The sequence below is a fragment of the Oncorhynchus tshawytscha genome, linkage group LG10 (genome assembly GCF_018296145.1).
Source record: "Oncorhynchus tshawytscha isolate Ot180627B linkage group LG10, Otsh_v2.0, whole genome shotgun sequence".
NCBI lineage: Eukaryota > Metazoa > Chordata > Actinopteri > Salmoniformes > Salmonidae > Oncorhynchus > Oncorhynchus tshawytscha.
In genome coordinates, this window is record NC_056438.1 from 56999773 (window position 1) to 57127272 (window position 127500).

Genomic DNA, 127500 nt, shown 5'->3' on the forward strand with positions numbered 1-127500 from the left:
ATGGCGGTTTTGGAGCAGTGGCTTCTTCCTTGCTGAGTGGCCTTTCAGGTTATGTCGATATAGGACTCGATTTACTGTGGATATAGATACTTTTGTACCTGTTGCCTCCAGCATCTTCACAAGGTCCTTTGCTGTTGTTCTGGGATTTATTTGCACTTTTCGCACCAAAGTACGTTCATCTCTAGGAGACAGAACACGTCTTATTCCTGAGCGCTATGACGGTTGCGTGGTCCCATGGTGTTTATACTTGCGTACTGTTGTTTGTACAGAGTAACGGGATACCTTCAGGCATTTGGAAATTGCTTCCAAGGATGAACCAGACTTGTGGAGGTCTACAATTTTTTTTCTGAGGTCTTGGCTGATTTCTTTTGATTTTCCCATGATGTCAAGCAAAGAGGCACTGAGTTTGAAGGTAGGCCTTGAAATACATCCACAGGTACACCTCCAATTGACTCAAATGATGTCAATTAGGCTATCAGAAGCTTCTATAGCAATTACATTTTCTGGAATTTTCCAAGCTGTTTAAAGGCACAGTCATTTTAGTGAATGTAAACTTCTGACCCACTGGAATTGTGATACAGTGAATTATAAGTGAAATAATCTGTCTGTAAACAATTGTTGCAAAAATGACTTGTGTCATGCACAAAGTAGATGTCCTAACCGACTTGCCAAAACTATAGTTTGTTAACAAGAAATTTGTGGAGTGGTTGAAAAATGAGTTTAATGACTCCAACCTAAGTGTACGTAAACTTCCGACTTCAACTGTAAGTACTGATGACGCCCAACCTGCTTGATACAGTAAACAATTCGATATTTTAGCTTTTAATTCATTCAGTGTTGACAGTAAAATACAAAATTATGTATTGATAGTTTATCAACGGCACTAAACCTATTGATTTCATAAGGATGTCCCTTTAGCTGCTCATCATGGTTTTAACCAATCTTGACATACAGCACTCCGAATCTTACAACCCGATTGGTAGATTCCACCATTTCAGCAAGCCCGAGGACAAGACTTGACTGATAATAGTGAAGGTATGAAAATTGAAATTGCAAACCATTTTGTCAGAGCCCTGACAGAAAACCTGTTTTATATGTCAGCCCATGCACATGCCAGTCAAAAATCCATCCAGTATGAATCACTTGATAGTCAGCTTGACTTGTACTGTAGGCCTATTATGCAGCAAAAAAAAATCGGAGTTATGGCTTCTGTAACGCTATCACAACCTGCATCAGTGTAATCAATAGTGTTGTGCTAAACAAACGTAACCTACCACTACGTGTATTTTATAGTCTCAAGCTTTTAATGTTTACAATTTCCCCCGTTGATGATATGGGTGTTTTTCAAGTTCCCTTGTCGTCCTTCAGTTTCTGCCCCTTGACAGACTGAATGTTCTCATTTTACATGTATCTGATGGAGCCAATGTAGTTTGACACAGCTGGCTGATAAACATTCCACAGATACACTTGCTTTGCAGGGCTGCTATCTGGCTGTGGATAATGAAGGTCAAACAGGTCTTGTGGTGCATGTTAAAAAGCCGTTCCCTTCCCCATCATCACCAACCTGTCAAACTAACCCAGAGGTCAATTCCAGAGCAGATAGAGCAATAACACAATTGATCTAGCTTGGCTGAGCTTGAAATACAACTTTAGATTTCATGACAACAATTCTGGCTTAGGTTAACCTAAATACCACGACCTGAGGGTGTGTGTTACATGTCAGGAAAACATGTTGCCGTATAGTGGATTTCCTATTTTGTTCATTTCATCAGGAACCCCGTCTCTTCAGGGCACTCACTGGATGGTTGGCCTAAGCAGGGGGTACAAATATGAGTTCTGTCTTTTGGCAGTGTGCCTTGCTCTGTTCCAACGCCTGCCCTGTAGCACAGAAACACCATCACAGCAGTATCCATAAACCTGCAGGCTCTCCCTGCCCCCTCTCCACTTGTCTCTGATCCTGCTGCTGTACTGATATCTATCTCAGACAATGGCTGCTTCACTTTCCAAAACATCCTAGAGACAAGCACAAGAGAGTTCATCTGTCACAAGACATTAGCAGCCATGTCAGAAGCTGACTCATCTGACTTAGTATTGGAGTGAAAAACAGCAATACACGTTTGATTATTCATATTTGAGCCGTCAATAGGCTGGTTTGAAATGTTTTGAAATACTCTGAGCGCAAAATGTCAAGGCTGCTCCTTTTTTAACAAACATGATTTTTATGCAAACAATAGTGTGAGCATATACATGTAAGTCCATAAGCACATTGAAACCTGGTGTAGAATAAATGCAATTTCAAAGGTCTGTGTTACACTAAAGTTCTTGCTCTGCGTGTTTTTCAGAGTCTGAACAGTGAATAACAGTGGCCGCTAATCATAGCGCTTGGCGCCGCAACACACAGTGGGCCACATCCTTTATAATCAGTCCCACATTAGTCATAGCCAACTTACACAAAGTGATATTCAGTCATAATTCACTGACACTGAAGACAAATGCAATTAAGGGAAAACAATTAATATCTCAAGTAAAATCTGAAGTTTATTGTTAATGATTGTGTATGATTCATTTACTGTAGAAATACTTCACAATGATACCTGGAGGGGAAACAATCTTCAGTTTTGAAATGTCCAGTGTTGAAGCGGTACCTCTGGGGCTGTACTGATCCAATCCCCCCTAAACATTCCAGTAACTATGTCAACCCTGCAGTTACTCTGAGGACACAACTACCTCCCTTCCAGCAAGCATACCAGGAACATTTTGGATAAAAAGCACGACAGAACCATAGTGGATGATTGATCTTTTGGTTTATTGCAGGGCTCTCCAACCCCGTTCCTAGAGTTCTACCCTCCTGCAGGTTTTCGGTTCAACCTCAGTTTTAACTAACCTGATTCAGCATATAAACCAGCTAATTATTAAAATCAGATGTGCTAGATTAGAGTTTGTGTGAAAACCTAGTGGTTTATTGGGTGTTTAAATATATATATATTTTTCCCCCCCAGACAGAAATATACAGTTAAGAGCATGCACCTCCAGACTCTGTGCAATGAAGCGATGCCTCTAAATATAACTGGTTATTTAAGCTGTAACCCTGTTATCACAGTCTTGAAATGTTATGCACACACCCACACGGCCACACACCCACTCATACTTCTCTGTTTTAAATGAATGTGCAACTGAGCATTTAGCCCTAACATAGATTCATAAATAACTGTAGCACAAGAATGGGGATGTAAGCAGAGCTTTCTGCTGTGTGGTGTAACATTCACATTGACGCAAACACATTTGATGGCTTATACAGCCAAAATCCCAACACTCAATACTAAAAACACTTCAACGAACAAACAAGTAGTTTTCATTTCTTCCGTGGAACCTTGTCTCCAAGTGGTACTTCATCAATAAGTTTCTGAAATAAGATTAGAAATGTTCAAACCAAGTGACTAAATATTTGGAAAAAGACAAATCCCTCCACAAGGATCATCAAAGCATACCTCCAGTATTCGAGTATAGTACGTCACATCGTCCTCCAGCTCCCCCCGGGCGTCATCCACTTGGTATCTCCGACAGGCCAGCACCAGCTCGTTGGCATTGAAGAGAGGGGCCGGGTCGATGGAATGGCCATTGATGAGGCTCACCAAGTACTCTCTGTAGTGTTTCCTGGAATAGATTAGACAAAAACCAGTTAGGTTACATCGATGCATGTTTATCATGGGAGAACTCTGTTGTTCTCTAAAGCGCCTTTGAGTCCTTGAAAAATACTGGTGGTGGCAGTGAGAGGTAACATACTCGCACAGTCCTGCATGGCCAGGCTGAGTTTGAGCCCCACAGGCCGAGTCCGTCTGCTGCCCACTCTCATCCTTCTGCTCTATCACTCCGCACAGCCCTGAGAGAGAGAGAGAGAAAGAAAGTGATATATCTTAGTATTTCTCCGTTTCAGTTTTTCTGAGTAAAAAGAAAATAACACATAGAATCTTACCTGCTTGAGTTCCTGGAGGGGTGTCCGTATTGAACTCAACACCCTTGTTCTGCAAACAGACAATAACAATAAACAATTATTTTAATGCGGTCCATCTACAGATACTCTTGCAATAAAATCAGTTATAACCGAATGTGAGTCAAGGTGCTATAATGTGGTTATGGTGATTGTAATGGAGTGTGAGCATCCATGTGTGTGTCGTGTGAGTCTCTACCTGCAGCAGGGCTTGTAGTCTGCCAGGCTCCCAGTCCCTCAGGTAGAAGAGACAGTCTCGAGGGTGATGGGCATGCAGGCCTGTCACACTACAATGGATCACTGCACAAGTCTACAGAAGAGGGAGGGAGAGGGGGGAGGAAGGAGAGAAAGAGAAGGCACAAGAGAGAGAGAGAAAAGAAAGAGAGAAATGGTGGGAGAGGAAGAGAGGGAGAGAGTGGCAGAGAGAAGGAAAGAAAAACACCCACATCAAAGTGACATTCAAGTCAACTCCCAAAAGATAAAACCTTGCCAGGAACTAGCACAATCGATGACACACAAATGAACGACCCACAAATGAACAACACAAACACACCAAGCCATTTAAGGGACTTACAGTGTGGAAGGGGTTGTTGCATCCGCTGCAGAACTGGTACCTGCACTGGGAGCAGCTGAAGTGCATACAGCCTCCTTTGGACAGGGCATACTGGAACCTGCAGTTTGGACATGCTGAGGGAAAGAGGGAGTCAATTCACGGAAACGATTCCCGGGTATTGGGAGAGCACACATGAGAATGCATCAGGGAAAGGAACTAAATGAGATAATTCCCACAAATGAAGGTCATGGAAGAGACCGTAAATACTTAAAGGGTCTAACTTGCTCTAACTTGGTAAAAACAGGGTTTAAAGGTAAATACAGTAGAACACCTGCTGAGGTGCAGTAGAACACCTGCTGAGGTGCAGTAGAACACCTGCTGAGGTGCAGTAGAACACCTGTTGAGGTGCAGTAGAACACCTGTTGAGGTGCAGTAGAACACCTGCTGAGGTGCAGTAGAACACCTGCTGAGGTGCAGTAGAACACCTGCTGAGGTACAGTAGAACACCTGCTGAGGTGCAGTAGAACACCTGCTGAGGTGCAGTAGAACACCTGCTGAGGTGCAGTAGAACACCTGCTGAGGTGCAGTAGAACACCTGAGTGTCGATGAAAGGTAACAATTCAACATGAATTGTCGAGAAATGAACAGAAAATGACAGACAATATTCAACGTGGTCAGATGCGATAGGAGGGCCAAATGCTGCTTTTAACTGTTTGTCGGCACTGTCCGGTTTGTCCTTATTCTTCTGGCTTAGCTCAGGCAGAAGGCCCACAGTACCTCTATAAGAGTGTTCTTTATGATGCTAATGAAATGTACTGGTTTGGAAGAGGAACTATGAGTAAGACCAATTTGATCTCTCTCAGCCCAACACCTGGTAAAGTGTCTGGTTGTTCATACCTCCGCAAGTACCTGCCTTTCCTGGTTAAACGCTACAGTAGCTCTCAATGGAAGAGGTGTTTAAGAAGGTGTGTGTGTGAGAGAGAGACTCACTGATGCCGTTGTCACGCAGGTATCCGGCCAGGCCTTGCCTCTGGTACTCTGGGTCATTCTCTCTCTTCCAGGACTGGTACCGTTCACACGACAGACCACCGTGCTGAGACTCCCACTAGAGAATGCACGGTGACAAGAGAGGATGATATACAGATTAGGCTCCAGCTTCACTCCAAAGAAAAATCCCCTTCTATCACCCGCTCTCACACATACATAGAGTGGATGTTTGTCACTTACAGGTTTCTTGCATTGTGCGCAGAAGCTGTTCCTGCACTGGAAACAGGTGACCTTCAGTTGGTCTCCATCATAGATGAACCCATAGGAGCACTGACCGTAGGAAGGGGAGGGGAGGAAGGGGAAGACAGGAATAGTTAATGAAATAAAAAACAGAAATACCTTTGCTATCAGACTCAAAATTGAGCTCAGGTGCATCCTGTTTCCATTGATTATCCTTGAGATGTTTCTAATTGCAGTCCATCTGTGGTAACTTCAATTGATTGGACATACCTGTCTATATAAGGTCCCACAGTTGACAGTGCATGTCAGAGCAAAAACCAAGCAATGAGGTTGAAGGAATTGTCCGTAGAGCTCCGAAACAGGATTGTGTCGAGGCACAGATCTGGGGAAGGGTACCAAAAAATGCCTGCAGCATTGAAGGTCCCCAAGAGATCCTTGAAGAAATCCTGCTCAGGACCTCAGACTGGGGCAAAGGTTCACCTTCCAACAGGACAACGACCCTAAGCACACAGCCAATACAATGTAGGAGTGGCTTTGGGACAAGTCTCTGAATGTCCTTGTGTGGCCCCAGCCAGAGCTTGGACCTGAACCTGATTAAACATCTCTGGAGAGACCTGAAAATAGCTGTGCAGCAATACTCCCCTTCCAACCTGACAGAGCTTGAGAGGATCTGCAGAGAAGAATGCGAGAAACTCCCCAAATACAGGTGTGCCAAGCTTGTAGCGTCATACCCAAGAAGACTTGAGGCTGACTTGAGGCCTTTACTGAGTAAAGGGTCTGAATACTTATGTAAATGTGATATTTCAGTTTTTTAAATTTTATAAATTTGCAAACCTTTCTAAAAACTGTTTTTTCTTTGTCACTGTGGGGACTGTATGTAGAATGATGAGGGGGAAAACTATTTGATACATTTTAGAATAAGGCTGTAACGTAACAAAATGTGGAAAGGGGTCTGAATCCTTTCCGAATGGACTGTATACTGCCATTTCTTAGCTAGTGAACTGTGATTACTGTGATTTTTATTTTATTATGACAGCCTCAAACGGGGATTATCAAATTATGTCTGGAAACATACATTATAACATTTTTCCTTTGCCTTTGTACACATAGGAAATAAACTATAAAAACCCGCTCAAGGCATTTATGTGATTAGAACTCACATGACTACACCAGAGGAACTTGGGGTCCTTGATGAGGGCTTGTTCAGTCAGCTTCTTATGAAAAAGATCATACACTTCCGGCTCCAGACACTCCCGCAGCTGCACACACACACGCACAGGAAAATATGATTACAGGTGTTACCATCATACACACACCCAGAAAACTAATCTATGGTCTCGTGAGACAACACTGACACCACCAAAAACTGCATTTTGAAGGGAGAGAAGCCTCCGAAATCCTGGAATTGTGTTTTTTTTCTCACTGTTTCTTCTCTCTTCAAATAGAGAATCTGAGGGAGATGTTGTGTGACGTTGTTCTCTGTGTGATGTACTACCTGGATGTCCAGGGTGGAGAAGTAGCTGTTGAGGTGTTCGGGGTCGTTGATGTCAGGTTCCCAGCAGACGGGACACACCATGTCTCTGATGTGCTTGTCTCTCACTGCGATAGTGAAGTGCTGCTGGAAACAGCCACAGCACACCGAGCACTGACAGGAGGTCAGAGACTGCATCTGAAACAGGGAAGGAGAGAGAAGAGAGAGGAAGAAAGAAAGGATTAGGAGAGTTGTGGGGGTTGGATACTGCAAAAAAAAGGAAAAAAAGGAGAAAAGCTACATTTTGAATAAAGACAAGCTTGTGCTATGACACGCACACAGACGCACACACACACTTGAGAGAGTACCTTGCTGTGGGGAAAGTCTGACAGGCAGATGGGGCACTCTTTGGCCAGCACTCGGCGGATGAAGTCTCTGTCATGTGACTCGCGTACGGCCTGTACCACGTCGTCTAGGGAGTAGGGGGCGGTACGCTCCTGCAGCAGGGACAGGGCCAGCTCACAGCGGCCCCAGCTGGGCAGGTCATACACCGCCAGCAGCCTCCGGCACACACGCTGGCCCCAGGGGGAAGAGGGAGAGGAGAGAGAGATCAGACCAGTGAAGTGGACAAACAGATACAGAGGAATGACGAAAGGAGAGATATGCCACACTCAAAAATAACTCTTATCACTGTAAAACATCAATGTACATGAGACATCAAGCAATTGTCAAGGTGACTGAAGAACATGTATGACCTGTGGGCCTTTCTAATGGTGGTAGGTATAAACAGATTATCATCAATATAGCTATTCTGTGTTCAGCTAAATGTATGGCCAGAAAAATATAGTGGAGTTCAGAGAGCCCCAGTGACCCACCTGTTTGTCGGGGTGGTTGATGTCGATGGGTGGCTCAGGTTGGTCGCTCCACATGCGTTGGTGGAAGGGCTCCATGAGGGGTCGCTGCAGCAGAGACAGAGCCCCCCGCACCTCTCCCTCGCTCTGCCTCAGAACCTCCTGACACCGCACCTCGTCAGTGAACCCCAGAGAACACAGCTCCTTTACCTGCAAAGGTACATGAGAGACCAAACCCTTCCTTGAGCGTGCGAAGACTAATCTCCTACATATGGGGCCAATTTCCCACACCAAGATTAAGCCTAATTTGGGACTCAAAATAGTCAGTAGAGAATCTTCATTGAAGGTCTGTTTTAGTCCAAGACTAGGCTTAATCTAGGTCTAGGAAACCAGCACATAGCTGTCAGCAAAGTGAACAAAAGTGACAGTACAACTGACCTTAGACCAGTTCTTAGTGGGCAATAGACTTTCTGACCCGTCTCTCACCTTAGAGTGTCTGTCTCTGAGAGCCTGTTTCGCTGCTCTCTCAGTGTCTCCCCCTGCAGACAGCCAGGCCAGCTTGGCCTCAGCCCTGGACAGTGTCACTCCTCCCCCTCTGGTCTGCTCCTCCTCCACACCTGTATCCTCTGCAGTACCAGTACCGTTCTGGTTCTGTCCGGCCTTCAGGTCTGCTGCTCGAGACGAAGTGGCCGTGGCACAGATCTGGTCGAGCAAGTGAGGTAGCTCCGCTTTGAGCCAATCACAGGGAAGGATGTTTCCGACCCCGGAGACGCGCATGCCTGTGTACACCTCCTCTGGACTCACTCCTTTCTTCTCTCCATCCTGACCGACAGACAGACAGACAGACAGACAGGATGGAGAAAGAGTTAACAGAGACAGGAAGAGAGAGGGAAATAAAGAAACCAATTTGTCATACATATTCACTAGGCCTCAGCTGCTGCTACTCACCACGATGTATATTACACACCTAGAGGATGTTAAGGTTATTTTTACACAATGTTTGTTTTCTGAAATCGTTTGTTTTCTGCAACCAAATTGGCCAGCAATGGTACAATAAAGACTTTACTGAATCAAAATCTTAAATTAGCTAATAGCTTGTAATATTACAAGTAGTGGGGTAATGTGATTATACACCATATTATAGATAAAACAGAAAGCCTTCACTCACTCTAATGAGCTGGATCAGCTTTAGCCCCTCCTCCCTCATCAGTTTCTGTCTCGTCAAATCAGGGTCCTCCATGGGCGGGTCTTTGGGTTTGACGGACAGCACGGGGACCTTTTTGACCTGGGACGGAGGGTGGACTTTGACTGGCATTTTGGTGGGCTCGGGGCGGGGGAGGTCACACATCTCACACACTGACGCTGGAGTGTAATTGATGTAAGTACAGAACTGACACATCCACTGCAAGAGGATGGGAGAAGAAGAGACCATTTGCATGAGCTTAGACACTCACAGGAATAGAGGAACAACATAAACTGTAATACATGGTGATAAAGGCACAATCTGAAACTTTCATTTCAACTGAAAATGTGCTGCTTCTGCATTGACTTTAACAGTAGTTTACCTGGCTGTCTGGGTCTCCTGGCATACCCAGTACCGGAGCAGCAGGCCGGTTGGGTGTAGGAGTGGGGCGTGTGGGGGTTGCCGGAGGCTTGGTGGCCAGGCGGGGGCGCTCACACACCTCACACAGGATACTACTGCCCGCATTCACCACCGTACAGCTTTTACACTGCCACTCTGGTGACATACATAGTGAAAACACACTCAACACAGGACTATGGAAGAGGTGAATATTAACTCAACAGTTCATATACACCAAGAGTGTCTTTCCATTTTCAGACAATAAACAAGTATACATAGAAATACAGAGGAGTGAGACTGATTGGAGTGCAAAAAAGGCAAACCACCACTATTAAAACACAAACATTGTTGGTTGGTTGTGTGTGTGTGTGTGTGTGTGTATACTGACCAGTGATGGTGAAGGGCTGTGGGAACTCTTCCTTAGCAGCACCAGAGGAGGCCAGGCGTGGTCTCTCACATGTCTCACACAGTATGTCCTGGTTGGAGTTGACCCTGGTGCAGTGGGTACAGTGCCATGACAGGAGGGAGCTGCTGGGAAAGAGAGGGAGGAAGTGAATCCAACACAGGGACTTGCATTTCAGCAATAATCACCACCTTTGAAAATGTAGCGATTCTCACCCTTTCCTGTCAGTTTCTATTTTGTCTTCCTTGTCATGTCTTACCTGTGGTTCTTTCGCATTTTAGAGGATGTCACGACAGTCCTGTGGTGATTGGCTCGTTCTGCAGAGGAGTGGTACAGTCTATCACATTCAGTACACAGCCATTGGACACAAGAGTTACAGTGGGCAGCCACTGGGAATATAGCACAGATAGTGCAGTTGTCTGCAAAGGGGAAGAGAAACAAGGAAAGTTGAATGCAAGTTTCAGATGTAAAAAATACACACACACACACTTCCAACCTGTGTGTCTGGTAGAGATAGAGGTGGAGGTTGAGGCGTTAGCGGTCCGTACTGGAAGAAAGGCACTAGTGGGAGACTGAGACAGGGAGGCCAGAGACATGTACAGGGGCTGGCTCTCTCTGAGGCTGGAGGGAATAGCTACCGCATCAGAAATGGGTCCGAATTCATCCTGGAATCATAAAGGAGAATTCAGTCATCTGATGGTGGTGGAAACAACAAGGCACAAAACCACACAAATATAAAAACTGCCAGAAGTAGAGAAAGGCAAATAGGGTAAACAAAAAAAAACATGTAGAAGGCAGAGAGGAAGAGGATAGGTTATGGGAGATAGGAAAAATACCTTTTGGTTCAGTGATGGGATAATTCTCTCAAAGAACTCTGGGTGGGGGTGAGCCTCCTGTGAAAACATCAACGACTCAGTAGTACAACTGACTTTAGAAATCTCTGAAATATTTCAGAATAACTGCCATTGGTCCAGACCTTGATGAGCATGTCCAGTTCCATGCGTAGACTCATGACCTCCAAGGTGACCGCTGCAACCTTCTCAATGTCAGGTTCCACGACCTCATCAGGGAAACTCAGGCCGTCTGGCTGCTGATTGGAGTAACCATAGAGACAAAGCACTGCCCTTCCTCCCTGGGGTAGAACAGAGGAGAGGAAAGGATATAGAGGGTTTTATGCAATACTGTTGGCATAACATTAGTCTTGTGGTGTGTGCACAATTAACTTCATTAACAAGGTAGTAGGCTATAGACTCATATTGGACTAAGCCTATATCAACATGATGCCAATAAGATAATAGTGACAAGACAGTAGACTACATATCATCACCCAGAATCTCACCTGCCTGTATTGAAGACATCCTCACCTGAATGGCATCTACTGTTGCTCTGAAGACGGGGTTGTTGTGCTTGACAGCGCGCCAGTACTTGGGCCTACTGGAGCTGGTGAGGTTACAGCCATACTTCTCCAGAATGTTCAGTGCTGTGGACAATCTCTGCAGGGAACCTATGGTCTGGCAGGAGAGAGGACAAAGATGAAAAAGGTTTGATACAGGAAAAGGTTGAGAAAAGAATAGACAGTGAAGAAAAATATGAGCACGGCCTCCCGGGTGGCGCAGTGGTTAAGGGCGCTGTACTGCAGTGCCAGCTGTGCCACCAGAGACTCTGGGTTCGCGCCCAGGCTCTGTTGTAACCGGCCGAGACCGGGAGGTCCGTGGGGTGACGCACAATTGGCCTAGTGTCGTCCGGGTTAGGGAGGGGTTGGCTGGTAGGGATATCCTTGTCTCATCACGCACCAGTGACTCCTGTGGCGGGCCGGGCGCAGTGCACGCTAACCAAGGTTGCCAGGTGCACAGTGTTTCCTCTGACACATTGGTGCAACTGGCTTCCAGGTTGGATGCGCACCGTGTTAAGAAGCAGTGCGGCTTGGTTGGGTTGTTCACTATTCCAAGATGTAGGCTAAGTGAAGGTAATTATGTCATTGTGATATGGACATTGTTTACCGTTTCAAGCACACTCAAACTAACTCACTTCTTTCCTGTTGTTATTGACGCCGTTTTCAATTATCATGGTCTCCGCAGCAATGTAGCGGTATTTGACCGATGGTGGTAAGGGTATGTTGGCCATGGCTGTTATTCCTGCACGGACCTCCAGCACTGAGCCAGTGGAATACAGACAAGCTTCCGCATGGCATCGTACCTCCTCTAGCTGGTCTGAAAGGGTACTAGCCATCCTGGAAAAGAGACATCAGTCAGTATCATCATCACCATCACCATCACACAGATCAGATAGCAAATCATTGAGGGCACTGCCACACCACAGGCAGGGTTGATGACTATGCGCAAGATGCTTGCCTTACTGACATCCATTCATTCATAAGACGTTACCTGTAAACCCCGACAAGTGTGTGGCTTATAAATCACAAGGCTGTCATATCAAGCGACACACACAGCAACCAGAGCTTTTTACTGCATCTGCAGTACTCTATATTTGCAACAACACAATTACTAGCTAACTAAAGTTGAAGTGGAAATTATATCTCTACCTTTGTGAAAATACTGTCATATAAGCGATCTGCTTACCCAGTGTTTTCGCTCAACTGTCTGCAGTGACAGCCATTGAATCACGATGAGATGGCATTTCATTCAAAAGCGGGGGCTTTCAAAACACCATGTCACGCACCTCAATACAGACTTGTGCGCTACAAACATGTATTTATATATATTGTTATTTATCAAATGTCATTCTAAAACAAGTAGTAACAGGGTCATAGTAAAATCTAGCTGCAGTACTAGCTACGAATGTAAACAACTGCGTGAGAAAAATGCCGTATTCTGCTTTGCGCAAAGAAACTAACCCCCATGCATCGCCATTGTGTGTCAAAACCTAAATCTCAAACAGAGATCCCGGAGCCAATATGGCTTGGACTGAGGAAACGTCGCAAAGCTGCAGTGCAGTACATTGTTTGTGAAGTTTTGGTGTCACCTTGTGGTGAAAATGACTAATTGCCTAATTTTCCTGTCGGCTCACCTGAAAAATATACAGTTGATTACACGCTAATTGGTGTGGGGCGCGGTTGTTGCATTGCCCACGCGCAGTAGGTGATAAATATGGTGGGGAGGGTGAAGAACGGGAGAGTTTTGTGTTGCTCTCGTTTCGTGCACGCCTACGGTCTCACGTTTTTTTTGTTGGACCGTCACGGTCACATGTAAGTCCTTATACATTTCCCCCCCACGTCATTTTCGTGTGTATTACTCTGATGTAATCTCATAATGCATATTTATTGTTGTTCGTGGATGCAGTCAGATTGTCGCCTTATTTGAATGGAAGGCATAGCCTCTGCAACACTACCAGTTTCTACACCGATTTAGGATGCCGATCTAATGATGTGTAGGCTTACGTTAACTTCTTGTTTCCTCTTTGCACTAGACTTGCGGTGTATAATATCCTGTGCTGTGTCTTTCAGCCCTGACCAAGCAATGGAAGGTGATTATTTATTAGTGTACTGGGTTTGATAAATTGTGACATTACTCAATTGAATAGTTGTGGTGGGAAGTGTCAAATCAACTAATTCATTTCTTCTTTCATTCAGATATGAATAATTCTTCACACTCAATGGGAGTTGGGCAACCACATCATCCAACTAATCACACAAGACCATTTTTCTATGTTCAACCACCAACTCAACCTTATTATAATATGTACCAATGGAATATGAGCCCATATGGCCAGTATGGTCTTCCCCCACCAGGTACAATGGCACACCTTTTTCTTGATCTTAAACAAATGAATTTACATTAATTTAAAATGTCTTTATTTCCAGTTATTCCTTATGGGCGTCCATATATGGCTCCATATCCATACACTGGTATGCAGTATCCTGGCTATGTGGTTTCCCAGGCTCCGATGCAGCCTGTTGATTACAGTAGGGTGTTTAACCCCCACATCTCCTCTGCGACCTATGACGTCCAGTACCGCCACCACTACCAGCAACAGGCCTGTGTACTGCGAGAGACCGCATGTTCAGAGGTTCAAACTGATCCAAGCGACACTGTCCACAAGCTGATCGACAGTCTGGACAGGCTCAGAACCAATGAGAAGCCACCTGAAGACATTGAGTTAAACCCTAAATCTGACCTAGGGTCCCTAACCTCTGAGACAACCATTTCTTCCTCTGGGATGACCATCTCTTCCTCTGGAAATATGGAAGAATTCAGTGGGACGGGTAGGGAGTTGAGACCTCTGCCACAGAGACAGCCCCAACAGGGTAAGAGGAGGCAGAGGGACTCCCCTCTGCCCAGCAGTGTATTCAATGACTCTGCTATTACAGCAGTGGTCTATCATGCAGAAACCAGTCAGAGTTGCCTGGAGGAGATGGCCATGCAGGATTGCTGGTCCCTGGGCTCTGTGGTGCTGCCCATCGACAGCTCTTCTGTCCGTGAGGAGAGTCTGGAGGAGTCTAGGCAGCAATGCCACTCTGAGAAGAGCCACCTGAATACTGAAGAACCTGGGATGGAGGGGCAGTCCAGAGAACATCCTAATGCTCCAGAGGATGTCAAATGTGACTCTGTGGCCTTGACACAGAGCCTTGAACTGAATGGGGCTTCACATGACCACCACTCACTTGACTGTCTGGCTCCAGAACAAGATTGTGACAAGGTTCTGATACCATCCGCCTCTGAGCTGAAGGACCCTGTAGAAAATTTAGCCTCCAAGGCAGAGTCTTCTGACTTGCCTTACAGAATCCTCAGGCTGCCCTGTGATCAGGTTACAGGCATGCTGCTGGACGATCCACTGTGGTATGTTGACTCTGCTGCGTCCAGTCTGGTGCCTCCACCGCAAAGCCATCTGTCCCCGCTTGGGAGTGCCTACTACTGTAGCTACTACCCCCAAGTGGCCCAGGAGCGCCAGAGTGTCCTCAGTCCATCCATAGACGAGCTCTCCTCCAGAGACGAGCTCTTCTCCACTGATATCGAAGATGTGGACCTTATCTCTGGTGGTCACATGTATGTGGGAGGCGGCAAGCTAGCCGAGGCAACCTGCAATACACCTGACCTCTCTGTTAAGGAAAACGTACCAACTCAATCCAACCCAGTAGAAGAAGGGTTTGCAGCTTGTTCGAAGACCTGTCTCAGCTGTGGCCTGAGCCTAGCGGAAGAGTTGAGGCCAGACGACTCCCAAGGGCTATGCCGTTATGTTGAGCGGGAGGAAACGGATGACTATGTGCTAGAGGAAGATGACTACAATGAGGGAGGGGAGCTGTTGAGCGCCTGTCAGGTGCCTGTGAAGAAACCACATCACCCTAACGGAGTGCCTCAGCCGCCTGCTCGCCAGTTTCATAACAGTAAACCAAAGAGGGGCTGCTGTGAGGACCACCATGAAGTCATGTGTCATGAAGAGCAGGAGCACGGTTACCTCTGGAGTTTTGACTGCTGTGAGGACCACAAAGCGACTGGCAAAGCTGACAAGTATAAAGGGAAAGGAGGACAAAGAAATGCCCCATGCAGGCCTTATAATGGTAAGATTCTTTCCATCTCTTGACATGGTCTGATGTCCCCTTCTAAATAGTGTTTTTACTTTTAATCCTTTGTCATTCATTACAAATGTGACGTTGTGACTTTGTCGTGTTTCCCAGAGAAACCTTGGAGAGCGGGCACTGTGGCATCAGACCAAGATAGCTGGGGGAGTTCTGGTGCCAAATATAAGCCAAAGTCTTGGAGACCGTACAATGGGTCACAAGAACAAAGTGAGTTTCCTTTTCAAACTGCTGAGTTACCCATTGCCTTAATCAGTTCTCTACTTTTCACTAGTCATTCACTGTTTGACCTGGCTGTTATTCTTGTCCCAGCTCATGCTTCCCTCTCTGTATCATTCAGTGAGACCCCCACGCAGAAGGCCATTCGTTCAGCAGAGGCCCCGAAGGACTGACTATGACGATCATGAAGAATCCGAGTTCTCTCGCTGCCAGAGGGGCCGAGGTAAGGGTTGTTGCAGTTTAGAGATACTACTACTTTTGTCACGTTTCAAAATGATAACTAACTTTTTCCATTTTTTTCAGGGACCACAAAGAGAAGGGGCACAAGATATTAGCCTATTTAAGAATTGCACCGCTCCTAATATATTTATTCTAAATGTATTACCTAATATATAAATCCACTTGCACTATGAAATGCACACAAAACACATTGTAATAAATTAATAGACACTCGTAATGTTTGTATACGTGGTTAAAAAAAGAATCTCAGGCAGCAGTTCAACAACTAGCTACACAGTAGATGCCTGCATTTCCATTGCTTGAATGATGGTAGCCATGTTGGACGCTGTGTGTTCATCCTAATCACAGCCTGGGCTGCAGCCTCACAGACCGTACTGTGACGCTAACCCCCATGTTGACCTGCAGACCAGAATGGACCTGGGAGGTGTAGGTCCAGTCTACTCTGCAGCTTTTAAACTCTTTTTCAGTGTCTGTCGTTCACTGAGGATGAAGCCCAGGTAATAAGATGTATCAAGCAGTGGAAATGCAGTGGCTTGGAGAGATGGAAAACAAAAAAATTGCTGGGCTTGTTTGAAGCTAAGAGCCAGTCAATCTAAATGTGTCTTTTTATTATTGTGCAGATATTTTAAGCATTGCAGTGTAATGTTGACAAACTGACATCTACTTGTCTGCACAGTGTTGTTGTGTCATTAAAATCCTTGCATTGCACTTTAAAAAATGACTATTTTAATAGACTTGGGCTACATTCATCAAGAACAGTTTGATGCCTCAGTTTCATGAAAGTTGTGGCTAGTGGTCTACAAGTTGGATCAGTAATTGAAAGACCACCTTAATTGCTGGCTGTCCTTGTATTATGGACTTCATGGAAGAGCAGACCACTTCACATCTGTACTATTATAACAGCCTTAATAATTGGCTTGTCTGACTTGTTCAAGGTAATCTGGAAGCCAGCACAGCCTTATGCTCACCATTTTTCTTAAATTCTGACTGTGTGACATGTACATAAGTGCACCTTGTGCTGGGGACAAAAGGCCACTAAAATCTGGAGTTTGTCATATAAAACAATGCCACAGGTGTCAAGTTGAGGGAGCATGCACTTGGCATGCTGACTGCAGGAATGTCCTTCAGAGCTGTTGCCTCCAGTGTGGTTTTAGACTTGGCAGTACGTCCTATCGGCCTCACTTCGGCAGATCATGTGTAACCATGCCAGCGCAGGACCTCCAGATCCGACTTCACCTGCAGTATCATCTGAGACTGGGCAGCTGATGTAACTGGGTTTGAACAACCAAAGGATTTCAGCACAAACTGTCAGGGAAGCTCAACTGCGTGCTCGTCATCCTCACCAGGGTCTTGACCTGACTTGTTTGCTATTGTGACCTACCTACTTCATTGGGTAAATGCTTATATTCAATGGCCACTGGCACGCTGGGGAAGTGTGCTCTTAATGGATGAATCCCGGGTTTCAACTGTACTGGGCAGATGGCAGACAGCCTGTATGGTGTCGTGTGGGTGAGCAGTTTGCTGATGTCAACGTTGTGAACAGAGTGCCCCATGGTGGCGGTGGGATTATGGTATGGGTAGGCATAAACTATGGACGACGAACACGATTGAATTATAATGGCAATTTGAAAGCACAGAGATACTGTGACGAGATCCTGAGGCCCATTGCCGTGCCATGCATCCGCCGTCATCACTTCATGTTTCAGCATGATAATTCACGGACCCATGTCACAAGGATCTATACACAATTTCTGGAAACTGAAAATGTCCCAGTTCTTCCATGGCCTAGATACTCACCAGACATCACCCGTTGCGCATGTTTGGGATGCTCCTCATCGATGTGTACTATAGCGTATTCCAGTTCCCTCCAATATCCATCAACCTTGCAGAGCCATTGAGGAGTGGGACAACATTCCACAGGCTACAATCAACAGCCTGATCAACTCTATGCGAAGGAGATGTTGCTGTGCATGAGGCAAATAATGGACACACCAGATACTGACTGGTTTTACTATCCATGCCCCTACCTTAAATTTTTTTCTGTAACTAACAAATGCATATCTGTATTCCCAGTCATGTGAAAACAAATTAGGGCCTAATGTTTTTATTTAAATTAACTGATTTCCGGTTATATTTTTGTGACGTGTGTTTTGTAAAGCAAATGAGTCTGGTTTAATCTGGCTTTTCAAAATTCACCAGTAAACTACCAAATGTTGGTAACTTTCATTTTTTTTAAATAACATGACATCTAGTGGCCTTTTTAGGTACTTCAGATGATCACAGGTGTACTTATCTCTGGCCCCTCTGAGGTTTTATCATATAAAATAAAAATAGAATGACGGCTGTAAAATGTTATCCTAAATACAAACCAACTTAGTGAATACAATTGGTGTCTAAAATGAGTGTTTTGGCATGAATTTTGAATAGTGATGTTAACCTTTCTGGTTGTCACCTTTTTTTTCATCAAGACAGATTTTCCAAATGTGGGGGAGTTGAAATCTTTACCAAGGATCACCTTCAGTGCTTGGTTGTCTCCAAGTCTGTCACCAAACAATTTGATTTGCTGGTTTTAAGCATTACACTTTCAAATAGCTCTTTGACTGTTGCTGGATGTTATCGTCCTCCATCAGCACCGGACTGTACCCTACCTGCCCTAAGCTCTCTCCTGGCCCCTTACACTGTCTAAATTTGTCCTGCTAGGTGACCTAAACTGGGACATGCTTAAACCACCTGACCAAGTCCTAAAGCAATGGGACTCCCTAAATCTCTTTCAGATAATTACCAATCCCATAAAGTATGACTCCAAACACCCAGAAAAGGCTACTCTCCTCAATGTTATCCTCACATATAATCCTGATAGGTATCAATCTGGTGTTTTCTGTAATGACCTTAGTGATCACTGTTTTACAGCCTGTGTTCAAAATGGCTGCTCAGTGAAACGACCTGTCCTGATTTGTCATAGACGCTTGCTAAAACACTTTAATGAGCAAGCCTTCCTTCATGACCTGGCCTCTGTAAATTGGTACAGAATAAGCTTGATTCCCTCTGTCGAAGACACTTGGACCTTCTTTATTTGATATTTTCAGTCGTATTATTAACAGACACCTCCCCATAAAGAAAATTACAATTAAAAACAGGTTCAGCCCCTGGTTCGACCGTGATCTTGCAGAGTTACTCCACCTCAAGAATTGCATTTGGCGAAAGGCTTGGCACACGCATACTTGAGAAATAAGTGCACTCTGGCTATTCGAAAGGCCAAAGTTAGTTACTTTAGGGAGCAGTTCTCTCTCTGTAGGTCTACTCCCAAGAAGTTCTGGAAAACGGTTAAAGACCTGGAGAATAAACCTTCCTCCTCACAGCTGCCCATGCCTTAATGTTGATGATGTGGTTGTTACTGACAAGAAGCACATGGCTGAGCTCTTTAATCGACACTTTATTAAGTCAGGATTCTTATTTGACTCAAATCAAATTTATTTATATAGCCCTTCTTACATCAGCTGATATCTCAAAGTGCTGTACAGAAACCCAGCCTAAAACCCCAAACAGCAAACAATGCAGGTGTAGAAGCACAGTGGCTAGGTAAAACTCCCCAGAAAGGCCGAAACCTAGAGAGGAACCAGGCTATGAGGGATGGCCAGTCCTCTTCTGGCTGTGCCGGTTGGACATTATAACAGAACATGGCCAAGATGTTCAAATATTCATAAATTACCTGCATGGTCAAATAATAATAATCACAGTAGTTGTCGAGGGTGCAACAGGTCAGCACCTCAGGAGTAAATGTCAGTTGGCTTTTCATAGCCGGTCATTGAGAGTATCTCTACCGCTCCTGCTGTCTCTAGAGAGTTGAAAACAGCAGGTCTGGGACAGGTGGAACGTCCTGTGAACAGGTCAGGGTTCCATAGCTGCAGGCAGAACAGTTGAAACTGGAGCAGCAGCACAGCCAGGTGGACTGGAAACAGCAAGTAGTCATCATGTCAGGTAGTCCTGAGGCATGGTCCTAGGGTTCAGGTCCTCCGAGAGAGAGAGCATACTTAAATTCACACAGGACACCGGATAAGACAGGAGAAAAACTCCAGATATAACAGACTGACCCTAGCCCCCTGACACACAAACTACTGCAGCATAAATACTGGAGGCTGAGACAGGAGGGGTCAGCCATGCCTCCTTGCCAGTCCAACATTTCCTAATCTCCCACCCCTTCTAATGCAACTAGCCCCGATGCTTCTCCCTCTTTTCCCCCTGCCCCGCTACAAAGTTTATCCCTGCAGGCAGTCACTCAGTCCGAGGTGCTAAATGAGCTCCTGAAACTTGACCCCCAAAAAACATCTGGGTCAGATGGTTTTTACCCTTTCTTCTTTAAGGTTGCTACCCCTATCATCGGATTTTGTGTTAAATGCTCTACAACAGATTTCTTAGTGTCCAACAAGCTTTCTCTGTCCTCAACCTTGTTCTGAACACCTCCAAAACAAAGGTCATGTGGTTTGGTAAGGAGAATGCCCCTCTCCCCACAGGTGTGATTACTACCTCTGAGGGTTTAGAGCTTGAGGTAGTCTGGCTAGACGGTCCTTCTCTCAGCACATACCAAAGCTGCAGGCTAAAGTTAAATCTAGACTTGGTTTCCTCTATCGTAATCACTCCTCATTCACCCCAGCTGCCATTTGTGCTGTTATCTGTGCCCAATAATGTTTGTACCATGTTTTTTGCTGCTACCATGTTGTGTTGCTACCATGCTGTGGTGTCATGTGTTGCTACCTTGCTATGTTGTTGTCTTAGGTCTCTCTTTATGTAGTGTTGTCTCTCTTGTCATGATGTGTTTTGTCCTATATTTAGTTTTAGTTTTTTAATCCCAGCCCCCATCCCTGCAGGACCTGGCTAATTCATTAAAGGTTCAAAAAATAAAACAATAAATATGCTTGATTTTTTTAAAACAAATGTTTTAAAATTTAATTCAATATGTCAATATGTGTTTGTTGTAAATGTTTTGCCACCAAACTGGTGAGAGATGTCGAAAAAAAGTAAATAGTTAGAAGAGTTGCAAAGTTAATTGAAAATAATGCCATTGTTGATTATATGCCTGTTTCATTAATTAGGGTATTTTCTCTTGAACCATATGGTCTAATCCCCCTCAAACTCAACTCTCGACCTCGAAGCCAGTTCCACTGCATTTTGTCATTGCGCCCCTCTAATCAGGGACTGATTTAGATCTGGGACACCAGGTGGGTGTAATTAAGTATAAAGTAGAACAGAAAACCAGCAGGCTCCGGACCTCGTAGGATAAGAGTTGAATACCCCTGGTCTAACCACTAGAAACTCAAGGACAATAATATTGACACCAATATTTAAAAAAAGTATACTATATGAATACATTTTGTAAAAAGTTAATAAAGTGTAAATGACCAAAGTTACCATAGATTGCTATAGATTACCTGTTAAATTACCTAAATTACCAAAGATCCCAGTAACTTTGGTAAATTACCGGTAGCTTTGCAACCGGTGGTAAACCAATCCAAATAAGGAACTGTTTTTCAAACTGAAACCACACCTCTCATAGTCATCTACTTAATGCCAGGTGTGTCTAGTTTCCACTTTCAATCAGCGTGTTGTTAGGCAATGCAAGTTGATCTATTGTTTTGGTGGTGATCAGGTCATTTCTTACATTTGTGTGCTCTGTTTTGGAGTTATTTTCTTATTCAGGGAAATTGGAGTTAATTGTTGAAGTGTCACCATTTGTAAGATGCACTTATTATTCAATGACATCAGGTCAATTAATTACAATGTCAGACTTTTCATTGATTTTAATGTATTTCCTTATAGTTACCATCTCTTTCTTTGACTAGTTGAGTTATGGCAGCAACCCCGTTTGAAAATGGACTGCATGGTCGACATGCAAGGCGCCTTGAGCCACGCCAGCCAGTTCGTCAGCCTAACCCTGGTACACGGCACCCAGTGCATGGACCCCAAGGAGTAGGGCCTTATCTGACCGAACATCCGCCCCATGTGCACCAGCCTCGACCCTACTTCTACGTGCAGCCTGTGCAGCCCCCTCCTCCTCCTGTCTACCACTACCAGTGGCCCATGCCCTACAACCCATACTCTGGCTTTCCAGGGATGGGTACGCTTGAATCCTTTTTCATACTCTGTAGTATAAAAGCTATGAAATGTTCAGTCTGGGTGTATAAAGTAATGTTAATGATAATTAAACCAAATGTTTGTTCTGATTAATATACTATTGTACAAACTCAAAATGTACACTTCCATAATTTGAGGAACACTATGTTTTTCAGCTGTCTTTTTATTTAATCATTGATTCAATTCAATGATGCTCATCCCTTCTAATTCTGTCTTTAGGTTACGGTATGCCGGGTATGGTTATGCCACCATTCCCTCCCCAACCATACATGGAGGCCCCAGGTTATATTCTTCCCCATGCCCAGCTGCACCCTGCTGAGTACAGACAATACCAGTTTCGTCCTGCTGCCATGGTCTACCAGAACCACCACAATAGGTTGAGAACATTTTACCAGAACACCACACCCAGAGAGACTGTCAACTCCGAAGTACAGACTGAACCACCACCTGAAGCGGAGAAAGACTATGCTCCCTCAGCTGCCCCTCTGGCTGGGTCAGATTCTGGAAGAGGCACCAACTCTACCCACTCCACCACCCCATCCTCGCCAAGCTCCAATGCAGAGAAACAGAGCTGCCCGGAAGTAGAACCTAATTCCCCCACAGACCCATCTGCAGGAACCAAGACCATCCACTCACGTAGGACCTCTATAGAGGCACTGGGGAAGCCTGTCCATGGTGGGGGTCACCTAGTGCATCATGATGTGTGGTCAGTTAGCTCTGCTGATGGCATGGTCCCCATGTGTAGCTCCTCTGACCAGGTGGATGAGGTTATCATGGCTGAGAGGTGTGTGTCCTCCTCCTTCCCAAATGTGTTGATCGGCGGCGGTTCGCCTTCCAAAATGGAGAGGGCACCCAAATGTGGTCAGATTCTTACCCAAGAAATTACACATGAGAATACCACAGAGGGCTCCAACGTGGTCATGACAGGAAGCTGTGAAGGTGTTACGAACTTAGACAATTGCCACTACAAAATACTGAAGCTACCTTTTATCTTTCATGACTTGATGACGGAGTCAAAGGTGAATGAGTCTGTGTGGTCAGTGGAGTCAATGGCACCATACGTCCCTTCTACAGAGTGGCTGATACAAAATGGACTGATGGCACCAGAAGATGTGGCACAGGAGTCGTCTGAGAAAGTTTCAGCTGATCAAAGCCAGATGTCCTTTCATTATAGGCAGGTACCGAAAAAGTTGAATGAGTCAGTATGGTCAGTGCAGTCATTGGCCCCATATGTCCCCTCCAAGGAATTGCTGATAGAGAACGTCCTTATGAATCCTGAGGTGGTGACTGAGAGGGAATCTGATCCTGCTAAGGTCAATCAAGGCCTCCGAGCCAGTCAGGTCATTGATATAACAGAGAGGAGGAGAAGTCGGCGGTTTTCGCTGACTTTAGAAAATGTGAAAGAGGCTGAGAAAATGTCTGACGAGAATGCTACTCCATACCAGGAGTCATTCCATTATAGGCAAATACAGAGAAATGATAAGGAGTTTGTTTGGTCAGTGGAGCCTGTGGAAAAAGCCAGTGTGGATGGTTTGCCTATTATGTTCTCAAGCAAAAGTACAATGATCCCAAGTCTTGAAGGATCATTGAATAGCACTCAAGGGTCACTGAAACCTAAGGCTCAATGTAGCCCAAATCTGAAGCCTCTGGAAGTTACAGAGCACAGGGCTCAGAGCCCCCTCTGCTCTCCAGATGACCCTGAAACATATGCCTCCAAATGTATGGCAGGAGACCAAGAGCCTGGTTACAGTTGTCCAGGTCCCTGCAACCAGGAAATGGAGATTGAAGAGAAGGAGCCTGCCAAACAGACTGGGCCTGTTGTACCCGGTCGACAGGGCTGCAAGCAGATGATCGCAGATGTTAGGATGCTAACGGCTCCTTCCTCAAACAGACCGTTCAAGGTGTGTGGTCTGAAGTGTTCAAAGCTACAGGAGAGGAACTGCTCCTGTCATGAGCCGAAGCTAAACGTTGCGAGTTTCAGGAAGAGCCCCACAGGCAGACTGAAGGAGGGAAATGTGGCCCCTGATCTCCCCAAGCTTCAGGAGCAGCAGTGTGGCATTCTACAGAATCAGAAACGACAGATGGGTAAGTAATTTCATAAACTGGTCTGAATTACTGTACGATTTTGATGTACTCTCAGTGGTTGAAAAAGTACCCAATTTTCATATTTGAGTTAAAGTAAAGATTCCTTACTAGAAAATGAGTAAACTTGAAAGTCACACAGTAAAATACTACTTGAGTAAAAGTCCAAAAATATTTGTTTTTAAACATGCTTAAGTATCAAAAGTATATGTAATTGCAAAAATATGCTTAAGTATCAAAAGTAAAAGCATAAATAATTTCAAATAGCTTATTATGCAAACCAGATGGCACAATTAAATTTTTGTATGTACCGATAGCCAGGGGCACACTACAACACGCAGACATAATTTACAAATAAAGCATACGTGTTTAATGTGTCCACCAGATCTGAGGCAGTAGGGATTATCAGGGATGTTCTCTTGATTAGTGTGTGAATTGGGTCCTTTTCCTGTCCTGCTAAGCATTCAAAATAATGCATACTTTTAGATGTCAGGGAAAATGTATGGAGTAAAACATACATTATATTCTTTAGGAAAGTATGAAGTTGTCAAATGTAAAGTGAACCTACTTCAAAGTACTACTTAAGTAATATTTTTACTTAAGTACTTTACACCACTGTATTCTTACACACATGCACATTTGAAACGATGCTGGAAAATGACACGTACATTTGACCTTTCTCCTGCAGATTCCAGGAAAGCAAACAAGGCCAGGCCTGGTCATGAATTTTGTGAAACTGGGTATGGCCCGAACAATAATAAAAAGAAACGGAGACCATGGCAAAATGGACCACAGGGTATGTTCAACATATTACTATTTTCCACTGTGTTAGTGTTTGCAATGCTGAATACCTGATGGTGTTATTGGTTTTGTCTACAGACAGAACACAGGCACAGACTAACCCATCAAACTCCCTTGGACAGTGGAACACCCAGAGGAATGGCTACCAAGAATGCTGTAATGGGTATTATGGCAGATCTGGTAAAACAAGAGGCAAGTAGAACCATTTAATGATCTTCATGAATATTCCAAGATGAAGCATTATGCCAGAGTTCTGATGTACTTTTTGAAAAGACAAGCAGATCCTATATAGAAGATATTAAAATGGTCATGAAAATTGTTAACCATTTTGAATTAATTATATTTTTCTCTACAGGAGCAAATGGGAAAAAAACACAAGGTACTGACTGAATTGACTGAGGACAAATGAAAGATATTTTAACTCTATTTATAGGACTACCTACAGCAAAATTAAACTTTTTTTAAAAATAATTCCTTGTATTTTGGTCTTTTGGAGTAATGGAGGCATTTGAGATGAAAATGTGGATGGAAATGGGCTTTATAAGTATGCTTGATCACATCTGGCTGTGATTGGGAGTCCCATAGGGCGGCGCACAATTGTCCCAGCGTCGTCCGGGGGAGGCCGTCATTGAAAATAAGAATGTATTCTTAACTGACTTGCCTAGTTAAATAAAGGTTATATTTAAAAATAATAATAATAATAAGTGTGGTAGTTTGCTGATGATGAGAGCTGAATTCTATAGACGCACACAACAATTCGAAAGAAATGTATTCACTGTCAATTGCAAAAGGCACAGCAGAATCAGTGTCTAGTAGTCCCAAATGAAGGATGAATTCAGTCTAATCTAAAAAAATACCCAATACGCTTTCTGATAAGGCTGTGAGATGGCCTGATCAACTTGATTAGCTGTACAGGAGTCTTATGACTTGGGGGTAGAAGCTGTTAAGCCTTTTGGACCTAGTCTTGGCGCTCCAGTATCACTTTCCGTGCGGTAGCAGAGAGAACAGTCTATGACTAGTGTAGCTGAAGTCTTTGGCAATTTTTTGGGGCCTTCCTCTGACACCGCCTGGTCCTGGATGGCAGGAAGCCTGGATGGCAGGAAGCTTGGCCCCAGTGATGTACTGGGCCGTACACACTACCCTCTGTAGCGCATTATGGTCAGATGCAGAGCAGTTGCCTTACCAGGCGGTGATGCAACCAGTCAGGCAGGATGGTGCAGCTGTAGAACTTTTTGAGGATCTGATGACCCGTGACAAATATTTTCAATCTCCTGAGGGGGAATAGGCGTTGTTGTGCCCTCTTCATAACTGTCTTGGTGTGTTTGGACCATGATAGTTTGTTGGTGACGTGGACACCAAGGAACTTGTTCTCAACCTGCTCTACTACAGCCCCGTCGATGAGAATGGGGTCATGCTCGGTCCTCCTTTTTAGGTAGTCCACAATCATCTCCTTTGTCTTGATCACGTTGAGGGAGAGGTTATCTTGGCACCACACTGCAAGGTCTCTGACCTCCTTCCTATTGGCTGTCTCGTTGGTGATCAGGCCTACCACTTGTCGTCGGCAAACTTAATGATGGTGTTGGAGTCGTGCTTGGCCATGCAGTCATGGGTGAACAGGGAGTACAAGAGGTGACTGAGCATGCACCCCTGAGGGGCCCCCGTGTTGAGGATCAGCGTGGCGGCTCTGTTATTACCTACCCGTACCACCTGGGGGCGGTCCGTCAGGAAGTCCAGGATCCAGTTGCAGAGGAGGTGTTTAGTCCCAGGGTCCTTAGCTTACTTATGAGCTTTGAGGGCACTATGGTGTTGAATGCTGAGCTGTAGTCAATGAATAGTATTCTCATGTAGGTGTTCCTTTTGTCCAGGTGGGAAAGGGCAGTGTAGCTTGCAGAGCGTGATCACAGTCGTCCGGAACAGCTGATGCACTCATGCATGCATGCTCATGTGTTGCTTGCCTCGAAGTGAGCATAAGTTATTTAGCTCATCTGGTAGGCTCGTGTCACTGGGCAGCACGTGGCTGTGCTTCTCTTTGTAGTCCGTAATATGTGGCAGGGCTTGCAAACTAACGAGAGTCGGAGTTGGTGTAGTACGATTCGGTCTTAGTCCTGTATTGGCACTTTGCCTGTTTGATGGTTCGTCGGAGGGCATAGCAGGATTTCTTAAGTGGCCGGGTTAGAGTCCCGCTTCTTGAAAGCGGCAGCTCTACCCTTTAGCTCGGTGTGGATGTTGCCTGTAATCTATGGCTTTCTGGTTGGGGTATGAACATACGGTCACTGTGGGGGCGACGTCATCGATGCACTTATTGATGGAGCCAATGACTGATGTGGTGTACTCTATGCCATCGGAAGAATCCCGGAACATATTCCAGTCTGTGCTAGCAAAACAGTCCTGTAGCTTAGCATCTGCATCATCTGACCACTTCCTTTTTGAGCGAGTCACTGGTACTTCCTGCTTTAGTTTTTGCTTGTAAGCAAGAATCAGGAGGATAGAGTTATGGACAGATTTGCCAAATGGAGGATAAGGGAGAGCTTAGTACATGTCTGTCTGTGGAGTGAAGGTGGTCTGGAGTCTTAATTTAAAACCTCTGGTTGCACATTTAACATGCTGGTAGAAATTAAGTAAAACTGATTTGTTTCCCTGCATTAAAGTCTCCGGCCACTAGGAGCGCTGCATCTGGATGCGCATTTGTTTGCTTATGCCCTTATAAAGCTCGTTGAGTGCCATCATCGGTTTGTGGTGTTAAATAGACAGCTACGAAAAATATAGATTAAAACTCTCTTGGGAAATAGTGTGGTCTACAGCTTATGAAATACTCTACTTCAGAGCAAAACCTATTAGATTTTGTGCACCAGCTGTTATTTACAGATGCACACATCGCCACCCCTTGTCTTACCGGAGGCAGCTGTTCGATATTGCCGATGGACCGAAAACCCAGCCAGCTGTATGTTATCCATGTCGTCGTTCAGCCACGACTCGGTGAAACATAAGATATAACCGTTTTTAATGTCCCATTGGTAAGATAGTCTTGATCAGAGCTCATCCATTTTGTTATCCAATGATTGCACGTTGGCTAATAGGACTGATGGTAGAGGGGGATTACTCACTCGCCGTCAGATCCAAGGCACCCCGACCTACGTCCCTGATGTCTCTTCACACTAATGGAGATTTGGGCATTGGCAGATGTATGAAGTAAATCCTTCACGGCCGACTCGTTAAAGAGAGAAACTGCATCCAGTACGAAGTGAGTAATCGCTGTCCTGATATCCAGAAGCTATTTTCGGTCGTGAGAGACGGTGGCAGAAACATTAGGGACAAAATAAGTTAAAAATAACGCCAAAAAACACTCACAATAGCACAATTGGTTTGGTGCCCGAAAAGCGTCAGCCATCTCCTCCGGCGCCATCATTATATCCACATGACTTTAACTTGCAACGTCAAGAATAAGGCTATATGGTACTAGTAATATGTGCCTATATGAAATATTTAGCTTTCAGATTACAGCTCTATCTAGGTGTTTTTGTTGACCAAAAGTATGTGGTCAAACTCACAACTGCTTCTTTAACTCAAATTCAACCTGGACAAAGATTGCCTTAAACAGAAGTGCAGCAATGTCATTCACAAACTTTACCTACTAAGGCTGCTGAGTGATAATGGTCTAGCAGTCAAATTTGCACATTAGCTGGATTATTTATTTATCCTTACACACAGTTTAGACAGGCAGCCCAATCTAAACTTTTTTGACCAATCAGCTCTGAAAAATATCTGATTTGATTGGTGGAATACCTGTCTTTAGACCAATCAGATCTTTTTCAGAGCTGATGTGATTGGTCAAAAGGCTGATTGGTGGAACAAGATGAGAATTGTGCAGCCTTAATGCTACTGATGTTTGTTTCTGACACCAGTGTTTCGGACAGAGCTCAGTGGGCAGGATTTGACCAAGTCTTTTTCCTTCTTCAGTATGAGTGATTTAATGAGGATTACTGAATCACACACTGACTTGACAAATGTCTTCTCTCTAATAGGGTAGATGGAGCCAGTCATGGATTTAACTAAGTACTGTGTCAACACAACTGTAAAGAAGAGGTGAGACCAAGAGCATGAAATGTCTGAGTCTCCCTCTGGATGTGCAATAATCCCTAATCTGCATAAAAAAATATATATACACACACACACACACTGAGGGAACAAGACTGTTTGTGGTTTGACATCTTGTGCCTGACATTGACACAACAGACCAAACTCATGATTATGGAACCTGTCTCACAACGAAACCTCATGTTAGAATATCAGATCTGTCTGAACTGCTACAATTTGCAGTACAGGCCCAAGCTCTTGGACTGCCAACACACCTGCTGCTCTGTGTGCTTGACCCAGATGAAGTTGAGCCTGAGTGAGCTGCGCTGCCCCTGGTGTCGCTCTGTCACCACCCTGCCACCTGGTGTCTCCGTCTCCCAGATGACCCCGACATTATGGCCGTCATCTCTGTCCCATCCCCCCCCAGAATACACACCTGTCTTCTTCAAACAGCTGCTTAGTAACACCTGCTACCTGTCTATAGACCACCAAGAGAGGGCTACAGTGTCTGGTGAACATTCAGGTAGGCACCTGCAGGCTGGGCAGACAAAGGAGATGTCTCCAGTGCCTGTGTCTGACGAGGGAAGCCCAGGGTTGGGGGAGGAACATGGGGAGAGCGAGCAAGGTTGTTGTAAGAGCTCGTTCACGACCAGGGCAGGCTTAGTGGTTCTTCTGGGTTTTGTCCTACTCTTATGTACATTGTACAGTAAAACATGCAGTACAAAAGCAAAAATTGTATTTATGTTATTTGACATGAAAAACATAACTGACCCATTTTTGAGCTTTGTGATTGCATTTGTTCAAATCTGTCTTCACCTACAGATGATGTTGGACATTTTAGTAAAATGTAACATTTTAGACCACACACGATGACAATATGATAAACACTAACAACCCATCGGTTAATACAATTACAGCATCAACTGTTGCCTACTTAACATTGATATTTTAAAATGTCAAACTTGAGAAATTATATTTAAAAAATTAAACCATGTTCATTGTCCTGTTAGATACAATATTGTTGTACACAAAATTTATGTAGAAATTAACTGACTACCTGATAATCTGAAATACAAATATTTGAATATTTTAAAAAATGAAAATTTACGCAATAAAACTCTAAAAGCATGTTTTAAAGTTGATCTGAGCCACAATCTAATTCATAAAGTGGTCTAAATCCTGATTCACCCAACCCGATTCACAAATCGGTTTCAGTCCTGATGCAGATGTCATGACCAAGAGAAGCGATCTCCTCCAAGAGGTAGTCCACATCCTCTGTCTGTGTGGCTGGGTTGGAGAAGACACATCGGAAGAAGTTAACTTTGTCTCCGAGCGGCTGATAGCCAATCATGGCCATCCCCTGCTCCATCATCTTGGCTTTGATCTTTGGTGCCACCTTAGAAACCAAACAGTGATTTAGCTTTATAGAGTATGAACAGAAGTCAATGTGCTGCTGCTAGTAATGAAGGATTACATATACAGTATCTAATGGATAAAGAACCACAAAGGTTGAATTAAGACGCATCTAATATATCACACATCTAATATATCAACATTAGAGATCCAAGGTGTAGCATTACCTCATGGAGTCTCCTGTTCCTCTCAGGACCTGGTGACATGTTCCTCAGACTTGGTGGAATGTACCAGAAGCACACGTTGCTGTGTTCAGGCTGCATGGGGATGTATCACAGATAAAAGGCTTACAACGATTCATCTCACTGAGGAATTATTCAATAACTACAAGGGACTTTAAAAAACAGACTTACTTCGCTTTTGAAGACAAGTTCAAAGTCTGGTCTTTGTTTGAGTTTGTCAAACAAGTGCTCAGCATTTTCCAAACATTTATTGACCTGTGATTCGAAGCCTTCTGAACCCTAAGAAGAGATGTGTTTTATTGACCAGTTGATTAAAATCCATATGTGTGTGTTACATACCTTGGCCTTCCACATGAGCCAGAGCTTGAAGACATCAACATGCCTGCCACACTGAATGGTCTTGTCTCCGGTGTCATAAGAGGTGTCGTAGTGCTTGTCAGTTTGGAAAAGGTATTCAGCACACATCTGATTGCAGTCTTTCAAGAGGCCCTGTGAGTGAGAAACCACTGACTACATTATGTTTGTGTATTTTGGAATGTGTGCAAATTGTTATTCAGGATGGAATGTTTTGGTAGTCTTGATTTTTAAATATTCATAGCGTTAGACTACACACCCTTTTCTTCACCAGTATGGCTGAGCATTGCAGCGGAGCACCCATCATTTTATGAGGGTTCCAAGTCACAGACCAGGCTCTGTAATAAACATAATTCAAATAGACCTGCATGTAAGATCCAATCAAGGCAGAACTGTTGAGGGTCAATTCCATTTCAATTGTGAATGGAAACAGTATCCCCAAAATGTAATTGATCCTGGCTGTATGGTAGAGTGAAATTCAGAAATCTATTATCCTTTTGGAGAGTTGTAAATGTTGGGTGTCCTCAAGTCTCTGTTCTCTCTGGTTACTGTACCTACCGTTCAATCCCTTGTAGTTTCACACGGTGCCGCTTGGACATCAACAGTCCTCCGCCCCAGGCTGCCTGTTAAGAAACAAAGAGAATTTTACTCTAAATACAATCTTACCTTTATATATTTAATATTTTACATACAGGGTTGTACAGTAGGTTACTTTCTAAATGTAATCCGTTAGTTACTAGTTACCTGTCCAAAATTGTAATCAGTAACGTAACTTTTGGATTACCCAAACTCAGTAACGTAATGTGATTACATTCAGTTACTTTTAGAGTACTTTCCCCTTAAGTGATATTAGAAGAAGACAAAAATGTATGTTACCAATTGATTGACATCTATTGCAGGATAAATCAATGTTAACATAGCTGGCCATATATTGATGTTAAATTTTACTTCATGGGTTGGTTATGTAGGCTTCTTCTAACCCATCGCTTTCTACTACATATAATAATAGGATTAAATTATATATTTACATACATATACATATATAATTTATACATCCAGAAATGGATGTAGCAACTACAGATTGCCCCTTTGTCTATCAAAAGTGTGCGAGATTGAGCATGTCTCCATTAGGTCTATGGATTTTTTATTTTTTTAAACGCATGAATTAGATTTAGCAAAAAAGCCCCACATATATTCCATAGGCTGGGATCCACACTATGCAGCTGTTGCAAGACTGCATTTTTCACTGGCTGTCCATTAGTTTCAAAAACTGATTGATAGGCAGCTTAAACTTCTGGAATTCAACCATTATTGGGTTCAAACACACATTTAGATTTGTCAACAGCCATCCACAAACCCCACAATCCGTAAGGCGCAAATAGCTAAATAAGAGGGCAGCAGTGTGATTCTCATCAATGCGCTATGTACAGTAGATATCAATAATACATGATATCCGTATCGCCGTAGACTACACCACTGCTGTCATCCTTACCTCCAAGCGGTTATTCAAATTGGATAATATTTGGATGCTGACAGCAGTCGCACCATTGGAAGACATAGCTTGGACTGTAGCCCACAAAAGCCTGTTCCTGCTCTTTTCCCACGTTCCGTCAAACACATTTATTGTGTCGTCATAGTGGTCTCTGATTTATTGTCAGACTCGCTCAGGTGGAACAAACTTGAATTTGCGATTACATGTAATCTGTTACTCCCCATCCCTGCTTATATATAACACATTCTTATGGGGACGGTTTCCCAGACACAAATTATGCTTAGTACTGGACTAAAGCATGCCCAATTAAAATATGTCAGAAATAAGGCTAAATGTGTGTCCGGTAAGCCATGATGGATGCTATAAGGTAAATACATCAACATGCAGCCAGAGTCCATGGCTCTCACAGATGTCTGCGATGGCATTGAGAGGATCAAAGGCTCCGTACACAGTGGTGCCTGCTGTGGCATTGACGTAGAATGGGACACAACCCTGAAGAGAGAGAGAGAGAGATGACAAGAATCATGATGAGTGTATTGACCTGTTCCTGTGAAATAGTCCCTGCCAACACACTGGAGTTCTGGTAGCTCCTTTTATGCACCAGAAAATGTTGTTGAATGGCAAACAAAAATTCTGATTTGAGCGGATTCTGTTTGGGGTGTCTGTTTCATCCTAATTTGACTAAATCCTTCATTGGCAGGAAATACTGTATACAGGTATGCTTCCGTGTATTTAATTCACAGCCCTGTATCCCTCAGTTTGGCAAGAGAAGACTCATTCATCCATTACCTGATCTTTGGCAGTAATGATACTTGACTCCAATTCTGCAGTGATCATTTTTCCCCTTGAATAGTAAAAAAATGACATCACTCATTTAGCTCTGATAATACTGTCAATGTTCACGATCAACAAATGCAAATCACACTCCCCTCCTTGCTTACCGGTCATTACATTTCACCACCACAACATTATCACTTCCTATCCCAAGGACTGCTGCAGATTTCTTGACTGAATAATGACTCTAGAATAGGGAAAAAGTATATGTCAGTATATGTTTATAGATAATATGAATAAGCATGACCTAACGTGAATACTGGTGATGCGTACATGTGCTGATGTGAAGAGGATTAGCCTGGGCAGAGCAGTCATCCCTTTGGTCTTCACTTCAGGAAAGAAGTGGTATCTGGCCAGTAGTACACTGTACAGATTGGACATGGTCCCACCTAAGGAAATATATACATATTGTATTATAGATGGATATCTCACTAAGAGATTGTCTTAAGCTTATAATTGAATTCAACTTCATAACAACTAAACAATATATCCAAAATTAAGAGGACAAAATTAATAAATTCAATGGAAGTAACAAGGATAATTGTATCACAATGTATGTTTGTCATTGGCTACATTGTTTGTATCGATAGCAAGGTCGGAATGTAGCTAACACTGTACCTGGACAGAAAACACCATCCCCCTCTTCCTCTGACCAACCCACAATCTCTTGCATCTTCCTCAGTAGAATCTCCTCCATCAGAATGAACACTGGGGACACTTCATAAGTAAACCTAGAAAAAAGGTTTAACACATTGTTTTACACTTGATCTCATATAGCAGAATAACATTTACCAGAGACCAGATCACACCGTAGGCCCTAGTGTCATCTGGGGCCATACGCGTCAAACGCCTCAGCATAGGAGTGCTCATACAGGATCAGATCCACCCTGTCTATAAGATCAGAACAACTATTCTGAGAAGCTTGATATATACTGTTCTCTGGTAAATGTCAGATATGTTCTTAGGCAAATGTCATTCTGCAATATGAGGACTTAGTGAGAAATGAGATCTTACACCTTAGGGATAAATAATGTAAATCTTACATGTTTGTGTTGGCAGTAGATGTCAGCCATTCCCCGGCCAAACCGATGACATCCAGACCTGATGACAGCTGATTGAAGAAGCGTGGGTGACCTGTGGACAGATGAGGACATTCTGGAACATTATACTAATCTATAATGTCAATAATGTCAGCCATTGCCTGGACAGAAGCAATGACTTACTAGTACATGGAGTACATGTTTTCTACCTATAGTACATTTTTGGTACATTTTCAGCAAAACAGTCAACAGCTCTTACGGTACCTGTTTTGACTCCATACTTCAAGGTGTCCCTGCAGTCGACCAGGAGTTGTTCCAGGTTCTCGGGCTGGTCTGGGAGCTCCAGACTGAAGCCCTCCAGGCCCTCTCTGAGTTGGTGAGGGTGGTGGAAGTCCAGGACTTTGGAGCTCCGTCTGAACGACTTGCAGACATAGCTGAGGAGAATGTTCACCAGCTCTTGGAAGAAACTTTTGGTTGTGTCCTCACCACGGAGAGCAGGGAGTAGATCTAAACATAAAGGGACACGTTCAGGGCTCATTTTTTCAATGGTAGCAATTTCTCCCAACTTGCAATAGTTTGTAGGAGCACCAGAAAACGAGATTCATTTAAATTGCAGCCAAGTTGTGCATATAGAACATTTCTGGGATTTGTTATTTCAGCTAATGAGACATTGGACCAACACTTTACATGTTGCGTTTATATTTTTGTTCAGTGTGTGTATATATATATATATACACATATACAATGCATTCTGAAAGTATTCAGACCCTTGACCTTTTTTCACATTTTGTTACGTTACAGCCTTATTCTAAAATGGATTTAATTATTTTCCCCCCTTCAATCTACACACACAATCCCATAATGACAAACCAAAAACATTTTTTACATTTTTTAGAACATTTATTAGAAATAAAAAACAAAAATACCTTATTTATAAAAGTATTTAGACCCTTTGCTATGAGACACGAAATTGAGCTCAGGTGCGGCCTGTTTCAATTGATCATCCTTGAGATTTTTCTACAACTTGAATGTAGTCCACCTGTGGTAAATTCTACCCCTTTATGTTAATTTAGTCATATATGCAAATACTCCCAGTGTATTCATGCAAAGGTAGCAAAAATAATTTTCTTTATTTTAACACAAAATATTTAAAAAAATACCTGATACCATTAGAAAATGTACATATGAGTGCATCCTAAGAAAAAAAGTGAGATTTTACAATATATTGAATACCTGAATTCCCATCAAAATCCCTGAACTCCAGTCATTATATATGTATATGTCAGTAAAATGTTTATGTGATATAATTCAGTCAATATTTGATGGATTTTAAAATGTTTACACGTTTGGAGTATCTTCATCCATTGTAAAACTGTTGCATTAATTAGAATTGTTTAAAAAAAAATTAACAAACATCATCTCAACAACCTAGTGGTTGATTTCTCCCTAACCATCAAAATAGAGCCTTGAATCTCATAGTGACGTACCTGACTGTCAACATTGGTCATCTAGCTAGCCAGCAGGGTTGCATTACAGATAGAACAATTAGACAGATATTTCACCGCATGTTTGTTTCCACTTACTACCAAATATGGTAGTGAGAGGAAGGTTAGTTGCCAGCAGTGGGAGATGGAATGAGATTATTTTTTTTTGTCTACATTTCTGCAAACTTTCTCATCGATGAAACATTTGATCTCAATACAATTTTTTGTTCCCAAAAATAGAATAGGTTACGAAAATGTGGATCAAGTTCAGTAGACTTTACTATTTGCCAAAGTAAAAAAAAAACGTTGTTTAGAAAGAGTGCGTAGACAAATTGAGTTATAGCGGATACTTAACAGAGTAGGCGTTCCCTAACGAAAATATGCGCTAGCTCGTGCTTGGCTCTGCCCTCTATTACTCATTTAACGTTTGAAACGACAGGCTGTGGACTATCTTGTTTTTATAAAGATCTTTGGTTGCATCGGTTTCCATTGGACTAGACCAGAGTTTGCTAGGCTGGCAAACTATATAACGCAGGTTAGGTAGTGAATGACGATGGATTACACAAGCAAATGGTACAGAACTCTTTACAAAATCATATTTTGACATTGTAGTGGCTATTTCTGTTTTTTTTTGCTTAGTGACATTTAGAATATCATCTTTGTGGATTTATTTATCTACCGTATTCAGGTTTCAGCATGAGAAATCATTGAAGTCCCACATTCCACTGAGATACTGCGAGGATCTGCGCAGTCGCGGAAACGGAGCCTCACAAATAAAACTTCTGGTCACAGATTAGGAGCCACGCAGTATCTCGCGGGGATTTTGTCAGTCATTTTTCATACCGAAACCAGATTAGATACATAAATGCCCACATATGATGTTGGGCTGTTTTTTTATTTTTTTATTTTTTACCTTTGCTGTAGATGCAACTGAAGTCCTTGGTTATGCTGCAGGTGTTATCACTTGCTGTCTGTGGAGGGTTGATGTCAGATGAGCTTCTGTGCTGTATACTCTCTGCCAAAACCTGCCCACCTGGTTTAGCATGTTCAATTATGCTTTCTGGAACAATTAAACCCGGAGTACATGATGATCCAATACAATATTGACATGTCTATATTGTCATGTGGAATTCTTTGAATTTTAACATTAGGCCTGTATCCAATATATTTTTATTTATTTAACTAGGCAAGTCAGTTAAGATCAAATTTACAATGCCAGTCTACACCCCTGGACAAACCTTCCCCTAACGACACTGGGCCAACTGGGCCAATTGTGCACCGTCCTATGACACTCCCAATCACGGCCAGTTGTGACACAGCCTGGGAACTAACCAGGGTCTGTAGTGACGCCTTAGACCGCTGCGCCACTCGAGTGGTCTATATGTTGGATGTGTTTTTTTTTGCATACCATGTGAATCTAACATATTATTCAAATAGATACGCTACCATTAATAAGTTGTCATACTTACAGATATCATAAATAAACATTTGCCATGCCATTCAAAATACATGAAGAGTATAGCCAGAAAAAGGACAGTTATTTGACATTTTTACCCCCCATCTTGACATAACCCATAGAGATACCATACAGATACATCTAAATAATTGATATGCTCATTTGACTCTGACCTGGTAGCTGCAAGTAATCCATAATGTGTCCACATATGATTGAGTTCTGGGAGTGAAGTTTGTCCAGTATCTCACTGTTCCACTGCTGCCCCTCCATGAGATGCACCTGGAATGGTTTTGTGGAATATATAACCCCCTGGAGGAACTAGGCGTGGTGGTGGGCGCATTATGACACAAGGCTATTCAACCTGAATGAAACAATGCTATTCCAAAAACCTTTGAGAATGAGAGCCTCCCCAAAATGTTTCTGACAATCACTAGCTACCACATCAATTCATTATGATCTCTTCTGTCTTTTATTGTCCTTTTGTGTGTAATTATTTGGCTCAAAATATGTTAGTGTGTGCTACTCAACCCGCATACAGCACTCTGAAGGATCAAAAAAGACTTGTGAATGTTACCTGCATTTGGTCTGAGGACACCTTTGAAATATTTTATTAAAACTGGCAACTGGATTTATAGGACAGCAAAATTGTTACTATTGCTTTGTGAGAATACATGACTCCCTGTCAAAATAAAGGTTAAACAAAATGAGCTCCCACTCTTCCCACATGCTGACCTTTGACATCACCTACTAAGGAAATGACCTTGAAGACAGCATTATTGGCAGTTAAATGCAACAACCTTTCATGGCATTCAGTGTTTACGCAGCCTTTAAAGTAGACATTCACTTTTTAACTTCATGATTTAGGCTACACGGTAGTAACGTGTGGCGTCATGTAATATTTTGCTTTCAAATTACAGCTCCATCCACTTTTCTTTTCAGGTGATTATCAACTATATATAACCATTTCAAGTTAGTGGCAAAGCATTATCTTTGCATATGAAAAGTCCAAGGACTGCCTTAGAAAGCTCTAATTAAAGTACATTTTATTTTTGCAAACTTCAGGACTTAGGATAGGCTACTGCAGTAACTGTGGAAGGCAGGTTACAGAACTGTATCTACTGCCACTATGTAGAGGGATAATTTGACTGTGCTCGTGTGTCCTATTTAGACAACCTGGTGAACTGGTTTGGTTGGTATGTCAGTACTTGCAAGAACTTGAAAACGTTTTGTGGGCTGACATGCATTCTGTAACTCACGACTGCTTCTTCAACTAAAAACTTCAACCTGGACTAAGCCCATAAGATTGTCTTAAGATATTTTCAGCAACGTCACGCAGGAACTTCTCCTTAGGCTGCTGAGCGATAAAGATCTAGAGGTCAACATCCTTGCCAGTCCATACCAGATACAGGTTTGCTCATTATCTAGGCTTCTTTAATTTTTTTTGTTCAATGACAAAAATGGTTTCTTGTACTTTATCCTTATAGTCATACACAGGGTCTTGAAGGACACAGGCACACACAACACACACAGGGCAGGACATGACCAAGTAGTCTTTTGACTTTTTCAGTATGAGTGATTTAATGAAAATTACTGAATCACACACTGCCTTGACAAATGTCTTCTCTCTAATAGGGTAGATGGAGCCAGACATGGATTTAACTAAGTACAACACAACTGTAAAGAGGAGGGGAGGCGAGACCAAGAGCAGGAAATATCTGTGAGTCTCTCGCTGGATGTGCAATGGTTCCCTAATCTGCATACTCATACTGAGGGAACAAGACTATTTGTGGTTTGACATCTTATGCCTGTCATTGACACAACAGACCAAACTCATGATTATGGAACCCGTCTCACAACAAAACCTCATGTTAGAATGTCAGATCTGTCTGAACTGCTACAATTTGCGGCACAGGCCCAAGCTCTTGGACTGCCAACACACCTGCTGCTCTGTGTGCTTGACCCAGATGAAGATGAGCCTGAGTGAGCTGCGCTGCCCCTGGTGTCGCTCTGTCACCACCCTGCCACCTGGGGTCTCCGTCTCCCAGCTCCCAGATGACCCCGACATTATGGCCGTCATCTCTGTCCCATCCCCCCCAGAATACACACCTGTCTTCTTCAAACAGCTGCTTAGTAACACCTGCTACCTGTCTATAGACCACCAAGAGAGGGCTACAGTGTCTGGTGAACATTCAGGTAGGCACCTGCAGGCTGGGCAGACAAAGGAGATGTTTCCAGTGCCTGTGTCTGACGAGGGAAGCCCAGGGTTGGGGGAGGAACATGTGGAGAGCGAGCAAGGTTGTTGTAAGAGCTCGTTCACGACCAGGGCAGGCTTAGTGGTTCTTCTGGGTTTTGTCCTACTCTTACTTGTATACATTGTACTGTACAACATGAAATGCATTTACAAACGGTTCACCATGATATCCTGTGCCTAAAAGACTGGATACTAATAAGCTGTTTGGAATCTTTCTATCTCACTCCCAAAAATGACTGGACATTGTCACAATGCCAGTATTCAGGCTATTTCTTAACCAGAGATAGTGCTGTTGTACCGAGGGAAGAAATGGTTGTTATACTTTGTTTTAGGAATGTTTAGAGTTATAATGATGAATTAGAATTTTTCAAAGGATTTTTCATGTAGTTGTGCAATAAAGAGTTAAAACAATATAACCAATCACCATCATTCCAGCTTCTCTATTGTGATTCATTCAAAAAAGAAAAACAAAATCCTACTTGTGTTCATTCATATGAGAAACATAAAAACTGACCCATTTTAGAGCTCATGATTGGATTTGTTCAAGTCTTCCCTTTTACCTACAGATGGTAGTGATGGACTTTTTAGTGAAATTTTACTCTGAATTTTAGGCAACACACAATGACGGCAATATGATTAAACACTTTAATAACCCTTCAGTTGATACAATTACTAAATTACAGCGTCAACTGTTGCCTACTTAACACTAATATTTTGAAATGTTTGAAAATATCAAACTTGAGAAATTATATATAAAAAATTCAGATATACAGTACATTCAGAAAGTATTCAGACCCCTTGACCTTTTCCACATTTTGTTACATTACAGCCTTGTTCTAAAATGGATTCAAATGTTTTGATTCCACATCAATCTACACACAATGACAAAGCAAAAACAGGTTGTAGACATTTTAGCAAATGGCAGGGATTACAACCTCAAGTCTTCTTAGGTATGAAGCTACAAGCTTGACACACATGTTTTTAGGTCTCTCCAGAGATGTTCGAGTGGGTTCAAGTCCGGGCTCTGGCTGGGCGACTCAAGGACATTCAGAGACTTTTCCCGAAGCCACTCCTGCGTTGTCGTGGCTGTGTGCTTAGGGTTCTTGTCCTGTTGGAAGGTGAACCTTCACCCCAGTCTGAGGTCCGGAGCGCTCTGGAGCAGGTTTTCCTCAAGCATCTCTCTGTACTTTGCTCCTTTCATCTTTCATCTCCTTCTGTCTGACCACTCTACCATAAAGGCCTAATTGGTGGAGTGCTGCAGAGATGATTGTGCTTCTGGAACGTTCTCCCTTCTCCACAGAGGAACTCTGGAGCTATGTTTGAGTGACCATTGTGTTCTTGGTCACCTTCTTGACCAAGTCCCTTCTCCCCTGATTGCTCAGTTTGGCCTGGCGGCCAGCTCTTGGAAAAGCATTGAGGGTTCCAAACTTCTTCCAATTAAGAATGATGGAGGCCACTGTGTTCTTGGGGACTTTCAATGCTGCAGAAATGTTTTGGTATCCTTCCCCAGAGCTGTGCTACAACACAATCCTGTTTCGGAGCTCTACGGACAATGCCTTCAATCTCATGGCTTGGTTTTTGGCTGACATGTACTGTCAACTGTGGGACCTATATACCTACATGTGTGTGCCTTTCCAAATCATGTCCAATCAATTGAATTTACCACAGGTGGACTCCAATAAAGTTGTAGAGACATCTCAAGCATGATCAATGAAAACAGTATTCACCTGAGCTCTGTTTTGAGTCTCATAGCGAAAGGTCTGAATACTTATGTAAAGACGGTATTTCTGTTTGTATATTCTCATAAATTTACAAACATTTCGAACAAACAGTTTTTCCTTTGTCATTGTGGGATATTGTGTGTAGATTGATGTGGAAAACAATTATTTAATCAGTTTTAGAATAAGGCTGTAACGTAACAAAATGTGAAAAAAGTCAAGGGGTCTGAATACTTTCCGAATGCACTGTATAGGCTACAATATTGTTGTACACAAATAAAATGAATGTAGAAATGAACTGGCTACATTATAACAATTCCCTGATACTCTGGAATACAAAAATCATATTTGTATATATTTTTACATAAGAAGGACTGTAATTACACAACAAAACATTTAGAGATATATTTAGTTTTCTGATTGTTTTTACCCATTTCCCTCTAAATGCATGATTTACAGTTAATCTGAGCCACAATCTGATTCATAAAGTGGTCTCAAACCTGATTCACAAATCGGTTTCAGTCCTGATGCAGATGTCATGACCAAGAGAAGCGATCTCCTCCAAGAGGTAGTCCACATCCTCTGTCTGTGTGGCTGGGTTGGAGAAGACACATCGGAAGAAGTTAACTTTGTCTCCGAGCGGCTGATAGCCAATCATGGCCATCCCCTGCTCCATCATCTTGGCTTTGATCTTTGGTGCCACCTTAGAAACCAAACAGTGATTTAGCTTTATAGAGTATGAACAGAAGTCAATGTGCTGCTGCTAGTAATGAAGGATTACATATACAGTATCTAATGGATAAAGAACCACAAAGGTTGAATTAAGACGCATCTAATATATCACTAACATTAGAGATCCAAGGTGTAGCATTACCTCGTGGAGTCTCCTGTTCCTCTCAGGACCTGGTGACATGTTCCTCAGACTTGGTGGGATGTACCAGAAGCACACGTTGCTGTGTTCAGGCTGCATGGGGATGTATCACAGATAAAAGGCTTACAACGATTCATCTCACTGAGGAATTATTCAATAACTACAAGGGACTTTAAAAAACAGACTTACTTCGCTTTTGAAGACAAGTTCAAAGTCTGGTCTTTGTTTGAGTTTGTCAAACAAGTGCTCAGCATTTTCCAAACATTTATTGACCTGTGATTCAAAGCCTTCTGAACCCTAAGAAGAGAAATATATATATATATATATATATATATATATATATATATATAAAGCACTATAAATGTATCAAGGTGGGAATGAAGTTAGTTTTATTTACCAGTTGATAAATAAATATATAAAATCCATGTGAGTATGTTACATACCTTGGCCTTCCACATGAGCCACAGCTTGAAGACATCAACATGCCTGCCACACTGAATGGTCTTGTCTCCGGTGTCATAAGAGGTGTCGTAGTGCTTGTCAGTTTGGAAAAGGTATTCAGCACACATCTGATTGCAGTCTTTCAAGAGGCCCTGTGAGTGAGAAACCACTGACTACATTATGTTTGTGTATTTTGGAATGCGTGCAAATTGTAATTCAGGATGGAATGTTTTGGTAGTCTTGATTTTTAAATATTCATAGCGTTAGACTACACACCCTTTTCTTCACCAGTATGGCTGAGCATTGCAGCGGAGCACCCATCATTTTATGAGGGTTCCAAGTCACAGACCAGGCTCTGTAATAAACATAATTCAAATAGACCTGCATGTAAGATCCAATCAAGGCAGAACTGTTGAGGGTCAATTCCATTTCAATTGTGAATGGAAACAGTATCCCCAAAATGTAATTGATCCTGGCTGTATGGTAGAGTGAAATTCAGAAATCTATTATCCTTTTGGAGAGTTGTAAATGTTGGGTGTCCTCAAGTCTCTGTTCTCTCTGGTTACTGTACCTACCGTTCAATCCCTTGTAGTTTCACACGGTGCCGCTTGGACATCAACAGTCCTCCGCCCCAGGCTGCCTGTTAAGAAACAAAGAGAATTTTACTCTAACTACAATCTTGTCTTTATATATAACAAATTCTTATGGGGATGGTTTCCCAGACACAAATTATGCTTAGTACTGGACTAAAGCATGCCCAATTAAAATATGTCAGAAATAAGGCTAAATGTGTGTCCGGTAAGCCATGATGGATGCTATAAGGTAAATACATCAACATGCAGCCAGAGTCCATGGCTCTCACAGATGTCTGCGATGGCATTGAGAGGATCAAAGGCTCCGTACACAGTGGTGCCTGCTGTGGCATTGACGTAGAATGGGACACAACCCTGAAGAGAGAGAGAGAGAGAGATGACAAGAATCATGATGAGTGTATTGACCTGTTCCTGTGAAATAGTCCCTGCCAACACACTGGAGCTCTGGTAGCTCCTTTTATGCACCAGCCAATGTTGTTGACTGGTAAACAGAAATTCTGATTTGAGCGTATTCTGTTGGGGGTGTCTGTTTCATCCTAATTTGACTAAATCCATCAATGGCTGAAAATATATGCTTTCATGTATTTAATTCACAGCCCTGTATCCCTCAGTTTGGCAAGAGAAGACTCATTCATCCATTACCTGATCTTTGGCAGTAATGATACTTGACTCCAATTCTGCAGTGATCATCTTTCCCCTTGAATAGTAAAAAAATGACATCACTCATTTAGCTCTGATAATACTGTCAATGTTCACGATCAACAAATGCAAATCACACTCCCCTCCTTGCTTACCGGTCATTACATTTCACCACCACAACATTATCACTTCCTATCCCAAGGACTGCTGCAGATTTCTTGACTGAATAATGACTCTAGAATAGGGAAAAAGTATATGTCAGTATATGTTTATAGATAATATGAATAAGCATGACCTAATGTGAATACTGGTGACGCGTACATGTGCTGATGTGAAGAGGATTAGCCTGGGCAGAGCAGTCATCCCTTTGGTCTTCACTTCAGGGAAGAAGTGGTATCTGGCCAGTAGTACACTGTACAGATTGGACATGGTCCCACCTAAGGAAATATATACATTTATTTTTACTTTTATATTATATTTATTTAACTAGGCAAGTCAGTTAAGAACAAATTGTTATTTACAATGACAGTCTACCAAAAGGCAAAAGGCCTCCTGTGGGGATGGGGGCTGGGATTAAAAAGATAAATAAATTAAATAAAAATATAGGGCAAAACACACATCACGACAAGAGAGACAACACAACATAAAAAGAGACCTAAGACGACAACATGGCAGCAACACATGACAACACAGCATGGTAGCAACACAACATGGTAGCAGCACAAAACAGGGTACAAACATTCTTTTTTTTTTTTTTCTTTTTTTAATTTTACCCCTTTTTTTCTCCCCAATTTCGTGGTATCCAATTGTTGTAGTAGCTACTATCTTGTCTCATCGCTACAACTCCCGTACGGGCTCGGGAGAGACGAAGGTTGAAAGTCATGCGTCCTCCGATACACAACCCAACCAGCCGTATTGCTTCTTAACACAGCGCGCATCCAACCCGGAAGCCAGCCGCACCAATGTGTCGGAGGGTACACCGTGCACCTGGCAACCTTGGTTAGCGCGCACTGCGCCCGGCCCGCCACAGGAGTCGCTGGTGCGCGATGAGACAAGGACATCCCTACCGACCAAGCCCTCCCTAACCCGGACGACGCTATGCCAATTGTGCGTCGCCCCACGGACCTCCCGGTCGCGGCCAGTTCCGACAGTGCCTGGGCGCGAAACCAGGGACTCTGATGGCACAGCTGGCGCTGCAGTACAGCGCCTTTAACCACTGCGCCACCCGGGAGGCCCGGTACAAACATTCTTGGGCACAGACAACAGCACAAAGAGCAAGAAGGTGGAGACAACAATACATCACACAAAGCAGCCACAACTGTCAGTACCTTTAACAGAATGTGACTGGCAGAACGGGTGTTGTACAGTAGTTCTTCCTGTAAAAGTTGCGCCATACTGTTGCACACCTTGCGGGCTGCCGCAGAATTCTATGGCCCGTTTTTTCATTGTCAGCTATTGTTGCCATTAATGCTAGTTAGTGCTAGTTTGACCACCAGAGGGCATGTTTGAGAAGCATTTGATAGTCTTCAATACTGTCTGTACTAGAGAATTTAAAGTGATTGTAATCTGAATAAAGGCCAAAATAATATTTATAAAGGCCAAAAGATTTATTTCTGTTTTAGAGGGAGAGAAACCAAAAGCCCAGCATGCCTATTTTTTGGACAAGGACATCCCGGGGCGGCCAAACCCTCCCCTAACCCGGAAGACGCTGGGCCAATTGTGCACCGCCCTATGGGACTCCCAATCACGGTCGGATGTGAATGGAGGGTGAGGGCTGCAATAGATATCTCAGATAGGGGGGAGTGAGGCCTAAGAGGGTTTTATAAATAAGCAACAACCAGTGGGTCTTGCGACTGTTATACAGAGATGACCAGTTAACAGAAGAGTATAGAGTGCAGTGATGTGTCCTATAAGGAGCATTGGTGGCAAATCTGATGGCCAAATGGTAAAGTACATCTTGCCACTCGAGAGCACCCTTACTTGCCGATCTATAAATTACGTCTCCATAATCTAGCATGGGTAGGATGATCATCTGAATCAGGGTTAGTTTGACAGCTGGGGTGAAAGAGGAGAGATTACAATAGAGGAAATCAAGTCTAGATTTAATTTTAGCCTGCAGCTTTGATATGTGCTGAGAGGAGGACAGTGTACTGTCTAGCCATACTCCCAAGTACTTGTATGAGGTGACTACCTCAAGCTTTAAACTTTAAACCCCCAGAGGAGATTGGCATTCTTCTTACCAAACCACAAGGTTAAGGGCAGAGAAAGCTTGTTGGACACTAAGAAAGCTTTGTTGTAGAGCGATTAACACAATATCTGAGGAGGGGCCAGTATAAGATTGTATAATCTGCATATAAATAGAGGACTAACCTTGGCTGCCTTCCAAGCAATGGGAACCTCCCCAGAGATGAGAGAGGTCAGAGATAGGTGTCGCGATTATACGGGGCAGCAATATTAAAGAAGAAAGGGTCTAAACGATCTGACCCAGATGGTTTTTTGGGGTGAAGTTTAAGGAGCTCATTTAGCACCTCGGACTCAATGACCGCCTGCAGGGAGAAACTTTGTAGCGGGGCAGGGGAAAAAGAGGGAGGAGCATTGGGGCTAGTTGCATTAGTGGGAGATGAGGAAATGTTTGACGGGCAAGGAGGCATGGCTGAGTCAAATACGAATCCGGCCTTAATGAAGTTGTGATTAAAGAGCTCAGCCATGTGCTTCTTGTCAGTAACAACCACATCATCAACTTTAAGTGACATGGGCAGCTGTGAGGAGGAGGGTTTATTCTCCAGGTCTTTAATCGTTTTCCAGAACTTCTTGGGGTTAGACCCACAGAGAGAGAACTGCTCCTTAAAGTAACTAACATTGGCCTTCCGGATAGCCTGAGTGTACTTATTTCTCATTTGCCTGAACGAGAGCCAGTCAGCCTGAGTATGCACGTGCTGAGCCTTTCGTCAAATGCAATTCTTGAGGTGGAGTAACTCTGCAAGATCATGGTCAAACCAGGGGCTGAACCTGTATCTAATTCTCATTTTCTTTATGGGGGAGGGTTTGTTAACAATATCACTGAAGATATCAAAAAAGAAGGTCCAAGCTTCTTCGAACAAAGGGAATAAAGCAGATTCTGTACCAATTTACAGAGGCCAGGTCATGAAGGAAGGCTTGCTCATTAAATATTTTTAGCTAGCGTCTATGACAAATCAGAAGCTTCTAGTGTTAACGTGCAGAAATCCAAGGCTTTTACGAGAGCTGAAATCAGTGAAACATATATCAGAGCACAAGTCAGAATTGTGGCTAGCAACAGTAGATGGGCCAGGGTGTACATGCACATTTCCAGATATCATCAACAGTAATACAATTAAGGCATGGCAGAGGACAGGGAAAGCTCTGCAGTGTTGATTTGTGACATTTGAATGTGCATTAGATGGAAACGTGATCATGTTATACAGCAATTTCATCAGGTAGCATGAATACAAAGCCGGCGAGAGGTGGTTAGAATAGGATCGGGGCCAAAGGTCTGTGTAACCTACAGAGAGTCATAGAGAGTACTGTATTATAGGTGGATATCTGAGAGATTGTTTTAAGCTTATAATTTCATTGAACTTCATAACAACTAAACAATATATCCAAAATTATTAAGAGGACACAATGAACCAATTCAGTGAAAGTAACAAGGATAAATGTAACAAAGTGTATGTTTGTCATTGGCTACATTGTTTGTATCGATAGCAAGGTCGGAATGTAGCTAACCCTGTACCTGGACAGAAAACTCCATCCCCCTCTTCCTCTGACCAACCCACAATCTCCTGCATCTTCCTCAGTAGAATCTCCTCCATCAGAATGAACACTGGGGACACTTCATATGTAAACCTAGAAAAAAGTTTTTACACTTTAACTCATATTGCAGAATGACATTTACCAGAGGACAGATCCCACCATGGGCCATACACTCTTTGAAAAAAGGTGCTACCTTGGACCTAAAAGGGTTATTTGGCTGTCCCCATAGGAGAACCCTTTGAAAAAACATTTTGGTTCTAGGTAGAACCCTTTTGAGTTCCATGTAGAACCTTTAACATAGAGGGTTCTACCTGGAACCAAAAAGGATTCTCCTATGGGGAGAGCCAAAGAACCCTTTTGGAGCCCTTTTTTCTAAGAATGTAGTGTAACCTGGGGCTGTATGTATCAAGCGTATAGGAGTGCTGATATAGGATCAGATTCACCCTGTCCATATTATTTTATTCATTATGATTTAAAACAGCGTTTTCCAAACTCGGTCCTGCCCCCCCAAACATGCACCCAGAGGGAATGTACTTTTTTAAAAAACATTTCCCCCCTGGGTGCATGTTTTGTTTTTTGCCCTAGCACTACACAGCTGATTCAAATAATAAAAGCTTGATGATGATTTTTTTTGGTTGCTTCCAATTGGCTCATTCATTCCTCCTCCTCTCCCCTGTAACTATTCCCCAGGTCGTTGCTGTAAATGAGAATATGTTCTCAGTCATCTTACCTGGTAAAATAAGGGTTAAATAAAAAGGAATGTAAATGTTACATGTTTGTGTTGGCGGTAGACGTCAGCCATTCCCCGGCCAGACCGATGACATCCAGCCCTGATGACAGCTGATTGAAAAAGCGTGGGTGACCTGGGGACAGATGAGGACATTCTGGAACATTCTACTAATCAATAATGTCTATGATGTCTATAATGTCAGCCATTCCCATGGCCAGAACCAATGACATACTGGTACATGGAGTATGGGGGGGGGGTAACTGTACACATATTTTTATTTGACCGTTCGATACTGGGACTTCGGTTCCCGAATGAATACATTAAAAAAACACACAAAAAACCACTAAGCCTACAGTATAAGCTTAGAGTAAATCTGAACTGAAAAAAAACAAACATTTCAGGCTATTCTGTTAAAAACAACTGGAGCCTATGCACATTTTGTAGTAAAAATTCAAATTGGCAAATTTCATAGTCCTTTTGCAGCCAAGAACTAGATCTGTATGATGGCGAGTGGTTGGGTCGATAAACAAGGAGGATTCTACAGCATCGTTTAAGAACATTTTGACTTCCCAGTAGATTACAACAGCAATGGACAGAGAGAATATGTCGACACTGATCAACGAGAATAGCCCATGTAGCTGTCAACACCTCAAACATGTTGACACATGAATGCCGACACAGACATAACACTAACCTTAACCCCTAACCCAGCGTTTCCCAAACTCGGTCCTCGGGACCCCAAGGGGTGCATTAACATTATTAAAACGTGCACCCCTTGGGGTTTGGAAAACCCTGCCCTAACCCTACGTTATCCACCTAGCTAATGTTAGCATTAGTGACCTAGCTAACCTTAGCCACAACAAATTGGAATTCATAACATATCATACGTTTTTCAAATTTGTGATATATTGTACTCAGTTCGTAACTTATTGTACGAATTGAAATTTGTAACATATACAAATTGTAATTCGCAACATATCATACAAAATGGATGATGGACATCCACAAATGAATACATACCATGCAAAACTTAACATATCATACTAATTGGAATGTCCCAGATTTAAATGTAATATGTTACATCTACTCCTGAGTCCAGGTTGGCCTACATCACCTACAAAACGAAAAAACAGCACCACTTCGTCTCCACTCTGCAATAGGGGAGAGTTGTCTATCAGTTTTTTTGCTGCTTTGGGGAGGGTTGTGTGATTTTTTTATTGGACACAGAGGAGGGTAGTGAGTTTTTTCCCCCTGGTTTACATTCACTCTTTGGCAGGTTTTACTATAGAATGTCTTCCATTCTATCCATATTTCCTCATCTGCTTGCATGCACCTCACCTATATCTGTCACGACTTCCGCCGAAGTTGGCTCCCCTGCCTGTTCGGGCGGTGCTCGGCGGTCGTCGTCACTGGCCTACTAGCCGCCACCGATCCCTTTTTCGTTTTCTGTTTGTTTTGTCTTATTAGTTGCACCTGTGTTTTGTGTTTGCTTGATGGGCTTCATTATTTATAGCTAGGCTACCCGCCCTTGTTTTGTGCGGGATTACTCTTATGTTACGTGTGTATGATTTTGGTATTCGTGCTCCGGACCTGGTACCCTGTGTGTTTGGGTTAGTCCACATTTTCCGCGCCCTGTGTTGTGGGCATTGTTTTCGGTGTGATATTAAAGTGCACTTCTTCCTGTGGAACTATATGCTCTCTGCTCCTGATTCTTCCTCACTCACCTAGTTTCCCGTGACAATATCAAGGTGTTTTGATACATCCCTTTTACAATGAGCTTTTCCGTGCACTAACTTTCCTTATAAACTGGGTGGTTTGAGCCCTGAAAACTGATATACCACGGGTATGACAAAAAATAACTTTTTACTGTTCTAATTATGTTGGTAACCAGTTTATAATAGCATTAAGGCACCTCTGGGGTTTGTGGCGAATATACTGTACCACGTTGCGTTGTGCTTATGAACAACCCTTGGCCATATACCACACCCCCTCGGGCCTTATTGGTTAACTATACCACAGGTCAATATACAGCCTAAATGTCAACCCTGCCGTCTCATCTCTCCACTCAGTGACAATAATGGTTGGTGGATCATTTGTCCAGATCTGCAATAGGCTAACTAGCAATCATAGCACACATAAAAGCATTCAAAGCTGCATCAATTTTCAATATGAATCCACAAGAACAAATAGGAATAGCTGAGGAGAGGCCAAGTGCATCAATGCGCATGAAAGAACAGTGGTAGCCCGATTACCAACGACATTGAGACAGACTACAGGGATGAGGTGAGGGCCCTGGTGGAGTGGTGCCAGGAAAATAACATCTCCTTCAATGTCACCAAAACAAAGGAGCTGATCATGGACTTCAGGAGAAAGCTGAGGGAACACACCCCCATCCACATCGACGGGACCGAAGTGGAGAAGGTGAACAGCTCCTTGGGGTACACATCACTGACAAACTGAAATGGTCCACACATACCGACAGTGTGGTGAAGAAGGCGCAACTGTGCCTTTTCAACCTCAGGAGGCTGAAGAAAGTTGTTGTGGCCCCTAAGACCCTCACAAACTTTTACAGATGTACCATTGGAATATATCACCACCTAGTATGGCCCTCCAGGACATCTACAGCACATGGTGTCACAGGAAGGCCAAGAAGATCATCAAGGACCTCAGTCACCCGAGCCACGGCCTGTTCACCACATTACCCTCCAGAAGGCGAGGTCAGTACAGGTGCATCAAAGATGGAACCGAGAGACTGAAAAACAGCTTTCATCTCAAGGCCATCAGACTATTAAATAGTCACCACTTGCCTCCGCCCAGTACCCCTAGTTACTGTCACTAGCCGGCTACCACCCGGTTACTCTAACATGCACCTTAGAGGCTGTTGCCCTATGTACAGCACATAGTCATGGAACACTGGCACTTTAATAATGTTTGACAGAACACTGCGGACTCAGTTGTTGTGTGTTGTTAGATACTGCTTTATTTCGCTACACCCACAATAACATCTGCTAAATATGTGTATGTGACCAATACAATTTGATTTGATCTTGTTTAGGGACAATACAATTATCTTATCTAGACTAGCCTACAACACCACAATGCAATGAATAATTGCATTATTGTTTTCAAGTGAGTACAAAATTCTACTCTCGGCTGCAGTGAACATTTTTTATTTGAATAACGTGCAAAAGCCCTGTGATATGAATGTTTCTTTACGTTTAGCTCAGTTGTGGGTCTACTCTCGACAGTGTATAAGATCTAGAAAGGTATAGTAGCAGGCCAGTCTGGCTGTATTTTTACTTCTGATACTGATATGCGTGATCTGTTGCAGATCATTATTTTCCCAAGTCGTCCTATAATAATGTGGCCATAATAGAGATGGGTTGGCTAATAATGTCACAAAAACTATGTTCGCTTCCATAGGGGAGAAGTCAGCCTGTTGTTGTGATTCTGTTGTTGTGATTCTGGGTCGCCAGATTACTAGCAAGAATGACAAGATACTGCCATGTGGGGAATTGTAAGTGGCTCATTTAACCTGGCTCATGTACCTAACAACTTGTTTCAACTTGTGTTTTGACACATTTCACATTAATGCTAATATGGCAAAACATTTGCTAGATAGTTAACCACCAACTGTAACAATGTATTTGAGAGACAACAAGTGGTTATTGTGCAAATGTATGTATGTTTTCAATAAACATTGGAGACAAAATATAGCTTACATATAGCTTACAACCAGTCACAATGTTTTCATCTGATTTGGCTACTTCAAAAGTCTCCTGTAGGCATGTGCAAGTTTGTCCAATATATAATTCCAGCATCCTCAAAATGGCTTGACATTAACCCGGTTTCCATCCATCCTTTTAATGCGAGTAAAGTACATGTTGGATAAAGCATTTCATGACCAGCCTGATGTAAACAGCTAGCTAATTTGTTGGCAAACTTTCCAAATGTCGACAAAACAAAATGCACTTAACAAGGTGGGATATTTTTGTGTCTGTAAAATTAATTATGCAAGAAATGGCAGTAGAAAAGCTTTAATGCTCAAATATTGATATAATAACCATCATATCCAGGGGTTGCGTTAGAGTACAGAAATCTGTATTTTAAACAATTTCACCTGTGCTGTCATAAAGCATTATGACTCATGATCATCTTGAATCAGGAGTACCAATACTTTGTATTTTCTTAAATAAACAAAAAGGAACTACATTAACTGTTGGCATTTCATTTTCTCGCTGTACCTGAACTGAACCCTAACCCCAAAACTGCAATATGTACTGAACCTTGGGCTTGGTGAAGCGTTACACCCCTAATGGAGTACGTTTGGCAAAACAGTCAACAGCTCTTACGGTACCTGTTTTGACTCCATACTTCAAGGTGTCCCTGCAGTCGACCAGGAGTTGTTCCAGGTTATCGGGCTGGTCTGGGAGCTCCAGACTGAAGCCCTCCAGGCCCTCTCTGAGCTGGTGAGGGTGGTGGAAGTCCAGGACTTTGGAGCTCCGTCTGAACGACTTGCAGACATAGCTGAGGAGAATGTTCACCAGCTCTTGGAAGAAACTTTTGGTTGTGTCCTCACCACGGAGAGCAGGGAGTAGATCTAAACATTAAAGGGACACAGTCAGGGCTCTAAATGAACTTTTTTAAATTGGTAGTCAGTGCTCATCTTTAAATAATTAAGAGCACCAAAAAGTATTTAGGAGCACCATAAAAAGGTATTGATTTCAATTGATTTAGCCTATAGGCCTGAGAGCACATCCAAGAGTACCTTTCCTTTTTTCCAGTGCCATCTTAAAGAATACTGGTGGTCGCGTTATCAGATTGTTAGTCAGCTAGGTAACATGACTGGATAAGGTTGTTTGTTATCTAACAGTTAGCGGCCCGCGAGTAGTTTTTAAAAGGTCCAGAACACATGTATTGAAAGAAAAAGTTATTTGCTCCGGTAATATGATTCATGTTAGGCTAGCTAATGCTAAAGCGGCCCACAAGACAATACAGGTATTAGTCAAAGCTTGTGAATATTGTATGTGAATTTCCATATATCAATGACACTACCAAAAGGGTTGAATTGTTCAGCAACATGTGCAGTGAATGCTAACATGGCTTGTGTGGTGAAAGGTACATAATGCATTTATTTTAATCTCGCTATCAGGCCACTGTATGCTGTGACATGAGCCTGGATGGTGACACGTCTTCTTCAAGCTGCCTGACTGAACACTGGGGCCTTCAGTGGTACCAAAAGCAAGGGCCCTATCTGGGAAGGGCCCTACTTGTCTCACAGCCATTCTGTCAACATGTATTCTATTAACCACTCAAATTCATGCAAACTGCAGACGCAAGCACTGACTTACACTGAGTATACAAAACATTCTTTATACTGAGTTGCACCCTCTTTTGCCCTCAGAACAGCCTCATTTTGTCAGGGCATGGACTCTACAATGTGTTGATGCTGGCCCATGTTGACTCCAATGCTTCTCAGAGTTGTGTCAAGTTGGCTGGATGTCCTTTTGGTGGTAGACCATCCTTGATGCACACAGGAAACTGTTGAGCATGCAAACCCAGCAGCGTTGCAGTTCTTGATACACTCAAACCAGTGCACCTGACACTGACTACCATACTCTGTTCAAAGGCAGTTAAATCTTTTGTCTTGCCCATTCACCCTCTGAATGGCACATATACGCAATCCATGTCCCAATTGTTTCAAGACTTAAAAATTCTTCTTTAATCTGCCTCCTCTTCATCTACACTGATTGAAGTGGATTTAACAAGAGATCAATAAGGGATCACAGCTTTAACCTGGATTCACCTGGTCAGTCTGTCAAGGACAGAGCAGATGTTCTTAATATTTTGTACACTTAGTGTTTATTTGGCATTGTGTTTTAGGTTATTGTCCTGCTGAAAAGGGAATCTGTCTACCAGTGTCTGTTGGAAAGGAGACTGAACCAGGTTTTCCTCTATATTCTACATGTCCCATTCTTTAATCTTGTCTGGAATATGTATTTTAGTTGACACCCCAATGATGTGTCTGATATACACTGAACAAAAATGTAAAAGCAACATGTAAAGTGTTGGTCCCATGTTCCATTAGCTGAAATAAAAGACCCCAGAAATTAAACTGTAACTCAGTAAAATCTATGAAATTGCTGCATGTTGTATTTATAGTTTTGTTCAGTGCATTCGGAAAGTATTCAGACCCCTTCCCCTTTTCCAAATGTTGTTCCATTAGCCTTATTCTAAAATGGATTAAAACATGTATTCCTCATCAATCTACACACAATACCCCATAATGATAATGTGTTAAAGAACAGATTGGGGAATTTTACCAAAACATTTCTGCAGCATTGAAGGTCCCCAACAACACAGTGGCCATCATTCTTAAATGGAAGAAGTTTGGAACCACCAAGACTCTTCCTAGAGCTGGTCACTCGGCCAAAATGAGCAATCAGGGGGAGAAGGGCCTTGGTCAGGGAGGTGACCAAGAACCCAATGGTCCCTCTGACATAGCTCCAGAGTTCCTCTGTGGAGATGGTAGAACCTTCCAGAAGGACAACGATCTCTGCAGCACTCCACCAATCAGGCCTTTATGGTAGAGTAGCCAGACGGAAGCAGTTCTTCAGTAAAAGGCACATGGCCCGCTTGGAGTTTGCTAAAAGGCTAAGGTTACTTTATAAACAAGATTCTCTGGTCTGATAAAACCAAGACTGAACTCTTTGGCCTGAATGCCAAGCTCCACATCTGGAGGAAAACTGGCACCTACGGCAAAGCATGGTGATGGCAGCATCATGCTGTGGGGATGTTTTTCAGTGGCAGGGACTGGAAGACTAGTCAGGATCGGGGGAAAGATCAATGGAGCAAAGTACAGAGAGATCCTTGATGAAAACCTGCTCCAGAGAGCTCAGGACCTCAGACTGGGGTGAAGCTTCACCTTCCAACAGGACAATGACCCTAAGCACACAGCCAAGACAACGCAGGAGTGATTTCGGGACAAGTCTCTGAATGTCCTTGAGTGGCCCAGCCAGAGCCCGGACTTGAACCCGATCGAAGATCTCTGGAGAGACCTGAAAATAGGTGTGCAGTGACGCTCCCCATCCAACTTGACAGAGCTTGAGAGAATATGCAGAGAAGAAAGAAGAAACTACTCAAATACAGGTGTGCCAAGCTTGTAGCGTCATACCCCAAAAGACTTAAGGCTATAATCGCTGCCGAAGGTGCTTCGACAAAGTACTGAGTAAAGGGTTAACTTATGTAAATGTGATATTTCTGTTTTTATTTTTTTTAAATAAATTTGCTAAAAATATATTTTTAAACTATTTTTGCTTTGTCATTATGGGGCATTGTGTGTAGATTGATGGGAAAAACTATTTAATACATTTTAGAATAAGACTGTAGCAAAATGTTGAAGTCAAGGGGTCTGAATACTTTCCAATGCACTTTATCAGATTGATAAATATGTGCACTACTTATTAGTATTTCTTTCTAAACCATTTGTCTTTTTCCCCCCTTAACCCCTAAACCATAGCCTCAACAATGTTAGCCACCTAGCTAACGTTAGCCACAACAAATTGGAATTTGTAACATATCATACGTATTGGAAATTCATAACATACTGTACAAATTGTAATTTGTAACATATCACAAATGAATACATACCATACTAAATTGAGGGAGACAGATTTACGTTTACGATGTTTTGTCTACTTCAGAGTCCAGGTTGATCTGAACTGCCTCAGTGAATGATGCCCCTCCTGCATGTGTACAGGAACACAATTCCCAGGGAGGATAGACAGTATTACTGATGACTGTATCGGTAATGTGTTTTCAGACCCTCCCTTAGTCATATTTTCGCGGGGTAGAAATCTCAGATATCAATTGGTAAACTCTGATTTACCACCACAAAATACCCCCACACAACATCTCCTTGAGCCTCTACCGGATGGAAACTACAAGTGTAATTGCTGCACTCAATGCAATGGCACTTACAAATGTAGATCCTTCAAACATCCTCAAACAGGGAAACAGATCACAATCAAAGGTGTTATCACGTGCGTCACTAAGGCAGTTATTTATCTTATAACTTGTCCTTGTGGTAAAAATTATGAGGGCAAAACGAAGCGTGAACTAAAAGTACGAATCTCTGAGCATTGTAGCACCATTGTAATGAACACAATGGGAGACCGAGAGCTGGTTTTAAGTGTAGGGCACAGCAGGTGTTTATTGTAAAGGACCACAGGAGGAGGCAGGTAGCTGGGTCCAGGGGCAGGCAGAAGGTCATACACAGGGGGTCTAAAAAGGCAACAGTACAGGCAGGGAAAAGGCTAGTAACGTCGTCCGGGAGATCAGGCAACAGGTAGATAACAGGAAATCCGGCTAAAGTACAGGCAGGGAATAGGCAAAAGTCTTCGTTAGTGAGGCAGGCAAAAGGCTTCGTTAGTGAGGAAGGCAAAAGGCTTCGTTAGTGAGGCAGGCAAAAGGCTTCGTTAGTGAGGCAAGCAAAAACTATCATACAGGAGAGGATTAAAATACGGGAAAACCAGCGCTTCGACTAGAAGTGTGTCACAAAACAAACAATACCTCACAATGATGGGGTGCAAAGAACTGAACTAAATAGTGTGTGATACTGACATACAGGTGTGTGAACAGGTGATCAGAATTCAGGTGATTGGGATCTATGTGTTTGAGAGTGAGCTGGAAAGTGGGCTGGAAAGTGAGCTGCGTTCAGGGGATCTACGTGTTTGAGAGTATGAGTTGGAAGCAGACGTTATAAGAATTAGGTGCAACAACTTTATTTTGTCCCTTCATCATATCAGCATTGAACACGTCCCCCTCCCTAGGTGAAGGGATGACCGTGACAATTTATTGTTAAAACGAGAGGCCGTTTGGACCTTTAATTTAATTTGCTATCCATTGTAAATACTGTTTGTAGGCCTATGTAGCCAAATTGTACCTATGATCGTATGTTATCCATTCATGTTTTTTACATGTTCTATTTACAGTATATCTGTAAATAATCAACCAATATAATCAAGCCACAGCCGGCCATGATTACAGACACCTGTGTGTGTCCTTTCAAACTATATAAAACTATTATAAACTGGGTGGGTCGAGCCCTGAATGCTGATTGGCTGACAGCCATGGTACAGCAGACCATATATCGTGGGTATGACAAAACATTTATTTTTACTGTTCTAATTACATTGGTAACCAGTTTATAACAGCAATAAGGCACCTTGAGGGTTTGTGGCGTTGAGTTGTGCCTAAGAACAGCACTTAACCGTGGCCATATACCACACCCCCATGGGCCTTATTGCTTAAGTGATCTGCAGTGTTTGTCAATATACCCTGATGAAGACAACTTGGCTGTCGAAACTTTGGTTATTAAATTATTTCATCTGAGCTCCTAGAGTGTGCGGCTGTCCTTTTTTTTCAAGTGTTCTACTCCACTAGCCAGTACCTCGCCTAAACAGGTGTACATTTCTTTCACCTTCAGGATAGAAAGCCAGACCATGTTGATCTTGTATGTGTCTTCTGCATCTGCATTGTTTGCTGTTTGGGATTTTAGGCTGGGTTTCTGTATAGCACTTTGTAACATCGGCTGATGTAAAAAAACGTTTAATAAATACATTTTATTGACATGTGTCCCAAATGGCATCCTAGTCCCCACACTGCTCTACCTTTGACCTTACGGGCCCTAGTCAAAAGTATGGCACTCTATAGGGAAAAAGGTCCCATTTGGGACGAAGACCTCGAGTGCAGTTTAACTGATGAAAAGGCCACCAGCAGTAGCTTTCATCAGCCTCATAATGCAGCTTTTGTTGGCCTGGCTTTACCTTTGTTGTATATGCAGCTGAAGTCCTTGGGTATGCAGGTGTTGTCACTTGTCTGTGGAGAGTTGATATTGTCAGAGGAGCTTCTCTGTTTACTCTCTGCCAAAATCTGCCCACCAGGTGTAGATTTTTCTGTGATGCTTTCTGGAACAAATAAAAGCAGAGTACATGATGATCCGACACCAATATTAACATATCTGCTGTAAATTGTCATGAATAATTATTTGAGTTTTGCCTGTAAAGTAGAGACTGAAGATCAAAGGAAAGCGTACTAGTCAGGTGGGTTGTGAGGGCAGGGTGGGAAGAAGCATCTTAGTCACCCGTATATTCTTTGATTGAAACCATTTAAGCAACAGGAAACTCAGGCCATGTAATCAGGAGCAAAGTTTTGTGTGTAACCCAGTCTGCCCGTTTGAAGGATCAAAATGGCCAGGGCCAGGTCAGAGAAATGAACAGACTGTCAAAAGATTGTGAGTCTGGCCTGGAGGGACGATTGTGTGTATGCAGTTAATAGATACAAACTTAACAAAAGTAATTGCAACACATTATTAAAACTAAAAAGTAGTCTGACTTGTTCTTTGTCTCCACTCAACAATATCAAGCAAATACAGAGTTCCCAACCAGATCACATGTTGCATATGTTATTTACATACCATGTGTACCATGTGAGTACAAAATATTGTTCAAATAGATTGATATGCTAGCACAAATATGATTTCTTATTCATAGATATCATAAGGGTTTACTGCTTTACCTGAGCGAATGTCTCAAAACACAAACAAAAATCACATCATGACATAACTGACATAACCCATAGATATACCATATAGATACATCTAAATAATTGATATGCTCATTTGACTCTGACCTGGTAGCTGCAAGTAATCCATAATGTGTCCACATATGATTGAGTTCTGGGAGTGAAGTTTGTCCAGTATCTCACTGTTCCACTGCTGCCCCTCCATGAGATGCACCTGGAATGGTTTTGTGGAATATATAACCCCCTGGAGGAACTAGGCGTGGTGGTGGGCGCATTATGACACAAGGCTATTCAACCTGAATGAAACAATGCTATTCCAAAAACCTTTGAGAATGAGAGCCTCCCCAAAATGTTTCTGACAATCACTAGCTACCACATCAATTCATTATGATCTCTTCTGTCTTTTATTGTCCTTTTGTGTGTAATTATTTGGCTCAAAATATGTTAGTGTGTGCTACTCAACCCGCATACAGCACTCTGAAGGATCAAAAAGAGACTGTTGTGAATGTTTCCTTTGATCTGAAGACATGATTGGAATAATATATTAAAACTGGCAACTGGATTTATATGACATTAAAATAATAATTATTGTTTGTGAGAGCATGTTTAAGTGTCTAGCTCAATGTCTTTCTTGATACACATGGTCTTACTCGTAGTAATGAATTTCTTACTCTTGAAATGTTGGTAATATTTCTAGATTCTCATCTGAGAAGGGTGTTATTTGCAAACAAGACATTATGGCGTTATCTATTATAATATGACGAGCAAAAGTTGTAATTTTTTTTTTTGAAGGGCGCAATTAATATTTAAGATTAATAAAGTTGTTATTAATTTTAGAGGGATTAACACTGTATGTTTTTTCCCTATCTGTAATACACATGATTTCCAGGGTTCTGGTTGTGTGGGTTGATGTTCACTAGACTCGATGCTATATGTTAAACTCATATCTGTTGATAGGGATTGACACCAGACTGGAGGTCCAAGGACCAAGGACACTGTTGTAATTTATGAAAGACTGATTCTTTAGCAGCTGACAAAGTTGGTTTGACTTCCTGGTGCAGTGTAATTAGGATATAAGGGTGAAGGCCAAGTTAAACATTATTCTCTGCTCCTGTGCAGGATACTGTGCTCCCTGTTTGCAAACTTGTATTAAACCATATTGATTTAAGATGGACTATATCCGTAACTGCATTTCTCTTTTGTTCACCTGAAAATTCTCTTTTAAGCTTGGTGACGAGGATGGGATGTGAACAGTCAGGTGAGCGAATGGCTTTGGTCAAAAAATAAGAAAGATAAAGCTGAGAAGGCAGCTGTGTTAATACAGTGTGTATCAACACAGCTGACATACTGTTTAAAAAGCTTTTTGGATCCCCTGTTATCAATACTCCAGCACCCTCCACATTGCGAGGATACCGACATTGAGACTTCTTCTAAAATGTTTTATGAGATTGGAGAACACATTGGGAAGGATCTTAGACCATTCCTCCATACAGAATATTGTGAGTATCCTACGTCTGTGCTTATGGACTGCCCAAAACCACAGGTTTTGAATGGGGTTGATGTCTGGAGAATTTGATGTGTGCTTGGGGTTATTGTCTTGCTGGAAGATCCATTTGCAGTCAAGTTTCAACCTCCAGGCAGAGGCAACCAGGTTTTTGGTTAAAATGTCCTGGTACTGGGGAACGTTCATGATGCCGTTGACCTTAACAAAGGCCCCAGGACCAGTGGAAGCAAAATAGCCCCATAACACTAAAGATCCAACACCATATTCTATGGGGTTCTTTTCTGCTTATGCATCCTTATTCTGACGAAAAAACTACGCCAACCCGCTCTGACTCCATTCGTCCTGTCCACAAGGCTGCTGGCTGCGCTTTGCTATCACCGAAATATCTTGAAGATTGCCCATTATTTAGTTTGTGTAAGGACCCCAAATAACGGAGGCAGTGGGGGAACCTATTCAAGTAAGTAAATACATTTTTTAAATGTTAAAAAAACAATCTAGCTGGCTACAGTAGGCCACTTTACAGGTTAACTCAAGTGAGCTGCTAGATAGCTAGCCAGCTAACTTTACACCGTGTTTAGGTAAGTTAATTAAATGTCATCAGCTATGCCACCAGCTAGCTATCTTCCTATTAGCTAGCTATATTGATGTAATCATTCTAAATTAAAAACACAGTCTCCAAATGCATTAGTGGATAGCAGCCATGGAACATGGTGAAATTGCAGCTTCAGCTGTCGGTAAAGAGAGAATGTAGGCTACTGGATAGGGCAGGTCATTTTGTGGGAGGACATTTTGAAAATATTCTCCAGTTCCAGTCCCTAGAGAGGGAAACTTTGAAGACTGAGTGAAAATAGGAACATAATATTCAGTGCTGTCTAACTTAAGTAAAATGAAGCCTGTTTTCTGTTCTCAGATATGGAAAGCTGTGAAAGCCTGTTTGCAGATGAAGAGAGAGGTCCCAATGAATATCTAAGAGATTAGGGGTATGTGCTATATGCCGGCAGGTAGCCTAGTGGTTAGAGCATTGGGCCAGTAACCGAAAGGTTGCTACATCAAATCCCTGAGCTGACAAGGTAAAAATCTGTTGTTCTGCCTCTGAACAAGGCAGTTAACCCACTGTTCCTAGGCTGTCATTGTAAGTAAGAATGTGTTCTTAACTGACTTGCCTCGTTAAATAAATACAAAAATTGGTTATACTGTATGTGTAGGCCTACCTATCTTAGCAAATGTAGTATACTAAAATACTGTTAAACATCAAACACAATGTATAAACCAATTAAAATTGGAGCAGGTCAACCCTGTTAGGTGTGCAGGGTTTTGTTTCAGCTCAGCTGTAACACACCTGATTCAACTGATCAAATCTATTGAGTTGATCATTAAGTGTGCTATTGCTGGGCTGGAATGGAAGTCTCCTCAACCAGTAGATCAGGGATCAGTGGAGCCATGCTGGCCATGCTTTAGTAATAATAGCCTACTTGTGACTACTCGATTGTCTATTGTTGTTTACACTAAGCTATCTAATCCTACTCATATTATGAGTTATCTTATTTCTACATTTTGAAGTGATGAAGTGTTGAATCTTTGAAGTGAAGTGTTTAAACTTGTTTTAACTGTTAAACTATTATTCAAATTGAACTAGTGTCACTGTTGATTAATCGTCACAATCCTGCAATAAAGAGGGGTTCTGTCTCTAATGTGTCTGTGTTTCTGTGTTGTATTCTCGAATTAATATTTCCTTTTTGTCTAGTGGTAAGATCTCCAGTTTTATTTGATTGTCAGTATATCAACTATGTGAATACATTTTGCAGCTTATTGCGTGGCATCGCGAATGCAGCCATAGGTCTCCAGTATGATGACATTACTGTTATTATCGGCATCTTCATCTGAAGCAGAGAATAGCTAAACTCACACATTGTTTACATGTTGAGCTATATGTTCTCAATTATACCAGATTTTGTACATGCCTTTTAATTTAGGTACAGTATGAAAATAAGGAAATGGCAATTAGGCTACAGGAGATAAGCTTTACAGGTAACATTTTACAAGGTTCATTTTATTTAATTTCATTCAATTTATCATTTTTGCTAGCAAAATTATTGCAGTTCCTATAGACAGTACATGGTTGCTCGCATCACTGACTCTGGATAAGCTAGCGACTGGGCTAACACAGCTAAACTTTAAGGTCAATAATATACTTTTTTTAGAAAAATGTTGTTGGCTTCATAATCATGAGAGAAATTGAACTAGCTGGTAGCTAGTTAGTTAGTTATACCTAGGTATTACAAGATTAGTGTTAGGGTTGCATCAATTCGAATCTTGTATCAGGATAAATATGACATTGAGTCACCGATTGTATACTATGTATTTTTTATTAGCTAAGCAATAAGTGGTAAATACAATTTTCGTATATACAGGCTCTCTGTCCCACCTCGCAGGGCAAACAGAGAACTGATTTGTTCCTGACAAAATTATTATAATATACTCTGACAGAGGTAGTTCCTGCTTCCGAGCCAGCCTGTCAGAGTAGAGACTGGGCGTGGTTTAAACTCACCCAGCCTATCGTTGATTGTTGGCGCCCGAGCTGGTCCCAGCACCCTGGGCGCTTCAGCGGTCAGTCGTTGTAGTTGTGTAGAATATACAGTTATCAGGCACCTGGCTCCTGTTATCTAACAAAAGACCGTTTGTTCTCTCATTGCACAGTTCCTGTCTTCATGTTATTCTGTATTTTTCCATCATGAGAAAGGCCCATGGCCCTGAAACTGTTAACAATGTCTCAAGTCAGCTATGTTGCATAACACATACACTCACACAAGCCAACAGCAAATAGTATTCCATCACATATGATATGGTAACGGGCTATAGTGTATAACACAGAACCTCACATTAGCTAACTTCTCAAAACAAACATTGTGATTGCCTTTACAGCCAAATACAGTATCAGTTTGGAAACGTCAACATTTTTAAAATTGAGAAGTGCCAGCATTGTGTGCCATTTCTCACCTCTTGCTGCAGCTTTAGCTGCTCATCTCGAAATAACAGGGAATTGCTGTGAAAACCAGCGTGCTGCAAACATTCTAAAATGTTTTGTTACCAGTGCTTGTTTTGTTGACATGTTTAGTCCTCCCTGTTGCTCCTGCAGCATCAATCTGGTGAGCACCTTTGGAACTCCATCCAAGCAACGCATTTGATTGGTTTAACGTTTTGTGAGGTGCCACTGATTTACATCAGGTTCTGACCCCTCTTTAGCTGATTTCTGCCATGGAACTTCCTCAGGCTTCCCGTAACGAGGCTACGGCATAGCTAGTGAACTGGAACTACTCACACATTTTCTTACTTCTCACAAATAAAATAAAATATGGTGAAGTAGGCAAGAATTGACATTCTTTTTCTGCATCATACCTGCCTAATTCTCACTTTAAACACTTTTTGTGTGCCTAATTCTCACTTTTTATGTTTAATAGCCAAAGTTACACATTCTGGTAACATCTGATTCTGGAATGATCTGTTCTCGCAAGTTGACACTTGAGATTTAGATATTGTAATTATCTAGTAGTTTGGATGTAGTGAACTAGTGAATCTAGTGAACTAGTGAAATACTGAACTACTTTTCTAACTTTAGCTTTAGTGTAGAATAACTTCTTCCAGTGTGAAGTAATCGGTAGCTTGGTAAACTATATTTTCAGAGTAGCTTCCCCAACACTGGTATTGGCTGACTTGGCATTGCTGTAGCTCAGCCAAAATAGCCTGCCAGAAGCCTACTAAAGGTTGCATTATGTCCATTACAATGTAGAAAAACTTGTCTCTAGTCCAAAACCGTTCAATAGTTAGGCTATCCATATTATAGGAGCTTCATCTTATTCTTTCTATTTCTTTTGCGGATTTGTGCCTGCAATTTATGGAACATGACAAAACTTTGACGATAACAATAAATGGCAAAGTCAAAGATGCTGGTTTCCCCTATCCATCTGTGGCAAAGTTTTCCCTCAATGCTTATGACAAATCCAGCGTCAGAACAAGCCATAGCCTAGATCTCTGGCTACTCTTTTGCATACAGTGTACAACAACAGATAAGCTAGATAAGGTTAGCTAGCTAGATAAGGTTAGCATGCTAGGTAGCTACACTGACAGTGCTCTACTTGTTGTTATTTCTCTACTCCACGTGGAAATCACCACATCGTTCCTACCCTCAATTTGTGAATATGTATTGGGGACTGCCTATGTCACTTTTGCCTGGAGCCAGTCCTGGTCAGATGACATGAACATAGAGCTTTTGGCCATAAATACCGATGGTGAGTTTGGCATCTAAATAATTACATTTTAGTCATTTAGCAGACACTCTTTTTCAGAACAACATACAGTAGTGAGTGCATCCATTTTCATACTTTTTCTTATACTGGTCCCCCATGGGGATCGAACCCACAACCCTGGCGTTACAAGTGCCATACTCTACCAACTGAGCTACACGGGATGCAAAAGGGTGAAAAGGATGCATAAGCAGAAAATAACCCCATACCTACTGTACAATATGGTGGTGGATCTTTGATAGATGTGGAGCAACTAAACTTCTCTCATGCTGTTGGTGCTTGGGACAATCTGATGAGGCTGAATGTACAGCAGGTGATGGTGGTGACAGCTCAGACTAAAGCTGGTCTGGTTGGGAAATACAATATCCTGGACATCATCAATGGCTTCTACTGTACGTCTGTGAGTTCTGAACTGTAGCATATCTGAATAATTATTTTTGGAACTGCAGCTTGATTGTGGGGGTCTACACACTGTGAAATGTGTAATAATCTTAAACATAAAAATGCATTGAGATACTGATTGGCCATTGACATGTCACTTTTGGTGGCTATGTCGAATGACCAAAACGGGGGACTGTAATGGAGAATATTTAAGATGATTAAAGTTCTTATTCCTTTTAGAGTGATTAACACAGTGTGTTTTCTCTTTCTGTGATTTCCAGTGTTCTGGTTGTGCGGGTTGATGGACACTAGATTCAATGCTGTTTGTTAAACTCGTATCTGTTGATAGGGCCGCCAGGAGGTCTGGAGGTCCAAGGACTAAGGGCAGTGATTGTTGTTGTATTCTGTGAAACACTGTGATTCTTTAGCAGCTGACAAATTTGTTTTGACTTTCTGGTGCTGTGGAATTAGGATATAAGGTCAAGTAAGACATTATTCTCTGCTCCTGTGCAGATACTGTGTTCCCTGTTTGCAAATTTATATTAAACCAGTTTGATTTTTGATTGACTATATCCGCAACTGATCTTCTATTTTGTTCACCTGAAAGTCCCCTTTACACAGACGGTATTTCATATTGCTCAATTTATGTTCAAAGCCTGGGGAGAAGTAGAAATGTATTGTTTGTGTAATGTTACAAAATGGTAGCTGTACTTGCCATGATCATTATGTAGGCTTCCATATTATGTATGCGTGTTAATTGCAAAATGTAATTTTGTTTTGTGTTTTGTGCACATCGTACTTCAAGAAATAGTGTCTTATAAGCACATGTGGGCTTGGCACCAATTGGTGTATGACACTGAAATAAAATTAATCAATCAATCTAACACTTGGAATGTTAGTACATTTTCTAGATTCTAATCTGAGAAGGGCGTTGTTATGGATACAGGTATCCTGTGTGTATTTGTTTTCTCTCCTTCTGCCCTAGTCACAGGTGGCAGTCATCAGTTGCCAATCAGTCGCCAATCAGTTGCCAATCTGAAGAAGCACCTACTCCTTTTCCCTTACCCAATCACATCCCCTTTCCCTTGGTTTAAAAGAACCCCAATCAGTTGTCTCTGGAGCTATCTCTCTTTTGTTTTTGCGCCTACATGTCACATTTGTCTGTTATTATGTGAGTATGTATTGTTGTGGTGTATGACTGTTTGTTTGTTGGTGGGAAAAGGGGAAACAAAGCCAAGTTGCCTATGGCCATACGTTACCCGTAGGAAAACTTTGTCTAAGTACCCTAGTTAGAACTGGGAGGATCACCCACTGTATTTTATCAGTTAGCTAGCTGTTCACGAAGCAGGCTAGACTAGCTTAGGTTTTTTGGGGGATATTTATTAGTTCTTTCCTTGGGTCCAGCTCAGCCCCCCTCAGATATGTTACGGGTCTCGTTTCCATCCCCCCTAGACTGCAGGGCCAAAGGGGTTCGTAACAGGTGTTATCTGCATACAAGACACGCAAACAAAAATCACTTGAAGATTTGGTGGTTTATTTCCCCATCAAATGATAAGTCTCATCAGGTCTCTCTTGAAAAAAAGAGTGATAACCTCAAGTGGCCTCCAGGGAATAAAGGTTAGACCAATAAACCCTTTGAAAAAGCTATTCTTTCACCATTTATTTAGTCATATCCATATATTACCATAGCTGCTGCAGCCATGTACAACTTCTAATTTTGCCTTGTTCATGAGCACACAAAAGAGAAAGGCCAGCCCATTTCTTTCACCAGCTGGTCCCAGGACACAGAAACTAACTCCACCTAAATCAAAACAAAGCAGAGACAAAGCATGAATGAGAAAATAACAGAGAAAAAACAAGGATTGTAAAGAGGGATATTTCTATGTACTGTACATGAATGAATGGTTGTTGCTGATGGATTATAGGAAACCTCTGAAATGATCAACCTGCTGATTGTTTATCAGATTCTTGCAAAGATGTCAACTGCCCAAACTGCAATGCAGCCATGGCAACTTCCCAGAATTTTCGTGCTAATGGCCTGAGTCAGAAATGTTGTTTTGCTTTAACCCAAGCTATCCCTGAAAAATACATACAATTGACAAAATACGTAAATTTGTCACCAAGTGATTGTGGGTGTACCTGAAGCCATCCTCTCTATTTAAAACCCACTTAAGGTGGACGACGTCTAGTACATCCTGTTACAGTTAGGGAATACTGAAAACCAACCTGACCCCTACAACAATTAACATAAGACTGTTTGCAACATGTTCTCACAAACTCACATCGATTCTTGAAGTATTTTAGGACCAAGACACAGTACATCTGATTTGTGGTTAATAATTATAATTTTGTGCCAAATGTTAAGGCCACATTAAATGTGACTATTTTTTTCTATTACCATGCTGTCAGGATCCTTTGAGGTGATGTCAGAGTACCGCGAGTGTGATCGAAAGTTGTTACAAAGCTGTCAGCAAAACACTGAACTGTTTGAAAGAATGTGATGTGTTAATAAGCTAACCTTGCGATTCCTGGATCAATTCAAGTATGACATACTATATCAGATCAGCACCAAACCCTCCCACCTCCTTTTGTTGTTGAGGAGTGAGGATGGAAGATTGCAATGTGAAGAATTGGGCTGCCTGTGTAAACACAGCCATAACGGTGGATCTATAAGTTCAATAGTACACATGGGGACAACTATGAAAAGTATGGATAGTGTACTCCAGAGTTGTGTAGAAATCGAATAATGATAAGTATGCTTTTGACGACAGTATTTTTGATTTGTAAGAAGATCAGCAAATTATATTTAAAGGAATCTCAGTCAAAAAATATATTTAGAAAACTAGAAAAAATTTCACCTAATAAGTACAAATAGTTATTGTGATGACACAAGCTTTTGGAACAACTTCAGCTTCATTGGCTCATTTACAGACAGTAGCTGACAAGCTAATTCATTGATTTGCTCACTGTCACTTGGAGTGGATCTATCCTCCAATAGTGTGACTGTTCCACAGGGTGCTGACTGACAAAGGACTTATCTGATTTGGCCCTCTCTGTCTGTACTGACCATTGGCTAATCAGTCAAGCCAATGCCAGTGTGAGACAGTGGCAGATTCATTCACAGAGACAAAAGGATGGATAGAACGCACATTATTAGCCAAAGTGATTATTTTGTGGTTCGGTTCTGTCACGCCCTGACCTTAGAGCCTTTTTATGTCTCTATTTGGTTTGGTCAGGGTGTGATTTGGGTGGGCATTCTATGTGTTGTATTTCTTTGTGTTTGGCCGAGTGTGGTTCCCAATCAGAGGCAGCTGTCTATCGTTGTCTCTGATTGGGAATCATACTTAGGTAGCCTTTTTCCCCCGCCTAAATCAAATCAAATTGATTTATATAGCCCTTCGTACATCAGCTGATATCTCAAAGTGCTGTACAGAAACCCAGCCTAAAACCCCAAACAGCAAGCAATGCAGGTGTAGAAGCACGGTGGCTAGGAAAAACTCCCTAGAAAGGCCAAAACCTAGGAAGAAACCTAGAGAGGAACCAGGCTATGTGGGGTGGCCAGTCCTCTTCTGGTTGTGCCGGGTGGAGATTATAACAGAACATGGCCAAGATGTTCAAATGTTCATAAATGACCAGCATGGTCGTATAATAATAAGGCAGAACAGTTGAAACTGGAGCAGCAGCACGGCCAGGTGGACTGGGGACAGCAAGGAGTCATCATGTCAGGTAGTCCTGGGGCATGGTCCTAGGGCTCAGGTCCTCCGAGAGAGAGAAAGAAAGAGAGAAGGAGAGAATTAGAGAACGCACACTTAGATTCACACAGGACACCGAATAGGACAGGAGAAGAACTCCAGATATAACAAACTGACCCTATCCCCCCGACACACAAACTACTGCAGCATAAATACTGGAGGCTGAGACAGGAGGGGTCAGGAGACACTGTGGCCCCATCCGAGGACACCCCCGGACAGGGCCAAACAGGAAGGATATAACCCCACCCACTTTGCCAAAGCACAGCCCCCACACCACTAGAGGGATATCTTCAACCACCAACTTATCATCCTGAGACAAGGCTGAGTATAGCCCACAAAGATCTCCGCCATGGCACAACCCAAGGGGGGGGCGCCAACCCAGACAGGATGACCACATCAGTGAATCAACCCACTCAGGTGACGCACCCCTTCCAGGGATGGCATGAGAGAGCCCCAGTAAGCCAGTGACTCAGCCCCTGTAATAGGGTTAGAGGCAGAGAATCCCAGTGGAAAGAGGGGAACCGGCCAGGCAGAGACAGCAAGGGCGGTTCGTTGCTCCAGAGCCTTTCCCTTCACCTTCCCACTCCTGGGCCAGACTACACTCAATCATATGACACACTGAAGAGATGAGTCTTCAGTAAAGACTTAAAGGTTGAGACCGAGTTTGCGTCTCTGACATGGGTAGGCAGACCGTTCCATAAAAATGGAGCTCTATAGGAGAAAGCCCTGCCTCCAGCTGTTTGCTTAGAAATTCTAGGGACAATTAGGAGGCCTGCGTCTTGTGACCGTAGCGTACGTGTAGGTATGTACGGCAGGACCAAATCAGAGAGATGGGTAGGAGCAAGCCCATGTAATGCTTTGTAGGTTAGCAGTAAAACCTTGAAATCAGCCCTTGCTTTGACAGGAAGCCAGTGTAGAGAGGCTAGCACTGGAGTAATATGATCAATTTTTTTGGTTCTAGTCAGGATTCTAGCAGCCGTATTTAGCACCAACTGAAGTTTATTTAGTGCTTTATCCGGGTAGCCGGAAAGTAGAGCCTTGCAGTAGTCTAACCTAGAAGTGACAAAAGCATGGATGAATTTTTCTGCATTATTTTTGGACAGAAAGTTTCTGATTTTTGCAATGTTACGTAGATGGAAAAAAGCTGTCCTTGAAATGGTCTTGATATGTTCTTCAAAAGAGAGATCAGGGTCCAGAGTAACGCCGAGGTCCTTCACAGTTTTATTTGAGACGACTGTACAACCATTAAGATTAATTGTCAGATTCAACAGAAGATCTCTTTGTTTCTTGGGACCTAGAACAAGCATCTCTGCCTATGTTGTGGGATCTTGTCCTTCTGTTGTTGCTGTTGAGCCCTACAAGGCTGTACGTTTCGTTGGTTCTCTCTTGTTTTTTTGGTTTTCATTAAAGAATATGATTAACCTAACCCACGCTGCATTTTGGTCTAATTCCACCAACGACAATCGTCACAGCTTCAGCTTTTCAAAAAACATTCCAGACCATGCTTTGATGGCATTGAGAATAGCCTGTAACAATGACTCAATATTCATCTAATATTTATCTGATCAGTCTGCCTTGTATATTCTAATATCCTTGATGACATGACCACTTGGGGATAAAATCATTTGCACATCCATTTGATCTTTATAGATGCCTACTGATGAAAGTGTGGACATGAGCCAATTGAGCCTTTTTGATACGTGTTAGCGCGTGACATACCTGTTGAGAGACCTTCCGTTTAGCCTTCTGAGCTCCCTGAATGAGGCTAAGTAGTCCTGACTTACACTGAGTTTTAGGTAAATTGATGGCTTATTCAACACACAATATTTCCGATGCTGCTCTTCTATCATATACTATTTAACTGCGCGACCATGACTATCCACTTTATATTTGTAAATACAGTCATACTTGACATAGCACATTCATAATCTGTACTGTATATCCTATTGTGTACATATCAGTTTATTACTTTGCCTACTACCTTCTAATTACTTAATATTTTTTTATTGAACTTTTTTATTAATATTGGTTATTGTACTGCAATGTTGAGTGAGCGAGCACACAAGCATTTCACTGCACTTTTCATACATGCTGTAAAACTGTGTACGTGACAAATAACATGTGGTTTTATTTTCATTTGATGTTTGTCTGCTTGTGCTTGGTGCATACAGTAACTTCCAACAATATCTCTTATTGATACAGGCTGATATAAGACGTGAGGACAAACTGCTCACCTGAACAAAAACATCTGCTTCTTTTCAGCCCAGGGGATGGGGTGATGTCGATTATGTCCTGTCCTAAGCTGGTGTATGTATTTGGTGTGTGTGTGTGCATGCATGTGTGTTTTTCAAACACCTAGAGGTGTGATCAATAGGCCAGGAAGCTAGCCTAAAGCCCTGGGAGGCTTTGACAGTTCCACCAATTCGGTGCTTTTTGAGAAGTGTACAATTTAAAAAAAAAAAGACTATCCACTTGAGGATGAAATACCTCATTTTAACATTCTGTCATAAAGAGCACATGTTCTTCATTATGAACATAAAAAACACATCTTCCCATCTCAAGGTTAAATAAAAACATGCCTCTAGTAAGTGCCAAATGAAGTAACAGGGTTGACGATTTAATCATAAATCCTCTCATGACAGGGGGAATAGAACCTTGTTGTGTGCAACAGGGAGTGGCAATTGAATGCAAAAACAAAAAAATGGAATTGCTAAAACATTTCTAGCCCGTCTATCTATGGGTAACAGGATTGATGTGTTGTGCTTGACCAGCTCAGTTTTCCATGACAAAACACCAGAAAATGGCCAAAAAGAGTAGAACCAGCACATCTACTTTTACACTATGATTCAGTTCACGTAACAGTGTTCACATTGAAATGAGGGACATACAGTACGTAAATGAATCACTAATCACATTAAATAAGTAATACTCTTCAGAAATGGCTTTGTCAAAGCAACAAAATAACTAGTGCTTTACAATGATGGTGAAATGTTTGGATTAAGTGGATTGAAATCTTCATAGAAGTGACACTTGACACTTCAGCAAGCCTTCTCTCCATGTGGTCTATATTAAAGGGCACGTCATTTAATATAGAGTTTTAAAATATTATATTGGTGCACAATTTCTACTTAAAATATCAAAGGGATGCAAAAGGAACTCTCTTCGTTGGACGACGCAGGTGTGATTAATTTTAGGACAAATGGGGAGGTTGCAATGTATTCAGCAGCTGGGGATGAATGACAAGGCTACAGAGCATGTCCAGTAGATCTGATTGCTTGAAACATAGTGGTAGATAGGATACAGTTCCTAAATGTTATTGATACACTTACGTAAATCATCCCTGTGAATGCTTTTCAAAAGACCTCGATCAAGACTCACATTTCTGACATTAATAAAACCATCAATTAGATTGATTAAATTGGCACATGCTACAAGGACAATCTGCATGTGCTGAAGTGAGGTGCAGCAGGGCTATTCATACCTCTCTCAGACCAAGAACACACTCCAGATGTGATTCCCACCCTTGTAAGCACTCCCCCATTGGCTGAGAGACGGGGAGGAGTCAGGGATGAGAGTGCTGAGGGTTGTCTATAGGAAAAGTGAGAATGATTCTGTTAAGTGAAGCCCTGGCTGGCTATCTGTGCTTTAATACCTTTTCTTTCAGTTAGTGACTCAAATTCTCAGGACTCACTCACAGACACACACCCTCAGTCAACCTCCATCTATTTTTCACAATTTCTGCCTCTCTCCCTGTCTCTCTCTGTTTCTCTCCCAATCTCCTTCTCTCCCCTCTCGTGTCCACCTCTCTCTCTCACTCTCTCTCTTTCCCTGCTCTCTCCGCGCTCCCTTTCTCGGAGACCTCTCTGGCTGAAGCTGTGGTAAATAGATGGCAGTGTGAGACCAGAGGATGATAAGGCTTTCCTGCCTGTAGAGTCAGTGCCAGAAGTAGTCAGACGGGCGCCTGTGGTCACGTATCGAACTTCCTCCCAGTGTTTCAGACTTTAGTTCACTGCCCAGAGTCTGCATGGCATTCAAAGCTGGAGCTTGAAGTAAGCAGCTCCTCATTAGGCACAGAAACCCTCTAGACGGATTAAGGGAATAATGAAGAAAGAAGTAAACTGAAGAGTACTGACTGAAGAGTTCCTACAAAAACAATGAATGCCACGTACCAGCATCACCATGGATCATTTCACCTATGGAACCACAGCTCTGGAGCTCCGCCTCTAAGCCATCAACAGCACCAAGCCGGAGCGGAGAGACACCATGGTTCGTCTGGGTGTTACGAGCAGCTGCTAATCTCCACCGAGGTCTTCCTCACGCTGGGCATCGTCAGCCTGCTGGAGAACATCCTGGTCATCGCCGCCATCATTAAGAACAAGAATCTGCACTCTCCCATGTACTTCTTCATCTGTTCACTGGCCATGGCCGACATGCTGGTCAGCGTCTCCAATGCCACCGAGACCATTGTTATGGCAATGATCACCGACGGAAATCTGGGGATTGGTGGCGGCGTGATCAAGAGCATGGACAACGTGTTTGACTCCATGATCTGTAGTTCCCTGCTGGCGTCTATCTGGAGCCTGCTGGCCATCGCCGTGGACCGTTACGTGACCATCTTCTACGCGCTGCGCTACCACAACATCATGACCACGCGCCGGGCCGCCGCCATCATCACCAGCATCTGGACCTTCTGCACCGTGTCGGGCGTCCTCTTCATCGTCTACTCGGAGAGCACTACCGTCCTCATCTGCCTCATCATCATGTTCTTCAGCATGCTGGTGCTCATGGCCTCGCTGTACGTCCACATGTTCATGCTGGCGCGTCTGCACATGAAGAGGATCGCCGCTCTGCCTGGCAACGGCCCCATCTGGCAGGCAGCCAACATGAAGGGGGCCATCACCCTCACCATTCTCTTGGGGGTGTTCATAGTGTGCTGGGCTCCTTTCTTCCTCCACCTCATCCTCATGATCTCCTGCCCTAGGAACCCCTACTGCGTGTGCTTCATGACCCACTTTAACATGTACCTCATCCTCATCATGTGTAACTCTGTCATTGACCCGCTGATCTACGCCTTCAGGAGCCAGGAGATGAGGAAAACCTTCAAGGAGATCTTCTGCTGTTGGTATGGTCTCGCCTCTCTGTGTGTTTCTCTGTGTGAAATGCCCAGCAGATAGTGAATCTTATGGAGATACTGCATGTGAACTGTTTAAGGAGAAGGTGAACAGTTTAAAATAAACATAATTATATTATTTGTAAATAAGGACATATTTTTGTCTTGCCTCATGATCCAAATAAGAATGGCAAAATTGTTTAACATGCCTAAGGTAACTACAGGTAACTGCCAAAATAATGGAAATGCCACCACGACCCACCACGAGCCACCAGTTGCATTGCGCCTTGGCATCGATTCTACAAGTGTCTGGAACTCTAATGGATGGATGTGACACCATTCTTCCATGAGAAATTCCATAATTTGGTGTTTTGTTGATGGTTTTGGAAAACTGTCTCAGGCGGCGCTCCAGAATCTCCCATAAGTGTTCAATTGGGTTCAGATCTTGATTGAGACGGCCATGGCATATGGTTTACATCATTTTCATACTCATCAAATCATTCAGTAAACACTTGTACCCTGTGGATGGGGGCATTGTCATCCACTCCTATCAGGATAGAAATGATTCACCACAGGTTGAAGGTAATCACTATTTATTGGCGTTTACCTTGGGTTGAGTGGACCTAAACCATGCCAGGAAAATGCACCCCACGTGATAAGAGTCGCCAGGACCCTCATTTATTCAAGTGTTTCCATTATTTTGGCAGTTTCCTGTACATGTATATAGATTTATCTCACGATCAAACAAATTGTCAACAAATGGTATGGCTATCAGTACATTGAGAGGTTTGGGAATTGTTAGATGCTGTTTGCTCTCTAACACCCTGAGAATATTTAGAAAGACAGAAAGCGATATTGCTATGAAATATTGTTTCCTTGAAATGTGCAAGTACAATGCATCACAGTGCTTTTAAAGGAGTAGTCTTTGCATGTTATTTAGGATAATGTCTTTCCAGATACAGTGTATTGGGACAGTGTCACCTTTTTTGTTGTTTTGGATCTGTACTCCAGCACTTTGGATTTTAAATGATACATTGACTTTGAGGTTAAAGTGCAGACTGTTAGCTTTAATTTGAGGGTATTTACATCCACATTGGGTGAACTGTTTAGAAACTACTGCACATTTTGTACATAGTCTCCCCATTTTAGGGGACCAAAAGTATTGGGACAAATTCACTTATGAGTATTAAAGTAGTCAAAGGTTTAGTATTTGGTCCCATATTCCTAGCGCTATATCAGCCCACACAGTTACAAGGATGGACCTCATATTGAAGCTTATAGAGATCCCAACTGATGTATAGAATGAAAATGTTTGGTTTAGATACAAGCATCATGAAACCTCTAACACAATACATTCAGTTGACTTGGTGAAAATCCTTTTTTTTTAGACTTGATTACCACTTTTTCCACGTGGTTTCTTCCTTCAGACTTCATAAAATTATGATCTCTTCCTAAATATTTGGTCAAATTATCCATTTTGTGTATGGTTTCCTAGAAACCAAGGGTGGCTCAATTTACCCCCCCTCATGAAAAAGTACTACTGAATTACTACACAAAACCTATTTGTGCAGTATTTGAATTTATTATGGATCCCCTTTAGATGCCAAGACAACAGCTACTCTTTGTGGGGTCCAGCAAAATGAAGGCAGTTACACATTTCTAAAAAAAAGACAATACATTCACAGCAGATTTCACAACATAAGTGTGTACCCTCAGGCCCCTACTCTACTACCACATATCTACAACACAAAATATGTGTGTGTGTATAGTGTCTTATCATGTGTCTGTATGCATGTGTCTGTGCCAATGTTTGTGTTGTTTCACAGTTCCTGCTGTTCCATGAGGTGTGTTTAGTATCTGTTTTTAAATAAAATTTTACTGCTTGCATGAGTTACAGTAGTGACAATGTAAAGACTTGTGGGGATTGTGTAGTTTATGCACTACTCAAGATACACAAGTAGTGTTCAGTAGGAAAACAGTAGTAGTGTTTCTAGTAATCAGGTAGAGATTTGTACTACTTCATGTTAGTAGTAAATAAGTAGTAAAAAAACGACAGCTTTTCTACACAAGTTTTTCGCTACCGCAGGAGACAAAACAGGAAGTAGTTTGGTTGTTAGCTATCTACTGTTTTTGACCATCCTGTAATCAACTTCCATCCTTCATCATCCTGTCTTTCGTAGCCCTTATGCCGGCACCACCTGTAAGTTTAATTTTATGTTTTATAAATACTTTAATGTAATTTATATAACTTTTTACCAGATGAAAAAGATTGCTAGCCAAAATGGCCTTGTTTGTTAGCCCCATTGAAATAGACTGTAGCAATGTAGCCTGTGTTTCGTCATGCTAGCTAATTCATATGTGTGTTTGTATGCAAATGTACAGTATGTTCATTTTGTTCTACTTACCCATTCTACTTACCTCTTTTGACCTGTTGCCAAAGAGACCCCCGACATACTGTAAGAAGACTGGAGGCCATTGTTTGTAAGATTAACATTGTTTATCAAATGTTTTTCTGTGTTATGTAACCTTTATTAGCAGATGATGAATAATGGCTTATAATTTTAATTTTACCTTTATTTAACTAGGCAAGTCAGTTAAGAACAAATTCTTATTTTCAATGACGGCCTAGGAACAGTGGGTTAACTGCCTGTTCAGGGGCAGAACGACAGATTTGTACCTTGTCAGCTCCGGTTACTAGTCCAACGCTCTAACCACTAGGCTACCCTGTGGTTGTCTCCTTTGCTTGTTTTTTTCCCAAAAGGTTAAGTGATGGAGAAATGTGGCTGCAACGCAAAAGAGAATCTGAATGAAGACGAGGCCTCAAAGGGATTAACAAAAATGCAATTACGTTTGTATAAGCTTATTTATTGTATGATTATATAACTACAGCTAATAACTTGAGGAAATGGCATGTGCACTAGTCTAGTAACCAGTGGTGTAAAGTACTTAAGTAAAAATACTTTAAAGTACTAAAGTAGTTTTTTGTGTATCTGTACTTTACTTTACTATTTATATTTTTGACAACTTCTACTTTTACTTCACTACATTCCTAAAGAAAGAATGTACTTTTTACTCCATACATTTTCCCTGACACCCAAAAGTACTAGTTACATTTTGACAGGAAAATGGTCCAATTCATGCACTTATCAAGAGAACACCCCTTTTCATCCCTTCTGCCTCTGATCTGGTGGACACACTAAACACACATGTTCTGTTTGTAAATTTGTGTTGTAGTGTGCCCCTGGCTATCCGTAAATAAAATAAAAAACAAGATTGTACTGTCTGGTTTGCATAATAAGGAATTTGAATACTTTTAGATACTTAAGTACATTTTTAGCAATTCCATTTACTTTTGATACTTAAGTATATTTAGATCCAAATTACTTTTAGATTTTTACTCAAGTAGTATTTTACTGGGTGAGTTTTACTTGAGTAATTTTCTATTAAGGTATCTTTACTTTTACTACAGTATGACTTTTGAATACTTTTCCCACCGCTGCTAGTGAAAAAGATGTCAACAGTAATTCAAGGGGCTGAAAGGGGGAAATGAAAAAGGATCTGGAGCAATTCTGTCGGGATCAATAGTGACACAACACTACATACACAAATGGCAATATTAATTCAATAGGGATTGAGTAGACATACATTTGAAATGGGTAGGCATTACATAGTAATTCAATAGTGAATGTGTAGGAATTGTGTAGGTTTGAAGTTTGTCGATGCTCAGTTACACAGTAGTCATTAAGGGAGAATTTAAGATGTTAATAGGAAATAGGTACAGTGCCTTCAGAAAATATTCACACCCCTTGACATTTTGTTGTGTTACAAAGTGGGATTAAAATGGATTTAGTTGTCATTTTTTGTCAACAATCTACACAAAATACTCTGTCAAAGTGGATTTAAAAAAAATAACATAAAAAAACAAGAATACATCTTGTTTAAATACAGTGGGGCAAAAAAGTATTTAGTCAGCCACCAATTGTGCAAGTTCTCCCACTTAAAGATGAGAGGCCTGTAATTTTCATCATAGGTACACTTCAACTATGACAGACAAAATGAGAAAAAAAAATCACATTGTAGGATTTTTAATGAATTTATTTGCAAATTATGGTGGAAAATAAGTATTTGGTCACCTACAAACAAGCAAGAGTTCTGGCTCTCACAGACCTGTAACTTCTTCTTTAAGAGGCTCCTCTGTCCTCCACTCGTTACCTGTATTAATGGCACCTGTTTGAACTTGTTATCAGTATAAAAGACCTGTCCACAACCTCAAACAGTCACACTCAACTCCACTATGGCCAAGACCAAAGAGTTGTCAAAGGACACCAGAAATACAATTGTAGACCTGCACCAGGCTGGGAAGACTGAATCTGCAATCGGTAAGCAGCTTGGTTTGAAGAAATAAACTGTGGGAGCAATTATTAGGAAATGGAAGACATACAAGTGTAACGGCGTTCGTCTGTTGAAGGAGAGTCGGACCAAAATGCAGCGTGGTGGTTACTCATGTTCTTTAATGAGAAAATAGCGATACATGAAATAAATAAATACAAAAACAACAAACGAAACGTGAAAACCTAATTACAGCCTATCTGGTGAACACTACACAGAGACAGGAACAATCACCCACAAAATACACAGTGAAACCCAGGCTACCTAAATATGGTTCCCAATCAGAGACAACGAGAATCACCTAACTGATTGAGAACCGCCTCAGGCAGCCAAGCCTATGCTAGACACACCCCTAATCAGCCACAATCCCAATGCCTACAAAAACCCCAATACGACAACACAATAAACCCATGTCACACCCTGGCCTGAACAAATAATTAAGGAAAACACAAAATACTAAGACCAAGGCGTGACAGAAACCCCCAAGGTGCGGACTCCCGGACGCACCTCAAAACCATAGGGAGGGTCTGGGTTGGCGTCTGTCCATGGTGGCGGCTCCGGCTCGGGACGTGGACCCCACTCCATAAATGTCTTAGTTCCTCCCCCTTGCGTCCTGGGATAGTCCACCCTCGCCGCCGACCATGACCTCGTAGTCCTCACCCAGAACCCCACTGGACTGAGGGGAAGCCCGGGACTGAGGGGAAGCCCAGTACTGAGAGGAAGCCCAGTACTGAGAGGAAGCTCAGGCAGGTAGTTGGCTCCGGCAGATCCTGGCTGGCTGGCGGATCTGGAAGAGTCTGGTTGACTGGCAGATCTGGAAGAGTCTGGTTGACTGGCAGATCTGGAAGAGTCTGGTTGACTGGCAGATCTGGAAGAGTCTGGTTGACTGGCAGATCTGGAAGAGTCTGGTTGACTGGCAGATCTGGAAGAGTCTGGTTGACTGGCAGATCTGGAAGAGTCTGGTTGACTGGCAGATCTGGAAGATCATGGCTGACTGGCGGATCTAGCTGCTCTGGCTGCTCCATGCAGACTGACAGCTCTGGCTGCTCCATGCAGATTGACAGCTCTGGCTTCTCCATGCAGACTGGCAGCTCTGGCTGCTCCATGCAGACTGGCAGCTCTGGCTGCTCCATGCAGACTGGCAGCTCTGGCTGCTCCATGCAGACTGGCAGCTCTGGCTGCTCCATGCAAACTGACAGCTCTGGCTGCTCCATGCAGGCTGGCAGCTCTGGCTGCTCCATGCAGGCTGACAGCTCTGGCTGCTCCATGCAGACTGGCAGCTCTGGCTGCTCCATGCAGACTGGCAGCTCTGGCTGCTCCATGCAGACTGGCAGCTCCATGCAGACTGGCTGCTCCATGCAGACTGGCAGCTCCATGCAGACTGGCAGCTCCATGCAGACTGGCAGCTCCATGCAGACTGGCAGCTCTGGCTGCTCTATGCAGACTGGCAGCTCTATGCAGACTGGCAGCTCTATGCAGACTGGCAGCTCTGGCTGCTCCATGCAACCTGGCAGCTCAGGCTGCGTTGAACAGGCAGGAGGCTCCGGCAGCGCTGTAGAGGAGGAAGGCTCTGGAAGCGCTGAACAGGCGGGAGACTCCGACAGCGCAGGAGAGGAGAAAGGCTCTGGCTGCGCTGAACAGGCGGGAGGCTCCGGCAGCGCTGTAGAGGAGGAAGGCTCTGGCTGCGCTGAACAGGCGGGAGGCTCCGGCAACGCTAGAGAGGAGGAAGGCTCTGGCTGCGCTAAACAGGCGGGAGACTCCAGCAGCGCTGTAGAGGAGAAAGGCTCTGGCAGCGCTGAACAGACGGGAGACTCCGGCAGCGCTGGAGAGCGAGGCGCACTGTAGGCCTGATGCGTGGTGCTGGCACTGGTGGAACTGGATAGAGAACACGCACAGAAAGCCTGGTGCGGGGAGCTGCCACCGGAGGACTGGTGTGTAGAGGTGGCTCTGGATAGACCGGACCGTGCAGGCGCACTGGAGCTCTTGAGCACCAAGCCTGCCCAATTACCTGGGATGCCCACTCTAGCCCGGCGAAGAGCTGGTATGAACCGCACTGGGCTATGCAGCACTGGAAACACCGTGCTCTCCATAGCATAACACGGTGCCTGCCCGGTCTCTCTAGCCCCCGGTAAGCACAGGGAGTTTGCGCAGGTCTCCTACCTGGCATAGCCATACTCCCTGTGAGCCCCCAATACATTTTTGGGGCCGCTCTGGGTCGACCGCCCACCTGTCTATTTCCTCCCAAGTCGTATACTCCATACTCCTGCTGTCCATAACGTCCTCCCATGTCCATTCCTCCTTTCGCTGCTCCTGCTGTCGCTGCCTGTTACCACGCCGCTTGGTCCGTGTGTGGTGGGTGATTCTGTAACGGCGTTCGTCTGTTGAAGGAGAGTCGGACCAAAATGCAGCGTGGTGGTTACTCATGTTCTTTAATGAAAAAATAGCGATACATGAAATAACTAAATAAATACAAAAACAACAAACGAAACGTGAAAACCTAATTACAGCCTATCTGGTGAACACTACACAGAGACAGGAACAATCACCCACAAAATACACAGTGAAACCCAGGCTACCTAAATATGGTTCCCAATCAGAGACAACGAGAATCACCTGACTCTGATTGAGAACTGCCTCAGGCAGCCAAGCCTATGCTAGACACACCCCTAATCAGCCACAATCCCAATGCCTACAAAAACCCCAATACGACAACACAATAAACCCATGTCACACCCTGGCCTGAACAAATAATTAAAGAAAACACAAAATACTAAGACCAAGGCGTGACAACAAGACCACAAATAATCTCCCTCGAGCTGGGGCTCCACGCAAGATCTAACCCCGTTGGGTCAAAATGATCACAAGAACGGTGAGCAAAAATCCCAGAACCACACGGGGGAACCTAGTGAATGACCTGCAGAGAGCTGGGACCAAAGTAACAAAGCCTACCATCAGTAACACACTAAGCCGCCAGGGACTCAAATCCTGCAGTGCCAGACGTGTCCCCCTGCTTAAGCCAGTACATGTCCAGGCCCGTCTGAAGTTTGCTAGAGAGCATTTGGATGATGCAGAAGAAGATTGGGAGAATGTCATATGGTCAGATCAAACCAAAATATAACTTTTTGGTAAAAACTCAACTCGTCGTGTTTGGAGGACAAAGAATGCTGAGTTGCATCCAAAGAACACCATACCTACTGTGAAGCATGGGGGTGGAAACATCATGCTTTGGGGCTGTTTTTCTGCAAAGGGACCAGGACGACTGATCCGTGTAAAGGAAAGAATGAATGGGGCCATGTATCGTGAGATTTTAAGTGAAAACCTCCTTCCATCAGCAAGGGCATTGAGGATGAAACATGGCTGGGTCTTTCAGCATGACAATGATCCCAAACACACCGCCCGGGCAATGAAGGAGTGGCTTCGTAAGAAGCATTTCAAGGTCCTGGAGTGGCCTAGCCAGTCTCTAGATCTCAACCCCATAGAAAATATTTGGAGGGAGTTGAAAGTCCGTGTTGCCCAGCAACAGCCCCAAAACATCACTGCTCTAGAGGAGATCTGCATGGAGGATTGGGCCAAAATACCAGCAACAGTGTGTGAAAACCTTGTGAAGACTTGCAGAAAACGTTTGACCTCTGTCATTGCCAACAAAGGGTATATAACAAAGTATTGAGAAACTTTTGTTATTGACCAAATACTTATTTTTCCAACATAATTTGCAAATAAATTAACTAAAAATCCTACAATGTGATTTTCTGGATTTTTTTTCTCATTTTGTCTGTCATAGTTGAAGTGTACCTATGATGAAAATTACAGGCCACATCTTTTTAAGTGGGAGAACTTGCACAATTGATAGCTGACTAAATACTTTTTTGCTCCACTGTAAGTATTCAGCCCCCTGAGTCAATACATGTTAAAGTCACATTTGGCAGCGATTACAGCTCTTGAGTCTTTCTGGGTCTCTAAGTGCTTTCCACACCTGGATTGTGCAACATTTATTATTTAAAACATTTGCTAAACAAAAATGTTCAAGTCTTGCCTTAGATTTTCAAGTAGATTTAAGTCAACACTGTAACTCGGCCACTCAGGAACATTCACAAGTCTACTCGGTAAACATGTGTAGATTTTGCCTTGTGTTTTAGGTTATTGTCCTGCTAAAAGGTGAATTAATCTCCCAGTGTCTGGTGGAAAGCAGACTGAACCATGTTTTCCTCTAGGATTTTGCCTGTGATTAGCTTTTTTTATCCTAAAAAACTCCCCATTCCTTAACGATTACAAGCATGCCCATAACATGATGCAGCCACCATTTTGCTTGAAAATTGGAGAGTGGTACTAAGTAATATGTTTGGGGCAAATCCAATAACACTTTATATTCAGGACAAAAAGTGAATTGCTTTGCCAAATTTATGGCAGTATTACTTTAGTGTCTTGTTGCAAACAGGATGCATGTTTTAGAACATGTTTTATTCTGTACAGGCTTCCTTCTTACAGTCTGTCAATTAGGTTAGTATTGTAGAGTAACTACAATGTTGTTGATCCATCCTCAGTTTTCTATCACAGACACTAAACTCTGTTACGGTTTAAAAGTCCCCATTGACCTCATGGTGAATTCCCTGTGCATTTTCCTTCCTTTCATTAAAACACAATTCCACTTTGACATTATTGGGTATTGTGTGTAGTCCAGTGACACATCTTAATTTAATCTATTTTAAATTCAGGCTGTAACACAACAAAATGTGGAAAAAGTCAAACTTCTGAAGGCAGAGTATTGTAGTGTTCAGCAGTGAATCCTCCCAATTTATCACTCATTACTACTTCAGTTAATACATAAATCACTACTGGTTTACTACACATCTCAATAGAAATCAAGTAGTAAAACAAGTTTTGTGTTGTAGTGAAGAGTATTATTTAAATAGTAATTCTTCATGAGGGTCAACTTACCCCACTCTCCCCTATCGTCATGTTTTGCCTATTTTAATGTGGAACGAATTGAGGACGATAAAGCAATGTGTTTTGAGGATTAAACCTGTCCAGGTTGCAAATGAAATCTAACCAAGATTTCTACTTGTTCCCAGGTTGTATCTTGCTTGCTAGTACCATAGCGTGGTTACCAATGTCCCAGATGTCTTTTGATACTCTTACCCAATCCATCATCCAGCACAGGGAAACTAAAACAATTCCAAATCTATTCCAATGTTATAGGGGTCATTTCACTTGATGGAATGGTTTAAAAATTGAAACTGCAAAGCATTGGTCTAGTAGGCTCCTGTAATTTCAGTCAGTTAGCTGTACTGGGAATGTTACAGCAAGAGATACATGTTCTGCTGATCTGTTGCTTTTGATGTTGGTTATTTAGTTGGTTCCTCATATTGACAATAACACACCACTGAAAACTGTTAGGGAGCCAGGCAGCTCTGTTCTAGGTATCAGCCAGGATAAATGAACAGGTGGCTTTTGACATAATTCCCTTCAGAGCAGGAGCTGAAAGCTACAGTGTCTATTGATGATGTGGCGTTAAGCACTGGAAAGACATAATGAGCCATGCTTTAACCCTCTACAGTCTAAGCTCTGTCTAAGCCAGGGGAGGGGGGATCTACTAAGCTATATGGAATTGGTTTAAGAAGGTCATACTAAGGATCATTTAGCTTCATAAAGAGCCATGTTTTAATGGGCCTTGTTGGCCATCCTCAGGCTCTTATTAACAGAATATGTAGGCCTAGGTTTTTTAATCAATCCATTAGCCTATTTAAGTAAATTATTTTTCAATCTTTTATTAATTTATGAAGACATCTCCCCTCATAGATAAAAAAAAAATGACCCACTGGGCACACACAATACAATTATGTTGAACCAACGTGGAATAGACGTTGAATTGACGTATGTGCCCAGTGGGGAGGCTCCTATTAGTGCAGTAGTGTGATACATCCTCAGTTTACTTTACATTATTTAACAACAGCTAACAGACTGCACAACATACATGAGAAAAAAAGGAAGTGGGTGTCAGTCAGAATTTTATTTAAAGGCACAAAACAATAATGCTCTTTAAAGTCAACCACAATACCCAACAGCCTTCAGGTGCATTAAAAAAAGGTTACATAACTTTAATATTTGGAGGTCGCTGACTCATCTCTGAAGGTTCTCACAGACCTGTTCTGTTAGGGATGCAACTCGTATTAGCTGTTCTAACACAGAAAAGTCTTGTTTACTCTGTTTGCAAAGGATGTTATAACAATTCACACGTTACAAATTTCTAGCACATCTTGGGTCTCACAACCCATTTGAGATCCCTTTCTTGCACATAACTACTTTTCATGTTCCACTGACTCCACTCTCCAGACAGTACACTTCTTTGCAGGCATCACTGGAGCGTATTCAATAGGTTGGTCAACCTAATTGATTTGGATGGTGAAGCCTTCCTGATCCCATCCATGGCAGCCAAGACATGCCAGTCAGATGGAAGGTGCCTTGGTTTGGGGCATCAGTAGGCTAAGCACGAAGGCCCATCTCAATGCTCGGTCCAACACCATCCTTTACAATGGGATAGCGGTCTGCATACAGGATACAGAACACTGGTCTGAGTCCCGTGGAGGGAGGCATCAAGGTTATGTCTGTGATGGACAATGACCCACTGGGCACACAAACAGTGTGAAGGAAGTATCAGAGTTGATATGGTGGAGAATAAGAATGTGGTTCACTCACTGTGTAGGTTCATTGCAATGGCTTAAGTTGTTGAAATGGTCTTGAATATGACTGCACACAAAATAATATCATAAATATATATAACCAAAAAAGTGTTAAACAAATATATTTTATATTTGAGATTCTTCAAAGTAGCCACCCTCTGCCTTGATGACAGCTTTGCACACTCTTGGCATTCTCTCAACCAGTTTCATGAGGTAGTCACCTGGAATGCATTTCAATTAATAGGTGTGCCTTGTTAAAAGTACATTTGAGGAATTTCTTTCCTTCTTAATGCATTTGAGCCAATCATTTGCATGTGACAAGGTAGGGGTGGTATACAGAAGATAGCCCTATTTGGTAAAAGACCAAGTCCATATTATGGCAAGAACAGCTCAAATAAGCAAAGAGAAATGACAGTCCATCATTACTTTAAGACATCAAGGTCAGTTAATCCAGAACATTTCAAGAACTTTGAAAGTTTTTTCAAGTGCAGTTGCAAAACTGCGGTATGATGAAACTGGGTCTCATGACGACCGCCACAGGAATGGAAGACCCAGAGTTACCTCTGCTGCAGAGGATAAGGTCATTAGAGTTACCAGCCTCAGAAATTGCAGCCCAAATAAATGCTTCACAGAGCTCAAGTAACAGACACATCTCAACATCAAATGTTCAGAGGAGACTGTGTGAATCAGGACTTCATGGTCAAATTTCTGCAAAGAAACCACTACTAAAGGATACCTATCAGAATAGGAGACTTGCTTGGACCAAGAAACACAAGCAATGGACATTAGACCGGTGGAAATCTGTCATTTGGTCTGATGAGTCCAAATTTGACATTTTTGGTTCCAACCGCTGTGTCTTTGTGAGACGCAGAGTATGTGAATGGATGATCACTGCATGTGTGGTTCCCACCGTGAAGCACGGGGAAGGAGGTGTGATGGTGCTTTGCTGGTGACACGGTCTGTGATTTATTGAGAATTCTAGGCACACTTAACCAGCATGGCTATGACAGTATTCTGCAGCGATATGCCATCCCATCTGGTTTGTGCTTAGTGGGACTAATATTTGTTCTTCAACAGGACAGTACGCTATTTGACCAAGGAGACCACAAGTTGGACCGCAGAGTGAAGGAAAAGCAGCCAACAAGTGCTCAGCATATGTGGGAACTCCTTCAAGTCTGAGGAAAAAGCATTCCAGGTGAAGCTGGTTGAGAGAATGCCAAGTGTGTGCAAAGCTGTCATCAAGGCAAAGTGTGGCTACTTTAAAGAATCTCAAATATTTTGATTTGTTAAACTTTTTTGGTTACTACATGATTCCATATGTGTTATTTCATAGTTGTCTTCATTATTATTCTACAATGTAGAAAATAGTAAAAATAAAGAAAAACCCTTGAATGAGTAGGTGTGTCCAAACTTTTGAATGGTACTGTATTAGGACTAAGTTGTGTCAATAGGGCTGCCTGCGTAAAAGCAGCCATTGGATCATCAAATAGCAGAGATTGTGCACACACAGAATGTTCTTGATGTGTGGAATAGGCTACATCATGCTGTGGTATAAATTATTTTTTAAATGGTGGGCTGCAATCCCCAAAATAAAATCATATGATTATGTTTGAGGTGCATCAATGTCCTCTTAATTGAGTCGGTGTGTGTTTCTGTTGTGAATTACCCCAGGCAATATGAAAGGCTGATTCCAATCCTCAGGATGCATGAAATCATACGCAAAGCTATGAATATTATAATTGGACAATTTGTCATGGGTGATTTTTTAATTTTTTATTTGATTTAAATGCACCAGCTCTGTTCAAAGTAACACAGGCAATATTAAAACAGGAAACAAAACAATCCCATTGAGTCTATAATAACCATGGAAAATGTAATAGATTACATTACAACAAATATGGCCTCCTCTGATGGGTATCTTTTATCTTTCTTTGGAAGACGTTCAAAATTAGAACAATATTATGGAGAGCATCTGTAAGAATTAAATGAGAATAACATTAAATTAAGTTTCATATATTCATGTACAACCATGAATAGGTATTCTTGTACACTCAAAATGACAGTGCTGTAGTTGGGACAAATTGTACTCTGCATTGACAGCCAAGGCATTAAAGTTTTGTAATAATATGTAATAGTCTTGACTGAGAGAATAATCTATTTATACATTTGTACAAACAGTGAGATGAAAATGTGAAAGTACTGAATAGAGTTGCTAAGCAACTGGCAATGGGAGCAAACAAACCGAAGTGGGTGGGGTAGGATAGGATCTAATCATACTCATTTGCTGCTTTGAAGTACAAAAAAACAAATAAAACAAATATTTAAAAAGAGTCCTCAGCACTTCCTCAGATTGTATTGAAGGGATGCATCTAGGGAAAAGATTTGCAAAATGAGCAAAGGGAAATAGATGTACACAAAATTAATATTAATTTAAATGAAAAATTCCTACAGATACAGTTGAACAATTTGCCAGTGCAATCACTGCATTTAGTGTAAAATGGCTCCATAGTCAAATTTTCACTTAGTGAATTATGCCTGCATATGAAATTGTCTGGACTGGGCAAGAAAGTATCAAACAAGTAATGGAACACAAATGATAAAAACTGTCCTCATTAAATTGTACAGTATCAGTAACAATGGTCAGGTGAATATAGATATGTTTGACACACCTGCCTACCTGAGGAAAAACTAAAATAACAGGAGCAGGTAGACATGCTATCTTGATTTTCAACCATTAATTCATACTTTAAACTTAAAGCCTTTCAAATAAACTAGTACATGTGTGTATCTTCAGGCTGAATCCTTACACTGACACCAGTGCATGATTTCTGAGTGAAAGTCAGTCATTTGATGGATGCATCACAAATGAGGATGATTTGTATCATGATGCCTTGGGCAGGTTGTCCTCTGGTTTCGTCTCGTACTCCTTATGGACATCCAACGAGCCATATAAAGACTCCAGAACGGCTAGTATCCTACTCTGGATGGAGTTTACCTGTTCAGTTGGGCAGTACTCATCCAGACTGGATCTGCCAAACAAAACACTGAATCAATCAGCTGTCAAATTGTCCAATAACACATTTGGAAATGTGGACAGTTTGCATAACACGATTGAACAGAATCTTGTAATTCAATCATTCAAAAACAATGTCATCCAGGCAAAGGTGATGCGTCATTATACTTTGTTAAATGGACTGTGTTTTGCATGAAAAACAACAACTTTGCTGAGAATACAATGACTAAGGTGTTTGTGTCAATTGACGTAAGATCTGCATTATTTGAAGATTAGATCAAATTTCTTAGTAGCAGAACAAACGTGTCTATATGCGTCAAGACTATGTTTTCACATCTTTGACATCCGCCTTTGCTAACAAACACTAACTGAATGAGTCAGTACTTCATGAACTTTCCATCTTGCAAATAAATGGATGGCTGTCAACAATAAACTGTTTGCTACATGTCCAATGTCCTTCAGCAAGCTACAAATCCCATTTTCTTTGAATAAGTAAAATGGCTGTTTTCCAGGGAGGGTGAGTGGCGCTGACGTACCTGGAGACAGTGACAAGGGTGGGCTTCGGCAGGGCCTCCAGGACGAGCTCCACTGCCAGGACCAGTCTCTCAACCTCCTCCTCACTACTGATGTGGTGGGGCAGCTCCGAGTAGTCACAGGTCAGCCCCGCCTGGTGCACCTTCATCATCATCATCATAACCATCACATAGGAAGGGAGAGAATGTCAGCCAACCACATAATGAAAGCCAGCTTTTTATCATCATGGTGCCTTTCAGAGTAAAAGGTTGGAAAGAGAGCAAAAAGAAAACCCTTTTAGCTGTTAAGGGGACAGGCTATATTAAATGATCTAATCAAACTGTTAATTAGTGCTACATTATGTTCTTCCTCATCTTATTTTCCTTCCCTGAAATTGAAATGTAGAAAAAAAACACACTAATGGTGATGACTCTGTCGGTGAAAAAAGCTGGTTTACCATTTCGTAGTCAGGGGCCTCGTTTCGACTCCGCAGGCTTCCCACCAGTTTGACCAAAGAGGTCATCCTAAAAACAGGAGAGAAAAAAAACCTTCAAAATAAGTTACCAATATTTTCCACCATAATCATCACCTCCAGGCAGAGCCCTACAGTACCACGCCTGTACAGTATCTCTCTATCTAAAATGATATCCTAATGTCAGCCTAATCTAATTCAGACTGTGTGAGAGGCAGACAGCAGAGAGGTAATCAACCCCAGAGGACAACTTGGATAAAAGGTATTATATCAGTTGTTCATGGGAAAGACACACTGCAGATATAGAGTAGGCCTAGATCTACAGTGCCTTCAGAAACTATTCATACCCTTTGACTTATACCACATTTTGTTGTGTTCCAGCCTGAATTTAAAAAATGTATCCAATTAATTGTTTTGCTCACCCATTTACACACAATACCCTATAAGGACAAAGTGTTTTGTTTAAATGTTTGCCAATTTATTGAAAATGAAGTACAGAAATATATCACTTCCATAAGTATTCACACTCCTGAGTCAATACGTTAGAATCACCTTTAGCAGAGATTACAGGTGTGAGTCTTTCTGGGCATGTCTCTAAGAGCTTTGCACACCCGGATTGTACATTATTTGCACATTATTCTTAAAATCAAGCTCTGTCAAGTTGGTTGTTGATCATTGCTAGACAGCCATTTCCAAGACTTCCCATAGATGTTCAAGACAATTTAAGTCAAAACAGTAACTAGGCCACTCAGGAACATTCAATGTCTTCTTGGTAAGCAACTCCAGTGTATATTTGGCCTCCACAGTTGTGTTCTGTGGGTGTCACAGAGTAGACTGATACCCCATTTCATTGCTTCACATTCCAACCTTGTTTAACATGATCTAGTCTAAATATGGCAAAATTCCACTAATTGTAACCTTCTGCATCACTTTCATTTTGAAGGCAAACTGCAAATCCCACTATTGTGCCTAATCCTTATTGTGTCTAGCTTCACAACACAAAACCCGGTCCGGTCGAGCCTCATTAGCCAGATGAAGCTAGCTGGCTGCTTATAAAATGAGCTTTGGGCAACAGGGTTAAGTAGCTGGCTAGCCATTTATTTTCATGAACTGAAGTTCAATTTCAATAGGAAGACAACAAGTGGCTACCTAGCTAATACTTACTCACAAGGATTCCTAAATCATTGTTAAGAATAATGAAAATGACTGCAGTTTCTACTGGTCATTGTTTTCAGACTGGTTGTATTGGTGCTAGCGAAGTAGGATAAAACTAGCTAGCTACCCCAGAAGTTGTGGTCGAACAAATAATGACATATTACTAAAGCAGTATTGTAAGCACATCGTTCGTGTCCGGTGTTTGCAGACTTTTTTTGTACAGCTTTGACAGTGCTACTGATAGTAGTGGTGGCGCTTGGCTTGCATGTGCAAATTCATCACACAACATTCTATACTAGAACTGTTATTTGACGTGTCAAATGACAAGCTTATTTAATGCGCCAAATTCGTTTTTGACACGTAAAGACCCAAACGGCGTTCCATATTATGTCGTAAAGCTAATAGCAGTGACGCTATTACTGTGGAACTCCGGTAGTGCAACATGTGTACCGGTGGTCGACCAGTCGGCGAAAGCCAACATCACCCATGACAGAAAACAGTCGATTGTCAAGGGCAATGAATTCCATCATCTTGGTGTTAATGGATTTCGTCTTTGAGTTGTCTCGCTGAAATTTTCTTACTCGTTCAAATGACTGCTTGATTTGTTGACTGCTTGATCCACACCGCAGACATTGTGGGTTAGGTTAGGAATGCTGTGTTGCACGTGTAATGCAACATTTTACGTGGCATCATCAGCTTTGACATCGGTTTTGCACGTCGGCGTTAAACTAGACATTGGGCCGATACCGATGTTGGCATATTTAGCTAATATTGGCCGATTCCGATATGTTCACCGATATATTGTGCTTACCTAATCACAACCCTACAGGAAAGGTGAGAAATCATCATGATCATGTTCCGGCCTCTATTAGAAAAGGGGACCGTCTTACACAGCTAAACCAAAAAGAAAGTTTTGGGATTTACAAGCTACAGGCCATTGAGTACCCCGGTTTAAATGAAGATAAGGATTTACAAACTACAGGCCATTGAGTACCCCGGTTTAAATGAAGATACGGATTTACAAGCTACAGGCCACTAAGTACCATGGTTTAAATTAAGATATGAATTTACAAGCTACAGGCCATTGAGTACCCCGGTTTAAATGAAGATAAGGATTTACAAACTACAGGCCACTAAGTACCCTGGTTTAAATGAAGATATGGATTTACAAGCTACAGGTCACTAAGTACCCTGGTTTAAATGAAGATATGGATTTCTCACCCTTCCTATAGGGTCGTGATGGGTCCATTTGCTGTCATCTAGTGGACATTTTGCTCCATTGCCCTCAGTTATGTTGTTGTCCATGTTGGCTGTGTTCTAGTGTACTATGGAATAGATGGCGCTTCTATTCTTGGCACTTTGCCCAGTCATATTTAAGGTTAGAACTACCTTTCTAGGCATTCTGATGCTGATCCATTACCTCTTCAAATCAGGGCTGATTGGAAAAAGCTGTTCAAAATCCTTTCTTTGTACTCCATGACGAAGGCCAAGCAGCCGAAATGCGTCGGAGTTTGTAAACTTTGTTTCCATTGAACATGCTATACAAATAAAGGCATTTCAATTAATTATATGAAGAGCGCCTTGGTCCTCCTTTCTTTTTGATTACCCCTTTTACCAAAGAACACCTTCAGTCTACCAAAATCTACTATTGTGTACCTTAGCAGCGCTTCCCTTCCTCAATTTTTTCTAGGGGTTGAATACTTATTGACTCAAGACATTTCAGCTTTTCATGTTTAATTCATGTGTAAAAATAATAATAATCTAAAAACATAATTCAACTTTGACATTATGGGGTATTGTATGTAGACCAGTGACAAAATCTCAATTTCATTTATTTTAAATTCAGGCTGTATCACAACAAAATGTGGGAAAAGTCAAGGGGTGTGAATACTTTCTCAAGGGACTATATGTGGGGAAATAATCATAAGTAGATCTCAATCTCATCTAATCTTTCTCCAGTACCAATTTTAAGCTGGCCAGTGCTGAGTGAAGGATTCTAAGGATAGAAGGGTTCTGAGGATTAGGGCTAGTTGGGCTGATGCAGAAATTACTGCCTGGCAGGTACAGAAGATTTACTCAGCAACGCCAGCCCAGATACCATAAGGAAGGTAGAGGGGATTTACCCTACCCAGGGTTGGCAGCCCAGCGCTTGACTGTCTCCTCACTATCATCCTCCACCAGGTCTGCAAATGCTGCCTCCAGATCCTCCAGCTGCCGGATACGTCTCTCCACACACTCTGTCAACTCCTCCTGAAAACAACACAACATGACACAGTTGTAGTGTACAGCAGGGGAGAAACACCACATGCTTCTGATACAGAGACACCTTCCGACACACATAACACCTTCAGAACAGACGGTATTTTCTCTCACCTCATCTGGGTCTTCTCTAGGTTTCCTGAAGCTGTATAGCTCCTGTAGAATATTGTACTCATCCTATGGTATACAGAGGGGGAAGTAAAACTGATGGCGTCAAATCATGAGATGAATGCCAAGGAAAAACCAACATGTCTAAACATCTTACAACACTTCTGCTGATTCTAAGTAAGATATCTGCAACATCTCAGCAGTATATGTTTTCTTGAGAAGGTTCAGCCTCTGGTAACCAATAATTGTCTTTACCTGTGTATACATCTCCTTGAAAGGATTCTTACAAGAGAAAAAATCAAGGTCGATGTCAAGTATGTATGGGTCAGTTTGTTTGATAACGGAGAGAAGGCTGTTCACAGCGTAGGTCATTGAACCCTCATCCTTGTCAGTCTTCAAACAAGGCTTTTTGAGTGGTTCCTTTTCCTCTTCTCTGTTGTTGCCATTGCTGCTGCTCCCTGATGTTATACTGCCACCTGGTGGCTGAACACTGTCAGTACAGCTACTAGAGCTGCTTTCAGACTTGGAAACTGAAGCAGATGGTTGAGCATCATTCAAATCCCCAGCTCCCTTGTTCTCTATCCTGGGTCTTTTGGCAGAGCTCTTCTCAATGTCCCTTCCCATGTCTTCCCTCTGGCAACACGCCACAGGGTTCACTAAGACAACACTCAGTCCCAGAGGTTTAGGATTCTCCAGCTGATCCTGAGGAACATACAGGCCGTCACTTAAAAAGTAATCGTCCTTACTTGTAACTCTGAAACAAAATCAAACAAAGTACAAATAAGAAATGTATTTGGGTCAAACCATACCTCCCTGTATAAGAAATCCAGAAAATCAGGAAGTGATTGGCTAACAATTAATTACCTGATGGTGGTTGTGGAGGAGTCTTTTCCCACAGAAAAGGTGTGCTCGCCTTCCTTGATCTGCTGTGCCCAGTAGGGATGGAGCCATGCCACGTGAGACACATGCCCAGCATATACCATGGGCATGATCCAGTTCTCAATGCTCAGCTCACTGAAAAAAAAATAACAATACATGATCAGCGAGTGAATGCATGTAATGTATTTGCTAATACTGGTCATGTCATGCCCTATTAAGTTAGTGAAATTGAATGAATGTTAGTCTGTGCTGTAGGCTACCTGAAGAGGTAACTTAGCAAACAAAGATTTCAAGGATATATAAAATGTGGGATGATGGCATGTCCGTGTCCATACAGTATGTTTACCGGTACAGTACAGGCCAGTCTCCCTGTTCATCAGTAATCCCACCTGAGCAAGGAGTCCTTGTCAAACACAGTATCTGCAGGCATATTGACAGGTATGAGGAGGTCTGGGTGGGAATCCAGATGGACCATCTTGATGTTCTTCAGCGGCAAGTGCCTTGATGCTATAGCCCGATATATAGGACTTACCACCTGAGGGACACAATTCAAGCAGATAAAAGATAGATACATTCTCAAAATTCATTAAAACAATGTGTATATGTCAAGCAGGACTGTGTGTGTGTGTGTGTGGGGGGATCAGTGGTACCTATCTATATCTAGCCCAGGGTCCTGGACTGGGTGTGCAGGCTTCTTGTTCCAGCACTAAGCTAACGTTACCTTTCAGATAATCAACAAAAATCATGATTTCCAGTCTGGATAACAAAGTATTGCATTTGATGTGTTGGTGTTGGTGCTGGACTGGAACAAAAACCTGGTTGTTCAAAACCAGAAAGGAGACCTAATCTGGTTACAATTATAGAGTAAGCATGCATATGAGTCCTTAGTAAAGTAGCTAGCTAACATTAGCTTGCCAGCTAGCTAAGCAAATGTAATGTGATCTCTTAGCCAGCTAAGGAATTTGCTATTTTCAGAAAGTGAGGTAGCATCGCAGATCGCCATTGTAGAGACATTCAAATGGGTAATACATTGTATTTTTTTTCAGTGTGCAACTAGCTAGCAAGATAACGTTAGATATTACAAAAATGTAGCTAACTCTAGCTAACTAAATATAGCTACTGCTAGCTAAATGTTCTTACATCACAGTGATCTTCTACGATCCATACGGGCAAATCTGCATAAATCCTTTTCGATGGCGGACAATTCATTGTTCAGTCCGATGTTGTTTTTACTTGTGAACTAGGTAAATTTCAAATAATCTCTGAAATATTAGCTAGGAAGACTCAGGTTTGCATGCGACACCTGTCCGAAAACAAAACCCAAACACGACCGCCTCTCTCTCATATGTCTGACTTTCTATTGGCTGGTATTTGAAAGCCAGCTTGTGATTGGTGTGATAGTGTCCACCGTCTCTTTTACACCGACTGGAAACACGGTCGAATAGCTGGAGCATATGTCATGCATTAAAATGGTCGTTTTTATATTTTACTCTCGATTTGTAACTCATGAAAAACGGTTGTAGGAGCCTTTAGTCAGCCTACAGTACTGGTAGTCTACTATCAGAAAGACTTAAATATATTTGGTACAATTCTGCCCTCTATTGGTCAGTACAAAAAGTGAGGGTCAACTTTCAGCTGATGTCTTCAACTTTAGATTTTGTACTCGTAAGGTTTGGATCTTTTCTCTACATTGATCCTCAAAACAACTTGATCTACATCATGGTTAGAGATCAGAGAGACAGCAGCCCTGCCCGCTCTGATGGAGCCGTTTTCCTGCTTGCTTTGATGCCAACATGTATCTTGTATCATCTGCCTCAGAATGATTGATTTGGCTTCATATTGCCTACAGTAGTTAAGTGTACTGCAACAATGTCACTGCAAGCCTATTCCCATGTCCATTTCGATAAAGAATGTTGTAATTGCACAGATCCCTCTTGGCTTTGAAACAAATGGGTTGTGCTCTCTGCTCTGATAAATGTCGCCTTATTTCAAATCAAATAGTATTTGTCAAATGCGCCGAATACAACAGGTGTAGTGAAATGCTTACTTACAAGCCCCTAACCAACAGTGCAGTTTTAAGAAAACACCCCAAAAAAGTAAGAGATAAAAGTAACAAATATTTAACGAGAAGCAGTAAATTATCAATAGCGAGACTATATACAGGGGGTACCGGTAGAGAGTCAATATGCGGGGGCACCGGTGTCGAGGTAATTGAGGTAATATGTACATGTAGGTAGAGTTATTAAAGTGACTATGCATAGATAATAACAGGGTAGCAGCAGCGTAGAAGAAGGGGGGGGGGGCAAAGCAAATAGTTTGGGTAGGCATTTCATTAGATGTTCAGGAGTCTTATGGCTTGGGGGCAGAAGCTGTTTAGAAGCCTCTTGGACCTAGACTTGGCACTCCGGTATCAATTACTTACATAAAAAAACAATACAGATAGACATATTATGCCTGCATGGTATCCCTGTAGGCTAAATACCTCAGGAAGGGTTTCAAATCTCACTTCAAATCTCTCCAACTGTTGCTGATAGCCAGCAGAAACCTTTAGCACATTTGCAATTGGATTGACTTGTGTCAACCTTTTCTGCTAATGGATTGACTTGTATGAACCTTTTTTGAAATGGAGACAACTCAGAAGAGCAGAGATACATGAGGAGAGTGCCAATTCAAAAACTTCCATGACAGTATAGTTTTTTGAATTGGCACTCTGCTCATTTTATTCCTACTCTTGACTGTAAGGACTGAGTAAGACTGGTGAGGTGTGTTATTTTCTTGTCCTTTGAGCAGTATATCTCCTGCACGTTACTCATCTCTCCAGCTCTCACACACTGCCTGTCAAAGAGGTGGCTGGCTCAGAGTTCAAATCAGATTCCTCAAGTCTGGGAGTTTCAAAGCTCTACCCCAAGTTTAAGGTGCTGCAGAGTAATCTTTTGTTGAATTATTCCTCATATTATATGCCTTTCACACCCTCTGAGTCTGTAACTGTTTGAAAAGTCCACCAGAAGGTGAGACAAGAAGATGGTAGAGAGAAACTTTGATACAGCGTTATTCATCTATACTGTAAGCGTCCCACAGTGCTCTATGCCTCATCAGTTTGGAATGGCAGAGAAATATCTCTGTGTTCCTCAGGACACATTGACCACTCTCATTTTGGAATATTAGTTTAGGTTTTGGCGGGGCCTTGTTAAATAAATCATACCTGTCTGATGGATTTCTATGTTCTTCACCAAGGATCTGTCTCTTTTTGCCCATCATAATGTTCCCTCTTCACCCTCTCTCACTGTGCAGTGTGCAACTTACTGTATTCTACTCTGTATGCTATGTTTGTTTGATTTAGATCTCCCTCTCTCGCTCTCTCTCTCTGTCTCTCTAGCGCTCTTTCATTTTCTTAAATGGGTTTATATATAAACAAGTTTCAACCCCTTTCTTGCTGCCTCGTCTCATATCAGTGATGTATTCATCATCAACCTCCTGTTATTTTTCTCTCCCAAAGTTCCAAATGGAAAGACTCAGCCATTGTGTGTGCACGGCTTATGAGGCTCATCCCACACAGCCGCGGCTTTCCCATCCAGCGCATCTTCCACATGGCCCTGGGACTTTTGGCTGTCTGATTGGTCGCGGCCCAGTCCGCTGGAGGTGAGTGGGTGGCTGGGTAAGTGGTGGCTGCCTGCATCACGCTAACCGTCGAGGATGAGGAAGTTGTGGGGGTTGGACTTTATTTACAAAAAGGACTGATTTGATTTCCCTGAAATTCCCTCCACTACGATAAGTGCCTCCTGGCCCTCTCTCTTCTTTTTTTTACCTCTTCAACTGCCGTCTCAGATTTCACTTTGATTTTATTATCTCTTTTTGCCATGATTCTCTTTGTAAGTGCTCAGTCAGATCTGCTTATATGGTTATAAAAACATATTCATTCTGATGTTAAAACTTTTACTTCATGATTTCTGGTTGTCTGAGTCTCTTCTTATTCAGACGCTAAGAATTTCTCTGCGGATTTTGACAGTTCTTCAAAATACTGTTGAACTTCTAGCAGAAGTATTTGGGAATCACACAATCCAGCTGCTTATTGGAACAAGCCTTTCTGGCACCTATTATGAGCACATGTCATCTCTACAGTATGTTATGAAGGCACACCCACTTCTGTAATTACTGTAAAAAGCATCTCAAAAGATTTTTCATGTTTCCAATGATGCTGCAAATGATATATTTCCTTGCCAATATATTTCCTTGTTACATAATTTTGTACACTTACATATGATCACATACACAAGTGTGTCCTGTTGAGGTGTACAGTATTTATTTCCCAAATCCAGTTGAATCAGGTGTGCTTGTCTGGGACTACAGTACAAATGTCTACTGCTGAGGGTACTTGAGTACTGGAGTTGGGAAACACTATGACTGTCCTAAGTAACCCCTGTATATAGCCCTGCTATTGTTATTTTACTGCTGCTCTTTAATTATCTGTTACTTTTATTTCTTATATTTTTATATTTTTAATTCACTTTTTAAATAATGTTTTTATTTTCTTATTTCTTATTTTCTTTTTAGGTATTTTTCTTAAAACTGCATTGTTGGTTAAGGGCTTGCAAGTAAGCGTTTCACTGTAAGGTCTACCCCTCACCTGTTGTATTCAACTCATGTGACAAATAACATTTGATTTGATTTTAAAGAAGGTGAACCCATTCCTTGACACACCAGCAGAGAGCGCTATTTATCATAACATCCCACAATGTCAATGAAATGAGTCATATTTTATGCAAGGAAATTAGTACCCACAAGCAAGGCAACGCAACGCAGAACTGAAATGATAACGATCTTGTTGGGTTCTAGCTTGTGTGATGCGTTTCGTAACTGTTTCAAGACACAACCAACAGTACTAAACCAGCATCTCACTGGCTAGGATGATGAAGTGATGTGCTTGTTCCGCATTCCAGTCATGCTCACTCCAGGATTATGATTGGTGCCTTGCTTCCTGTAGTGTGCTCTGTGTCTCTCATCATGAAGTGTGCCGTGGCCTTTCCACTGTACCGTAGTAATATTTGTGACAGCTTACCATGTTACAGCAGAAACAAGGTTTAGAACATCTGTCCATCCAACAAGACCAAACAGATCATCTTTTTCTTTATCAGTGTTAACGGTTTCGGATGTGTATGAACCTACAACAAATAATACACCAGTTGTTATTGTTAGGATTATGTATCAGATTGATATAATTTCAGATTTCAATATGACTTTATTGTGTGTTGTCCCTGATCCTTAATCAGTTAATACTGTGTGCTTGTCCAAAGCATTGAATCTGATTAGTGATGAGCTCTGACAATCTGTACAAGTGGATGTCCCATGTCATGATGTTGCGATGTCATCCACTACATGCCATGCATGTTTACATAGAGTGAACACAATTGTTGAATTAAAACAAATCAAAAATGTATATTTGCGGGACTAGGATATGGTAATTTCGAGTAAACCTTGTGTTTTGAGTCTCAGTCTGAAAGGGGCCCAAGCTTGGCTGTCCACTTGTTTTAGTTATCTGAAATGTTTATTGTCTTCTCACCACCACTTTTCTTGGATGGTTGAACTCTTTTCATCATAGCGTGATGGGGATGTTTTGTCACATATTCAGTTCCAACGATGCCCTTTCATCACCCCAGCCAACCGACCAGGCACTCAGGCAGGACACTGAAACTCTGATGCATCTTATCTCTGTCTTCAGGTTTCATGAATAATAAACAGACACAGAATACTAGAGCTAAGGACATGGCCAGAATGGGGCTCCCTCTGGAAAGCGAAGGCCCCAGTCACACTGAGCTTTCTGGATCAGTGACGTGGAAATAGATGTGCTTTTCTGATATTCTGGTTTGTCATCTCTCCCCGACCGCGGATAAAAGTGGCTCAATGTTTCCCACAGCCTGGGAGCTTGATAAGGTAATATACATTTTAGTATACATTTTAGTGATACCGTGGGATGTGAAAAAAGATGCAGTGTTTAAATAGGGTGCCATGCAATATACATATATATATATATATATATATATATATAAATAAATAATAATTTCATACGGTGGACATCTAGATTTTAGCACTAAATGTATCAGGGCCTTTACATGCAATGCCCTGATACATTTAGTGCTCAAATGTCTGATAGCTGAACCGTGATGTGGACAATTATTGTTTAGGAAAGTAGCCGAAATCCCCTCCAAAAAATGGCTCTGAAGTTTGTCATATGCTATACACGTACATTGAAACATAAGGAATAGTGCTTTTGTAATTTGTTATAGGCTGTTTTTAAGGACACGTAAATGTGTCTAATTTGGCCAGCATCACTCGTTTATTGATGGCGCTGTCTGCTCCAGGTTGGATCTGAATGCATGTGCATGTCCATTACATTTCTCAAATGTCCGGTAAATGAATATCTTCCATGTCATGCTGTCCGGCGCCAAATTTTCCTAAAGGAAACTCTGAAATTGTATATTTTTTTCATGAAGATTATAGAATATTCACATGAAAATCTGTCACCAATTGGATGGAAACCTAGCTATAGACACCCTAAATACTGGCAAGTGCACTGTAGGGACCCTGTGTTTATAAACGTGGATATCAGCTTTGCCACTTCAGCATGATTTTGTGGCACATTAGATGCCACGCAGGGCTACAGGCCAGAAGGTTGAGGGTTCGCCATCCACCACATACGAGCTCAGAGTTTCAGAGTTTCCTTTAGGGAAGGATGCATTTTCTGTTTGTTGAGATTGATATAGTCTATTTATTGTGGTGTTGAAAATGTAAAAATGATATTGAAGTGCCCAAAGTCTGTATGCTTTGTTTATTGGTTGTGTGGTGCATTGGCACAGAAACCAAATGGTGGAAAACGTGTTACATATATTTTCTATGATTATAAATATGCCATCAAAATGTTGAACATCTGATTTCCCCCAACTGATCATTATCTGCAGCCATTGCTGATCGTAGTGTAATGACACAGGCAGGGAGAGTGAGCTCGTATGTGGTGGATGGCGAACCCTCAACCTTCTGGCCTGTAGCCCTGCGTGGAATCTAATGTGCCACAAAATCATGCTGAAGTGGCAAAGTTGATATCCACGTTTATAAACACAGGGTCCCTACAGTTATCGTTATTTGTGGTCATTAACATTATTTTGAGTTCATTCTATGAGGGGGGAGGGTGTTTCATTTATTTTACAGTACAAGAAAAGGGTCATGTGAAAATATTTTTTACTTTGGGGAGGGGGATGACACATTGAGTTGGATCAGCCCCTTCCCCCCATTACATTTCGATCTGTCCCTTAGGCATAGGCTATTTCAGCAATTCAGCTTGCAATTTCAGCTAGCGGTTGCTGTGTAAAGAGAACCAAAACATGGATTACTGTTTCTCTTGGCCCATAGACCAACATGAGGAAACATCTAACATTAAAGTTGTAAAATAAAGTTGTAAAATACTTCCCCTTCAACATTAAATTCATATAATAGAGGACTCTGCGAGGACTCTGTGTCTCCTCTCATCATCCCTACAGTCTCAGCACCATTCCTGCTGAAGGGTATTTTTCAGAGAGGCAAATCTAAATGTGAGACAGTGTTCATCAACTTCTCATGGCACTGAGGAGCTCTCTCTAGGGGGTCCGTTTTCTTTTATGCTCAAACGCTTTCTCCTCCGCACCTGTGACTGAACTACTGAACCTTTTATAGACCTTTTGTTCATTCTACTCTACTAAGTCATTCATTTTAATTTCTCTCTAGAACATGAAAGAGGGAGGAAGTCAATTCTTGTCCCATCTTTATGTCCCTAATTTCCATATGAGGTTGATGTATGGATAATGGTCTGCTAGCTGCTCTCGTGCAGCAGATGGTGGCGTACTGTGTGCCATTCTAAGCTTTTCTCTGATAAAGAGACCAGAAAAAGGATTATCTTTGATTCACTGAATGTTATTATTTTCTCAGAGGGTGTTCAATGCTGTGAACGTCTATTGGCTGTGTGGTGGACTTACGGCATACGTTTATCAGAGAGTGGATAAAATGCTCGAGTTTCACAGTACAGTCATGTCCATTCTCCTGGACTCAATTGTTGAAATATCGGTGTGCAGAATTGTACTTGGGTCATCCTTGGTGGGTAGTTCTGACAGGATACAGCAGCACAGAACATTCAATAATCTCTCCACCAAAGAAAATTTAATTATCTGCTGAAGGACACTCTTGGTGGGGACACATCCTGTGAACTAGTTTAGTAAACCCTGACAAACACAATGCATCCAACTTCGTCATCATGCTGTGTGTTATGAGGACATTTAAATACTACAAGTATATGAAATTAATATATTAGTTACGGCCCAACTGCCCTTAACGATAGGCCTATTCAAAGCAACAGTAGGTGGTTGTGATGGTGGGACAAATTAGAAAATACTATTTCAACATCACTGTATGCAAAACTAATAAAAGGCTTATATGGCACAACATTTTTGTGAAATTAAGATAGTTAGAAAACAACACAATTAAATCACTGCGTTGACCTGCCATAGCCTGAGTATTTGGAGAATATCAAAGAGGTTAATTCAATTTGACGTGGACAAATGTGACCTGAGATGCTCCTTCCACTGTATTGTACAGTATCACCACTGGCAATCACATCCATATTTCATAATACAGTATCTGTATGTGCAGGGGAAGGGTTAGCCTGCAATCTCAACCTCTCCAATTTGGGGAAGAGTGGAGAGGTCGTGCTCTTCTTCCAAACAGCTGTTTAGCCTCTGCCCACATCACCCTTGGCTGACTGCTGTGGTGGAAGCCATTTCTATTCTCTGTATGTACAGACAACTAAACTGTTGAATTCTCCTCTTCTGCTCCTGCCGTAGCCTAGGCAACATTATTCATTTTCAAATAGACTCTCAGGAACAGAAGCAAGTGCTTTAGATGGTATTGGTACTACACAAGATGGGGTAGATGGGGTATATTTTTGACCAAGTGGACTCTTATTCATTCCAAGTTAGCTTAGGCCTATTATGATCTAGTGCTCTTTAGTGATCTCTCTGGCTAAGAGCTCAATATAGTCATCTGTCGAGATCGTCTATAGGAAATATTAATATTCTATCATATTTCTTAAACAGCACAACAATTCTGAAATGGTTGTACCAAGTTAATACAGTATCTACTGTATGATAATGTCCTTGAACAACATATTTTTTAATCAAGATAGCTGCCCTTTATCATTTAGTCTCAGGAGTTTGCAGTAGCCTACCCTCCCTCAACTACACATAAAAGTTCACATCACCATTTCTCTCACCTACCTGCTGCTGAGCCAGCTGCTTCCATGCGGTGCATTAGAGTGATGAGATGATCGATTGTAAAAAGATGAAAACAGTTGAGCATGCTGCCTGGTGACAGTTTGGTCTCTGAGGGACGCTGGGCGGCACAGCGAAATACCACACATAGACAGGTGGTGATTTATGACACATTGGAGTGGACGTATAGGTAGCTATATATGCGTGTGTGTGTGTGTGTGTGTGTGTGTGTATGTGTGTGTGTGTGTGTGCGTGTGTGTCTGTCATAGTCTTTGTGTGTGTTCTGCGCTGTATGTGTACAGTAGAACTGTAAGATGCATTGTTATTAGCTGCAAGCCCTACCCACCTCCCTCCCAACTCATTGAAGATTGATAGATACCTATAGCTGGCCAGCTGGAGCATATACACCCCCTGCTCTGCTTGAGTGACAGAGCCAATACATAACACACAGGACATAATTTACATTTACAGCATTGGTCATGCAGTTCAGACCCATCAGATCCCCCTGAAGCATAATTAAGGTATTCAAAGACTAGGGCAGGGCTATCACAGGGAACAGCTGGGTGGTAATCTGCATTTGGTCTCTCTCCCTAACCTAATCTGGTGGACTCTCTTTTTTCTATTTTTCTCTCTCTCTCTCTCTCTCTCTCTCTCTCTCTCTCTCTCTCTCTCTCTCTCTCTCTCTCTCCCTCTCTTGCCTTTTAATTATCTCTCTCCCTTTTTCTCCCCCTCAGTACCATGTTGTTGGCTCCGAGACAATTAGATTTGTCCCACTCTTCCACAAGTTCCTAGAATTTGAATAAACCTGCTTTACTCTCCATACCCCATGTTGTGAGCTCCCTGTGGAGCTCTTCTCTGTATCGTCACTCAAATATTCCATACTAATCTTTAGACCCTCGACAGACAGGATTTAAACACAGCAATTTTTCATTTTTTCACTGCCTACCAAACAATATGAAATCTATTTTGTCACTGGGTGGGGTTCAGTTTAAAGGTATCTGAGGACCAAAGTCAGACATACTGTACTTCTAGCTTTTCTTCTAATACAGACAGTCATGGTCAGAAGGAAAGCAAGTCTGTGATTGACTATAATACATTCTGCCTTACAAGGTCCTTATAGTCAACTAAAACTTTTTGAAAAACTAAAACTATACTGGAACTATTATATTTGACTCCAAAACAAAAATAAAATAAAAACCATCATGGTTTTCAAACTTTATTTTCTAATGGGGTTTTCAAGCTTCTGAATTTGGCCAGGCAAAAAAATGTAATGAATCTTTATTTAACTTGAATTGAGATTGACTTGATAATTTAAAGGTACACTCAGTGAGACAATGTTGCCCTGAGCAGCACCTCAAATATTGGGTGTGTCTGAGTGCTAAGGCTAAAGCAACCAACAATAGACGAAAGTTGAGGAGTGAAGTCAGTGGAGGTTCATATGCAGCAGCCAAAAGTCAGACACGAATGTGGTTTTCCCACAGCAAGGCTCAGATCAACATGGCAGTGTTGACATTGTTTATAAAAGGTTTCCTTTATAATGTTGAAATAAACATGTATCTATATCACACTCACAAACTGTGTGTACACATTGTAAAATAAATTAGTGAGAGAGCCTCAAATATCACCTTTATTTACATATATATATATATTTATATATATAAATATAGGAACATCTCAAGGATATATATATATATATATATATATATATATATATATATATATATCCACGGTACACATAAATCACAAAACATTGGTTCCTGTTTCTGTTACGGTTCTCTTGTGGTGAAGGAGAGTCGGACCAAAATGCAGCGTGTAGATTGCGATCCACGTTTAATCAAACAAACGTAACACGAATACACACAAAACACTACAAAACAATAAACGTAACGAAAACCGAAACAGCCTATACTTGTGTCAACTAACACAGCGACAGGAACAAAGACACTAAGGACAGACTGGCGGCACTGGCGGCGCTGGCGGCGCTGGGCAGACTGGCGGCACTGGCGGCGCTGGGCAGACTGGTAGCTCAGACGGCGCTGGGCAGACTGGAGAAAAAGGCTCTGGCAGCGCTGGACTGAGGAGCACTGGTGCCTCTGGAATGAGGGGCTCTGGCGCCTCTGGCATGAGGGGCGGTAGCTCTGACAGCGCCGGACAGGCGGGAGACTCTGGCTGCGCTGGAGTGGAGGAAGGCTCCGGCAGCGCTGGACAGCCGGGACGCACTGTAGGCCTGATGCGTGGTGCTGGCACTGGTATGCCGTGCATACTATGCCAAACCAACAGCTTTCTTTCTACTCTGTCCAATACATCCTCCACACTCTCAGACTCAGCACTCTGCTTCGCCGACAGCTCCAATTCCATCCATGGCTCCGCCCAGGGTCCTTTTCCGTCAAGGATCTCCTCCCAAGTCCATTTATCCAAATAGTGCAGCCTCTCCCACTGCTGCTGCTGCCTCTGTTGCTTCTCCTGCTGCTGCCTTTGCTGCTGCTGCTGTTGCTCCTGCTGCACCTGTCACTTCTCCTGCTGCTGCTGTTGCTGCCTCTGTTTACCACGCCGCTTGGTCCCTGGTTGGTGGGTGATTCTGTACATGGTGGCGGCTATAATCTCCAGGCTGATCCCAGGGTCCTTTACCGTCCAGTTCCTCCTCCCATGTCCATTTCTCCAGGTGGTGCAACCTCTCCCACTGTAGCTGCTGCTGCTGTTGCTGCTGCCTCTGTTTACCACGCCGCTTGGTCCCTGGTTGGTGGGTAATTCTGTACATGGCAGTCAGCCAGGATCTGCCAGTCAGCCAGGATCAGTTAGATCCGCCATTCAGCCAGGATCCGCCAGTCTGCCAGGATCCACCAGTCAGCCAGGATCCGCCAGAAGTGCCAGTCAGCCAGGATCTGCCAGAACTGCCAGTCGGCCAGGATCCGCCAGTCGGCCAGGATCCGCCAGTCAGCCAGGATCCGCCAGTCTGCCAGGATCCGCCAGAACTGCCAGTCGGCCAGGATCCGCCAGTCGGCCAGGATCCGCCAGTCGGCCAGGATCCGCCAGAACTGCCAGTCAGGATCTGCCAGTCGGCCAGGATCTGCCAGTCAGCCAGGATCCGCCAGTCTGCCAGGATCAGTTAGATCCGCCATTCAGCCAGGATCCGCCAGTGTGCCAGGATCCGCCAGTCAGCCAGGATCCGCCAATCTGCCAGGATCCGCCAGCCAAAAGGACTAAGACAATTATGGAGTGGGGTCCACGTCCAGCGCCAGAGCCGCCACCGTCCCGGACAGATGCCCACCCAGACCCTCCCCTATAGGTTTAGGTTGTGCGTTCGGAGTCCGCACCTTAGGTTTAGGGGGGTCCGGGGGGTTCTGTCACGTTCTGTCCATCGTTCGTATGTGTTTTCCTTGTTTTAGTGTTGGTCAGGACGTGAGCTGGGTGGGCATTCTATGTTGTGTGTCTGGTTTGTCTGGTTTGTCTATTTCTATGTTTGGCCTGATATGGTTCTCAATCAGAGGCAGGTGTTAGTCATTGTCTCTGATTGGGAACCATATTTAGGTAGCCTGTTTTGTGTTGGGTTTTGTGGGTGATTGTTCCTGTCTCTGTGTTTGCACCAGATAGGACTGTTTAGGGTTTCACTTTTCTTGTTTTGTATAGTCTGTCCATGTATAGTCGTCTTTATTAAAAACATGAATAACCACCACGCTGCATTTTGGTCCGCCTCTCTTTCACCAGAAGAAAACCCTTACAGTTTCAGTCATGTCTATGGTTAAACGTAACCTTTTAACTAGGCAAGTCAGTTAACTGCAGAAACTTGAAGTTAACTGCAATCAAAACTTCACAACCTGTGATCACATGATATTCGTAGTTCATGCAGTCGACATGTAGGTGCAAGTCGGACAATTTTTATCTCCAGAATCAGGGGTTGGAACCGGTTCAGGGAACAGAACAGAAAACTTGTGATCGACCGACTCGATTTGGTCTTACAGTATGTCGCAAAATGTGTATTTTTTTCTTTGAATAAAAGCAGAGACTCAGAGCTATAAAACGGTATACCATGCACTACAGTTGAGGAACAATGGAAAAGTAATTCTGCTTTGAAAGTTGATCAAATTGTAATCTCACTTTTGAGTAAATGCAATTGGATGTTTTGTTACACCTAGTGGACAGGTCTTCCTTGTCTACAACCATCCACCCTCGTTCAAACCAACTTAAGCCTTAGCCCCACCCATCTCTTTAAGGATTCACATGTGAGGCCATGTGCTAAACAGAGTGAGTACGGTAGTGTACTAAACAACCAAAGATTTCAAGACTGAAGGCTGGTTTATGCTACGTCTATCCACATGCCTGTAGACAGTTGATGCAGTGACATCATGAACATTCTATTGTCATCCAATATCAAACTTGTCGTTGTGAAAAAGTATAAACACAAAAACGACAGGCTGCACGACATTAGCAGCCTGCTGGTCCAAAATAGCATAACTGGTGTATTTTAACACCAATAAACCCACCCGTTTAAAAATGTATTAGGTATATGTCAATCTAGCAAACCAGATAACTAAAATAAGCTGACTAAACAATGTTTTGGTTTGTTTCTAGCTTGTTAGCTAACGAACAAACTTTAGGTTAGCTGGTAGCTTGTTCAAATAACGACCATATCATAGCAGTGCATTCGGAAAGTATTCAGACCCTTTCCCTTTACCCACATTTTGTTACATTACAGCCATATTCTAAAATTGACTAAATACATTTTTTTCTAAACACAATATCCCATAACGACAAAGCAAAAACAGGTTTTTAGAAATGTTTGCAAATGTATAAAAAATAAAAAACAGAAATACCTTATTTACTTAAGTATTCAGACTCTTTGCTATGAGACTTGAAATTGAGCTCAGGTGCATTCTGTTTTCATTGATCATCCTTGAGATGTTCCTACAACTTGTCCACCTATGGTCAATTCAACTGACTGGACATGATTTTGAAAGGCACAAACCTGTCTATATAAGGTCCCACAGTTGACAGTATATATCAGAGCAAAAACCAAGCCATGGGATCAAAGGAATTGTCCGTAGAGCTCCGAGATAGGATTGTGTCCAGGCCGAGATCTGAGGAAGGGTGCCAAAGAATGTCTGCAGCATTGAAGGTCCCCAAGAACACAGTGGCCTTCATCATTCTTAAATGGATGAAGTTTGGAACCTCCAAGACTCTTCCTAGAGCTGGCTGCCCGGCCAAACTGAGAAATCATGGGAGAAGGACCTTGGTCAGGGAGGTGACCGTGAACCCGATGGTCACTCTGACAGAGCTCCAGAGTTCTTCTGTGGAGATGGGAGAACCTTCCAGAATGACAAACATCTCTGCAGCACTCCATCAATCAGGCCAGGGGCCAGACGGAAGCCACTCCTCAGTAAGAGGCAGATGACAGCCTGCTTGGAGATTGCTTTCATGACTCTCTCCTGGGTGAGGATCAAAGGCGCCAGATCAGCTTGGCATATGGCTGATCGATAGCCAGACCTAGCCAGAGGAGAGGGGGAAGTTGTACAGGTTTGGTACACCTTAACACCCGGTCATGCATTGTGTGCTGCAAAAGAGCCTTTCTTGCCCCGCAGTATTGGGAAAGGAATGTGCTTTGGGTAGAGAGAGACTCTTGCCGCCAAAAGCTTTTTCTCCAAGAGAATGAACTTTGGAACAATATTCATAAGATAGGAATGTTAAGAATGGTCCATGGGAACAATCGTGTCATATTGTTTATTATTTAGTGATCTTGGTCTTTCATTCAAAATATTCACCAAAAATCTAACCATTAATTGAAGTAAAATGATTGGAAAAAATAAATGTAAAGTAAATTAAATCAATATTTTTCTCCAAAACATGTGTGCTACAATTCATCTAACTGAAGTATTTTCCCAGTCATATTTTACCTTTTTAAGATCACCTGAGTGATTAGGAATCCTTAAGTGGTAAGCCATGATTTCCTGTTTCACTGGGGTATAAATATGAGCTGACATACAGGCCAAGTTCCCATAGTCATCCATCACTATGGGAAAGACCAGAGAACTTTCAATAGGACCGGGTTCTATGGTCAGATGAGACCAAAATAGAGCTTTTTGGAAATAAACACCAGAGGTTGGTTTGGGATAGACAGAAAGATATCCATGCAGAAAAGTACCTACCTGTGAAGTATGGTGGTGGATCTTTGACGTTGTGGTCCTGTTTTTCTTCCAAAGGCCCTGGACAACTGCCTCTGCTAGGACGGTTAAACTGGGCCGTGGTTGGATCTTCCAGCAGGACAATGAACCAAAGCACACCTCAAAATCAACACAAAAATGGTTCACTGACCACAGAATCAAGGTTTTTCCATGCCATCCCTGTCCCCTGGCCTAAATCCCATAGAAAACTTGTGGGATGAGCTGAAGAGGAGAGTCCATAAGCGTGGATCTAGGAATCTGAAGGCTCTGGGAAAGATTCTGTATGGAAGAATGGTCTCAGATCCATCCATGTGTTCTCCAACCTCATTACGCATTACAGAAGACTCAGAGATGTTATCTTGGCAAAGGGAGATTCTACAAAGTATTGAATGAAGGGGTGCCAATAATTGTGGCACACATGTATTTGAGATTTTTTTCTTTCGATTATTTTACTTGAATTAAAAGTTAGATTTTTGTGACTATTTTGAATGAAAGACAGAGAGGATAAATAATGAAAAGGAAATGTACAGCCTGTTTTGTTCATATTTACCATGGGTGCCAATATTAGTGGCAGGCACAGTACATCATTAAATATGAGAACACTTGAGATAATTGTTTTGAGAAAATTGTTTTTCATATAAACCCAGTCAGTAACAACGCCCAAGTGAGGACAGACATTGTGTCGGCATGATAAAAGCCTTGGTAACGAAATGTACATTAGACCAAGCAGACGTACGGCGTGAGCCAGACGTTACGAATGGTTGAAAAGTGGTCGGATGCTGAACCCTGAATAATCAACCGTTGAGACCAAAAGACGTGAGACCGTGGTCCACACGTTGAAATGGTTAGAAACTCTGAAGCTCTCAACCTCTACACAAGAATATGAACTCACTAGACCTTGTCATATCATTCTGCAGCTGGCATGTAAAGTAGTCTAGAACATTTGACTAAAGACCCAAGGTGGCAAGGTCAATCCCATCTCAGACAACCGTTGGTCCATCTGAAGTATTTGTTCTAACAAACACTTCACTGTCAGAGAAGCTCAACAACTAGGAAGGACATTGTGACCTCTGGTGGACAACCAGAGCCGTACAGCCATCCAGCCCTGTCCTCATAGAAGGCTTGATTGGTTTCAACAGAGAGATGGCAGAGAAAGTAATCTACGAGTAAATATATACATTACATTTATTTTCCGAATGAGCGGTGGTTCATGTGCAAAATTGTACTATTCCTTTATAGCGTAGGTTCCAAATGTAACAATGACAAGTTGAATCTCTTTGTCTCTCCCTTTCCCTCTCTTTCTATTGACCCCTCCCTTTTATAACCAAGCAGTCATGCTGTTGTTAGTCCAGGGACCTGTTTCATGTTCTTAGTCCAGGGACCCAGGGACCTGTTTCATTGTATTACGACTAATCAATAACTATAACGTGTGTGTGTGTTTATGTATTCTGTGTTATTATTTAGTTAGTTAGTAAATAAATAATTAAGCCAATTTGTGTATTGCTGATTCATCAACAAGGTTAGGGTTCTTGCGGATTCAAGTGGTCTACAACGTTCAGAATAAGACTGATATTAGGTAATGATTATAGAGTGACTTTTATCAATATCATTTCTATATCTTCGAGTTTAATTCAGGAGATGGTAACTCATTAAACAACTTATTTTGTGGTGCCCCAAATTCCTAATGAGTTAATTGTTACATGATTAATTTAATCGAGTAACAATTAAACGTAGTTAGTTTATAAGATAAATAGTCATCCCGTTAATGATGGTCACAACACGACAATCCTTACGGTGAAGCATGGTGGCGGCAGCCTCATGCTGTGGGGATGATTTTCAGTATCAGGGATTAGGAGACTAGTCAGGATTGAGAGAAAGATGAACGGAGAAAAGTACAGAGAGATCCTTGATGAAAACCTGCTCCAGAGCACTCAGGACCTCAGACTGGGGTGAAGGTTCATCTTCCAACAGGACAACACCCCTAAGCACACAGCCAAGACAACACAGGAGTAGCTTTGGGACAAGTCTCTGAATGTCCTTGAGTGGCCCAGCCAGAGCCCAGACTCGAACCCAATCGAACATCTCTGGAGAGACCTGAAAATAGCTATGCCACGACGTTCCCCATCCAACCTGACAGAGCTTGAGAGGATCTGCATAGAAGGGAGAAAGTCACCAAAAACAGGTGTGCCAAGCTTGTAGCATCTTACCCAAGAATACTCGAGTCTGTAATCACTGCCAAAAGTGCTTCAACAAAGTACTGAGTAAAGGGTCTGAATACTTACACTACCGTTCAAAAGTTTGTGGTCACTTAGAAATGTCCTTGTTTTTGAAAGAAAAGCACATTTTCTGTCTATTAAAATAACATCAAATTTATCAGAAATACAGTGTAGACATTGTTAATGTTATAAATGACTATTGTAGGTGGAAACGGCTGATTTTTTATGGAATATCTACATAGGCACACAGAGGCCCATTATCAGCAACCAACACTCTTGTGTTCCAATGGCACAACGTGTTAGCTAATCCAAGTTTATCATTTTATAAGGCTAATTGATCATTAGAAAACCCTTTTGCAATCATTTTAGCACAGCTGAAAACTGTTGTTCTGATTAAAGAAACAATAAAACTGGGCTTCTTTAGACTAGTTGAGTATCTGGAGCATCACTATTTGTGGGTTCAATTACATGCTCAAAATGGCTAGAAATAAAGAACTTTGTTCTGAAACTCGTCAGTCTATTCTTGTTCTGAGAAATGAAGGCTATGCCATGCGAGAAATTGCCAAGAAACTGAAGATCTCGTACAAAGCTGTGTACTACTCCCTTCACAGAACAGCGCAAGCTGGCTCTAACCAGAATATAAAGAGAAGTGGGAGGCCCCAGTGCATGACAATCTGGACCCTCTATTTCTGAAACTATCTGCCGCCATTGTCGCAACCCCTATTACCAGCCTGTTCAACCTCTCTTTCATATCGTCTGAGATCCCCATTGGAAAGCTGCCGCAGTCATCCCCCTCTTCAAAGGGGGAGACACCCTGGACCCAAACTGTTACAGACCTATATCCATCCTGCCCTGCCTATCTAAGGTCTTCGAAAGCCAAGTCAACAAACAGGTCACTGACCATCTCGAATCCCACCGTACCTTCTCCACTGTGCAATCTGGTTTCCGAGCCGGCCACGGGTGCACCTCAGCCACGCTCAAGGTACTAAACGATATCATAACAACCATCGATAAAAGACAGTACTGTGCAGCCGTCTTCATCGACCTTGCCAAGGCTTTCGACTCTGTCAATCACCATATTCTTATCGGCAGACTCAGTAGCCTCGGTTTTTCGGATGACTGCCTTGCCTGGTTCACCAATTACTTTGCAGACAGAGTTCAATGTGTCAAATCGGAGGGCATGCTGTCCTCTGGCAGTCTCTATGGGGGTGCCACAGGGTTCAATCCTCGGGCCGACTCTTTTCTCTGTATATATCAATGATGCTCTTGCTGCGGGCGATTCCCTGATCCACCTCTACGCAGACGACACCATTCTATATACTTCCGGCCCGTCCTTGGACACTGTGCTATCTAACCACCAAACGAGCTTCAATGCCATACAACACTCCTTCCGTGGCCTCCAACTGCTCTTAAACGCTAGTAAAACCAAATGCATGCTTTTCAACCGTTCGCTGCCTGCACCCGCACGCCTGACCAGCATCACCACTCTGGATGGTTCCGACCTTGAATATGTGGACATCTATAAGTACCTAGGTGTCTGGCTAGACTGTAAACTCTCCTTCCAGACTCATATCAAACATCTCCAATCGAAAATCAAATCAAGAGTCGGCTTTCTATTCCGCAACAAAGCCTCCTTCACTCACGCCGCCAAACTTACCCTAGTAAAACTGACTATCCTACCGATCCTCGACTTTGGCGATGTCATCTACAAAATTGCTTCCAACACTCTACTCAGCAAACTGGATGCAGTTTATCACAGTGCCATCCGTTTTGTCACTAAAGCACCTTATACCACCCACCACTGCGACTTGTATGCTCTAGTCGGCTGGCCCTCGCTACATATTCGTCGCCAGACCCACTGGCTCCAGGTCATCTACAAGTCCATGCTAGGTAAAGCTCCGCCTTATCTCAGTTCACTGGTCACGATGGCAACACCCATCCGTAGCACGCGCTCCAGCAGGTGTATCTCACTGATCATCCCTAAAGCCAACACCTCATTTGGCCGCCTTTCGTTCCAGTTCTCTGCTGCCTGTGACTGGAACGAATTGCAAAAATCGCTGAAGTTGGAGACTTTTATCTCCCTCACCAACTTCAAACATCTGCTATCTGAGCAGTTAACCGATCGCTGCAGCTGTATATAGTCGGTAAATAGCCCACCCATTTTTACCTACCTCATCCCCATACTGTTTTTATTTATTTACTTTTCTGCTCTTTTGCACACCAATATCTCTACCTGTACATGACCATCTGATCATTTATCACTCCAGTGTTATTAATCTGCAAAATTGTAATTATTTGCCTACCTCCTCATGCCTTTTGCACACAATGTTTATAGACTCCCCTTTTTTTTTTCTACTGTGTTATTGACTTGTTAATCGTTTACTCCATGTGTAACTCTGTGTTGTCTGTTCACACTGCTATGCTTTATCTTGGCCAGGTCGCAGTTGCAAATGAGAACTTGTTCTCAACTAGCCTACCTGGTTAAATAAAGGTGAAATAAAAAAATAAAAAAATAAACAACTGAGCAAGAGGACAAGTACAGTTGAAGTCGGAAGTTTACATACACTTTGGTTGGAGTCATTAAAACATGTAGTGGAAGGCCAGCATCCTGGAGTTGCTTCTTCACTGTTGATGTTGAGACTGGTGTTTTGCAGGTACTATTTAATGTAGCTGCTAGTTGAGGACTTGTGAGGCATCTGTTTCTCAAACTAGATACTCTAATGAACTTGTCCTCTTGCTCAGTTGTGCACCGGGGCCTCCTGCCTCCTTTTTCTATTCCAGTTAGAGCCAGTTTGCGCTGAGTGGCTCGATTGTGGGCGTACTGGCAGGATATTACAGAATCTTTGGTTGTGCGTCAAGAATTTATTCAATATATGACATTCCTGGCAGTGTGTAAACTTACATTTTTTATTACCATAGCATTTTTGTTCTCTATAGTCACGTACTTGAAAATGTATCAATTGACCATTTCGGCACATTTGTGCAAACTCCTGGCAGACTTTTTTGTGTGTTGATGTAATTCTTCACTGGATCAGTCTGAAACTTTGCAAAACTCTAAATTACATCTAGACTCCTATTTGAATGTATGGCCTTTCTCTTGCATTTCAAAGATGATGGAACAAAAAAATAAATAGAAAACACTTGTTTTTTTTGTTGGTATTATCTTTTACCAGATCTCATGTGTTATATTCTCCTACATTAATTTCACATTTCCACAAACTTCAAAGTGTTTCCTTTCAAATGGTATCAGGAATATGCATATCCTTGCTTCAGGTCCTGAGCTACAGGCCGATCTGGGTATGTCATTTTAGGCAAAAGTGAGAAAAAGGGTCCGATCCTTTAACCCTAAGCTAACATACAGTGCCTTCAGAAATTATTCATAACCCTTGAATTATTCAACATTTTGTTGTATTACAGCTTGAATTCAAAATGTATTAAATCGTTTCCCCCCCATCTACACACAATACCCCATAATGACAAAGTGAAAACATTTGCACATTTATTGAAAATTAAGTACCGAAATATCTCATTTACATACGTATTCACACTCCTGAGTCAATACTTTGTAGAATAACCTTTGGCAGCGATTACAGCTGTGACTCTTTCTGGGTAAGTCTCTAAGAGCTTTTCATACCTGGATTGCACAACATTTGTCCGTTATTATTTTCAAAATTCTTCAAGCTCAGTCAAATTGGTTGTTTATCATTGCTAGACAACCATTTTCAATTAGATATAAGTCAAAACTGTAACTCGGCCTTAGGAACACTCATTGTCTTCTTGGTAAGCAACTCCAGTGTAGATTTGGCCTTCTGTTTTAGGTTATTGTCCTGCAGAAAGGTGAATTTATCTCTCATTTTCTGGTGGAAAGCAGACTTAATCAGGTTTTCCTCTCGATCTTGCCTGTACATTGCCCCATTCTGTCTATTTTTTATCCTGAAAAACTCCCCAGTCGTTAACGATTACAAGCATACACATAACATGATGCAGGCACCACTATGCTTGAACATATGGAAAGGGATACTTTGTAATGTGTTGTATTGGATTTGCCCCAAACATAACCCTTAGTATTCAGGACAAAAAGTGAATTGCTTTGACACATTTTTGCATTATTAATATAGCGGAGGGCTTTCCAACCCTGTTCCTGGTGTCACGTCCTGACCTTAGTTCCTTTTGTATGTTTCTATTTTAGGTTGGTCAGGGCGTGAGTTGGGGTGAGGCATTTTATGTTTTGTTCTTGTGTTTATATTTATATGTGTTTGGCCTGGTATGGCTCCCAATCAGAAGCAGCTGTCAATCGTTGTCTCTGATTGAGAACCATACTTAGGTAGCCTGTTTTCCCACTCTTGTTTGTGGGTGGTTGTTTTCTGTTTAGTGTATGTCACCTTGCAGAACTGTTTCGTTTCTTCCATTCACTTTGTTATTTTGTTTTTGTGTGTTCAGTTAATAAATTAACATGGACACTTACGACGCTGCGCATTGGTCCGATATTTCATACTCGTCGTCAGACGACGAAGAGATCCGTTACACCTGGAGAGGTATACTCCAGAAGGTTGTTTTCACTCCAACCCCAGCTGTAACTAAGATGATTCATCTTATAAACCAGCACATTTTTTAATCATGTGTGCTAGATTAGGGTTGGAATGAAAACCTACATGATGGTAGCTCTCCAGGAACAGGGTTGGAGAGCCCTGCTTTAGTGCCTTATTGCAAACAGGATTCATGTTTTGAAATATTGTGTTTCTGTAGAAGCTTCCTTCTTTTCACAATCTAATTGACTTCTTTGTCAATTAGATTAGTATTGTGGAGTAATTACATGTTGTTGGTTCATCCTCTGTTTTCTCATATCACAGCCTTTAAACTCTGTAACTGTTTTAAAATCACGATTGACCTCAGGGTGAAATCCCTGAGCGGTTTCCTTCCCCCTCCAGCAACTGAGTTAGGAAGGATGCTTGTGTCTTTTTAGTGACTGGGTATATTGATACAGTATCCAAAGGTTAATTAAGGTTAATTAATAACTTCACCATGTTCAAAGGGATATTCGATGTCTGCTTTTTTTTGTGTCCTTCTTTGTGAGGCATTGGATCACCTTCCTGATCTTTGTGGTTGAATCTGTGTTTGAAATTCACTGCTCGATTGAAGGACCTTATAGATAATTGTATGTGTGGGGTACAGAGATTCAAAATTCATGTTACACACTATTATTGCACACAGATTGAGTCCATATAACTTAAGTGAATTGTTAAGCACATTTTTACTCCCGAACAAAGGGGATGAATACTTATTGACTCAAGACATTTCAGCTTTTCATTTTTAATTAACTTATAAACATTTATAAAAACACAATTCCACTTTTTGTATGTAGGCCAGTGACAAAAAAAAGAAGCAATTTAATACATTTTCATTCAGGCTGTAAGATAACAAATGTGGAAAAGGTAAAGGGGTGTGAATACTTTCTGAAGGCACTGTATGACCTGACCCATCACCTTATGCATTACTGCCCCGCATTGGGAAGTAGTGACATCCCAAAAAGCCTTACACGCATAGGCTTCTTTCTGAAACTAAACACTAAAACTAAACCTAAATAATATAAAAACAAAACAGAAATGTTTTTATAAAACTTAAACAAAATAAAAACAAGTAAACTGAAATTAAACTGAATTTCTAATAGAAGTCTGAAAATGAATAGAAATATAAACTAATATAAAAACACAAAAACATAATTACCTTGCTATCTTGCCACTCCAGAATACATGGCAACTCCCCAACCCACCAGCCCTTCCTCTTTTATAGAGACTGCATTGTGTTGAGTGCTGGCACTCACCCATTAAATAAAATTGCAATTCATGTTGCGCCATTTGTATTGTAAACCATATTTAGAACAGTTTTTCCAGGCAGTAGACCACCCCAATCACACATCACATAGAAATCCATAATCTGCATCTACCTGAAGCACATTTCTTGTCAAAGTGGACCCTTCAGTGGACGCTACCATTCCAAGCCACTAGACTTGAGAAATGTATTTTTGTTATATTACAAATATGCAAACATATGCATGTAACAAATATGACCAATCAGTCTAAACTAATATTGGAAGGCACAGGCACTATGATCATCAAATCTATTTACATTACATGTTCCATCTTGGAACTCTGGAGCTCTTATGCTGTGAATGATGAACATACAAATAGCAACGTTAATCAAGAATACCATCTTCTCTCTAGATCTCCCAGTCGTTTATCTCCTCTCCTCTCTGCAGCACTTCTTCTTAGACCAGCAGGGATCACACACTGCCCTGTAGCACGTTTGGGATACAGAAACAGCATGTAGTTCTCTTTCCTGCAACGTATAAATATATTGAACAACATCGGCAGAAGAGTTTGTGGGAAGAAAGTATACTTAAAAAAAGAATAATTGTACAACATTTTCTGATGTGATCCTCTTTGTGAACTAGAATGTGTTGTGTGTGGGACTGTGCCTCACGTTCTTTGCATTAAGCTCCCTTGGTGTTTGATGGTTAAAGTCCCTCGTAAGATCAGACCTCCCCTTCCTGAAACCTTAATCAGCCTCCATCCTCATTCCAGATGAGAATATATCGTAACTTTGATCTGCTCGCTCCTGAGACTCGGTCCACACTTTGATCCCTTCCCTGTTAACGACACAGACGATAGTAGATGACAGCATTCCATCCAGGGTAGAGGGAGGAGAAGTGAAGAGAGTGAGACAGCTATGCAGTATAGTAGTAGAGAGGGAGGAATGAAAAGAGCAGGAGTAGAATGGAGGTGAATGGTAAACGCTCTCCAGAGTCAGATAAAACAGAGAAAGGGCTAGGTTGTGGTGATGAATTGGCGTTCTGCTCCAGCTCCCACCTCAGGTTGATCTCTCTATATCTCTCACATCCATATTCTTTATGGTTCTTTTGTCACGCTGGAGGAGGAACGGCCCACTCATCTTCCCTCAGCCTCCATTGGTGAGAATAAAAGTGCATTTCACAACATTCCCTTTCTTCCTCTTTTCAACCACTTGGATTAGGCTTTGTTGTTATAGAAAATGCCTGAAAATAGGAATTTGTGGTTTGATATTAAAAGAAACATGCCACACATGCACAAATTGACAACATTACTTAAATAGCACATTTAGTGTAAATTATGTTTAGCCATCCACTTGGTGGAAACAATATAAAACAATACCATGTAATGTGCATTCAGAATTAGCAAGCTAGAGTATGACTACACCTTTCAAAATGAATACTGGTCTCTTTTCATTCATCATTGTGCAGTTAGACTTCTCTCACATCTCTCATTCTACTTGCAATATCCATTAGAAAGACCTAATTGAATGTCGGTATTGTAGATCTTTTGAAAAGGGTCATTTACCTTTTATTCTCCAAGCCGGTACTCTGAGAATATCAATCACTCGTCTCTCAAAACGAATAAATGTGCAAACGAGAATAGAGGGATTTTTCAATGCAGCATCTTACAATTCCCCATAAGTGGGACCTGCAGCTGGAAAACATCAGAAAATGGAACCTATCCAATAACTCCTACCACTCTCCTATCCTATCCTTGAGGCTAGGAGAGGTATTCTAGATCAAAGTCTCCCAGGACTTAAGACTTTGGTTCCACTTCTCTCCCATTACAACGTTCCTACCCAACCCACACTCCCTCCTGGACCTGGACCTGGACCTCACCTCATCTCACAGATTGGGTTTAGTGTATGCATCAGTCTCCAAAAACAACAGACAAATATGTATTTTTCTTTGTGTTCTGCTCTCCCACCCCCACAGCTCAGAGGAAAACGTGGTGTCTGTTTGAATGTTGATATTCGTTTATTTTTGGCTCCCATTTTTAATAGCATCTAAAATCTAGGGATATTTCATTTTATGTTTCATATCTATTATTCTCTCTGTTGCATCACATCCCTCCTAATGATCGAGTTTGTCTTTGGAGAGAGAAAATTCAAATACGCTGCCTTATTCAACTAGATTTCATTAGTGAATATGGGACAGTCATATTGATGAAAAGTTTTAATTCCTTGTTGGTCATGCTAGCAAACCAACTATGTTAAATCAACGCCCACAGAGTGGGGTAGGGATACATAAAATTGATGCTTGCCTGGCTACCCAGACTCCTTGCTCCGGCCAAACGCTACATCATACCCATGGGCATTAGTTTCTTCTCCACAATGAGTCTGGATCTGAGTACCTCCTCAACCCTTCACTGAATGTGAACACATTCAGGGCCGTCTGATTGGTCCAGAAACCGATGGGTTGGGCCAGAGCCAGAACACACGTAGGTAAAGCGGCGGATTGATTTGTCACTGGCTTTGATACTCTGATTGGCTAGAAACGATCCAATCACTGATTACTTTGTTTTGTACAATGCCCCTCCTGCCCCTGATCACCATAAAGAACTTCAATGATGGCAGTCTCAGACTAAAGTATGTAGCGAACAACAGAGCAGCGGAATAATTAAGTGTGAGTCGTCAGGCTAACAAAATGCCATCAGGATCAGCCAGAAAGAAAGAAGTCCAGATTCTGAGGCCCTTCTAACACATAACATCCACTTAGTCCAGATATAAACCCTTCTTTCCTCACATCCCCCATCTTGTAAATAGTTGAAGAGGCGGACAAAGATTTCTTGAGGGTTACCTATAATTCCGCTGGTCAGGAAGTACCTGATGGCCACTAAGAAGGCCTTTTCTCAACTGCCCTTAAAGGTAAGAACACAGGCATCCACTGAGTCAGCTGAATAAAGCCCTCAGAGCCCACATGTTGAGGGCTCTCAAGGAAGACTAACTGAAGAGGCCAATGAGGTCATCAGCTCGACATAGTTTTGAGAGAGAGAAGTGCTATTTTTACTATGGTGGTTCGGTTGAAGTACCTGAAAGAATTCTTAAAGGATAGACAAAGAGGGACTTTAGATTGGAGTGCCATTAGCTGTCTGTTGCTGCCTCTGAGAGTGTACGCAGTGAGAGGGAGAAATGTGCTCTGACTTAGGGCCTTGGTCTGATTGTTACCACCATGTGGGGTTTTTGCAAAGTTAATTCAAATCTGCCAGTGAATATTTGTCCATCCTATCCAGATTATAGTAGTTTAGTTTGTTTGAATATTTATAACCAGGTCAACAAAAGAAAACAACAACATTGCTTCGCGACTGTCGATTGTCAATAAATCTGGTGTTATTGTGATGCAAAAAACTGTCCTGAATGATTGCTAGTCTATTTATATTGGGTCACAAGTAAGTGTTTGTACAGATTATTGTTGTCATTTTTCTCAAATAAATGTTGTTCCCAACAACTTAAATTGAGCTTTAAATAAAGGTACTATATGTATGCCTTATCTTCCAATAAAACCTTCTAATAATGATTTACCACTATTTCCCCATAATATTACCCTTACAGCCAATAGATGATGGTAAGAACCTACCCACTGGGGACAAATGTCATTTCAACGCCTAGTTTGGATTTACATTTGGTTGAGTTGTCAACTAACATGAATTCAGTGTGAAATCTAAATAAAATGTCACTATGTCGTTGGATTTAGCTTAAAAGTGTGTGTGTGGGGGCCCTTCAAGCTTAATCAATTAAGCTCTTGTCTTGAGGATCAGTAAGTGGCCCTAATGGCCACACATGCTCCAACTTAAAAGGGCTGTCTCCTGAAAAAGATTAGCAACCCTGTTTGTACCCAGGTTTCAATATGTTTCTAGAATTATTCTCCCATTAAGAGAGAGAGGGTTCTATTTGTAGACCAACCATGCAGACACTTTTGTGACACTTTCTCTCCTTCCTTTCCCAGAATTTAGAATCCAATTCCAATAGAACTCTGTTACAGTAAATGGGAGTAAAATGCAATTTTATGTACTTAAGATGCTGTGTTTTTCATTCACACATAAAGCGAGAACAAAAGTCCGTCAATAAACAGTGAGTTTCCACATATTGAATAATTGATGTGCAATTTCATTAATCAGCTAATTTATCTATATGATTTTATCAATGAAACACAGTCAGGAATAGAATAAAAACACATTTCAAAACCATAAGTATGAAAAGGAAAGAGCAGCTTCCAACTTGAGGAATAACTAATGGGAATTTTTAGATATCCCTGTGGAATGCAGAGAGCTGCTTGCTATTCGTGTGGATGCCTTTGATACTGTGGCCCCTTCCATATCTCCTCTACGTACCCTGCGATCTGTGCTCATCTTCACTGATTTATACATATACTGTATATGTGCGTTATCTGTGCCATTGTTGTACTGACATAAAATATCAATAGCATTAGTGCTATTTTGACTGGACTGTTAAGAATGAAAATACATTTCACAGTACCAGTTTCTGGTTTTGTTTGACAATATCTCTGTATTATCAGAAGACAGTGTAACGATTTTTGTTGGTGGAAGAAGGAGAAGACCAAAGCGCAGCGTGGTACGTGTTCATGATGCCTTTAATAAACTGAACACTGAATACAAACTAACAAAAGAATAAAGGAAAACCGAAACAGTCCCGTATGGTGAAAACACTGAAACGGAAAATAATCACCCACAACTCAAAATGGGAAAACAGGCTACCTAAGTATGGCTCTCAATCAGAGACAACGATAGACATCTGCCTCTGATTGAGAACCATACCAGGCCAAACACATAGAAAAAGAAAACCTAGACCTACAACATAGAATACCCACCCACATCACACCCTGAACAAACTAAAAATAGAAACATACTGTACAAAGCAATCTACGGTCAGGGCGTGACAGACAGAATGTTCTCTATAAACTAAATGTAAACAAAGAGAAAAACTGATTCTGAGGAAACTTTTCTCTTGTATCATCAAATGAATGCATATTTCAGACTAAATAGTAAAAATCTCAGACTTTGTACTGAGGCATACAAGGTTATCTTTGCAAAAACATCCTAAAAGATGGTCCATGGTGAACATGTCAATTATTTGTTTTAGGATTGGTCTATGTGTAAAGTCCATCTTCCAACCGATTGGAGAAAGATGTTAGCACATTCAGTGTGTTCTGTTTGATGGAGAGCCCTGATCTGTTCAGCCACAAAATTGTATTTGCTCAGTGATCTTGAACAAGTTCAAAAGTTGAAGAAGCACCTCAAATGGCACTGATGTGGTCAGTCCACACACACCAAACCATGTTCATATTGATTTGTTCCCGTTTTACCCATTTACCGTGTACTCCAGTACACAATCACAACACAAGACATGGACATCAGCCTGCTCAAACACACAGATTAACTTGAAAATGGAGAGTATTTGCTGCTTCTTAAAGGGAATTTTTACCGCTGCTCCATTTTACTATAAATGTCAATTAATATGTTATCAACATTTCATAGTATGCTCACAACTGAATTGTGATAACGCAACACGTAAATTATTGGTCCCATGTTTCATGAGCTGAAATAAAAGCTCATAGACGTTTTACACACGAACAAAAAGTGCTTTTCTCCCACATTTTGTGCACAAATTGGTTTACATCCCTGTTAGTGAGCATTTCTCCTTTGCCAAGATATTCCCGCCAGCTGACAGGTGTGGCATATCAAGAAGCTGATTAAACAGCATGATCATTACACAGGTGCACCTTGTGCTGGGGACAATAAAAGGCCACTCTACAATGTTCAGTTTTGTCACACAACATAATGCCACAGATGTCTCAAGTTTTGAGGGAGCATGCAATTTGCAGGAATGTCCACCAGAGCTGTTGACAGAAAATGTAATGTTAATTTCTCTGCCATAAGCCGCTTCCAAAGTTGTTTTAGAGAATTTGGCAGTACGTCCAACCGGCCTCATAACCGTAGACCATGTGTAGCCACGCCAGCCCAGGACCTCCACATCCAGCTTCTACACCTGCAGGATTGTCTGAGACCAGCCACCTGGACAGCTGATGAAACATTCTGACTGACTGGCCCCTATGCCCTCCCAGGCCCACCCATGGCTGCGCCCCTGCCCATTCATGTGAAATCCATAGATTAGGGCTGAATGAATGTATTTCAATTGACTGATTTCCTTATATGAACTGCTGAGTAAAATTATTGAAATTGTTGCATGTTGCGTTTATATTTTTGTTCAGTATATATATATATAATAGTGTTTTATATAATATTTTTTTACAAGTGTACTGACAAGTGACTAAATGATTCCAGCTGCATCAGAAACCAATAAAGTGTTGACTTCAACTTCTTGATCAATTCATTGTGATGGTCATGAAATGTATTTGGATAAACTAGCTTCAGTCTTACTGCTAAAACAAATGATTCAGGGAGTTGGTTTATCATACTTCAATTTGTTGGCAAGTAAACATATTTTAATTAAACAGTAAATGAGTCTGTCAATATAGTAAGTAAGTAGACATGGCTTATATTCAAGAAAATATTATATTATATTATTTGCTGTGGAGACAGAGATGAGTTTACACAGCAGTATGCAGGAACAGTTATGGCAATGTATGACATATATACAGTAGAAGAAAAACATACTACTAACACTTATAATAAATACTACAGAAGGGAATACTTGCATATGGTGTGTTTGGGTGGTGCTATGAGGTGTTCGGGGTCATTGATACAAGTGTATATTGTTGTTTATTAGCTACGCATAGTCACGTTACCCCTACCTACATGTACAAATTACCTCAACTAACCTGTACCCCCGCACATTGACTCGGTACCGGTACACCCTGTATATAGACTTATTATTGTAATTTTATTGTGTTACTTTTATTTTTTACTTGAGTTTATTGAGTAAATATTTTCTGAACTCTATTTTCTTAAAACTGCATTGTTGGTTAAATGACCCAGCCAGAGCCCAGACTTGAACCTGATCTAACATCTCTGGAGAGACGTGAAAATAGCTGTGCAGCGACGCTCCCCATCCAACCTGACAGAGCTTGAGAGGATATGCATAGAAGAATGGGAGAAACTCCCCAAATACAGGTGTGCCAAGATTGTAGGGTCATACCCATACCCATACCCATAACCAACTTCCCCTCTAAATACACCTCTGCTGTCTTCAACCAAGATCTCAGCGATCACTGCCTCATTGCCTGCATCTGTAATGGGTCAGCGGTCAAACGACCTCCACTCATCACTGTAAAACGCTCCCTGAAACACTTCTGCGAGCAGGCCTTTCTAATCGACCTGGCCGGGGTATCTTGGAAGGATATTGATCTCATCCCGTCAGTAGAGGATGCCTGGATATTTTTTTTAAATGCCTTCCTAACCATCTTAAATAAACATGCCCCATTCAAGAAATTTAGAACCAGGAACAGATATAGCCCTTGGTTCTCCCCAGACCTGACTGCCCTTAACCAACACAAAAACATCCTATGGCGTTCTGCATTAGCATCGAACAGCCCCGTGATATGCAGCTGTTCAGGGAAGCTAGAAACCATTATACACAGGCAGTTAGAAAAGCCAAGGCTAGCTTTTTCAAGCAGAAATTTGCTTCCTGCAACACTAACTCAAAAAAGTTCTGGGACACTGTAAAGTCCATGGAGAATAAGAACACCTCCTCCCAGCTGCCCACTGCACTGAAGATAGGAAACACTGTCACCACTGATAAATCCACCATAATTGAGAATTTCAATAAGCATTTTTCTACGGCTGGCCATGCTTTCCACCTGGCTACTCCTACCCTGGTCAACAGCACTGCACCCCCAACAGCAACTCGCCCAAGCCTTCCCCATTTCTCCTTCTCCCAAATCCATTCAGCTGATGTTCTGAAAGAGCTGCAAAATCTGGACCCCTACAAATCAGCCGGGCTAGACAATCTGGACCCTTTCTTTCTAAAATTATCTGCCGAAATTGTTGCCACCCCTATTACTAGCCTGTTCAACCTCTCTTTCGTGTCGTCTGAGATTCCCAAAGATTGGAAAGCAGTTCAGTGTGTCAAATCGGAAGGTCTGCTGTCCGGACCTCTGGCAGTCTCTAAGGGGGTGCCACAGGGTTCAATTCTTGGACCGACTCTCTTCTCTGTATACATCAAAGAGGTCGCTCTTGCTGCTGGTGAGTCTTGCTATATTGTATTTACTTTGCCTCCATGGCCTTTTTTGCCTTTACCTCCCTTCTCACCTCATTTGCTCACATTGTATATAGACTTGTTTATACTGTATTATTGACTGTATGTTTGTTTTACTCCATGTGTAACTCTGTGTTGTTGTATCTGTCGAACTGCTTTGCTTTATCTTGGCCAGGTCGCAATTGTAAATGAGAACTTGTTCTCAACTTGCCTACCTGGTTAAATAAAGGTAAAATAAAAATAAATAAATAAATACCCAAGAAGACTCAAGGCTGTGATCGCTGCCAAAATTGCTTCAACATAGTACTGAGTAAAGGGTCTGAATACTTGTGCAAATGTGATATTTCAGGCTTTTTTTTTGCAATTTAAAAAAACAACTGTTTTTGGTACTTCATTATAGGGTATTGGGTGTAAATTGGGTGTAAATTGAGGGAAAAAAGTTGAAACTATTTTAGAATAAGGCTGTAACATAATAAAATGTGGAAAAAGTCAAGGGGTCTGAATACTTTCCGAATGCACTATACAACACACAGGTATAGTTCCTCCAAGACTAATATTTGTCATCAAGCCAAAGTCATTCTCTTACTCTCCGCCAGCATCATCAAAACATTTCTCCAGTTTGCTCCTAATGAGAAGCACTGAGGCTAGCTAGGCTAGTTAGATAGCTATAACATTAGACTAGAGTACATTTTAGGTATAGCAAACAGAGCTAACTAGCTCAACTTGGCAAGCTTAGCTTGTAGTGGTACTAGCAGGCCCATTACTGCCCAATCTATCACCGAATTGTACTGTACTGAACAACATTGCCGTGTGTAAAAAGAGAGCTTATATTGCTATCTATCTACCAACAGCAAAACAATTTACTAATTTGTAATTTACTCTTTTGAGTCCTGGTCCAGCTGGTCTAGGCTGTCGCCGCTGCCACAATTATTTTTCTCGCTGTCTCAACTCCTATTCAGTGTATTCCGGCTCAAATAAATAGGGCTGTAAGTTCCCATGTAAAAGAGCATCTACTAGAAACACACCATGTTCAGCAGGTAATCATCATCCAGCTCTTCATTCAGCGGCAGGTAGCCTACTGATTAGAGCATTGGGGCAGTAAACAAAAGGTTGCTGGATCGAATCCCTGAGCTGACAAGATAAAAAGCTGTCGTTCTTCCCCTGAAAAAGGCAGTTAACCCACTGTTTCCTGGTAGGCTGTCATTGTAAATAAGAATTTGTTCTTAACTGACGTGTCTAATTAAATAAAGGTAACATTCTTGGAAAGTGGAAGAAGCCATTGTAGCTAATCCTTTAGCAATCTCTGATAGTGCACGGTAACATAGCTCCTGTCAACCTGTAATCTAGTACTGCCCAGGTATTGAAAGGCTTGCCTTCGAGGGTGGAAACATGGGACTATGGCTCCCGTCAGGCTGAAGTTATTACGCCTGCTCCCATGTCTGGCGCCAGGCTACCCTTCTTTACACGCACCTGTCACCATCATTACGCGCAGAAGCGCTTATTGGACACACCTGGACTCCTTCACGTGGTTGATTACCCCCTGTATATCTGTCTGTTCCTCAGTGGTGTTCCCTGTGTCCGTATAAATTGTTGTTATGTGTTCCTGTCCAGACGCGGTTCCTGTTCCGTTTCATGTCCGTCAGTTATTAAACCTTCACATCCCGTACCTGCTTCTCATCTCCTCCGTCGATCCTTACAGTAGTCTTTACAAAGCCAGGGAAAACAAGTCAACCTAGATATCCTGCAATGTCCTGGCAGATAGGAACGTTGTTGAGACAAGTCCAATGGCTCTACTGAACAAGGACAACCATATCTACTCGCTGCTAGCGTGATCACGCAATCGGCAAAATAAATGCCACAGTATTTTCTACAAAACATGACTCTATTCATTTTTAGATCAGACAGCAGGGGCTCAATCAACCAATGATGTCATGCCACAACCCTTGTCACACATGATGTTGATCGCCTGAAGACATACATCCAACCCTGGCTCGTATTTGGAGTTGATTATCTTATCTTATTCCACATAGACTTGGGTCCCAGAAACCCTAATCCACCTTCCCTATGATTGACTTTATGTCAATGTTTGACAGACTAAATGTCAAGAAGATAAGATTTTACCATGGCTCTAGCCTAGTCTATTTGGAACTAAATCAGTATGTTATGTTTGCCAAAAACACAAGGGACATTCATCCAAAGCTGTTTTGTATACAGATCTTAATTTGAGCCAGTTTGCTACAGTTGGAAAATAGTCCTGCAGCAACAGGAAAATTGCATTTTTATGTGGATTGTAATTAATGG

At 42.1% G+C, this 127500-nt stretch overlaps 8 protein-coding genes across 16 annotated transcripts; 4 read left to right on the forward strand and 4 right to left on the reverse strand.

Moving 5' to 3' along the window:
- Positions 1-2942: 2942 nt before the first annotated feature.
- On the reverse strand, positions 2943-13022 carry LOC112260489 (E3 ubiquitin-protein ligase RNF31). 5 transcript variants are annotated; one of them, XM_024435637.2, is made up of 23 exons: positions 12655-13022; positions 12104-12305; positions 11440-11586; positions 11052-11207; positions 10912-10968; positions 10572-10740; positions 10335-10392; positions 10061-10203; positions 9656-9828; positions 9259-9492; positions 8577-8912; positions 8115-8300; positions 7608-7814; positions 7264-7437; positions 6929-7027; positions 5769-5858; positions 5532-5646; positions 4563-4675; positions 4188-4298; positions 3974-4022; positions 3784-3880; positions 3489-3654; positions 2943-3403 (listed from the first exon to the last, which is right to left on the reverse strand). In XM_024435637.2, the coding sequence occupies exons 2-23, from the start codon at positions 12302-12304 to the stop codon at positions 3353-3355; spliced, it is 3132 nt and encodes a 1043-aa protein (XP_024291405.1). In that variant the 5' UTR covers position 12305; positions 12655-13022; the 3' UTR covers positions 2943-3352. The 5 variants fall into 5 exon arrangements, with proteins under 5 accessions (XP_024291405.1, XP_024291402.1, XP_024291406.1 ...); XM_024435634.2 differs by having other exon boundaries at positions 10335-10494; XM_024435638.2 differs by having other exon boundaries at positions 10061-10200; positions 12655-13021.
- A 112-nt stretch (positions 13023-13134) lies between these two features.
- buc (bucky ball) lies at positions 13135-16785 on the forward strand. 2 transcript variants are annotated; one of them, XR_002955025.2, is made up of 7 exons: positions 13135-13280; positions 13502-13558; positions 13665-13823; positions 13896-15590; positions 15708-15818; positions 15921-16050; positions 16131-16785. XR_002955025.2 is itself a non-coding variant. In XM_024435640.2 (7 exons), exons 2-7 carry the CDS (start codon positions 13552-13554, stop codon positions 16160-16162), a joined length of 2106 nt encoding a protein of 701 aa, XP_024291408.1. In that variant the 5' UTR covers positions 13135-13280; positions 13502-13551; the 3' UTR covers positions 16163-16785. The 2 variants fall into 2 exon arrangements, 1 of the variants encoding a protein (XP_024291408.1); XM_024435640.2 differs by having other exon boundaries at positions 15949-16050.
- Positions 16786-21662: 4877 nt separating this feature from the next.
- On the forward strand, positions 21663-25550 carry LOC112261108. Of its 2 annotated transcripts, none has more exons than XM_024436449.1 (6): positions 21663-21711; positions 21905-22179; positions 22416-24281; positions 24967-25074; positions 25158-25271; positions 25435-25550. In XM_024436449.1, the coding sequence occupies exons 2-6, from the start codon at positions 21912-21914 to the stop codon at positions 25467-25469; spliced, it is 2391 nt and encodes a 796-aa protein (XP_024292217.1). In that variant the 5' UTR covers positions 21663-21711; positions 21905-21911; the 3' UTR covers positions 25470-25550. The 2 variants fall into 2 exon arrangements, with proteins under 2 accessions (XP_024292217.1, XP_024292216.1); XM_024436448.1 differs by having other exon boundaries at positions 21669-21796.
- Positions 25551-29872: 4322 nt separating this feature from the next.
- LOC112259609 (glutamate decarboxylase 1-like) lies at positions 29873-37988 on the reverse strand. Its single transcript, XM_024434240.2, has 15 exons — positions 37983-37988; positions 36866-37064; positions 34733-34975; positions 34472-34562; positions 34047-34159; positions 33702-33817; positions 33536-33615; positions 33384-33438; positions 32970-33086; positions 31661-31725; positions 31362-31440; positions 31088-31237; positions 30920-31027; positions 30734-30823; positions 29873-30549 (listed from the first exon to the last, which is right to left on the reverse strand). Exons 1-15 carry the CDS (start codon positions 37986-37988, stop codon positions 30352-30354), a joined length of 1710 nt encoding a protein of 569 aa, XP_024290008.1. The 3' UTR covers positions 29873-30351.
- Positions 37989-38388: 400 nt separating this feature from the next.
- On the forward strand, positions 38389-40088 carry LOC112261109 (E3 ubiquitin-protein ligase RNF152). Of its 2 annotated transcripts, none has more exons than XM_024436451.2 (3): positions 38389-38816; positions 39046-39125; positions 39321-40088. In XM_024436451.2, the coding sequence occupies exons 2-3, from the start codon at positions 39046-39048 to the stop codon at positions 39838-39840; spliced, it is 600 nt and encodes a 199-aa protein (XP_024292219.1). In that variant the 5' UTR covers positions 38389-38816; the 3' UTR covers positions 39841-40088. The 2 variants fall into 2 exon arrangements, with proteins under 2 accessions (XP_024292219.1, XP_024292218.1); XM_024436450.2 differs by having other exon boundaries at positions 38477-38816; positions 39041-39125.
- Positions 40089-41318: 1230 nt separating this feature from the next.
- LOC112261110 (glutamate decarboxylase 1-like) lies at positions 41319-59215 on the reverse strand. Of its 2 annotated transcripts, XM_042328784.1 has the most exons (15): positions 59115-59215; positions 58250-58390; positions 52780-53022; positions 48465-48555; positions 47673-47785; positions 44243-44358; positions 44077-44156; positions 43925-43979; positions 43520-43636; positions 43265-43329; positions 42966-43044; positions 42692-42841; positions 42438-42545; positions 42252-42341; positions 41319-42080 (listed from the first exon to the last, which is right to left on the reverse strand). In XM_042328784.1, the coding sequence occupies exons 1-15, from the start codon at positions 59209-59211 to the stop codon at positions 41883-41885; spliced, it is 1743 nt and encodes a 580-aa protein (XP_042184718.1). In that variant the 5' UTR covers positions 59212-59215; the 3' UTR covers positions 41319-41882. The 2 variants fall into 2 exon arrangements, with proteins under 2 accessions (XP_042184718.1, XP_042184719.1); XM_042328785.1 differs by lacking the exon at positions 42438-42545.
- Positions 59216-72949: 13734 nt separating this feature from the next.
- LOC112261112 (melanocortin receptor 4-like) lies at positions 72950-74322 on the forward strand. The gene has a single exon (XM_024436452.1). The coding sequence runs from the start codon at positions 73099-73101 to the stop codon at positions 74116-74118; it is 1020 nt and encodes a 339-aa protein (XP_024292220.1). The 5' UTR covers positions 72950-73098; the 3' UTR covers positions 74119-74322.
- A 12556-nt stretch (positions 74323-86878) lies between these two features.
- On the reverse strand, positions 86879-94861 carry lg10h5orf22 (linkage group 10 C5orf22 homolog). The gene is made up of 9 exons (XM_024435641.2): positions 94660-94861; positions 93909-94054; positions 93505-93654; positions 92896-93394; positions 92647-92709; positions 92402-92523; positions 89104-89170; positions 88670-88809; positions 86879-88149 (listed from the first exon to the last, which is right to left on the reverse strand). The coding sequence occupies exons 1-9, from the start codon at positions 94726-94728 to the stop codon at positions 88002-88004; spliced, it is 1404 nt and encodes a 467-aa protein (XP_024291409.1). The 5' UTR covers positions 94729-94861; the 3' UTR covers positions 86879-88001.
- Positions 94862-127500: the final 32639 nt, after the last annotated feature.

What these genes read in the sequence shown, in the direction of transcription:
- LOC112261108 (XM_024436449.1), top strand. Translation starts at nt 21,912, where the DNA reads ATGGCAGCAACCCCGTTTGAAAATGGACTGCATGGTCGACATGCAAGG. An exon ending in CTCTGGCTTTCCAGGGATGG is followed by an intron (nt 22,180 to 22,415) that starts GTACGCTTGAAT and finishes TTCTGTCTTTAG; the next exon opens with GTTACGGTATGCCGGGTATG. An exon ending in CAGATCTGGTAAAACAAGAG is followed by an intron (nt 25,272 to 25,434) that starts GCAAGTAGAACC and finishes TTTTCTCTACAG; the next exon opens with GAGCAAATGGGAAAAAAACA.
- LOC112261109 (XM_024436451.2), top strand. Translation starts at nt 39,046, where the DNA reads ATGGAGCCAGACATGGATTTAACTAAGTACAACACAACTGTAAAGAGG. An exon ending in ACCAAGAGCAGGAAATATCT is followed by an intron (nt 39,126 to 39,320) that starts GTGAGTCTCTCG and finishes TTTGCGGCACAG; the next exon opens with GCCCAAGCTCTTGGACTGCC.
- LOC112260489 (XM_024435634.2), bottom strand. Translation starts at nt 12,304, where the DNA reads ATGGCTAGTACCCTTTCAGACCAGCTAGAGGAGGTACGATGCCATGCG. An exon ending in CAACAGTAGATGCCATTCAG is followed by an intron (nt 11,208 to 11,439) that starts GTGAGGATGTCT and finishes GTTCTACCCCAG; the next exon opens with GGAGGAAGGGCAGTGCTTTG. An exon ending in GCGCACAATGCAAGAAACCT is followed by an intron (nt 5,647 to 5,768) that starts GTAAGTGACAAA and finishes TGCATTCTCTAG; the next exon opens with TGGGAGTCTCAGCACGGTGG.
- lg10h5orf22 (XM_024435641.2), bottom strand. Translation starts at nt 94,728, where the DNA reads ATGAATTGTCCGCCATCGAAAAGGATTTATGCAGATTTGCCCGTATGG. An exon ending in CGCTGGGCTGCCAACCCTGG is followed by an intron (nt 89,171 to 92,401) that starts GTAGGGTAAATC and finishes TCCTGTTTTTAG; the next exon opens with GATGACCTCTTTGGTCAAAC. An exon ending in AGGCCCCTGACTACGAAATG is followed by an intron (nt 88,810 to 89,103) that starts GTAAACCAGCTT and finishes ATGATGATGAAG; the next exon opens with GTGCACCAGGCGGGGCTGAC.
- LOC112259609 (XM_024434240.2), bottom strand. An exon ending in GGATGGTGTTTTCTGTCCAG is followed by an intron (nt 33,818 to 34,046) that starts GTACAGTGTTAG and finishes ATATTTCCTTAG; the next exon opens with GTGGGACCATGTCCAATCTG. An exon ending in GACTCTGGCTGCATGTTGAT is followed by an intron (nt 31,726 to 32,969) that starts GTATTTACCTTA and finishes GTTTCTTAACAG; the next exon opens with GCAGCCTGGGGCGGAGGACT.
- LOC112261112 (XM_024436452.1), top strand. Translation starts at nt 73,099, where the DNA reads ATGAATGCCACGTACCAGCATCACCATGGATCATTTCACCTATGGAAC.
- LOC112261110 (XM_042328784.1), bottom strand. Translation starts at nt 59,211, where the DNA reads ATGGAGGGGCAGCAGTGGAACAGTGAGATACTGGACAAACTTCACTCC. An exon ending in CAGCTGCATATACAACAAAG is followed by an intron (nt 53,023 to 58,249) that starts GTAAAGCCAGGC and finishes TTTAATGTTTAG; the next exon opens with ATCTACTCCCTGCTCTCCGT. An exon ending in GGATGGAGTTTTCTGTCCAG is followed by an intron (nt 44,359 to 47,672) that starts GTACAGGGTTAG and finishes ATATTTCCTTAG; the next exon opens with GTGGGACCATGTCCAATCTG.
- buc (XM_024435640.2), top strand. An exon ending in GTATGGTCTTCCCCCACCAG is followed by an intron (nt 13,824 to 13,895) that starts GTACAATGGCAC and finishes CTTTATTTCCAG; the next exon opens with TTATTCCTTATGGGCGTCCA. An exon ending in TCGCTGCCAGAGGGGCCGAG is followed by an intron (nt 16,051 to 16,130) that starts GTAAGGGTTGTT and finishes CATTTTTTTCAG; the next exon opens with GGACCACAAAGAGAAGGGGC.